We start from the raw sequence: 144,179 nt of genomic DNA on the forward strand, positions 1-144,179 counted from the left end.
CAAGGCCCATCTGGAAGAGACATTTGTTGCCCTTTATCCAAGTCAGTGTGGGTAACCAGGTGGTATTTTGTTTTGTTTTTTCTTTGAGATGCCTATGAGTTAAAACTGTGTTTTTGTTTTAAATATTAAGGGTTTGGGTTTTTTGCTTTAAAATAAGAAAGATTTCCTTTTTAGAAAAATATCACCTGTTTAAATGAAAAACACAAGTGAGCAAAAAAGGAAAAAAAGAAACTCACCCAGATTCAGAATGCCCAGAGAAAAAAACACACTCACCACACCACATACTGTGTGTGTGTGTGTGTGTGTGTGTGTGTGTTTGTATAATCATCCTTTGAAAAACCAGAATGGGAATATTCCAGACACAGAGATTGTGAACTGGTATTTTCTCTTCATTTATAAGGAATATAATTCAATTTCACTAAACAGACATCTATGGTATTCATGGCCACGTGATATTTGTTAAAAGTAGCAACATTATTTTACTTCCAAATGTTGGACTTTTATGTCATGGAAGTGTTTCACCATTATAAGCAATGCTATGATAAATATACATACATCTGTTTATATTACCTGCTTAATTCCCCAGGATAAAATTCTGGAAGTAGAATTGGTGACTATAGTCCTTTAAAGGTTTTTGATTTATATACACAAATTTCCCTTCAGTTAGATTATATCAGTTTACATGCCAACCAGCTAAGTGTGCATCTTTGTATACTCTCAACAAAGCTGGATATTAATATTTTTTAAAATTGGTTTTAAAAGAAAATGAAATAAACATGTGAGAAACAATAAGTATAAATGAGGGAAATAAGAACAATGCAATAGAAATAAAATTCTTTTCCTCAGACATATCTAACTGCAGTCAGATTCCTTAGTTCCTCTGATACTATCACCAGACCTTTTCCTTTTCCTCCTGTGCACACAGATGACTACAGCTCCCAGGCTCCCTTGAGGTTAAGTGTGATCATGAATTCCTGCCAGCAGAATGTGGGTGGAAATGATACATGCTGCCTCTAAGCCTGGTCCTTGATTCTTTTCTTCATGTGTCTGTCTGCCTGATAGAAAGGAACCAGCAAAGGACTCTGAAGGCCTGGGGGATGGCAGAGGAAGGAGGAGCCCAGGTCCCTGAATCACCTCATGCAAGGCAGCTCCTCAAATATCCACACTGAACTATTACATGTGCAATTAATAAAGTCTATTGTCTTTTTTTTTTTTTTTTTTTTTGACATAGGGTCTCACTCTGTCACCCAGGCTGGTGTGCATTGGCGTGAACATAGTTTATTGCAACTTCTGCCTCCCATGCTCAAGTGATCCTCCCACCACAGCCTCCCGAGTAGCTGGGACTGCAGGCCACTGCACCCAGCTAATTTTTGTATTTTTTTGTAGAAAGGAGGTTTCACTGTGTTGCCCAGGCTGGTCTCAAACTCCTGAGCTTCAGCAGTCCTCCTGCCTCAGCCTTTCAAAGTGCTGGAATTACAGGTATGAGCCACCACACCTGGCTTAAATTTTATTATCTTAAACCCCTGAGATTATAGATAAACTATAACATTCAGAGAAACAAAAGAAAAGTTACCCAGAATTCTAAAAACCAGAGATAACCAACTCATTTTTACAGAAATTGGCCTACCCTGACAAAACCAGGCATGTTGCTATTTTCACTCAAGTTCAATTGGAATTAATGGTTAAAAAAAAAAAAGAAAAAAAGGAGGCCTGGTAATAGGGAGCAGGTGCAGCTGCACAATGGCAGGGCCTCCATCATCCTGAGTCCTAGAGCGAGGGTCCCTCTCATTCATGATGAATGTGTAGCATCAGCGAGAAACAAACCTTTCCTGAATTAACAGACACTGTGGTTTCAGATTAATTGGGTAACTGCAACATAAGCCTATCCTGCTCTGAGTAACACAAGGCTCTCACATTCTCTGTATCTTATTCATACTCTACATCAAGAGCCCAAACCTAGTGAAGGTTCATGGTTACCATTAATCATCCACACACTGGTTAAGTGGGATTTGACTTCCTAACTGTGACAGGGAAGGAGCGATGAAGAATCAGGACTTTAGAATAGAGGTGAGAACTTCCTTCTTATGAGTGCAGGAGTGATCTTACTAATGCACAAGCAGCAGATGCAATTGTTTTGGATTTTTCCAAGCCTAAAGTAGCTCATGAAATAAATTTATATTGTGCTGACAGTATGTGAAAACTAATAATAGTGCATAGCCATAAAGGGTAATAGCAACAAAGAGTGAGTCAGGTCTCTGGCCCACTAAGCAAGTACATTGTGTCACCTTTTCTCCTCCACTTTATGAAAAGTGGTGTATGGGAAGGAGCAGAGAGGTTCGTTTATAAAAGAGGAATATGTAAGGATTCTCAGATTCTTTTCTCTTTTTAGTGTCTAATGGCTTTAAGTGAATTTTCCTTATATAAACCAATGATACTTTTCTATCATATCTGAATGTTTATAATGAGCACGCATTCTTTTTATAATTAGAAAAAATAGTTCTGCTTTGGAAAAAAATCACTGTTGGTAGGTGAAGAATTAGTAATTCTGTCCTCCACTGTCACCTGTGTAATAGCACTTAGCACCAACAGTGTCTATCAGCTTTAACTGTTAATTCAAAGGTTGCGTCCCCTGAGGACAGGTGCAGGGCCAGAAGTCTAGAAACAAACACGAGGAGGAGGCATACCAGAGGGGCTCAAAACGGCATATTGAATGATCCCACCTGTGCATATTGATCCATCACCTCTTTCTTTCTGGGATTATTTGCTTTAGTTTCAGGTGATATTCTGTGTAGCTTTGTAAGCTCTCAGCTTACACATAAATTCAAACTTGCCAGGGTCAAGGAATATAATCATGGAATTGTAAAAAATAATGAGGATCTAGAAATATCTTGTTTAATAGAGATTATATGCATAGACTCCATGTCATTCACATTATTCTCCCAAGTAAAACCAGGCATGTAATTATATAGGTGATTCCCTCTTTTTACATTTTTATGTTGCCAATTACTAGATGCTGGTAAGTGTATCCGAAACTATCTTGTTATCGCTGTAGATAAGATTCTGCTTCTCCTATTACCCATTTTAGCTCTTTTTTCTTTGGCAAGTTATTTGCTGTTATGTCTTGCCCTATGAACAGCTGAAGTTCATTTTCTAGATGAGCAATACAGCCAATTTATCTCAATTTTCTCATTAAAAAAATTTGACTACTAGGAATGTAAGATAGGGTTGCATTTGTGATAACTACCAAATTTTAAGTAACTGGTAAATGAAAATTGCCTGGTATTGTATAAGAAGGGGTAATTTAAATTCTCTGTGGGAAGCCATTGGTATTTCAAATAAGTCTCTCTGTAGACATTGTTTATCTAAAACTATTTTAAAGGGCTCCATAAAGCTCTATGCCTTTAAATTTATTTTACTATTATAGTCATTTTACTAGCTAGGAACTGCAGCCATCTATCTCTGGCTGTCTCTTTCTGACACCCACAGATGTATACACCCACGAACTCACCCACGCAAACCTACACTCTGACTCATATTCAGAAGGATTGTCAAAAAATCCCCACTCCTGTCTAACTAAAGTGTTCCTTTCAAACACGTGCTATGTATTTGATCTATTTCCATGTATCTGTGAATCAGTTTCTCTTGTCTGATCTACCTAGTAGACTAGAGCCTACATGTATGTGTTTTTATATGGATTTGGTAAACCTGATACATATTCAAGTGTACTGAGAGCATAAAAGCCAGGAAACATTTACTATAAATGAATCATTGGTTATCCAAATGCTGGCAATGACTACTAATTTAAATATTATTCTAGAACCGGCTGCACATCCAGGGCTATCATCTCAATTAGCCTGGAGAATAAGAAAAACTCCAATTTAACATCACATGCATCTACCTGGACCACCACTGAACATTTTCACAAAGGAGGGAAGAAATGATGGAAGTCATTATATTAAATGACAGCAGAACATCACTTCCTTTATCTACAACTCTTTTATCCAGTGACATATAATATCTAAAACATAGCTGAGATCCAGATAGAAAGAATAAGATCGAGCCCTCCAAATAAATGCATGAAAGCTATATTCTTGGTACCTTGCTCAGAAGAGTGACCCTTTGGTGTTCACTATGTGCCCATTTAATTTTATTTTATGGTCACGTCTAACAAATTAGTTTGTGTGACTTTACCAACCACTTAGCTAATTAGCAGCACTAAGTTAAAACAAAAAAATTCTTGCCAGGACTGAGGCACATGCATATAGTCCCAGCTACTTGAGAGGCTGAGGCAGGAGGATCACTCAAACCCAGGAGTTTGAAGCTGTAGTGAGCTATGCTCATACGGCTGAACTATGTACTACCTGGGTGACAAAGCCAGACCCTGTCTCTAAAGCAAAATTTTTCTTAAGGGAGGCTGCTAAACACAGGCCAAATTCTGTCCATGTGGAATGACAGCTGACAATCTCATAGCAAAGCAAACAGCAGAAAATTTATGAAAAACAAAAATTCTGAGGAAAGTATATGGAATAAACCATTCAATATACTTGGGGACTGCTTGAGGGTGCCACTGCTTTATGGCATAGGGAAGAACTGACTTTTATAATGATGATGGTGAATCATCAAAATAAATCTCATTGTGGCTCTGTTTAGAAAAGTAAAAGGGTGTAACCCACTTACTTATATAAAAATGGTTTCAGGTAAACTTTTAAAATAACAAAAGTAAGACATATTAGTTAACTTAAAATATATTCATACAGAAGAGCATAGAGAAGTTAAAGCTTCCACTCATTTCCCTCACCCCCTTCGACCATACTCCACAGAGATTCCTCCATTTTATATGGTTATTTTATTTTTATTATTTTACATTTTGGTGCATAATAGGCAAAGCTTCAGAAATCTAGGAAATTCAGTTATCCAGGGAACCCATTTTCTTATGATCTTGACTGAAGGAAGCGGAGTTGTATCTGTAACTGTGGTCTGCATAGACTCATCATGTTTTTACAACAGAAATAGATAACACAAGCCCCAACTATGGAGATACAAGATGACATTACTTCTCCTTGACCCTGTCCTTTTTACTTGCATCTCTTACAGCTACTATTTTAAGTACTTTCCGTTGGTTTCTTGTATACAACCTAAATTCTGAAAGAGTACTACTTGCTACTTCAATGATGAATTCAATCATAGATACCTACATGGCTCAATGCTGTTTTTAAAATGTGCCAACAAACTGAAGATCCCCAGCAGAAGTCACAGAAAAAGGACAGAAAGCATGGTTTAGCGGGAGGGCTTGCCCCTTTGCCTAATTACCTCCTGACTTTCTGGTGCTTTTTCAAATGTGGACCAGATAGAGAAACACTAGCCTTCCACTACCTCCATCATAACCTGCTATTTGAAGGCAGCTTCTAACAGGAGCTGACTTGCCATAGGCCCTAGATCAGTCTGGGTAATGTACTCTGGGGTTTCAAATGAAGGCCTGAGAAGTCTAAACAAGAACATCGTATGTGCCAAAAATATCTGTTAGAATTAAATCAAAAAGCCATTCTATATTTACTTGGGTGATGAAGAAATCATTTAAAATAATAGGCAACATTCTGGTGCAGAATTTAAATATATACTTATATTACTTGAGGTAAAGATTTCCTCATCAAGAAACAAATTTCCATTTTTAATCGCCCTTTGCTTGTGTCCTCTGTGCAGATTGCAGTTAAGAGGAATATCTACAGAAAACAAAATTGTCATAAGTAGCATATGTATTTTTGATGCATTCAAAATACAGATCGGCCAGGTGCAGTGGCTCACATCTATAATCCCAGCACTTGGGAGGCTGACTCAGGAGGATTGTTTGAGTCCAGGAATTGGAGGCTGCAGTGAGCTATGATCGCACCACTGAACTGCAGCCTGGGCAACAATGCAAGACCTTGACTTCAAAAACTAAAAGAAAAACAAGGCCAACATGGTGGCAAGCACCTATAATCCCAGCTACTCAGGAAACTGAGGCAGGAGAATCACTTGAAACTGGGAGTCAGTAGTTGAAGCGAGCTGAGATCACGCCACTGCACTCCAGCCTGGACGACAGAGAAAGACTCCATCTCAAAAAAAAAAAAAAAAAGTAACATCAGGTACAATTATCCAAGTTTATTTTTAAGGCCTAACACAAATCCATCACAATTCTGGCATCTACTTTAAATGATAGAATATTGGGGCATATTTGTCAATCTCTTGTAGGGAAACCAGGGTATTTTATATTTACCTGAATACATCTTTCTCCCTCCACAACCCTTTCAATCTTCATTCAAGTCAATTACAAAAGTAAGGCAGTTATTGAGCCCAATATTCACTGATAACCAAGCAGGAAGCTTATGGGTATGAATCAGAGTGGGGATGACTCATCGAAAGCCAAATGTTTGTATGGAAAGCTCCCCTAAAATGGCACAAAAGCAAATATTTATAAACATGTTAAGAAAGCATTGTGGAACTCTTGGGAGGAGAGGTTTAAAATACTGCCACCCATTCCTAATTACACTATTAAAATAAAACATTGCTTTGCTACTATGAAGTCTGACCCAAGCTCTAAACTCTTTAGAAATAGGGTTGCTATAATTGGTAGGCCTGATCCTGACTCACAGGACTTCTTATTTTGATATATCACTCTATTTTGATAACTTCAGCCTATCTCTATTTTTTTTCTCTCTCTCTCTCTCTTTTTTTTTTTTTTTTTTTTTGAGACAGAGTCACACCCAGGTTGGAGTGCAGTGGTGTGATCTTGGCTCACTGCAACCTGACTGCAACTTCTGCCTCCTGAGTTCAAGCAATTCTCCTGCCTCAGCCTCCTGAGTAGCTGGGATTACAGGCATGTGCCACCACACTCGGCTAATTTTTTGTATTTTTAGTAGAGGCGGGGCTTCACCATGTTGGCCAGGTTGGTCTCGAACTCCCAGCCTCAGGTGATATGCCCACGTTGGCCTCTCAAAGTGCTGGGATTACAGGCATGAGCCACCGCGCCCAGCCTGATGTTCCATTTTTCTAATCATCAAGTGCATTTATTAGCTAAGGGCATCCCCAAAATAAAATTACCAACATAAAATTTTACTTGTACTATTATAATTTAGTTATTAAATCCTAAAATTATCAACTGAAAGCAACTGGAAGAATAAATACTTCTCTTTCTTTTCTCCATATGAAAGTAAAGAGTATGAGTTTCCTTAGCTAAGATTTTAATTAAATCTTTTTGGAGCCAGCTTTTCTTTGTATAAATAAGGACTCAACACTTTTAAAGCGTATGAAATAGCAACGAGTCTTAGTCCACTTGGGTTGCTATAAAGGAATACCTAAGGCTGGGTAATTTATAAGGAACATATGTTTATTTGACTCGTGATTCTACAGAATGTACAAGAAGCATGGCACCAGCATCTGCTTCTGATGAAAACTTCAGGTGGCTTCGACTCCTTGTGGAAGAAGAAGGGGAGCCTAGCTTGTGCAGCGCTCACATGACTAGAGAAGGAAAAGGGGTTTGGGGGGTGCCAGGCTCTTTGAATAGAGTGAGAAATCATTACCAAGAGAAGGCACCAAGCCATTCATGAGGGATCCACTCCTATGGCCCAAACCTCTCCCATAGGTCCCCCATCCAACATTGGGGATCAAATTTCAATGTAACGTTTAGGGGTACAAACATCCATATCATAACAGAGTTCTGTATTTCTATTCCTGAAGAGCAAAATTTGGGAGGTGAATGGGTCTATATGTGTGCTGAGGGGGAAGAAGTTAATATGAAGAAAATAAACTAAAATGTGTTACATAATAACGAGGATTACAGATTTTTTAGGGAAAGAAGTGCTGTGCAAATTACTAGGTAAGTAGACTATATGATTTACTAATTTTTATTGAATTAGAGCAAGGATCGAAAACTCGAAGTCTGACACCTTGAATTGCACTCTATGGGCCCAGCCATACTTCATTTTCGTATTATGTATTAAATGCTTAGGCATGATCTTTGCTCCCCCAACATCCTCAAAACACCCTCTTTCCATTTTTCTTGAAATGTATATTCCTCTTTGTCTATATTTTATTTTTATAACTTTTAAAAGGACTTAGATATAAAAATGATATCACTTTCTTCTTAACTGTAAGAAAAATGGTCTCACTCATACATTGATGAATGGCGGCTATCACTCAGACTCAGAGTGAAGGAGACAATAATGAGTGGTGAGGATTGTAATAAAATGGAAAGCACATGCCCATCCAAAAATGAGCATTCACTTCTAGGAACTAGTGAAAATGGTAATAGCCAGATCTTTCTATTTTTCAATAGAGGCTTGAAAGTATTTAAATATTTTATGACTAATTCAAATGCTTTAAAAATAAGCAATTTGATTCTAGGAGGCCAAACTAGTTGCTATCTATGATTTAAACCATAGTGTATTTCATAGTTAATGTTTGTCCTTGGGAGGGGTGTGTGTGTGTGTGTGTGTGTGTGTGTGTGTGTGTGTGTGTGTTTGATCCCAAAATACCAATAATTATCAGTGGAAAATGTGGGAGATTAAGTATGTTTTCGTTAAACCACACTGAGGGAAGAGAAAGACATAAAAGGTGCTGAGAACCCTGAAGTGCTGTCCCTCATGGTCTACCTTCTATCTCTCCAACACATGTGCTATACACCAGGAGAGACTTGTGCATGGCAATCTGTGGTCAAATTAGGCCTTTCCCTGATTTGCTCCAGAATGAATGATTCACATTTGGATTCACATTTGTTGAGAGACGTGGAAAAATCTTAGGGACAATTAGAATAATAATAACAACATTGATATTATTTAATAATAACATTCATATTCATTCTTCCATTCAGATAATATTTATTGCACACCTGCTATGTGTTACAACTATAAAATGGCCATGATGTGTTAGGTACTTCATAGTCATGCGGAAAAGGCAGTTAGGAAAGACAAAACTGCCTTCCCTTATAGAGATTATATTCCTTGAGGAGACAAATAATAAATAAAATGAATAGTGTAACATAGGTTAGATAGTGACAGGTGCTATGGAGAAAAATTAAGTAGGAAAAGGTCATTTCTCTAGTTTCCTGATGTATAATTGGAATAGATATTCTTGACAGCTGGCAGAACCTCTGCAGTAATTCCTTGTACTATGGGTTAAAAGCTATGTTAATAGGGGAGACCAAGAGGAGTATCTGAAACAAAATTCACTTTCTCACTAAGATAGTAAGTAAGAAAGCGATACTGCATCCTGGGAAGAATGGCACACATTAGTGCTTCTTTTTAAGACCTAAAAGATGCAGGGTGATGGCTCTCTCATTCTCCTTTAATTCACCTGTCTGGCCCTTTCAAAAATTGGTCTGATCCTGGGGGATAATAAACTCAACTAAATAGTTGCCCCAATTGCTTTTGCTATGTCAGATATATCTTTGCTAGAACAAGATTAACCTGGCCTCAGGTACCTTGCATTTATTGGCAAATGCCTTCATTTCTCTTCCTGTAAAGAGAGAGAAACAGAAGCATGGGAATGACATAGACCTTTACAGCGTTGAGCAGGGCTAATTCTTGTGCCCTCTGTCATAATATAACCCAAAGGGACCTGGATTGCCTGGCTACTCTGCATATCAGCACCATAATCCACTATACTGATGATATCCTGTGTGATGGTTTCCAAATATGCACACAAATTTCTGATTCTTCTTTCTTCAAGAAGTGGAGCTTAATTCCCCTCCAGTTGAGGGTGGGTTGGGCATAGTGACTTGTTTCTAATTAATAAAATATTGCAGAAGTGATGATATGGTTTTTCTAAGACATTGCAAGTTCCTTTCCTTGCTCTCTCTCAAATCACATGCTCTGAAGGAAATCATGTATTATGTGATGAGGACATTCAAGCAACCCTAGGCAGAGATTCATGTAGAAAAGAACGAAGGCCTCCTGCCAAAAGCCATTTGAGTCAGTCCTCTTGGAAGCAGACCCTTTAGCCCTAATAAAGCCTTCAGATGACTGCAGCTCTAGGCAGCATCTTAACTGCAAACTCATGAGAGACCCTGAGCCAAAATCACCCAACTAAGCCATTCTTAAATTCCTGCCTATACTGTGAGATAATAAATGTTTACTGTTCTCGGCTGAAAGGTGACAGAGTGGGAGTCATGTCACCATCTCTGGCTGGACACGGAGGAATTACAGTGAGTGACCTTCAAGACAAACCCTTAGTGCTCCTTCAGTACCCAGTAAATGAGGGTTATCATACAACTATGATTACAGAGCAATAGAGCTGGCTTATTCATGAGACACTAATGAACAGTCATAAATTAAAGCATGCATGTATAAGCCCAAGATATGCAGCTAACAACACTGGAACCAGACCTCAGTTTTTCATTTTATTATCTGTTCTCCTCTTCTTTGGTTTCTTTTCATTTTGGCTTTTTCCATCATTGAATGATGGTGAAGTTAACAGTGGAAAAGAGGGAGGGAAGAAGAGAAGAAAGGAAGTTGAATATATGAAAAACCAAAAAGAATATTACCTTACTTTTTCTCAGGTGTGCTTCAACACAAAACCTGACATCCAGATTAAACCAAGGTGTCATTTGGTTCTCTAACAAAGACTACCAAGAGTTCTCTATAAGACAGATTCCTATTAAAGTCTCAGAACACGCTCTGTGCAAGATCATCCCTGGAAAGCATACATGTTGGGTAACTCTTTTTCCCTCTGCCTTCCCTAAATTTGGTCTGGGACACTGTTGTGGGGTTCACACATATCCTTCAACTCAACACAATCTCCTGTCTCCATATCCAAGCAGAGACCAGGGTAAATGGGGATCAGGAAAGAATATGTATCCTTCTTCCAGTCATGAATGAACTTAGATATCAGGATGGACAAATTTCTAAGTGTTATTTCTCCATGGCTTCCCCTGATGTGGCCTAAGGTAGGTGAGGAGGCATTTCTCCCAGCCCTTATCACCCAAGTCTTTCTATTCTGGACCCTCAGATGGAGACTGGGTACTACATCACCTTTGTTTTGGCTGCCCTGCCTGACCCACCTCTCCTCTTTCTAACAGAAAATTTCTGCTGCCCCACTCCAGTGCCAAAATCTGCTCCAAGGGATCCTATCCTAGTCAGAGGGCTGTACTCTGAGCACTGATATTAGCTACAACACCAAGATTTCCCATTACACAAACTGGATCCTCAAAGTCATCCACACCAAATGAATCTCTATTCTTTCTCCCACTAGCATGAGAACTAGATTTACCAGCCTTGGCCCTTCCTTTTTTTCTAGTTTCAGGACAGGATGGGAACAGAGTCTTTGGCTGTGAGAATGGGATCAATAACAAAATAAAGATGACAGAAGAGTCAGTGACTTCAAAGACAGAGCGTTAGAAATTACCAATATGAACAACAGAGAGAAATGAGATTTTTAAAAAATGAACAAGTCCCTAGGGACCTGTGAGACAATAACTGTGTTAAGTTTTCCAAACTTATAAGTATTCATATTTGTATATGGTAACAACTATGCAGTTTTTGTGTCAGTTATTTTTTGTATATATTTAAGGTATACAACATGATGTTTCAACATACTTAAATGTAGTGAAATGATTACCACAGTAACCACAGTTACTGTCTCACACATTATTGTCTTCAGAAAAAGAGTAAAAAGAATACTGGGAAGAAGAAATAATGGCCTAAATTTCTCAAATTTGGTGAAAGACATGAACTTACAGATTCAAGAAACTGAGTGTTTTCCCAACAGAATAAGCTTTAAAGAATCCACACTCAAACACATCATAATCAAACATCTGAAAACCAATGACAAACTTTTAAAATCAGCCAGAAATAAACCACACATTACCAATTGATGAAAAATTATTCAAGTGATAGCAGATTTGTAATCAGAAACTTGAAGGAAAGAGGAAGAGGCAAAATATTTTGTAAGTCCTAAAAGGAAAGAACTGTCAGCCCAGAATTCTACAACCAGTAAAAATATCCTTCAAGAGTGAATATGAAGGAAAGCTAAGAATAAAGATATCTTTAATTTATTTGCCAAATTTTTCTATTTTCCCATTTGATGTTAGAGTGTTTATACGTGCTTATTAGAGCATTTTTATGACAGTTGGTTTACAATCCTTGTCTGAGTGTAGCTACGTGAGATGACATATATATTAAATAGTGACTGTAGTAACCATTTCACTATAAATAAGTATGTCAACATATCATGTTGTACACCTTACACCTTAAATATATACAAAAAATAGCTCTGAATCAAAAAAATGCATAGTTGTTACATGTATAAACAAAAATGCTTGTAAGTTTAGAAGATAAAATCACTGATTATTATCTAAATGATAAAGTTCATCTGTGTCATCTTGGTGTTGGCATCTATTGATCATTTTTCCTTTGAGTTGAGGTTTTCCTGATACGGTGAGTAATTTTTGACTGTATCCTGGAATTCCGGATATTATTAGACTCTAGCTCCTATTTGGATCTCATATTTCATAAAGTAGTTAACTCTGTTCAGAATGCATATCCTAGCTGACTTATGTGGACAGTGACTCAAATGTTACTTTGGTTTATAAAACCTCTTCTACAGGGGTTCTGTAGGGTTTATAAGAGACAAAATAATTCTTCTCAGCCTAGAGTTGTATACGTCTTAATCCCCAGAACCTAAGAATCTATTACCTTACTGGTAAAAGGGACTTTGCACATGTGATTAAGATACGGATCTTCATATGGGAAGAGTATCCAGGTGGGCCCAATATAGGGAATGCTTGTGATTCCTGCACATTGATTTTGTATCCTGAGACTTTGCTGAAGTTGCTTATCAGCTTAAGGAGATTTTGGGCTGAGATGATGGGGTTTTGTAAATATACAATCATGCCATCTGCAAATAGAGACAATTTGACTTCTTATCTTCCTATTTGAATACACTTTATTTTTCTTGCCTGATTGCCCTGTCCAGAACTTCCAATACTATGTTGAACAGGAGTGGTGAGAGAGGGCATCCTTGTCATGTGCTGGCTTTTAAAGGGAATGATTCCAACACATGCCCATTCAGTAGGATATTGACTGTGGGTTTGTCATAAACAGCTCTTATTATTTTGAGATACGTTCCATCAATATCTAGTTTATTGAGAGTTTTTAGCATTAAGGGGTGTTGCATTCTATAGAAGGTCTTTTCTGCATCTACTGAGATAATCATGTGGTTTTTGTCATTGGTTCTGTTTATGTGATGGATTATGTTTATTGATTTGTGTATGTTGAACCAGTCTTGCATCCCAGGGAAGAAGCTGACTTGATAGTGGTGGATAAACTTTTTTGATGTGCTGCTGGATTTGGTTTGCCAGTATTTTATTGAGGATTTTCACATCAATGTTCATCAGGGATATTGGCCTGAAATTTTCTTTTTTTTGTTGCCTGACACTGAATTCTTAAAAACTCTTATAATTCCCTAATCAATAGGGGTGCTAGAAGCATCTTTTGTTTTATTGTTTGGTCTTCAATCCTGTTTCCTGATACAGAGCTTCTAAATCCCTTGGAATTTCCTGGGTGATAGGAACATCTTTTGTTCTAATGAGGCAACTCGATGGGGGCTGGTCACCAGAAAAGCCAAGCCGTGTCTTGAAACTTCCTAGCCTCATTCTCCATCCTCCAGGATGGGAGGAACTGAAAATTAAGTTAATCCACCATGCCCTATTTCATGAAGCTACCATAACAATCCCTGAATTATGGGATTTGGGGAGATTCTGGGTTGGTGAGCACATCCACACGAGGGGAGGATGGCACAGTCTAATTCTACAGGGACAGAAGTTCCTGCTCTTCTGTCCTTACCCTATGTATCTCTTCATCTGGCTGTTCATCTGTCATCTGTGTCCTTTGTAATGTCCCTTATAATAAACTAGTAAGTGTTTTGCTGAGTTCCGTGATCCATTTTACCAAATGATTGAACTCAAGCAGGCTGTTGCGAGAGCCTGATTTATAGCTGGTTGGTCAGTACAGGTCACAACCTGGGCTTGTAACTGGTGTCTGAAGTGGGGGCAGGCAGTCTTATGAGAACTGAGTCCTTACCCTGTGGGGTCTGCACTGACTCCAGGTAATAGCATCAGATTGAATTGAATTATAAGATACCCAGAAGTGTCAGAGAATTGGTTGGTGTGAGAAAAAAACCCACTATGCATTTTGATAACCAGAAGTGTTAACAGTATAGAGAAAAACAGTTTGTACTCAATACATTTTATTTTACTCACCTTTCAGAATCTTCTGGTAAGTGAGTTATGTATTTTGTCAAGGGCAGTTGTTGATGTTAACAGGAAAATTTAAATGAGATGCATTTACTCCGTCTTATTTGGAACTGGAATGTGCCCTATACTTTAAAATGAGATATTAGAAAGATAAATGGAAAGATTAAGGTTAAGAGGAAAGACCAGCGAGCTAGAAGTCAGGAGACCTAGGTTCTGGTTCAGATTCTATAATTAACTCATACAGTGGTTTTCATATTTGTATGCATGAGCCCCAAAATCATGTGGGTGGTAAATATTAGAACTTCTATTTGTAATTACTTTGGTTTATCCTTTTAAAATTTCAGTTTTGGTGTATGTTTGATAATGCACACATTTTAAAATTTAAGTTTTAGTGTATATTTTATACATATTACAAAATATGTAATCGAATATATTTTATAATATATATAATAGCTTGTATATGTTAGTGCATATATAGAGAGATAAATACATATACATATATTGGTGATGCATGTTCAAAAATGTTTAATAATTAGTGACAATGTCAGATATCTAAAACTGAACTGCCCCAGATTTTCTGGGAATCTAACTGCCTTAAATGTGTCATATCTGAATTGGGACAACTCCCTTCAACATAGAACAGATTGTAAGTATATTTATCAATTAAGATCCTTTTATATGTCTTTGGTTGAAAATATAATTCTTAGCTCAAATAAAGCTTCCTATATTCTTTAACACTTTTGTATGAAGAAATCATTGAATGAGGGTGAATCATTCCTAGAGAAGTAACATTGAGAATGAAATCAAATAAATAAAATGTAAGTTCATGCTTCTGACATAAAGTAGACTGAGATTAAGAAAATAGGTGCTTTCTAGAATGCATGTAAGATCACTCTGAGTCAATCCACTGGTCATCCAGTCTCATTAATCTTCTTCTGTCTTTAGCCTTAACATGGAGAGGCTCATTTACATGCAACACTCTGAAACCATAATTCAGGGTCACTTCTATGATGGTTTCTTACTGACAATGATGCAGAGAAAATGGGGCAAAGTTTTCTCCATGGTTCCAATGTCTCTGACCTTCACATGACTGCATGTGACAGAGACCGCTAATTGATCCCCTACCTTCTGTCTTCTAATCTTTCTTTTTTTAATGGACCTTTCCAGTCTCCTAATATTTCTTTTTTTGGTGGACCTTTCCAGTCTCCTAATCTTTCTTTTTGTTAGTGGAGTTTTATCTGGCATGTGACTACTCTGTCAGGGGCATTCCTTGCAGTTTTTTGTAGCCAGCTGACCAAGTTCTCCCCAATGGGATGTGAATAGAAGACAGTGTGTAATATCTGCATCACATTCTTAAGAGGAAGCTGCTTGCCCCATATATCTTCCTGCTTCCTTTGGGCTGGAATGCAGTTGTGATGGTGGTCAGCAAGCTTCAATCATGCCCATGAGGAAAACAAGGAGAAGCTGGAATAAAAAGACCAAAGGAAGCTTTGTGACCTACAGAAGCAGAGTGCCTTCCTAACATCACTGCAGAGAAGCTCCAGAGTGCTTCGTGAAAGAGAAAGAATGGCTTACCTTGTTTAAGCCATTATTATATTTTGGAATCTCTTTCTTACAACAGCTTACCTATAATCTAACTGGTATGTATCTAACACCTGTTTGTTCATCATGCATTAAATTCCTAATGTGTGTTAAATATTGTTCAGATACTGTTCTAAATTTTAGATATTAAAAAAAAATTAGGGATAGATATATTTCCTATTCTGAAGAACTCCCAACCTAAGAAAAAAAATTTGACTGGGGCCAGGCGGGGTGGCTCATGCTGGTAATCCCAGCACTTTGGGAGGCCGAGGTGGGCGGATTATGAGGTCAAAAGACTGAGACCATAGTGGCCAACATGGTGAAACTCTGTCTCTACTAAAAATACAAAAATTAGCTGGCACAGTGGTGCATGCCTGTAATCCCAGCTACTCAGGAGACTGAAGCAAAAGAGTCACTTGAACCTGGGAGGCCGAGGTCGCAGTGAGCCAAGATTACACCACTGCAGTCCAGCCTGGCAATAGAGTAAGACTTCGTTTCAAAAAAAAAAAGAAAAAAGAAAAGAAAGAAGGGAAGAAAAATTTGACTGGAAGAGAAATGGGGAGATAATTGACATTTATTAAACACCTATGTGTTCATATACTGTCTTAGTCTGATTGGACTGCTATAACAAAATGTCATAGACTGGGTGGCTTATAAACAAGAGATATTTGTTTCTCATAATTTTACAGAATGTAAAGTCCAAGATCAAGGTGCTGGCAAATTTGGTGTTTCTGGTGAGGATCCACTTTCTGATTCATAGATGGCTACCCTGTTTTTCATAAGTTTATTGCTTTTCAGAACCTCCAAGATTCTTGATTTACCAAATAAAATATGAAATGCTTTGTCAGCAACAGTAATATATACTCGATGACTGCTGCTTCAGAGAGACTTTATAACACCTGTCTTACTCAGTAATTTTGGATTTCCCACAGTTCCTGGCTGGTATATTTTTAGCAGTAGCATTGATGATTTTTCATATTCATGTACATTAAAAATATAACTTTTGATCTAATTGTATCCTCCTAAATCTAAATATAGTGCAGAATCAGAAAGACTTTAAGCTTCAAGGCAAAACTCCTAGTGAGTTAAATTTAGTCCTCCTGCGACATCAAAGAAATTAAACTTATTTCTTCTTTGTAGGACTATTAGAGCTAATTCAACAGCACTGTCTTATATCCTTTTAAAAGAAATCATTGATTTATTGTATTTGCTCAGAAACACTGTAATTAAAAATGGATTATGCTGCCATCACAGTCTTTACTTCTAATCTCATGAATCTGGCCTGGAAGAAGTGGCTATATTTTCATTGATCCTACTGAAACTAGATTTTTATGAAATAAATTAATACTATTTATTTCACAAGAGGCTTTTTTACATAGGTTTTGTATAGTACACACATTTATACATTATGCATCTGTGGTCCTGACTTTCATTTATCCTTCACGCTGTCTCTCCAAGATGAAAGAGGTAGAACAAATGTGTCAGAGCTCTCTGAGGGGGTGTGAGAGGCTGAGCGTGGAGGTGTGAATGTGGGGGGGTGTGTTTAAGACAGCATCTGTTGGTGTGTGGGAGCAAAGGTTCAAAGAGCAAGGATGTGTGTTAGAATTCAGAGGCTGCTCAAAACTGCTGCTCAAATGGCTTTCTTTTTTAATGTCAATTTTCAGTTAAAGCTCTGATTTTTCAGTTTTTGAGAGAGAGAGAGTACTATTACAGATATCAAACTAACATAAAGCAGAACTCTAATAGAATCCATGAAATTTTAGAAAAGGGCTAATAGACCTTGATGTAAGGTTTCATCCATCATACTTAAAATGTGACTTGTAACATTTTACATCCATATTACCACTCTTTAATATGTTTATGTTAAAATGATTTATATTTTTCACACATTGGAACTAGAAACTGTCCTTAAAACTATCACACACAAATGTGCGCCAACATACCCCTATTCTTATAACAAGTTTTTTTACATCTGAATTTTGAAGCTATAATTTTTGGAAAGACTAATTTTATAAACGCAACTGAATTTTTTAAAACTCTGTTTTGTTTTACAAAAATACAAAATAGCGAGGGCACCTGTGTAAGAATTAATATTCAGGGTTCTATTTCTCACCCTGACACTAACCTGGCACAAAATTCTGGGCATGTAATCTCAGTGATCCAAGACTCAGACTTCTCATGTAAACTGAGGTGATTTTATCACATAATCTCCAGGATCTTTTCAAGGTCCATGATTCCCTAAAATAGACATGCTTTATAAATCACAAATATTACTGTTGTGATCAGTAGGAAGGAATATGATGTACTTTTGAAGACTTACTCAGTTATTTAATCATAATTCTAGATAACAGATTTACATATTTAGTCAGGAATAAAATTGCTTGAAATTACCTAGCAATCTTGTCCTTCTTCTGTCTGATTTTGGGACACCCTTAGAATACAAAGGATTGTAAATAACTATGAAGGAATAAGCTTTGTACAGGAAAGGACTTTGCTTATGTCACTGCTAAATCCCTAGTTCCCAGAGCAGTGCTGGACATATGGAGGGACTTAAAACTTGGTAAATGAATAAACAAGAAAGTGCCAAGGTACAGGGATTTGTAAAACCCAGTGGCAAAACAAAGAATGAAGGCTTTGCAAGAGGGATGATAATTGAGCTGGATCTATAGGGGTGAACTAGAGTTTGCCAAGCAGAAAAGGAGGAAAAGACATTGTGAGCAGAGCCAATATACTGTGGCAGAAACTGCAAGTCATCTCCCAATAGCCATCCTTCTTCCTTCCCTAGGAAGGCAATTCCTGGCCCATGAATGAAGGCTATATTTTCTACCTCCTTTGTAGCTAAGTGTAATCAACTGACTAGGTTTCAGCCAGTGGGGTTAAAGTAGAAGACTAAGGCATCCCTTTGATGAAGTGTCCTTAATTAGAAGACGGTGAGATCTTCATTTCCTTCTTCTTTTCCACTGGCTGGACAATAAATATGTTGGTGTGTGGTGGCTTGGTTACATGTCCATTTAGCCAGGCTGAGCCACCTTTTCTAGAATTCCTTTCCTGTTTGTTTCCATTGAGAGAAGGCTACAGGGAGATTCTTGTAGGAAGCGTAGAGGGCTTCAGCCATTTTGTAGCTCTCATACTTTGTCACTGATCTGCTGACTCACCTCAATGCTGTGAAGCAGCAACTGCTCCATCTTCCCCTGGATTTTCCTTCAGCTTCTGACTCCTGGGTCATGTGTATTGTGTTTGGCTGTAACAGCGAGACTTGGCTTCTGCAAGATGCTCGTGCTACCATGGTTAGAGGCAATAATAACTAGCACAGGTTTCAGTCTGTTCTCATGGGGCTCTTAGTTCATTTTTTTGCTGCTGTAATAGAATGCTACAGACTGAATAATTTATAAAGAACAAAAAGTTGTGGGCCGGGCGCGGTGGCTCAAGCCTGTAATCCCAGCACTTTGGGAGGCCGAGGCGGGTGGATCACGAGGTCAAGAGATCGAGACCATCCTGGTCAACATGGCGAAACCCCATCTCTACTAAAACTACAAAAAATTAGCTGGGCATGGTGGCACGTGCCTGTAATCCCAGCTGCTGGGGAGGCTGAGGCAGGAGAATTGCCTGAACCCAGGAAGCGGAGGTTGCGGTGAGCCGAGATCGCGCCATTGCACTCCAGCCTGGGTAACAAGAGCGAAACTCCGTCTCAAAAAAAAAAAAAAAAAAAAAAAAAAAGTTGTTAGCTCATAATTATGGAGGCTGGAAAGTTCAAGATCAAGGGGCTGGCATCTTGTGAATACCTTGTGGCTGCATCCTCCCATGGCAGAAGAGCAAAGCAGGGAGGCAAACCCACTCCTCTGATAATGAACCAACTCCTGCAATAACAGCATTAGTCTATTAATGAGAGTTGAGCCTTTATGATCTAAACATCTCTTAAAAGTCCCACTTCATGATATTGTCAGAATGGCCACCAAATTTCACCATGAGTTGTGGAGATAACAAACATTCAAATCAAAGCAGGCTTCAGCTTCATGTGTATAAGTTCATACTTGTTCTTGATCTTCATCATCTTTTCCTGATTCTTCCTGCCTTGTGGACTTCAAGCTCCAACATCAGATGTGAAGACAGGAGACTCATAGATACTGTTTAACTAGCTCTTGAAATTAAGGACAATCACCCCCCTGCCCCCTCTCCGTGTGTGTGTGTGTGTGTGTGTGTGTGTCTGTGTGTGTGTCTGTGTGTGTAGTATTTCTTCTTCTCTGACTGAACCCTGTGCTGAGATGGAGTGCTGCCATAACAAATGCCTAAAAATGTAGAAGTGATTTTAGAACCAAGCAGTGGGTGGAAGCTAGAAGGATTTTGAGAAGAAATGTTACAGAAAAACCTAGATTTCCCTGAATAGACTGTTAGTAGAAATCTGGACTTTGAGGATGCTGTTGGTAAAGACTCAAAAGGAAGTGAGGAACCCTGGAGGAATGGAGATCTTTGTCATGCAGTGGCAGAAATCTTAGCAACACTATTTTCTGCAGTTATGTGAAAAGCAGAGAATGTGCTTAATGAACTTGATAATCTAGAGAAGGAGATTTCCAAGCAATGTGTTGAAGGTGCAACCTAGTTCTGTCTTGCTGCTTATAGTAACATTTGAAAGAAAAAAGAGAAATTGAGAGGAAAAAAGTTAACGATTTTGAAAACTCACAGCCTCTTCAGACAGCAAAAGATGATAAAATTAAGAAATGATTTTGAGCAAAGTTTAAAGCCAGGACACTGCCAAGGGAAAAAAAAAAAAATCTAAAGATGAAGCCCAGAGTATAATTGTAAACTCTTTTTTTAAGATCTTCAGAGATAAAAAGTGCCTCTCTGGAATACTATTCAGTCACATAATTGGCCCTTTTAAAGGATTAAGAGTGGGTTTCATGGATCCTTTTGATCAAACAGTAGGGCCTCAAAGAAATTTAAGAATTTGCCCCTCAGCAGTCTCTGCAGGAGAACAACGTAGAGAAGAGATTTTGCAAGTGTGGCTTTTGTCTAACGGCGTGAACTCCAGAGATTCACAAAAAGTCTACAAAGTTTTCAAGAGATTTATATCCGCTAAGACACTGCCAGTTTGGAATGAAAGAGACAAAAATAGTACAAAATGATGAGGCCATTGGACCCCTGTATTCTACTGGCCTGGAACATGCTGAAAGACCACTCAGTTGCAAACACATTCTACCTTTCATGATAAATGAGGGATGTCTTTAGAGAATGGTTGCTCTTGGAAATAGATCCCTTCCTAATTAGGCTTCAGATGAGAATATAGCACTGGAAGATTCTTTGATTATAGCCCTATGTGAGACTTTTAGGCAAAGACATTCAGCTAAATCATTCCAGGACTCCTGACCTACAGAAACTGTGAGATAATAAATGGATGCTATCTTAAGTAGCTCAGTTTTTGTTCCACTTCAATAGATAACAAATACGTGGTTTGAGCAGCCACCTTAGATCATTAATTCAAGTAACAAATTGAGGATGGCAGAGTGACAAGATATAAACAATGTGGGGACCATGGAGTTACCACACCAGGCCTAGACTGCTTACTTTTGGACTTTATTTACATGAAAGGGAAATATATCTCTATCCTATTTAAACCATTGTTATTTTGTGTTTCCTTTCATTTGAAGCTGATACTAACTGAAGAGATATACATAGAGAAACACAGATGAGAAAGAGATTTTTCATGAAAAGCCTGAATTAATTAAGTCACTGGTTGAAAATTTATTTCAATTATAAAACACTTCCTACAAGAAGTAAAATGGAAAAAAGCACAGCATCTCTAATTATGTACAATTTTAAATGTTCCATTTTATGAATAACCAGTTTGTTTATCCATTCATGCATTGAAAGACATCCTGTTTGCTGCTAGTTTTTGGAAATAATGAATTAAGCTGCTATAAACATTTGTGTGCAACTTTTTGTGAGGTCATATATTTTCAACTCATTTAAGTAAAATACCTAAGAGCACGGTTGCTGGATTGTATAGTAAGTTTATGTTTAGCTATGTGAGAAACTGCCAGACTGTCTTCCATCATGACTACCATTTTGCATTCCCAGCAGCAATCTATGAGAATTCCAATTTCTCTACATTTTCACTAGCAGTAGATAATGCCAGTCTTTTATATTTTAGCCATTCTCCTAAGTGTATAGTGGTATCTCATCATGGTTTGAATTTGCATTCCCCTAATGGCTAACGATGTGAAGATCTTTTTACCTAATAGTTGCCATCCATATATCCTCTTTGATAAATAATTTTAATTGGGCTATTTTCTTACCCTTGAGTTTTTGTATCTCTAGCATACAGATCCTACGCAGGTTTTGTTAGATTTAGATCTATTTCATTTTGGAGCTTTTTTGGGTGATTTATTTTCTTAAATTATGGTTGTCAATTGTCCACTACTGGCATATAGAAGTGTGATTGGTTTTTTTGTGTATTGACCTTGTATTCTGCAACCTTGATCAATTTATTAGCTTTAAAAATTTTTCTGTAGATTCCGTGGAATTTTTTACATAGACAATCACATTATATGTGAACAGGAACAGTTTCATTTCTTCTTGTCCACTCTATATGCCATTTATTTGTTTGTTTCCTTATTGTACTTGCCTTATTTCCTAAGATGCTCAATAAAGGAATGTAGAAGAATGTTGGAAGAGAAGCATTCTCACCTATTGCTGATCTTAACAGGTAAGCATTCGTCTTTCATCGTTCAGCATGATGTTAGATAGTTTGTAGATGCCCTTTATTAGGTTGAGAAAGTTTCCTGCTATTCCTAGTTTTCTGAGAGTTTTTATCAGGAATGGATGTTAAATTTATCCAAATGCTTTATCTGTTTAAATTCATATGATCATATGATCATGTGAACTTCTTTGGACTGTTATAATGGTGGATTGCATTGTTAGATTTTCAAATATTGAGCCAGCCTTGCATTTAGGATACTTTGCACTTGGTTGTGATGCATTAATCTTTTTATGTATTATTTAATTAAATTTCCCAATATTTTGTTCAGAGATTTTGCATCTATGTTTATAAGGCATATTGATCTAATGGCTTGCTCTCTGGGTAGTGATGGGCTAGTAAAATGAGTTGGAAGGTATTCTCTCCTTGTCTATGCTCTGGAAGAAATTGTATAGAATTGTTCTTATTTCTTTAAATGTATGGTTGAATCTGTCAGTGAAACCACTTCAACCTGGAGATATCTATTTTCAAAAAAATTTTAAACTACACATTTAATTGCTTTAATAATTATAGGACTATTTATATTGTCTATTTCATCTTGGGTGAGTTTTGATAGCTTGGGATTTTTGAGGAATTGATTCCTTTTCTCACAGTTGTCAAATGTATGTGTATAGAGTTGTTCATAGCATTTCCTTATTATCCTTTTAATGTCTATAGGGTCTCTAGTGATATTTCCTTCTTTATTCCTGAGATTAGTAATTTTTGTAATTTCTCTCTTTTTCTTTTTGTCAACCTGACTTGAAGTTTATTAATTTTATTGACTTTTCCAAAGAACTAGCTTTTAGCTTCATTGAATTTCTCTTTTGTTTTTCTATTTTCTACTATATTTAATTGATTTCTGCTGTTATTTTTACTATTTCCTTCTTTAGCCTTGCATTGAATTATTTTACTCTTCCTTTTAAGTTTCTTAAAGTAGAACCTTTGGTTACTGATTTGAGGCTTTGTTTCATTTTAAAATAAAAATTTAATGCTATAAATTTTCCTCTAATCACTGCTTTAGTTGTATCCCACAAATTTTTGGTATGTTATGTTTTTATTTCTGATCAGTTTGAAATATTTTCTCATTTTTCTTGAAACTGCCTTGTTGATCCTTGGGTTATTTAGAAGTATGCTGTTTAGGGCTGGGTATCATGGCTCACACCTGTAATGCTAGCATTTTGGGAGGCTGAGGCGGGCAGATCCCTAGGTCAGGAGATTGAGACCATCCTGGCTAACATGACGAAACCCCCTCTCTACTAAAAATGCAAAAAATTAGCCGGCTGTGGTGGCACATGCCTGTAGTTTTAGCTACTCAGGAGACTGAGGCAGGAGAATTGCTTGAACCCAGGAGGTGGTGGTTGCAGTGAGCGAGATCACACCACTGCACACCAGCCTGTGCGACAGAGTGAGACCCTGTCTCAAAAAAAAAAAAAAAAAAACAACGAAGAAGAAGTGTGTTGTTTAATTTCTAAGTGTTTGGATATTTTCCCATTAATGACTTCATACTATTATAGTCAGAAGACAAACTTTGTATGATTTCAATTGTTTTAAATTTGTTGAGGTTTGTTTTGTGACGTAGGATATGGTCTGTCTTGGTGTTGTTTTATATGCCCTTGAAAAGAATGTGTGCTCTTCTGTTTTGGCATGGGCTGTTGTTCTATAAATGTTAATTTGATCCAGTGGGTTGATGATGTGGTTCAATTCTTCTATATTCAGAGTCAGCAAACTAAAGCTTAGCGAAATCTGGCTTATGGCCTGTTTTTGTACTGTCCTTGAGCTAAGAAAAAGTTGTAAAAAATGGGGAATTTGTGACAAAATATATGTGCCTGGGAAGCTAATGTGTTCACTATCTGATCCTTTACTGAAAAATACTTCCCAATCCTGCTATATATACTTGCTGATTTTCTTTTAGTCCTATAGATTACTGAAAGTGATGTGTTAACATCTCCCACTATAATTGTGAATTTGGCCATTTCTCCTTTCAGTTATGTTAGTGTTTGCTTCATGTACAGTCATGCATTGCCTAACAACAGGAATATGCTCTGAGAACTGTGTCCTTAAGGCAATTTCGTCATCATGTGAACATCATAGAGTGTGCTTACACAAACCTAGATGGTATAGCCTATTGCTCCTAGGCTACAAACATGTATAGTATGTTACTATATTGAATACTGCAGGCAATTGTAACACAAAGGTAAGTGTTTGTATATCTAACAAATCTAAACATAGAAAAGCTACATTAAAATATGACATTATAATATTATGGGACCACTGTTTTATATGGGGTTGATTTTTGACAGAGACATTGTTATGCAGTGCATAACTGTACTTTGACTCTCAATTGTTAGGTTCACACACATTTAGAACTGTTATGACTTCTTGGTGAATTGACCCAATTATCGTTATGACATGTCCTTCTTTAGCCTATTCATTTTCTTTGCACTGAAGTCTATTTTTGTATTAATACAGCCATTCCAGCTCTATTTTGATTTATGTTTTTATGGCATAGCTTTTCCATCCTTTTGGCTTTAACTGACTTATATTTCAATTGAGTATATCATAGATAGCAGATAGTTAGGTCATGTTTTTGTTTTGTTTTTAATCTATTTTTATAATCTCTTCTTTTAATTGGCATTATATGTATTAATAGTTTTTTTCCATTTGTCTATGTTAAATGGACTGGTCCATTTTATAATAATTCCATTGCTAGATATGTCATCTAACACTCGGTGTTCACTGTCCTCTTTCTGTGTTTTTTCATGTGTCATTATCTGTATGGGACCAGCCCACAAATTTGCTTTTGCAGTGATTCTTGTCTCCAGGTTTGCAGGCATTGAAATTGATATCTAGTATTCATTTAATGCCTGCACCTAATTATACATATTTTCTGCTTCAGTTTCCTAATAACAGACATGACATTATTTTGATAGTACAGTATTAGATGATATGTCTTCAAAAATACCCAGTACTAATAGTTATTTAAAAAATAACTTACTATGAAAATCAAAATCTAACAAATCAAACCTGCTTTATTTATTTTAACTTAATTTATTAAAAAAGGGAACTAATAGTACTTGCTATAACAATTAAACAAAAACATTTGTCCCATATAGAACATTTTATATGCAAATAGTATTCACTGAAGTCCCAAACCACTCTACCCGGATTCCCATCCTGAATGTCCTTAATGAGTTCAGGGAGGGCCTGAACTGAGAGTCAAGAAACTTGGATTGCAGGCCTAGAGACAGATCAGCACTGTAACTCTGGGTAAATTTCCACCCTTTTCTCATTGCCAGTTTTCCCACCTGTAAAATAATGATGACCAGTGATAATTAGCCCCAGCCCAGGATCCGTCACCTGACTGCAATATAGTTTAAAGTGTAATTTCAGAATAAAAAATTATAATGCTGCCTTTTGTAATCTGCTTTATAAACATACCCATACACAGTCATGTGCTGCATGACATTTCAGTCAATGACAGATCACGTATACGATGGTGGTCCCATAAGATTATGATGGAGCTGCCCTATTAGGTGTTTATACTGTATTTTTTACTGTACCTTCTCTATATTTACATATGTTTAGATACACAAATATTTATCATTGTGTTACAATTGCCTACAGTATTCACTATAGTAACATGCTGTACAGTTTCATAGGGTAGAAGCACTAGCCCATACCAGATAGCCTAGGTGTGTAATAGACTATTTCATCTAGGTTTGTGTAAGTGCACTCTCATGCTTGCACAACAACAAAATTGCCTAAAGATGCATTTCTGAGCATGCATTCCCATTGTTAAGCAATGCATAACTGTATTAACATTTTAGTGGCTAAAAAGTCAAGTCACCTGTCATATTGATGTTTTTCAATTCAATGAATTGGGTAACATAAGTCCTAAGACTTTACATTTCTCCATGAGACCCAAGTAATTATTTTCTAGTTGGAAGGGGTAAAACTGAAATCTGTTAACACATTTATATTCCTTTAATTGGCACTTAAGGCTTTCTCACCTCTGCACCAGATGCTCTCTCTCAATGATGCCTTTGAATTCTAACATTGTATGGCTCTATCTGCAAATTTGACTTGAAACTTGGTCATCTTTCCTTATGGTCTCATGCTTCAGGAGTTATTTCTTGCCCCACCTAAATAGTCCTTTTATGCTTAAATACCTTTCTGCACCCCTTCAGTTTACTCAAGGTGTCAGAATACACTTGGGCAATCTGGCTCACACAGTGGCTGGGTCACATTATCACAGCTGAATTAACCCAGCAACGAACCTAAGCCAATAGTCGATTTCAAGGATGAGCAGGTCCACTGACAATAAGGAGAGCCCTCACTCCTCTTCCTTTCACAAAAAAATATCCTTTCACCAAAAAATACCACAAAAAAAGAATACCCTTAACTCATCAGTCCATCATGCAAATTACCATGTTACCATTGGCCTTTAGTGGTATGTAATACCTTTAAAGAAGACTTTGGTCATATAGGTATACAACAAAAATTGTTGGCCTACTAAGGTAATCACTTTATGATTCTCCCCATGTATACATGTTAAATAAATTTGTATGCCTCTTCTCTGATTAAAAAAAGTATTGGCTTTCAGAAGTGGTTTCAGATAGAGGATTAGGACTTATATAAATACAGATGAGTTATATCATATGCACACTAAATTTAGCTACACATGAGAGAGGAAAAGAGAGAGAAAGAGAACAATTTGCACAGTGAGAACAATTCCTCTCTCCACTCTTCTCCATATGCTTAGGCACTGGAGTGACCGTGATGTAAGAAACGATTTGAGCTATGCTTCAGAATGTCTCTGTTTTCACAAGTTGTTGTAGTGTGGGCAAAGCTCAAGTGTAAGCTAAACTAAGTGTGATCCTAGTATTTAAAGATACATCTTTCTTGTTTAATATGGCTCCAATACATAACAACTTCATAGGGTCCCCAATTGACAATGATCAATGATGTATTCCAAGCCTGGATGATAAACAGACCATAGACTATACATTATGGTTATTTTACAGAATTTTAAAGATTATTTAGTCTATTCTGCAAGTTTCTACTTAATCTATTACTATTAGAAATTACCCCCAATATATGGGCAAATGACACAAATAACATTTACAACACAAACAATGATCCAAATGAAAAATATAATTTGGTGTCTAATTTAGGCAGGAAAATACCATTTGGCATTTCTAAATATGCTTAATTCATTTTTAAGGTTAGACTTTTTTCATCTTTTTTCCACTGCTCCTTGAATCATATTCGACCTGTTCCCCTGAGAAGCATTTCTTTCTTCTCTATTAATGTTTCTTGAGATTGCCATTCTTCCCAGTTACTCCAAAACCTCACTTTAACAGGTAGCATATAAGACCTTTGAAGGTGTGATCTGCACCTGATTCATCTTGTGTGCCCAAAATAGAACCTGACAAGGTATCAGTTACACAGCATGTGTTTGCTCATGTTTGGTATAAGAATGGTGGCAATGGCTATCAATGTGAACCTGACACAATCTCATCCGAACAGCTATCTCATGAATAAAAAATCACCATATTGTTATCTTAGACATTGTGTCAGTTAGGAAAGTATGTTTGACTGCAATTAATAGAAACCTGAAATAAAGGCTTAAACAAAGTAGGAGTTTTTCTGACACATAAGAGTATGTAGGAAGGTAGTTCAGGTGGGGGGATTTAACATGTTGCCTGAGACCATTCTAATTTTTGCCCAGCTTTCATACCATCCTTACAATGAGACCCCCATTTTTACCCCTTGAGATGATTCCCAAAGCTCTAGCCATCCAGTTTGCCCATATTTCAGGAACAGGAGGAAGGATAAAGAGCAAAATTGTACCTACCAGCTATACACCAAAATGTTGATAGTGATTGTCTTTAAGAGGTAGGATAATAGGAAATTTTAATTTTCTTTCTGGGGATGTTCGATATTTTCCAGTGTTTGAATGGTAAATATGACTTTTGTTTTGAGTAAGCAAATGCCTTGAATTTTTTTTTTTTTTTTTTTTTTTTTTTGAAATGGAGTCTCGCTCTATCACCCAGTCTGGAGTGCAATGTCATGATCTTGACTCACTGCAACCTCCCCACCTCCTGGGTTCAAGTGATTCTCCTGTCTCAGCTTCCTAAGTAGCTGAGATTACAAGTGTGCACTTCCATGCCTGGCTAATTTTTGTATTTTTTTTATTTTTTAGGACAGATGGGGTTTCACCACGTTGGCCAGGGTGGCTTCGAACTCCTGAGCTCGGGCGATCCACCCACCTCGGCCTCCCAAAGTGATGTGATTACATGTGTGAGCTATTGCACCTAGCCTAAATGCCTTGAATTTTATTTAAAAATTGTTAGTTCTGTTTGAGTAAGGGAGTATTCTAAGACAAAACCCAGTTATCTTTTTTGCAGCAAACCAACAGGAAGTGTCTGAGTATTTTTCCTAAGACTGCATTTGTTTATTTGTCACCAAATCTATTGCAAAGCATTTAGATTTATGAATTGTCAAATATGGTTCTAAATCTATAAATGAAATAGAAGAGTCACGTTATGATAGTCACTACTGGTTGCTCTCCTGACTTTCAAACTTGTCATTCTTCAAGTGATCTCAAAATCTGTGCAGTTAATGAGCTCCTGCTATACTGTAAATGGCTATCAAATGCTTTATGAATTTAGCTCTGCCCCTTGAAGAAAATTGAGTATATTCATTTTCTATTGTTGAATAATAAATTAGCCTAAAACTTGGCAACTTAAAACAGCAAGCTTTATCTCACAACTTCTGTGTCAGGAATCTGGGTATACACCTTTGCTAAGATTCTTTGACTAGGGTTTCCTACAAGGTTGTAATCAAGGTGTCAACTGGGCTGCAGTCATTTCAGGTTCCACTGGAGAAGATCTCCAAATCCCCCTCATGTGATTGTTGATAGGATTCAGTTTCTCCCAAGCTGTTGGCCTAAAGACTGCAATTCTTCTCTGTCTGTTGGCTGGAAACCTCTCTCAGTGTCTTACCATGAAGGCCTCTCCATAGGGTAGTTCATAACATGACAACTGGGTTCAGTCAGTGAGCCAGCGTGAGACCAAGAGAGGGTAGCAAGATGGAAACTAGAGTCCTTTTGTTGCCTAATCTTGGCTGTGACTTCCCATCACTGTGTGCCATATTCTATTCATTAGAACCAAACCACTGGGATCAACCCAAACTCAGGAGCACAGATACCAGGAGATGAAAATCACCGGAAGCCACCTTAGGGCTGCCAACCACACTGATCAAAGGATAGTTTTTCAACATTTTTACTCAAAGTTGCAATACAAAGTTCTGCTAGAGAGATATAGAAGTTTGTTCAGAATTTCTGTCAAGGCACATCTCTGTATGATGAGAATGAATATAGGCTTTTACAAATCAGTGTAAGGAGGTTTTGGGGAAATTTTTTGTTTGTTTCTTGTTTTCTGCTTCTTCTCATTATTATTATTATTTTGCCTTGAACTACAGCCTCAAACTCCTGGGCCCAAGTGATCCTCCTGCCTCAGCCTCCTGAGTAGCTAGGACTACAGGCAAACACTACCACACCTGGCATTTTTTTTTTTGTTTTTTTGTAGAAATACGATCTTGCAATGTTGCTCAGGTTGGCTTTGAACTCCTGGTCTCAGGTGATTCTCCTGCCCCAGCCTCCCCAAGTGCTAGGATTACAGGCATGGGCCAGTGTGCCTGGCCTGTGAAAGGAGTTTTAGGCAGAACTAGACTCAAATAAACTTTTGAAACTCACATGTGGCAAAATTATACAGTTCTTGCTGGCTTTGAGGTAGAGCTCCTCAATCAGTGTGCCACAAATGGAGGTTATTATATTGTGAGACATGGATGCCTTAGTGGAATGAGGTATGATAGTGTCCCCCAAGATAGAGCAAGGTCCTTTATCCCTATGCTGCCATGCTGCGAGGATTGCGGTCAAGAAGGTGCTTTACTACCTGGCACCTCCATCAACAGGCCACTTACAGCATGCCAACAGGGACTCAACATGAAGAGGAAGTCTGTGTCTGCTGGGGAAGTTTGTGCTCTGGGTGCCCAAAGAGTAAAGAGAGTAGGATTGGGGAGTCTGAGCGAGGACTGCTGACTGCTGTAACTTCTGACCCAGCATTAGCCCTTAACCTCTACTTTCACATTTATTCAATCCTTCCATCTATTTGCAGCCAATGGGTCCTTTTAGGAACACCTAAGCTAGTTGCAGGGTAACTAGCTTAGGTGTTCCTATGCTAACAATGTGTATATGATACAAACACATTAACTGGACTTGAAAATTTTCACGGAATTTAAAAAGCCATTCATATTAATCACAAGAAATGTAAATATGTTGAAGAAAAGAAGGGCTGTTCATCTTTAAATACAATTTAAATGGCAGTAAATTTTTAAAGTGTTATTTTTTACTTTTTCTATCACCACTTGTAAACCATCCCTCATCAATAGTGACTATCAAGAATTTGAAGAGCTCTTCATTGAAGAACATTGATAAGAATGACACATAACCATTTCAAGCACAAATCACAAAATAAAAACTTAGGTCTATGGAAGCAAGCTGAAATTTCTTATTAAAATTTCAAAATATTTTATTTAGAAATTTTAGACAAATTTAATATCAAATGTCTTCCCTTACATTCTGTATTATATTCATCATAATTATAAACAAAATGTAGTCGATGCTGTAGTTGGTATCCCCTCCAAATTTCATGTTGAAACTTAATCCTTGATGCAACAGTATTAAAAAGTTTAGCCTTCAGGATGGGATTAAGTCATGAAGGCTCCATCCTCATTAATGGGATTAGCGGTTTTTGAAGAGGGCTTGAGGTCGAAAGGAGCACCCTCTTTCCCTTTGGTTCCTTCTACCATGTGAGAACATAGTGTTCCTCATCTCTGAAGGATGTAGCAAGAAGATGCCCCCTTGGAAGCATAGACAAGGCCCTCGCTAGAGACTGAACCTGCTCACACACTGATCTCCAAAATTGTGAGAAATAAATTTCTGTTCTTTATAAATTACCCAGTCTCTGTTATTTTGTTATAGCAGCACAAATAGACTGAGACATATGGTTTTTCTAAGCCCCATATTCCTCCCAGCTTATCCCAATTAAAATACATGCTATGACCTAAAAACAAGTTTAGGAAGCTATGCTTCAGAACAAGTTGTCTGACTGTTGATTACATATCTGTTGTTTCTCGGCTTTATACTTAACCATTTATAATTTTCTCTATATTAGGACTAGAAGTCTGCAGATTCCCTTTCTTAGACTCCTTGACAGTGGCTTCATGTTCATATCTGTCAAATCTGTCAGTGGCAGGCAGGCATTGGGAAAGATCAGAAAGTTGGAAAAACTTTCTATTTCTAAATTCAACCAGAGCTACTGTAGCAGCAGAGGGGCCAGTGTAACTGCAGACTCTGGCAGCCCAGTCAGCAGCACAGTCTTTCTTGATTACAGCATGAGCCATGGAAGGACAATTTTGACAGTTCCAGTCCCTGAAGTGGCAGCATCATAACTTCCTAGCACCAAGTACAGGCTCATGCATGCCAGCCTAGGAGCATCAAGAGCTTTCTGTGTATGTTAACCTTTATTCCTTTTTCTCTTTCAGCTCTTCCTACATCTTTGTAAACAATTCCCTGTATTAAATCCCTTGTGTTTGAAGTACCTACCATGGTTTCAGGTTTCCTGACTCAGTACAGAATAGTATATTGACTTATGTGAGGAGGAATTATTTTTCTCTTCCCAAATATCCTAATATTCCCTAGGAAAGGAAATGTGTTCAACCAGTTGAGGTCCATGGGTAGTGTAGTCCATTCTTGCACTGCTATAAAGAATACCTGAGACTGGCTAGTTTATAAAGAAAAGAAGTTTCATTGGCTCACAGTTCCTCAGGATGTACAGGAAGCATGGCTGGTGAGGCCTCAGGAAACTTACAATCATGGCTGAAGGCAAACAGGAAGCACATATGTCTTCACATGGCCAGAGCAGGAGGAAGAGAGAGAGGGGGGATGTGCTACATACTTTTAAACAACTAAATCTTGCAATAACTCACTCACTATCAGAAGAATAGCACAAAAGGGGGAATTTGGCCCCATGATCCAGTCACCTCCCACCAGGCCCCACTTCCAACACTGGGGATTACAGTTTGACATAAGATTTGGGCAGGGGCATAGACCAAATCACATCAGGGAGCATATGATGAAGGGCCACTTCCAAGTGGTTCTCTCTTTCCTGAGAAGAAACCCAGTCAATTATAAAGAGAGGGCATTGAAGATGGAGTGGATGAAAAAAACAACCACAGTAGCAGCAAATGGCTTACAGATCTACTGAGTGGGCCTTTAAAAGCCATTGGCAAGTCCTGATTGACTGAACGAGGACTCCTGCTTCAAAATTTACCTTAGTGTCAGAAAAAAATATTCCTTTATTGTTGATCTCTTTTAGTTGCAATTTCATCTTTTAGTTATCATCTATGCTTCCCTTAAGTATTTCCTTACTTGGTATTATTAGCAGCTTTGCATCCCATTGGAAAATCATTGTATCTGTACAGCATACTTAATCCATTTATCCAGACACCTAGTTGAAATTACAAATATCAAATATTACTATTTCCCTTGAACTAGAGAAAAACTCATAAATCCTGGTGTGCCCCCCCTTTTTTTTTTTTTTTTAGCTCACTGACTATTTAATAAGAGAGGGGCTTTCTGCATCCCATATTTGACCTAAGATCAACAGAAAAAAAAAAGATTAAAATGCTCACTGTACATTTACTCTAGACAGATATAAAAATAGCTTCTTTTTTAGACACTCTTTCTGTATTAACTGACTAATTGTATTCCAAGATAACTGAACCATTTCCAAGAAAGTCTACTATTGGATAAAATATTCTACAATTTATATTAAATTCCTCAAATACTGGCAGAAAAGGAAAATACACCTAAATTAATTACCTATACAACTTGATGTACATTTGTTTATGTGCACCAAATTTTGCTGTATAAAAACACCACTAATCAGCAGCCTTCCTTGAATCCTCATGGATTGCATCTGCTACATAATCAACTGGAGTGATTTTTAAGAATTTGACAGGCCTTTCTTTGCTTCCTCTCTGTCTTTACCTCCCCAGGAGCCATATGAAAATGGAGCAGGATGCGAGGCAAACGTTTATGCCTGGAGAACCCAGGTAGGTGTAGATAATACTAGCACCACTGGAGAGAACATGGCAATTTTATGCCCTTTCTCTCCCATTTGTTTTGACTTTTATTGAAATAAGTGAAATTTCCTCCCAAAAGGGTGTATTTTACTTTAAACTTCAAACTGTCCATTCTTAACAGTGGGCTACGGGGTAGGTTTGAAACATGCTACTCAGAGCCAAAACGTAAATTGTAGCCCATCTTAACCTCCATTTGCACGGGATGTGTAAAATGGTAATTGATGCCCAGCTTGCCTTCGGGGTCACTATGGTATCTATCTGTTTTTAATGACTTTCAATGTGGTGGATTCCAGTAATACTTGTTTGATAAGTTGTGCTGTAGAAGCAGAAATTAATCATAATATAATTACATGAAAGTCAATGGGGGAAGGGTTCCAGAGTACTACCCAACAATTTATTGTACAACAGCAATTTTCTCTCTTTCTGGGATGTCTTTCCTTAATACTTCAACCCAAAGATCTCATTAAATCCAAAGCTGTACACATGTTCTTTTGCAATATGCTTTGTTTCTGTGCCTCATCCTGTGTCATATTTTCAAGTTTGTGCTTGACACTAATAAGCATTTGACCACATTTCCCAAAGATCTTTCTACAGTTATTTTTATACTGCCCTCCTTTATATATTTCTTGTACCCTTGTTTTTCTGCTTGATTTGCTCAAAAGTCTGTTGTGATAGCAGAAGTGAGCTGAGAGCTTCACATTTTTAAAGGTCATTGCCACTTAAAGTTCTGCATTATCAAGCTGGATCTGTCATTACTAGAAAAGAAATATTTAGCCTCAACCTCCCTACAGCCCAGCCCAGACTTTGAAAAGTCTTCCTAATCATGGAGCATATCAGAGTGTGATTTAAACACACAACCACTCCAACAACAGCAACAACAACAGCAATCAAAGTTTTTAGGGACTGTCTCAACATCCCAAATTCTTTAATAAAAATAAGACTCAGTTTCCTTTTGGACAATCTCTGGGTATGAATAGGGCAGTTGAACCACGAGGACCTTGCTCCATTTGTGCAGTTCACCTTTCCCTTGAAAAGGATGACCTTTTTTTTGCACTCTGGCCACAAAGAATTTAATATTTCCTAGTTTTGCTCATAGTACAACTGAGAAAAGTCTTTTTTTTTTTTTTGAGACAGGAAGGTCACAAAGGGGGAAAACTGGATACAGAGTCTTCAATGTTAGAAGCAGAGTTTTCCACGAAAGAGTGCACACGCCTCAGTGTAAGAGATTCACTGAGGTTTGTGATGAAACTATTAGAATTTTCTATATCTATTTATCTCATCCTTTGAAAATTACCATGTATGTTATTATAATGTACTATAATGTACCTAAAATGCCAGTATAATGTACATGTGTATAATAATAAGTACATACAAAGTCAGAAACTCATGTTCAATTTTTTTTAGGGGAACATAACCTAGAATGTTTGAAGGCCACTGATCCAGAATACACAGCTTATAAACTACAGCTGATTCTCTATCCCACAGGAAGAAAATCTCTTGCCTAAGAATTTCCTCTAGCTCTTGTTTAGCTAAATCTATCAATCCAGCTGAAAGCAGAAAGGAGGGGAAACTTTGTTATCGTTTTCAGAGACACACATTCAAAGAGTATAGGAGACACAGTAACCCATTTTTACTGTAGAAGAGTGGAGGACAAGACTAATTCCTCCTAAGGAGATGGATTGGGAAGGTTTTATAGAAAAGATTTCTCAAAAGAAGTGTGGCATGGAAAGCACTGATAAACTCTTGATAAGACAAGGTGGATAAGGGACATTTTGAAAAGAAAGAAATAGCATAAATAAAGGAAAAAGGGGGCAAAAAATACAGGGCTTGTTTGGTGACTAGCATGAGGTTCCATGAGACTGAAAGGTAAAGTACAATAGGTAGAAGGGAAAGACTGGCAGAGTGGCTGCGGCCATTTCATGGAGGCCTTGAATGCCTTGCTAACTTTAACATTTTTAGAAAGCAATGGAAAAAAAACCCGATGTTTTTGGGTTTATTTTGCTTTTAAAGCTAGGAACTCACTTTTTCCAAGGTTTACACTAGAAAGAGTAATTTGGCAGCATTGTATATCAGTGTAACTAGGGGAAGAACAGTTGGGGCACTGATGCAATTGTCCAGATGGCAAATACAATAGCCTAAATTATGACAATGAAATGGTGAGAATGGAGAACATGCATTCAGAAGACATCATAGAAACACATTTGGAAGGACTTCTCAATCGGATGGGGGACTGGGAGAATGGTGGTACTATTAATTAAAATTGAGTTGTTAGAAAGACAAAGTGTTGGGTAAGAGGTAAGGAGGGTAGTGACTTAGGTCAGGTTTTCTGAGAAGATGGAGATTTGCGTGCAGAAAGTTTGTTGAGGAGTTTGATGATTCTGTAGGAGGACTCAGAGGACTCAGCATATAGTTGTACTCACAGCTGTAATTTATTATAGCAAAAGGATTTTGAGAATAACAGCAAAGGGAAAAGGTGCATGAGATGAAGTCCAGAGGAAATAAAGCACAAGCTTCCAAGAGTTCTTTCTCAATGGAGTCACACGGGACATGTGTGACAACACATAAGAAATGGTGTCTACCAGGGAAGCTCAGCTGAGACTCAGTGCCCAGGGTTTTTATTCAGGACTGGTCCTATAGGTATTCTTAGCCTAGCATGTAACAAAATTCCAGGCTCCTATAAGAAAAGCAGGTGTTCGGCATAAACCACATTGTTTTAACAAACAGCTTAGGCACGGTGAGCTGCTTTTATCAATTCTGGGAGTGGTATGAACCCTACTGAAATCCAGGTTCCTAGATGCCAGCCAAGGGCCAAACTTGTAAGCTTCTGTTTCAAAGAATGGCAGTCCCAGGCTGCCGTGCTAACTCTTAGCATGGGCGTGCTTGTAGGAACCGCACCTATGTAGAAGAAAGAGCAACATGACAGGGCCAAGGGAAAATGATTCAACTGAAACAAAAAGCAGTTGCAACAAAGGCCTCAGCCAATTGCACAGACAGCTCTGGAGCTAAATGGCTCTTCAAAAATGTCCTAAATTGAGGCCGCAGGCTAGGCCTTCCCACCCTCACATTGACCAGGTATTTATAGATCTCTGAAACTAAGAGAAGCAATTCCTTGAGCATTTCTTGGGGAAGGAAGAAGGAATTTAGCAACCTTTCAGAAAACTGAGTCATTGAGCATTTCGGTCCTGTGGTTGTCATACCCCAGCTCTCTCCTCAGAGGGCATGATGAACCGAGTGTTGCTGGTTGTATCAATAGCTCCACTGCTTCTTTGCTAATGAGATCTAACCACACTGAAGATGTTGGAATTCTAATTAAAAAACTCAAATTCCACAGTATCTAAATACAAGCAATGTGTACATAGGTTACATAGGACAGAAAATTTCTGAAGTATCTTGGCACCTAAGGGCCCTGAGAACAACCCTGGATTTTCTCCAAAAGGCCATATGGAGAGCACCACTCACTCATCACAAACATCTGACGAAATCCTTTTTCCAACCCCACTAGCCACTTAGAGGACTTCTGCCTTGAAATGCTTTGCCAAGCACAAAGGAATCTGCCCCACTGCCAAGTAAAAGTATCGTCCTATCCTGTTTGCAAGTAATTGTGCATACAACGCTATTTTGTTTGACAGCTTGGTTTTCACATCTCTTTAAAAAAATTAGGTCTTCTGATCACATGTAAACTCCAACAGTCTGTATTAAAATTCTTTTTTCTAAATTTAAATTAAATTTATTTTTAGAGACATGATCTTGCTCTGTCACCCAGGCTAAAGTGGCACAATCATACCTCACTACAGCCTCAAGCTCCTGCATTCAAGGCATCCTCCTGCCTCAGCCTCCCACATAACTAAGACTACAAACATGCACCATCACACCCAGCTAAGTTTCTACACTTTTTTTCTGGAGATGGAGTCTCGCTATGTTGCCCAGGCTGGTCCTCAAATTCCTGGCCTCACATGACCCTCCTGCCTTGGCCTCCCAAAGTGCTGAGATTATAGGCATGAGTCACTGCACCTGGCCTAGAATTCTTATAATTGAGAAAATTTAGATTTAGGGATTATAGGATGAACACAGGGACTCTCTGCCAGTAAGCAGCAAATCCAGGGCTGAGTTCTGGAGTCTAATCTCCAGCGTTCTTTTCACTCCCCTACAAACATCTCTGAGTCACTCTCAAATCCCTCTCCTAAAAAACAGACCCAGGGTCCCAGGTGTGCTTCAGGGAAACTGAAAATTCTATTTTTTTTTTTTAATTTAAGAAATTTTAAAAATTTTATGTTGTTCTAGTTGTTGCTGAAGTGCCAGAATCACTAGCAGATGCGAGACTAACAGACATAAACTTAATGAACAAGGAGATTATGAAGGTCTGCAAAGAGCAATTCCTGCTTTGGGAATTCAAGTACTCTGCTGCATGAGAGAGATTCTGTTGATTTTGGAAATACCGTGAATCATTTCCTGAAAGAGCAAAATAATGGAGGCTTTTTATTCCAAGTTTCCAAGAAATGTTGTGTAAAGGCAGAAGACACTTGGGAATATCAGGCTATGTGTACAGGCCATTGTGCCCTGGTCAGGACTGGACCTTTCCTCTTAAGCACTGGACAACTACTGGAGAAGCATTTATGCCCTGGCAGGTGCTATCTGCCTCCTGAGTGGTCGTGCAGTTAAGGCAGAAGGCTCATTTCTCTTTGTGCATTTTAGTAGGTTACATTAGTAGGGAATGCATTACTTTGATGATTAATGAGAGATATCAGAGCGTGGAAACCCAATTATTTGTTTGTTTGTTTGGTTGGTTGGTTTTGAGATGGAGTCTCGCTGTTGCCCAGGCTGGAGTGCAGTGGCAAGAACTCGGCTCACTCCAACCTCTGTCTCCTGAGTTTAAACAATTCTCCTGCCTCAGCCTCCTGAGTAGCTGGGACTACTGGCACCCACCACCATGCCTGGCTATTTAATAGAGACAGGGTGTTACCATGTTGGGCAGAATGATCTTGATCTCCTGACCTCGTGATCCACCTGTCTCAGCCTCCCAGAGTGCTTGGATTACAGGCGTGAGCCACCATGCCCAGCCATGAGACCCAATTTTCAAAACTGTAGTAAGGGTCTTTTCATCAGGGAATTTCCAGTGAAGTCAGCACTTGTGCTGCCTCTGTCATTGAGAAGCACACAAGAAACTCAAAAGGCAAGATTCATGTTTGCATCTGCGAGATTAGTAGATAATTGTCAGCACTGGTAAAGGCAGAAAGCAGTCAGTATTTCCATCCTAACCCTCTCATGTTCCCCTCAGTCTGTTAGCCCTTTGTAATTCAACCATAAAAATTCACCACAAGTTGAAACTAGAGGCCAATATTTTTTTTCTAAGGCTAGGAACATTTTTCTCAAATGACAGAGTTGAGAGCAGCAAACCTTCCTCAGGCAGCAGGGAAAGTGTGGTGGTGAGACGTAGGGCACATGCAGCACTCTAGCTCCAAGACTGAAACTAGGTTACCATTATGCCTCTTAGAACTGTCTTCCTGAGTTTTACCCAGAAGATTAAAAAAATTATGGAGATTCTGTAGAACCTAGAAAATTTTTTTTCCCGGAACTTATGGAGCTGCGTAGAAGCAGGTAACAACTGACAGACAGTCCTGAAGTTAGTTGTCAATCTCCAGTCTGTCACGTTGCCTTTGCTGATGATGAAAATTTGCCTTTTCAGTTTGACTCAAATTATCTATTTGGTATGTCTATGCTAGCTTCTTATTGGGGGAAAAGGCAGAAGGTTCAGCCGTACTGATTACATTTGTGCGTGGCCCTTTTTAAGCAAGTGTCTTAGACAACATGGGATCTTTATTTCTTGTTGAACAAAAGAACGACAGGCTGAATCATAGGGTTAATGTGGCAACAGGTCATGACCTCCACAGTAGCAGTTGTTCAAAGGTAGAACCTCAGTGCTCAGATGTGCTCTAACATGACTCTGTTCAGATGTGTCTTCTTATATTGATATTCATCTGCATCTCACTCTGAGTGGGGAAAAAACCTCAAGCTGCTTTTTTAAAAAAAAATTCTCTCCATCAGCAGCAACCATCAACACAGAAGACTTCTATGACCAAATGAGTGGGACGCTTTTTTCCCCATACACCAAGTAAGCAATCAATCCTGCAGCAGTCACTATCCTCCAATTCAATTCTGACTCTATCTGGAGATTACGTCAGATCTCACAGGTAGAGAGTTCAGTCCCCAAGACTGTCCCCTACTCAGACATGGGTCACAAGTCTGGGCCTCTGAAACTTCTAGTTGGGGTTCCCACAACCTTCTCTTTGGGTTTGATTAATTTGCTAGAGCTGCTCACAGAACTCAGGGAAACACTGATGTTTACTGGTTTATTATAAAGGATACTACAAATAAAAATGAAGGGATGCATAGGGCGAGGCATGGGGGAAGGGGTATGGGGCTCCCATGCCCTCCCTGGGTATGCCACCCTTGGGGAACCTCCATGTGTTCAGCTCTCAGCAAACTCCCTGAACTTTGTCCCCATGGACCTTTCATGGAGACTTCATTTGGATAGGCATGATTGACAACCGTGTGGAAGTATAATTGGACAAAAGGGTATGATCCAATACTAATAGGCTGAGAGGGGAAACTCAGCAACGCCTGTCTGTTCAGATTCTTCTTGGCCTCTCTGTGTAGCATTTCTTCCTCCAGGGTATGGGGCAGACCCCATCTAAAATGGGGATCTTGTGACCCACAATCAGACAAAGTAGGTCACATAATTTCTTTATGGCCAGTTCCAAGACAGGAAGGAGAGAAAAGATTCCTGCCTTGGGAAGAGAAGAAAGCAGGTGAAAGGAGGGCAGGAGAATGTCAGAGAGAGAGGTTCTGTTTTCTGGAGCCTGATTCTAAGGCCAGAAGTGCCCAGCATTGTAACAAGAACCATGGGAGTGAGAAGCCAGGAACTGTGGATGAAAATGAATATATATGGATAATAACACACACATATATAATAATGTCACACTCAAGCACCAGGAAGATGTCGAAAGAGAGGATGCATGGGACTGGTGGAAGCGTGTCAAGATTTCTACAAACACTGAAGATGTCTTTGGTGGCTGCTGATAAGGCTCTCAGAGACTTCTGGCTAAGCTGCTTACCTATATCCTCGAAGCTAAGTAGACCTTTGTTTCTTACAAGTAATGCATCTCTGAGCTTGATCAGCTGCATGCAAACCAGTGAACTGGTCCACCAGGTTTCTGGGTATTAGAATCACAAATACTCTGTCCACACATCACAAAGCTGAAAAGCTTAATTGGCGCTATTATAAAAATCACAGGCTTTGATTGTAACACCCTGGCAGTGTATTTGTGAAAAGCTGAGTAAAATAGCAACTTTTAATTAGGCAACCAGTTTTTGTATGATACCAAAGCATTTTACAAACCCATTCATTTCAAGAAAAGCCACGTAATTAATAGAATTACAGATTCTTAGGGTTGAAAGGAAACTATATAGCTTCAAAATGTTGGGACATTCCTCTAATTCCAATGACCCCTTAGTACTTGTTCACTTCAGCCAACATTGGTGGCCATCACCCCATGGATCTTCTCATCTGGAAGTGCTCCACGTCAGAAATCTTAGATTCCAATATCCGCTCTCAATAAACAACCTCCAGACATTTCCGCTGTCCACACAGCTGCTGCTTCTCCCTCTGGCACATGGCCTTTTATGCTATCTGCAGCCTCGCCAGCACTCCCTGGCCTTGCCCTCTGCACCCCCGTCACCCCAAAGCTATGTGATGCCTTGACTAGGTGACTTTGCCCATGTTGTCATTCAACTTAATGTTTTTACTGAACTATCTGTGTGAGAATCATTGGCTGGCCGTTTTGTGTGGAGTGTCAGCCTCCTCTCACCCACCCCAGGGGATTTCCTCCTTCTTTTAACTCCTGCGCATCTTTAAGACACAGCCTTGAAAGCACATATTTTTAAAAGCCTTGTCTGGGCCGGGGTGGCAGCTCATGCCTGTAATCCCAGCACTTTGAGAGGCTGAAGTGGGAGGATCTCTAGAGGCCAAGAGTTTAAGATTAGCCTGGCCAACATGACAAAACCTCATCTGTACTAAAAACACAAAAGTTAGCTGGGCATGGTGGCACACACCTGTAATCCCAGCTACTTGGGAGGCTGAGGCATGAGAATCGCTTGAACCTGGGTAGGCTGCAGTGAGCCAAGATTATGCACCACTGCACTCCAGCCTGGGCAACAGAGCAAGACTCTTTCTCAAGGGGAAAAAAGAAAAAGATGGCTTCTCTGACCACTGCCTCTATTCTGCCCTTTCCAGTCATGCTAAGTCATATGCCCCCAAAACAATTTGTGCACATCTGCATCAGTGAGTCATTTTCCATAATGGTCATCCTGCTTGAGTAGGCTGGCGTATTCTAGCGTGCTCACCTTTGGGAGGTCTCTACTACTGATTATTTGCAAGACCTAAGGCAACTTACTTCCCTTTGTAAGCCTCTGTTTCCTCAACTATAAAACCAGGTTATTAACAGAAATTGTATGTAAGGAACCTAGCACAATGCTTGATACACAGTAAGTGAAAAATAATTAAATGTTTAATAAATAAATGTCATAGGATCACCATTAGAATACTCCTTAAATGAAAAATATTTCTCCTTTAAGCACTTGTAGTGATAAGAAGCTTGTCCCCTTGTTGTAAACTCCAATTATAGTGTAACTGGAGCTATAGTGGTTTGACTCACACTAGTTTTATTGACATAAATGAGCACCCTCTGCCCCCTACTCCCAGCATCCCCTGTTCTGCTAAAGAATCTTGAGACTCTCTCACGCTGCTCTGTCATATGTATTCAGAAACTGGTCCCTCTGGGGCAAGGCTATTCTCAGCTGGTTCCTGTGGCTGCCGCCGCTGCTGTGGCCTAAAGACCGAAGTCACAACCCTACTCTGCTTTGCCCCAGGTGTGGTTGTGAACCTTTCCTCTTAATTCCTCTCAGGACATCAGAAGTCAAAATATTTGAGACTCAGATCAGATCACAACAAAGGTTCAGGGACAATGGAAAGAAAACAGAAAACAGAGAATAAGTCAGTGCCAGGCAGGGGTCCTTCCCCCTCCAGGAGGAAGCGTCTCAGGGCCTCAGGAGTCACCCTTCCTGGGAAATCCTGTCAGATCAACTCTGGTCCCAGCATTCTGATTTCCTGCCCCAGGACTGACCTCTTCTGAGGACAGCTGGCAATGAGCAGTTCCAGTCCTTCAGGGGAAACCCCACCCGCATAATCTCAGGGTGACTCATCGCCAGTGCATTTCCCCAAAGCCCCATCGTTCTGTCTTGCCTGTTGCCATTCTGTTGATCATAAAAATCATGGCTACCACATCGAGTTTACTTAACAATCCTTGTTCATAGGAAATACAGCCATGAAATAATTTATTTTTCTACAATGACTTGCCTTCAATTCTGCCAGGTTCATGATCTCTCCACTGAGTTCCCTGACAGTATCTTGGGTAAGTCTCTAGGGTTCCAGTCACTTTCAAAGATTAAAAGCCTGACTCGGTATAGTCTGCGAACCCTGAAAATCTGAGACAGGTCTCAATTTATAAAACTTATTTTGCCAAGGTTGAGGATGTGCCTGTGACATAGCCTCAGGGGGTCCTGACCACATGTGCCCAAGGTGGTTGGGGCACAGCTCGGTTGTATACATTTTAGGGAGACAGGAGACATCAATCAATGTATGTAAGCACATTAGTTCCACCTGGAAAGGTGGGACGACTTGAAGTAAAGAGCCTTCTCTGACCACTGCCTCTATTCTGTCCTTTCGAAGCAGGGAGGGAGCTTCCAGGTCACAGTTAGGTGATACACAAATGGTTACATTCTTTTGAATTTCTGATTAGCCTTTCCGAAGGAGGCAAATCAGATATGCATCTATCTCAGTGAGCAGAGGGGAGATTGTAAATAGAATGTGAGACACGTTTGCCCTAAGCAATTTCCAGTTTGAGTTATCCTTATAATTTTGGGGGCCCAAGATATTTTCCTTTCGAAAGTCCAATTTAAAACTTCCATCTGGGTTCAATGCAATGACCAATGTCATTGCACTCTGCCAGCCCTGGCTGGCCCCCACCAGAGGGACTCAGCGGGTGGAGGAGCACATCTGCTCCCGCAGCAAACTCCTCTATTCTGTGCAGTCCTCCCCTCTGTGTGGACCCAGGCGAGGTGGGGGTGGGGGGAACAAGAGAGACAGACAAGTGTTTCTTACCAGCCTGAGGTGCTGACAGCCTCTCTGGCCAGGGTTGGCAGCTGGTGGCAGACATCCAAATACTGGCTTCCTCATTGATGTTTACGTGAATTTTCCAGAAGCCTCACAGATGCCTCCCACTTCACAATGTCCACCATCTGCTCCTACCCTTGGTGATTCACCCCACTGGTTTTTGTTGTTGTTGTCACCAGGGTCCGCTTTCCTGGCAGCCAGTTCTCTTGGGTGGGACACGGGTGAGACAGGCTCAAGCCTGGCTGCCTTCCATGCGTCCCTTTGACCCACTGTGAAATCACATGTCCATCACCAAATGCTAAAGGGTAGGCATGGGAGCTGCAGCACTCTACCCTTTCACTCGTCCTCCTTCCAATTTTCTTCTCCATTTGTCAGATTGGACAGAGGTGGGCCAGGCCGTATGCATAAAAGCAGACATCAAACCAGTGAGTGAGGAGAAAGCAGGAAAAGCACCCCTTCACTCTGCAGCCCCGCAAAGAAGCAGATAACTTCCCAGGATTCTCTCCTCTCACCCCTGATCTGTTTATACAGACTGGAAACAGGTGGTGGAGATGAAGGTTAGGGAAGAAGAGAAAGTTCAGCCACTTCTTAAGCCCCGAAAGGGATTCCTGATCCCCATTGATTTATTTTTTTATTTTTTTATTCTTTGCCCCTTGACACTTCTTTGCCTCAGCTTTGGATTCCAGTTGCAAATTGCACAGCAACAAGAAAAATGCCTGCTAGTGTTGTGTTGTCACTACCAAACCTGGACATTGTAGTAGGGCCTTTATATAGAGAATCTCATGTGAGCCTCAAAACCTTCTATTGTTACCTTAATTTTGTTGGTTAGGAAGTAGTAACTCAGAGAACTCAAGTACCTTTCCTAGTCACACAGTTAATAGTGGTAGGCCCAGGACTCAGGCCCAGTGTGTTGGACTGTAAAGACCTTCCACGCTGTAAACTGTTTCTCATAGAGATTTCTTCCTGTGGCTGAGTTGAATTCTGCACCCTTGGAACTTTAGACATCCCAGTCCTAATTCCGTCTCTAAGGTCACACTAAAGAAGTCTAACACCTTCCACCTGGCAAGAGTTTTGGATATTGTTTGCTCTAGGATTTGGCATGTGGCTGGCATTAATAGGAGATTAGGTCATTGTGGCTTTCCATGCAAATATTGGAAGACAATGACTGTCCCTGTGGTTTCATTTCTCCAATTAAGCATCCCCATCTCCTTCACCTGATTCTCTCATGCTTTCAGAGCCTAAGCAATGTTTTACAAACACATTTAAAGACGGAGAGCACTCTTGCCTTTCCATAGCGCTTGCTGTTTCCTCATGTTTCCTTTACCCTCCTCCCTCCTCTACCTTTAGCTCCTATTTTCTTCCTACCCTCTCTTTCATTCAGACTTGGTGTCAAAGATATTGAATGAAATCCTCCTTTCAGGCCTCCAAGCTTTCAGATGTAGCCCAAGATGGTGGTCAGCGGACTCTACTATTTGGAGGTGAGCATTAGGGGGTGGGGGGCTTCTCAAATGTTTTCACCATGATCCCTTTCTGATCCTTCTCTTCCAGAATGAGTTTGCTGAGCCTACTCATTAACTAGGAATACCACCATACCGGCTCTCCTCCTCTAGGCCAGTGGCCCACAATCTCCTAGAAAGATTTTTAAATAAAATGCCTGGGCTTGCCCCCAAAAGATAATAATTGAATTTGTCTGGGATAGCCTCCAGGCAGGTATAGGGTTGTGAAACTCCCCAAGTGAATCTAAAATGCAGCCAGTGTATATGAGATACAGCTTTAAATGAAATTCAGCTGCTTTGTCTCATGTCCCCACAGGTGTGTGGAACTCATGATGGGGGTCTATTCTGAAAGCTTGTACAGTCTCACCTAATTTCCTCAGTGGACCTCAAGCATATTCTATTTCAGCCCCCTCTTGAAATGCCTCCTAGTCTCTGGGCAGAGAGACATCCTAGTTCTCCATTGCTTTGCAGGGCAGTAGTGCATGGCTAACTCTGAGACCACAGAATAAACAAGTTCTTCCTGACTCTAGCCACCAAGTGTGTTCACTCTCCCAGACTCTCTTTGACCATCCTTTTAGGCAAGCTTCCTCCTGGCCTCTGCCTTTCTGGACGGGTCTCCCTGAATGTCCTCACTAGTTATAAAACAAACATGTTGGCCGGGCGCCATGGCTCACACCTGTAATCCCAGCGCTTTGGGATGCCGAGGCGGGTGAATCACCTGATGTCAGGAGTTCGAGACCAGCCTGGCCAACATGGTGAAAACCGTCTGTACTGAAAATATAAAAATTAGCTGGGTGTGGTGGCAGACGTCTGTAATCCCAGCTACTCAGGAGGCTGAGGCAGAAGAATTGTTTGAACCTGGGAGGCGGAGGTTGTAGTGAGCCAAGATTGTGCCAGCCCGGGCAACAGAGCAAGACTCCGTCTCAAAAAAAAAAAAGTCTAAAACCCAAGAAGGCCAATTCTCAGTGTCCACACCTACATAGTTCCCACAGCCATTCTAGACAGTACTAATCAATCAGGCACTGGATTTTTCTGAGCCAAGTCATGGCTTTGGCATCCTCCTCAACTCAGTGCTCCAGGCAGACACGTTTAGCCAATTAGAAGAGGCATTAAAAATGAAACTTTAAACACTCACGGAAAATGGCTGTAATAATATCCAAGAAGGGAATATGAAAAGTGACCTCCTTAGTAACTCAGATCCTATTTTTACACCCTTCTTTTATAAAGGGGCCCTCAAAACAGAGAGATATAACGACGTTATCCATGATAACTCATGTTTGAATGTGATATGACGGGTGACTGTTTCCTGTCTTCTAGTTCGGGTTCACTAAGTTCATTCGCTAAACTCACAACAACTGCCCTCCCTACATATTGCTTGATTAAAAATTTTAGCTTCTTGAGACAAGTGTGGTTGATTGAATGGATAGAGAAATGAGCAGGTCTCATCTGAACTGGATTATAAATTCCTTGAGGGTGTGTCTTCCCAAGCATATTTTTTGTCATTTTCTATATTTTTGAAATGAGTAGTACTAAATTTAAAGCCAAGAAATGTACATGAAAATGCCTGTTCTGCCATGGTGCAGTAAGTTTACTCTCTGGACAGCTCACATTATTGAAAACTTTGTTATAAACATAATTGTTTCCATGGGTGATAGAGTTAGGATCTGGAGGGTCTCTAACACAATTCTTATCACCTTCATTGTCATTACAGACAAAACACAAAATTGGCATAAGGGAAGAGATACACAAAAGAAATCAGAGTTAAATGAGCAAGCAGCCAGCCACACAGCAAAGCAGTGATGTATTCCCAGACTGTGCTAGCCACGGCTTTTTCATTTTTTTTTGTTTTGGTGCTAGTTCTTGATTGTAATTGTTATGATCAAAGATATCTGTGTTATGCAAAATATGTTCCCTAATTAGCCAATTGTCTTTCAAGTAATTCATGTTAAGAAAACTTGTTTTGAGGAAGAACTGTCTATAGACGTGTGGCTCACCTCATTCCAAATCTTTTAAAGGGATGTAGCCCATCCACTCAAGCCCTTCAGATCCCCTGATTTTGACTATTCACCCTATTTTGGTTCCTTACCCTGGGCCTCAGGCCCTTGTTTAGGCATCGTGATTTCAGGCTTAGCACCTCAGAAGCATCTCCAGAAAGAAGCTTCAGGTACTCCACCTAGCCTCAAGCATCCTAACCAGGGATGAGAAGAGATCTGTCCCTGAGCACTTAGCACAGCACCTGAAATCTGTCAGTCTTTGCCCCATTCTCACCTTTTAGGCAGGGATACTGTGCAGGTGTGACCTGTAAAAAACACCCGCAAGCGTTCTCAATTCTTTTCAGCCTAATCTGCGAATCCTATTAGAACAAGACAGATTCTTGTCCCTCTAGGAGGTTTGATCCAATCTCGTTTAGAAGAAAAGATTTGCACTAGACTAGAATTTCTTCCCATCTGGTGATTCCATAACCTATTCTTATCAGTGCTTGCAACTAGAGAACCAAGTTATTTTGGGTGACAATTTGTGGTTTACAGCTCTATTCCTTTAGTGTGAACAGCAATGTTATTTTTAGCTCTCATTTTATTGCTTTAATTTATGTATCTGAAAGAATCTGCTCTAATTTCGGGTGATTATCAAAAGGGAAATCTGCTCTCATGCACCTCAGGGGATTTGTTTGTGGGCCTATGGTTTTAAATAGCCCATTTATTCCCTAGCGGGTAGAAAATCAATTTTATGGATCTTCAAACATACATAATAACCATCATAAATAGAAAAGTTAAATATTAAAGCAGTATTAGCACATTATACATTTGCTTTACTGATTTTTTTCTTTTGCTCTGTAAACAGCTACCTATCTTCTATGTATTTCCAAGGGTACTTCTAGTGTAATATAAAACAGAGAGATTTTGCCTCTCTCTGTGGATTGCTGGGAGTAGTTGAGACCAGTTAATGGCACTGATGTGGAGACACAAGGCCTCAGGCAACAAAGACCCTCCTAGGCATAAGAAAGGTAGGGCTCAATGCCGAGATCGCGCCATTGCACTCCAGCCCAGGTAACGAGCGAAACTCCGTCAAAAAAAAAAAAAAAAAAAGGTAGGGCTCAATTTCTACTTGCTGCAGGTGGCCTTATAGAAATTTGATATGTCCAAGCAAAGCTCACCAGCCCTGTCAAGAAGCATTCGATATGTACACCTTCCCAATCTGGTCTTCTCACTGATACTAGAGCTGTTTTTCTCAACCCAAATTTAAGTGAGAATATTATTCTGCTCAAAAACTGGAATGCATTTTTGTTCTTAAATTCCTAACATGATTCTTCACCCATACTCTTTCCCCAACAATGCCATATTCTCCAACACTCTAGGCCTTTCTTATACAATTTCATCTGCCCCTAGTGTCATTGTCTCCAATCAAATCCCTACTCACACTGAAGGATATTAAATGGTACCACATTCAAGAAATCTTTCCTGATCAAAGTCAGCTATTGCCAATCAAGATCAACCTTCCTCTATCCTCACTTGCAACCTCTTAAAGTAGTTATTTCATTTTGTATATCATGACTACTTTCTGAAATACTTACATTGCTCGTCAGCTTGTATATTTCTGAAATTCCAATTGTCTCATTTCTTTGTGTATGTACCATAATACACAAAGGTATCTTCTGCATAGAAGTTGTGAAGGAAGAGTTAAGTAATTGCTATCTGAGCACAATACTGAAAGGTGGGATGAACTAGAATATCCATCTCGTTGTTCTAACCCTATGAAAGGGAAATTTGAAATTTAAAGCTGATGGAAGCCTGAGCCACCCCTCTTGGACAGCTGGTGTGGTAACATATTAAAGAAACAAGTTCATTTGGGTGCGGTGGCTCATGCCTATATTCCCAGCACATTGAGAGGCCAAGGCGGGAGGATCGCTTGAACCTAGGAGTTCAAGACCAGCCTGGGCAACATAGAGAGACATTGTCTCTACAAAATAAATAAATAAATAAATAAAAATAAGTGGCTGTTTTTGGTAGTGCACACTTGTAGTCCCGGCTAGTTAGGAGGTCAAGGCAGGAGGATAGTTTGAGCCCAGGAGTTTGAGGCTGCAGTGAGCTATCATCATGATACTGTACTCCAGCCTAGGCAATAGAGCAAGATCCTCTCTCCAAAAAGAAATAAAAATAAAAAATAAAGGAAACAAGTGCTTTTTAACACAGCAAACAGTGAGTTCCATTTTTCTCAAAAGGGTAAGAGAAAAGCCAAGCTAACAGAAGAAATAGGCTTTTTAAGATGTGAGTTTAGATTGTGTTCTCTTAAAAATGGTGAGCGCTTGTTAGGTAACCAGTGAGGAAATCGATTGCAGTTCTCACAGTGGGGAGACTGAACAACCACTTTACCCATCCAGGGGTCTGGAGCCCATCCCTCCCCTCCAGAGCTGACTGAGTACATAGCAGTGCCCAGAGAACAATTTGTCAAAGCCTGAGGACCTCAAGCTTTCGAGCCTCAAAAAACATTTCTCTGGATAGCGCTTCCTCTTCCTTACATGGAAGGAATTTCCCCAGCAACAGGATGGGGCCTTTAATGGCAGTGCAGAGAGATGGAGAGAAGAAAGGATGGAAGGATGGATCTCCAGAAGACATCTTTCCTTCAAAGCCCAGGTCAGGACGGACCTCTCCTCAGGTGAAACAAAAGAATATGGACAGAGCCATAGCCAGCCGTTCTCACACTGCTTTGTGGATAGATCCTGAGATCTGACCCTCCCTTGGGAAAAAGCAACAAAAACACCAGAGTTCCCATAGTCACTGAGGCTCCACTTTGGCCAAGTGGAGACTGGCAGGCCAATAGGTCAGGCAGAGACAGAGTTGGAGGGGACTTTGCCCCCAAGTGGGTGACCAGAAGTATCCTATCTGGTAATGGCAGTAATGAGGAGACTCACAGCCCACAGAAGCAGGGAACATGAAGAGCCACAGAGATGGCCGTGTGTGTGTGTGTGTGTGTGTGTGTGTGTGTGTATGTGAAAATGAAGAATCAGCAGGTTTTCGTATCTGACTAAACATGAAGAGAAAGATAAGTTTCAAATATGACTCAGGGTTCAAGTCTGAGTGAAGACAAAAATCTTGGCACCAGTTAGGAATAAGAGTAGTTGGTGTTTCTATCATCTCCTCCTTCAAGTTTACCCTAAGCATATGTTGGTGGGAACAGCTCATTTTATGAAAGTTGATAAGCTTAAAATTTTTGAATCAGACCATTTAAGCAGGAAAAAAGAATGAAACTTTTTCTTAATTACAAAATTATTCCAACTAGATAAGGAAGATTATGTAAGGAGAGCCCAATCAAGATATATCATTCATTCATGCCAATATTACTTAAATGCCGTTTCACATGTTAAGAGGGAAAAATGAATTTTTATTAACAAAAGTTGTATACTTTTTTATGTTCAAAAGAATTCATTTGTTATTTGAACTGTAGCATAAGATCTTCACATTTCAGTTTTTCCATCATTCATGTCAGTATCAACCAAACTTTGCTTGCCTGAATTGATTGGCATTTACTTCATTTAGAAAAGAACTATTCTTTTTTCAAAGAACATTTTGAAATCTGTTCTGATTTCAATCAACTTTCAGTTACAGAGTTGTATAAGTAATTATTTGACCCAACAGATATCCAACACTGCTTTATTTGATTTTTCCATATCATAATCAGGAAATAAAATGTATTTTGTATAGGAAACTTGTTTTTTAGACAGAGTTTTGCTCTGTCACCCAGGCTGGAATACAGCGAATCAATTGTGTCTCACTGCAGCATTCAACTCCTGGGCTCAAGTGATCCTCCCACCTCAATCTCCTGAATAACTGAGACTACAGGCACCTGCCACCACACAAATCTGATTTTTATTTTGTAGAGACAGGAGTTTGTCATGTTGCCAAGGCTGGTCTTGAACTCTTGGACTTAATCAGTGTTTCCACCTCAGCCTCCCAAAGCACTGGGATTGCAGGTATGAGCCACCATGCCTGGTCTGTAAAGGAAACTTTTGGAGAAACAGGAAAAAAAATGCATTCATTTAGTGCTTTACTCCTGTAGCCCAAAGTCAAAGCTAAAAAAAAGTGGCAAAAATTATTTCATTTTCCTATAGATTTTTTTCCCCTCTCTCCCTTAGTCTTCTTTTGCAGTTTTTTCTTTGTTTGTTTTGTTTTTGTTTTTTTGGAGTAGGAAACTTCTTAGGAGTTCTATTACAGGTTTAAATTTTAGACTAAAGCAAATTACCTACTTTGTGTAAATGGCAGTGTCATAATTGTAGCTGATTGAGACTTCAGAAGACTGTCAGCTGAGCTCACATGATATGATTAGGCTCTGTGTCCCCACCCAAATATCATCATGTAGCTCCCATAATTCCCAGGTGTTGTGGAAGGGACTTAGTGGGGGATAATTGAATCACGGGAGTGGGTCTTTCCCATGCTGTTCTTTGACAGAGAATAAGTCTCACAAGATCTGATGGCTTTAAAAATGGGAGTTTCCCTGCACAATCTCTCTCTCCTTGCCTGCTGCCATCCATGTAAGACATGACTTGCTCCTCCTTGCCTTCTGCTGTGATTGTGAGGACTTCCCAGCCATGTGGAATTGTAAGTCCATTAAACATTTCTTTTGTAAATTGCCTAGTCTTGGGTATGTCTTTATTAGCAGTGTGAAAATGGACTAATATATCATGATTGACACCCAACTTATAGTTGCAGTGTGCAACATGCATGTGTATGTTGAAAGATACTCCTCAGAGATTTTTGTTTGGCATTTCTTCTCAAGAACACAAAGGAGCAGGACAGCTAACATTTTTCCCATTCTGCAAGAAATTCATTAACTAGTGCAATATTCTCAATTCATTATGGTGTGTCCATATGAATTCTTATAGACTGGAGGCTATTTATCTTTTAAACTATCTGAGTTTAAAATAATTTCTTTTGTGGGAAATCCTAAAAAATTAAAGAGTTAGTTGGTTTGTTTCAGAGAACTTTGTTAGGAAATCACATGAAAATGTGGCCAATCCACTACCGGGGAGGCCACTGGTCATCAGCTAAGCTGAAGGAGGAGATTTCTCTTCTGTTCTGTAGCTTTACATGGCTAAAACCAGTCAGTGTCTTCTCTCTGTCTCTAAGAAACTACAGTTGTAACTCAGTGAATCTTTTAGTCCCTGATATTAGGAAATCCATAAAATGCAGAGATCAAGAATGTTCCTTCAGAAAACAGTATTCTAGTGAATTAGTTTGCCAAGGCTGCTGAAACTAAGTACTACAGACTGGGTGACTTAGAAACTTATTTTCTCTCAGTTTTAGAGACTAGAAGTCTGAGATCAAGGTGTCAGCAGTGTTGGTTCTTTCTGAAGGAAGGGGTGAGGGAAAGGTCTGTTCCAGGCCTCTTTTCTTGACTTGTAGATGGTCTTCTCCTCATGTCTTTACATTGCCTTCTCTCTGTACGTATCTATGTTCAAATTGTCTCATCTTCTAAGGATATCAATTGTATTGGATTAGGGCCCATCCTAATGACCTCATTTTGAATTGATCACCTTCTTAAAGACCCTATCTTCAAATATAATCATATTCTGAGGTCCTTGGAGTTAGGACTTTAAAATACGAATTTGGAGAGGGACACAATTGAGCCCATAACATCGGGACACAAGGTTTGTGGATTTTAAATATCTACTCACGTTTAGTCTCTGTTTGAGTTAGTGCAGGATCTTGTTCTGTAAGGCAAAATGAGTCCTAAATGTGTCCCCACACCACAACGGCACTGCCAGGCATGTACCCTAGCCTCTCTTCTACATTTTACTTCAGCTCCACTTGGTCTCATCAGCTCCTCACAAGGCTGCTGGGAAGAGAAGGCTTGCTGGGGCCGCCAGCCTCCAAGACCTCCAGAGGCCTGGTCCAGGGTGCAGGGCCTGTGCCCATGGCTGCTGTTCCTGGGGGTGCTCCCAACCACATCTGTCACATGAGCTCCTGAATCAGCTTGGCCTGTCCTCAAGCCTCACAGCATTCTCTGAATAACTCATCCAGCTCCAGACTCCAACCCCTTACTACACAGAGGACCCCAAACCTGCCTAGACTTGGTGAAAAGACTCCATTCTGCCCTGTCAAGGCTCTCCTCCCTCTACCACAGCCTGTCCATCCTGCACAACACCGTCTTTCCTCTCAAGTGCAAGACAGAGATTTTAATCCTGAGCAGAGGAGACAAGCAACCTCCGGTACGTGAAGGTATGTCACAGTCGGGGTGGAGGATAGTGCTGGTGGGCAGGGCCGTGCTGTGTAGTGAGGAGTGTGTGGCATGTTGGCAGGTATAAAAGGTCATTCTAGAACAGAATTTGAGTTTTCAGCATGAACTCTGAATGATCAGCCTGTAGCTGTGTAGGGAAGGGAGGCTCCCCTTTAAGGTTCCTTTTTGTCTATGCCTGAGAATTAAATTCACACAAGACAGATCAACTGGAGAAAAGCATACAAATGAATGTAATACATGTTTTACATGGCATAGAAGCTCTGTAATGAAATGAAGACCCAAAGAAGAAATTAGAGTCAGTTACTTATATATGGAATTGGACAATGGATCAGACAAAGCAAGTAGTGAAGAAGCAGCTAGATTTCTGGGAAGACTTAAAAAATAAGAGTTATTTTAACAAGGTCTCTACAGAATTCTGTTGATCTCAACTCTTCACCCTTGATGATAAGAATGTTGCCTTTTCTTCTCATATAGGAAGGGTTTCTTTCACATGGGAGCTTCATCTCCTGCTTTTCAAAAACAGAAAAGAAGTCAGAATGATCTACTTGCACCTACTGATTTTCAAGTGCCTTTAGTTCAAAATAGTCAACATGTGAGAGTGGCATATTTTTAACTCCTTCACCATCTATAGATGTGGTGAAATAAAGAGAATCACAGAATCCGAAATACAGTTATAGGAAATCCTAGGGAAACTTTTACCAGTATCTTTATAGTTTAAGTAAAGAAACTGGGACACAGAAATATTGTGTCTAAGTTTACATCATAGTTTATAAAAGATTAAATACTCTAAGTCTAAAAGCAAAGGAGTGTAATGGGTGTCTGATACTACAAATTAAAACTGTGAAAAGAGTTCCATATGCAATTGCACTGGGGCCGGCACGGTGGCTCATGACTATAATTCCAGCACTTTGGGAGGCCAAGGTGGGCGGATCGCTTGAGCCCAGGAATTTGAGACCAGCCTGGGCAACACAGCAAAACCCACTCTCTACAAAAAATATAAAAAATTAGCTGAGTGTGGTGGTACACGCCTGTAGTCCCAGCTGCTCAGGAAGCTGAGGTGGGAGGATCACTTGAGCCTGGGAAGTTGAGGCAGCAGGGAGCCATGATTGCGCCACTGAACTCCAGCCTGGATGAGAGTGAGACCCTTTCTCAAGAAAAGAAAAGAAAAGAAAAGAAAAGAAAAGAAAAGAAAAGAAAAGAAAAGAAAATGTGCATTGGAGTATCTGTCCAGTTCATAGCATCTTCCTTAAAGTTCCCTCTTCCCATGCCCAAAGTGGCTGAATCTCTATTCCACTTTCCACAGTTGGCTGAACTGGACTGGATACCTTACCCAGGGTAAGTCAATCAGAGTCCATTCTCAGGGAATTTGGAATTAGACTTGGAGATAGACAGTGGCAATTGATGTAGCTAGACCAGTGACAAGGTCAGCTTCCCCTCTGCCCAGTGGTACCCAAGCATGGAGCAGTGGCACTCTTTCCCCACAGCACTAACCCTGCTCTGGGATGAGGCCCACTCTCTGCTGGGGAAGGCTTAGGAACGTTTTGCTCTTTTCAAAAGGCTGCTTGTCCACAATGGCCTGAACAGATGGAGGTACACTAAGTCCTGAGTCCAGGAAGCCCGTTTTTGCTGGATGGGCCAAGGGGATGTGCTGGCTGCTGCTTGTGGAAGAACTACAGGTCACAGAGCAACAAAACCCAGCTAATTGTGGCACCTTGGCAAAAAGGAGCAGGAGCAGTGTGGCCTCACTCCATGGCTGCTCCTTCATCTGCACATCTGGCTAGGCTCCCCCAGGTGGCTCCCAGCCCTGGGGAGTGAGGTACTCACAGTCTCTGGGTGCCAACTCTGCCTCTATCCATACGGCTTCCCCAAGATACTGTTCCCTTATCCCCAGGGCTCCACTGACCTCACCTCTCCTACCCTCTGGGGAGAGGGTCACAGTCAGGGTCCTCTTGCAGCCTCTTTCCAATGTATTATTGTTATGACAGAAATTGTATACCTTGTTTCCTTCAAGGTTTTTCCTTCTAATTTACAATCCTTTCTTTCTTTCAACAAAACCTGCTTCATTCTTTAAATCAAAATCTTTGGCTTTCAGAAAGATTGTTTCTGATAGGTTCTTAGAAAAGAGCATGTTTTGGCCATGTGCAGTGGCTCACGCCTGTAAACCCAGCACTTTGGGAGGCCGAGGTTGGTGGATCACTTGAGGTCAGGAGTTTGAGACCAGCCTGGGCAACATAGTGAAACCCCATCTCTACTAAAAATACAAAAATTAGCAGGACCTAGTGACCCACGTCTGTAGTTCCTGCTACTCGGGAGGCCGAGGCAGGAGAATCACTTGAACCCAGGAGCCAGAGGTTGCAGTGAGGCAAGCTCACACCACTGCACTCTAGCCTGGGTGACAGAGGGAGACTTCGTTTCAGGAAAGAAAAAAAAAGAAAAAAGAAAAGCCTATTTCATAACACCCCACCCCTACCCCATCAACAACAACAACAACAAAGCATTGAATGTTTCTTTATTTTTGCACACCTGCTAGAACCACCCTAATTCTCCTTAAGCCAATGTGGATGACTCTGGGCGAGCAAAAGGAAGTGCAAAACAGAAACACAGACACACACACACATTAATATTTTAAGAAATTACTCCTCTATGTGAGTAAACTCACTATTGCTGGCAGTCATATTCCACCTTGTAAATTAGGGAGAGGGTGTAAGCCAATTAGCAGAGATGATCATGAAGCTGACTCACAAAGACAAGCAGAGGAGCCAGCAAGGCCGGGAATAGTGGCTCATGCCTGTAATCCTAGAACTTTGGAAGGCTAAGGTGGGCAGATTGCTTGAGCTCAGGAGTTTGAGACCCGCCTTGGTAACATGGTGAGACCCCGTCTCTACAAAAAAATACAAAAATCAGCCCGGCATGGTGGGGTGTGCCTGTATTCCTAGCTACTTGGGAGGATGAGGTGGGAGAAACCCCTGAGCCGGGGAGGTCGAGGCTGCAGTGAGTGGAGATCATGCCATGACCCTGCAGCCTGGGCGACAGAGTGAGACCCTCTCACAAAACAAAACTAAAACAAACAAAACAGAGGAAACAGTGGAAAGAGGACAGTCTGGGTTCCTGACACTTTTAAAATTCCCAGTTTTAGTCTAAGTAGAGCTGTCCTTTATCCCCATATCCTTAAAGATCCTTCTATTCTTAAAATAAATTTATGATTTTTCTTAAGCTAGCTCAAGTTTATACTTTCAGCAATTGAAACAGTGCTAATTAATACAGTTTCATGGTTGCAAAGCCAAGCTACATTTCCCCAACTATCTTTTAAAATCCTATAGAGATTAACACTAATAGTTAAATGGTCCTGTAACTTTTGCTATGAAAGTTGATATTATTTATTGCCCCTTTAGTTAACATTTCCCTGATGAAGATTTCAGAATGTGGTTGCAACTTAGTCTTAAATGTTGGTACCCATCTGGGAAGAGATATGACCAAAATAGACTCTCTCCGCCCCTCATGTTAAATGGTAGTTGCTAGGCTATGGACGTCTTCTGCAGGTAAAGGCTTCCTCTCTTTGTGTGTTGGGACCGTGGGAACAAGCATCAGAGGTCCATACTTAGCTGGCTGCCATGATGCTCCTGATGCCATTGACTCTCTTTGATTCGAGGTCTGCCATATGCTAGGGAGGAAAGTAATTTCCTTCTCTATTATTTTCACTCTGCCCGACACTCTCTTTTTAGGGAACCAGTGCAAGCCTCCTTCTTGGGAATTTTGCTCCCATGGCTCCTACTAATCACTAGCAGGCAGTGATGCAGCCAAATTTCTCCCAGCTCACTGAAACATACTCCTACCCTAAATGGAGCAGTCATATTCTTCCTGCAGAGAATTTGGAATTGGGCTTTAGAGACTCTGCTCAGTCTTGGTTGGGATCTGGATAGAAAGTCATTTTCAGGCTGAGCTGGGCAGCCATAAGCATCTTGCAGCAGACATTGCTGGGCTAGAGAGACAAAGCAGGTGTGCAAAGGGAAGGGAGAATGAGGAACCACTCTGCCTCTTAGAGAGGTATGCAGAGGACAACCTTTGCTTCTGAATTCCCCAGCTTCTTGGACTCCAGTTCCTCCTGAGGCTGGGCTGCACTTCCTGCCCTGGGGTTCCTTAAGATTTCCTTATATTCTTCTCAAAAACTTCCCTATGCTTAAGTTCATTTGAATGGACTCTATGCCAGTCAATCACAGAGTCTTGCCGGTAGCTCACTATAGGGATCTGTCATATAATTGATAGAGTATGTGACTGTCACTTATTTGTGTGATTCTCAAAACAGGTAGCATTAAGGAAAAAAAAGGAAGATAATTTAAGTTTACTTCTTCCCTTGCCATGTATCTCTTCAGAGTAGAAAAGGATATTTGGATGTATTGACTTTCCTTTTTAATATGAACAGAGACTTTAGAATTCATTTTGCAAAGTAGTATTATATGGCCCAGCGCAGTGTCTCATGCCTGTAATCCCAGCACTTAGGGAGGCTGAGGCAGGTGGATCATTTGAGGTCAGGAGTTCAAGATCAGCTTGGCAAACATGGTGAAACCCCATCTCTAATAAAAATATAAAAATTAGCCAGGTGATAGTGGCATACATCTGTAATCCCAGCTACTTGGGAGGCTGAGGCAGGAGAATCGCCTGAGCCTAGGAGGTGGAGGTTTCCGTGAGCTGAGATTACGCCACTGCACTCCAGCCTGGGCAACAGAGGTGGGGAAAAAAAGTAGCATTATATATTAGTTGTAGGTATAGATATAAAAACTAAAAAATTATCAGTGCTTAAAATATGGGATGACATTCAGCACTTCTGATTTTAAATAATATTGAGGCCATCACATCCTTTCCCTCACAAATATCAGCTATTTGTGGAGTGACGCTGTGCTTAGTACTGTCAGCAAGTTCCTGACATCCGTAGGAGCTGGGCTGAACCTTAATGAAGAAAAGAAAAAACTAACTGAAAATGGAATGTCATCTTTGTCCAAAGTACATATAGACAGTTTGGCCATAACTTTCCTAGACAATTAAAGCCAGAAGAGATCAAATAGGGCTTCTTAACCTAGATTTTATTATGTTTTGGATGAGGCTGTGGACCCGCTGAAATTTATGCAAAAGCTGAGGCTTAAGTGCACCCTTATAAGGAAAGGAGTAATATGCTTCATCAGCTAACCAACGGGGCACATGACACAAGAGTTAACAACCAGTGAAAGCCCAACCCCCCTTTAAAGAAAACTGAGGCACAGCAAAAATGTGACTTGATAAGTCACGCATAAATACAGTCGCCGAGCCATAGACTGAAACCCACATGCCTGGAACACTACCCAGGGTTCTTCCACTGCATGACAGTGCAGTGCCTCTTGGTGCTCAAATAAAAGCCTCTTTAAAGTGGGATTGTAGCGAGTAGGCAAAGCATGCTCTTCAATGGCAAAATAAAGGTTGCTGACTCCAAGAATTTGTTTTCCTCAGTAAATATTAGCAATAACTTAAATTCTTGGAGATATGCATGGAATCAGGTAAGAAACTATCTGTACCCCCTAAAAAGGCTGTGACAATTTTACAGCAACTTTATGTCTTGTGTATGCCACAATCTCACCACGATCTTAGGATTTGGAAGGCGCCTTTTATGATTCACATCTTACAAGTGAAAAAGCTGAAGGTCAAAAAGCTCTAATGACTTGCTTACAGGTCTCATCACCTGAAGATGAGACTAGTGGTAAAATTAAGGTTTTTTTGCCCCCCTCCCCCAAATTCTTTGATCTGTAGCACATGGCTTTGAACTTTCAAAGTGTACTTCTCTGGATAAGAAAAATGCAGCTATAGATATGGGGATATAAAATGATTTGATGGTAGTCAAATAAATAGTGGATAAGCCAAGACTCAAACTCCTGTTTCCTAAATTATCTGTAACCTCTAATGGTGAAAAGTTTGTGTTTTTATTGTTGTTGTTTGTTAAACAATAAAAATCTCACCTAGCAGAGAAGGGTGCTGCAGGAAAACAAACCCTGGACTAGGGCTACAGGGACCTGGGGTCTCTGGCTGTGTCACTTGTTGGCTGTGTGAGAACTTTGACAAGTCACTCAACAGCTGGGCCTGGATTAGCTTTGGGAAATGGGGCAGGTGACCTCAATATTCTACTCTTTCAATAGGATGAGCTTTTTTGATTCTTCTGTGTGTGTATCATAGCCCTCGTGAAAATGTGGCAGAATTGGCATTCTGGTGCCCTGTCTGCAATCAAACAAACAAAATGGACATGTTGTGAGATATTTCTGAGAGAATTAAGTGAATTTTGGAAGTCATTTTTATTAAGTTAAAGGTAGCAAACTATGAAGGATGAGAATTAGTCTAATTTCTTTAACTCAGAAGTCTTTATGAGTTAATTACCTTGTACCTTAGTTCAAGAATAGTGTATCGTAGGCTACTAAAATTTTAAAATTTGATAGCTCTTTACTTCAAATTCCAACATTCTCTCAGTTTTAGCAGGTCTTTTCCTCCCCAAATATGTGGTTGGGCACATATTGTTTTCTAGGATTTGTCGTGTATATATTCACTCTCTTTGATGGCAGAAGCTAGAAGCAGATGTAGTTTACTTTCATGGAAATAAAGTCGTCAAAGTTCATCATTTCTGTGAGATCAGGAAGAACACGTTTAGGTTGAACTACAGCTATTAAAGTGTTCTGATCATAAGTCAAAGCCGATCTTAACAGGAGAAAAACAAGTATATTTTAGAGACTTAAACATACTTCAAGTCCTTTTCTTAAAAAAAATTATTTTTATTTTTAGGGATGGGGTCTTGCTGTCACCCAGACTGGAGTGCAGTGGTACCATCATAGCTCATTGCAGCCTTGAACTCCTGGCCTCGCATCATCCTCCTGCCCCAGTCTCCTGAATCGCTGGGATTACAGGCAAGATCTGAAACCACCGATGAAGAGAGGCATAAGGCAAGGCTAGTAGTAGGAAGAGCAGAGCTTCCATCCCTCTCTGGGCACACCATCGTCCAGGAACCTCCATGTGTTCAGCTGTCTGGAAGCTCCTTCAAGTCATTTTTTAAAAAAAATCATTGGTGAATTGTTACTGTTGCCTTCTAAAAATTCACTTCATGCTTTGATTTTTATTACGTATTTTTGAAGCCATAATAACTTCAGATAAGCAGTGGTAAGATAAACCAAGTGTTTTAAACCAAAGAAACACAGGTTATTATAAACAGCCACATATCAATGAGGGTGCCCTGGTATCATGGGTCAAGAGTCATTAGAATACTGCAGTTTACTGACAGTATGCTAATTTTACTGAAATTTATGGAAAATAAAAATAAAAATAAAAAACAAATGTTTTCTTTTACACTGATTTGCTCTGTTGTAAAGTTTAAATGTTGCCCAGTCAGTTGTTCTACGGGATTCTTCTCTGACCTTTTTAAGTACAGACAGTGCAAACGTGGCGTGCCTAGTAAGCTTGGATGTGTCAAAAAAACCCTCTCCAACCTTCTGTGAATAAAGGAGGAATGTGGTGTTTATTGAGGAATAGAAAATCCTTACATTTGAGTAAAAGATGCCATATAGTGAGTCCACTACTCATTTTCATATTCTTCCTATTTACTTTTGTCAGTATGCTGTGTTTTACTTTAGTAAATTAAACTATTGCATCCATTATTCTTCCCAATTACCCTGCTTGGTAGCACTCTTAATGTTCCTGAAGTTACCTGTAGCCTCTTTAATAATCCACTTGCACAGCCTGTTCTCACCCTGCTTGACTCCTCCCTAGTTTGACATTCCCAGTACCCTCTATCGTGTGGCTTCCTGCCTGGTTTCTAGGATGTTTCTGTCTCTCGGTGTCCTCCCATTTCTCTGACTGCTCTTTCTTGGTATCCTTGGTGGTTTTTGTTGTTGTTCCACCTGCCCCACATAGTTAATATTTCCCAGAGTCCTATCTTTACCCATCTTCTCTTTCATTTTCCTGCTCTCATTCACTCCCATGGCTTCAGCTGCCAGTTATGAGACTCCAATGTCTATCAAATCTAAGATCCCAGTCTTGACCTGAATTCTCAGCTTTCCTGACCTTCAGACTTTTGTCTCCAAGTAAATCCTAGATAGCTCCACTAAAATAAACTGAAGGCCTCTCAAACTCCCCAAGTCCCACATAGAACTCGTTTCCCTCACTGTGCAAGGCAGTCTCCCAGGTGGCCCCCAATGGCACCAGTTTCCTGGTATGCATTCATGTCCTGGAGTGGAAGCAGAGAATGAGTCTGGTTAGTGGGCAGTTTATAATGCTTTATTATATTCTTTGCATTTGTCCAGAATAATGCTGTCTGTTTTAGATTACAACTGTTTCAAGCTCAAAAATCATATCTTAATTTGTTCTTATGGTCACCTTGTCCTTAGATGTGCCTAAAAAATGTTAATGCGGATACTTTTTTGTTGTGTTTAGGACAATCTTGAGTTTTTAAAAACGTTTTTTCCATCTTAAAAAAAAGACCTTTCGCGGCCGGGCACAATGGCTCACAACAGTAATCCCAGCACTTTGGGAGGCCAAGGTGGGAGGACTGCTTGAGTCCCGGAGTTCAAGACCAGTCTGAGCAACATAGTGAGACTCCATCTCTAAAAAACATTCAAAAAATTAGCCATGTGTGGTGGTATGAGCATCTGCAGTTCCAGCTGTTGAGGCTGGGGTTGCAATGAGCCACGGTTGTACCATTGCAACTTTAACCCCGGGTGACAGTGAGACCCTGTCTAAAAAAAAAAAGACCCTCAATTTAAGAAACAGGTATAATATAATATTTATATTTAATTTTGAATTTCTCTCAAGACATCAGTATCTATGCTGCTGTGCTACTGCTTCCTCAATCTTTGCATGACTGTGTCCTTAGGGTCCTCACATTGGCCCACATCAAGGAGCTGGAGGAAACCTATATTTTTTAAATGCACTATCTGATTTTCCCTTCTCATTACCGACAGAAACCAGAGCAGAAATACTACTTGCCACCTGCAAACTGATTTCTTCTCTAGGTATCAATGAGTTCCTAAATCTCCTGGTGCAGTTTTTCCTTTCATAAAAAGAGGATAATAGTGCCAAATGTGTTGGTTTGTGAAAAGGATTAATCAGGTCACAACTAATGATAAAGATAGTCTTGCAAGCTTTAAATAAAGGTGTTATTTCTAGAATTTTCCATTTAGTGCAAGAAAGGAGAATAGTCTAGAGCTCACAGCTGTAAAATTGACTTGTCTCCTTTGCAATTAATAAATAATTTGTGAGTGACATTTGGAGATGCAAATTAACTTAAACCATGGTATGAAAGAAACCTAGCTAATTGTTTGTTTCCTTTATTTAATCCCTTCTTCCTCCTTGTCCTCTAAATAACACATACAAAACACACCTCAATCCTTAATCATGAGGTTCTTTAAGGTTTCTTTGAGCCAGGCACAGTGGCTCATGCCTGTAATCCCAGCACTTTGGGAGGCTGAGGCAGGTGGATCAGCTGAGGTCAGGAGTTTGAGACCAGCCTGGCCAACATGGTGAAACCTTGTCTCTACTAAAAATACAAAAATTAGCCAGGTGTGGTGCCTATAATCCCAGCTACCCAAGATATATCAGTATATGTATAATTAACTTTGCTCTAGGTGGAGCTCTTTAGGAAAATGATTTTGAATTCTCAAAATTACTCCACTCCAGCTTTGATCTTATACATTCTCTTTGGTCTATTGTTTCTTACTGCCTGTAGGACAGCTCTGCTCACATATAACAATGACCCCAGAACTCAACTATCTGACACAAAGTATTATTGAACACCAAACTCCCTTTCTTTCCCGAATTCTTTTTTTTTTTTGAGACTTCTCACTCTGTCGCCAGGCTGGAGTGCAGTGGTGCAGTGGTGCAATTTTGGCTCACTGCAAGCTCCAACTCCCTGGTTCAAGCTATTCTCCCGCCTCAGCCTACGAGTAGTTAGGATTACAGGCATGCGCCACCATGCCCAGGTAATTTTTGTATTTTTAGTAGAGACAGGGTTTCACCATGTTGGCCAGGATGGTCTTGAACTCTTGACCTCATGATCTGCCCACGTTGGCCTCCCAAAGTGCTGGGATTACAGGCATGAGCCACTGCGCCCAGACTCTTTGCTAAATTCTTTTTTGGAAAGTGATGCTACAATTCTTTTTTTTTTTTTTTTTTTCTATGGTCACAACCACTAATTCTTTTTCTCCAATTGGTTAATATGATCTTTTCTCATGAGCTGGACAATTAATTTGTTATCAAGCTCTGTCACTTCATCATCAACAATTTCTCTCTTCCTTTATTAGACGTGAGTGTCCCTCAAGGGCAGTTCCTAACACTATGCCTGGGCACTTTTAAGCAGGTGGCTTAACAAATGCTTGCTTAATGAATGAATGATTGAATAACTTCATATCCTTCACTCTTGTTCTCCTTGGTCCTTATTGCCACTGCTCAAGTTTGACCACCTGAAGGGTGAAAAACTGCAGCAGCTTCCTGGTCACTGGCTCCACATAACACAGCCAGAATTAAGCCCTTTGGGGGTATCTTGGAACAATAAATAAACAGTAAAAAAAATTAGCTGAGTATGGTAGTGCACATCTGTAGTCCCAGCTATTTCAGGAGGCTGAGGTGAGAGGGCTGCTTAGGCCCAGGAGGCAGAGGTTACAGTGAACCAAGATTGCACCACTGCACTCGAGTTTGGGCAAGAGAACAAGACCCTGTATCAAAAAACAAAAACAAACAACTTCTAATTGCTTCCCAAATTGAATGAGAACTTTGTATGAGTTTCAAAGGATTTCATTTAGTAGGCACTCTTTTCTAGATGTTTTATCTCTAATTAAACTTTTATTTGAATTTTCTGCTTTAGTCCATTGCGTTTGCCAGTGGTTATCTGGATGTGTCTTTTCTGCTTCCCAACTTGGGCTTTCAGACATGCTAATCTCAAAGCCGAGCAATGCCCTTTCACTTCTCCACTTCAGTAACTGCCTTCAGAATGACTTGATGTTTATTTCCTTTGGGAAGCCTCTGCTGCAGTCTAGACAATAACCACCAGCTGATCAGTACTCACATGTGGCCTAGTTCTTTCTACATGTGTGTATTCAAGCCTTATCTATATTTATAAAAGTGTTTACTGTGTAAAATGCTTACACATAGTGCAGACCACTCAGTTCAGAGGATATTTGACAGGTTAGGGTGCTCATGGACAAGTGAGGGGCCCAAAGTTTTAAATCTTATGCTTTGATAGGCAGAACTAGATCCTGTCCTTTAAATAAGGAATCATAGAAAAAGTGACTTTACTTATAAGCCAGCTGTCACATACCTGCATAAAGTCTTGAGGAATGGAATCCTCTCTTCTCACTTTTAAATATTAAAATATATTAAAATTGTTCTTCTCTTTGAATAAATTACATAACCTCTAATTAATTTCCCCTTTAATGTTAATTTTTTAAGTGGAAATGGCTTTTATTATCCTAAGAATTGGAATATATCTGTGGCTGTGGCTTTATCTGTCATGTCCATATCTCACTATACAAATATTTCTGTTGCCTTCTCAACAATAAAAATCAGAAAGATGTAGTCCAATTTGAGAGCTAGCCAATTGCAAAAGAAAATCACACAGTCAATGTATGAGTATTTTCTGATGCTGTAAACATTGGTTGAATTCAGAAAGAAAATGAATGACGTAGTCCATTTTAACTGCTGATGAAAAACATGCTTACATTATGTTGTCAGGGATCTGGGGATGGAAAGTACATATAGTTGGGGGAAACATAACTAAAATGATGAGACTCTGGAGAGCCTACAGTGTAAGAACATGCTATCAAAAAAATCACTTTTTGTCTTCTGAAAAGGATAATAGCAGGGTATGGTGCATGCTAGACCACAGATGTTTAGTTTAACAGTTCACAGTTGAAGATGGTAGGTAGTCTCAGAAAATTATAAAATGTCTCTGCTGAGACAGTTACCAGTAAGATTCCACCTACGTGTGCACCACTTATCTTCCTACATACTGCAGCCTAAGTGACTGCCAATATAGGGTGTCTGTGACAGTTACAAGAGAATGGCCGTGCTAGCTTAGGATTATGTGTGGGTGTTGAACATGGCACTTTAAACATAAATTTATGAGGTGCAAACTTTTAATGCAAAGATGACTCATATGGTTTCAGAATGTGTACATATGAAGCACATTCTAATTTATACCATCACTGGTGCTCACCCACAGCAAAACCAGGCTAGGCTGATTGCCAAATTGTTTGGACTCACAGGAAATTCACAAGAAATGTGTCACTCTTAATAAATGAGAAAAATTGTTGGGTTCATGATTTTAACATGTGTAGCACTACCACCTTGAGCCAATGTGATGTGCTTAATCTACATTTTGCAACATTATGCTTGGATGGCAACATTCAACTATTACTACTTCTCAGAGATTGTTAAGAAGTGAGCCGATTCTTTTAATCAGAATGGAAAACTTAAATAGGACTGTATAATAAAGCAAAAATTTCAATAGAAATTTCTGAAACTTAAAACTGTTTAGGTAGTTTTCTAATTTACATAAGTGTAGAATAATGCTCTGTGTAGAGGAAATATTTTTAAACATTTTACTGACAGATATATAGACATTTAATAATAACTGACTAAAGTGCACTAAATGTTAAGTCAACAAAAATTAGGAGAGACAATTTCCCACTGAAGTGTTTTAACCTGATTGTGGTAATCAGTATATGATGTACTTGTATAAAAAACCATCGCACTGTATACTTTAAGCTTTTTGTCAAATATTTTTATAAGAATAAAATGGAGAAATAATGGTAACTAAGCATTTCATATGGATGTTGAAATAAAAACTAAGATTACTATTTTATGTGATTCTGATGTTGCTTGAGGGTTTTATCCCCAATGCAAAACAAAAAACAAAAAAAAACCTCATTAAAAATTCCTTTGAGATGAAGTGGTAGAGGCTAGACCTTTAACATTATTGGAGCAATACTTTGAAAGTAAATCACTTAGCAGTCAGAATAACAATTTGGAAATTGTGACCAAATAGTCAAACACAGCTGGGAGACCTAGAATTCCACAGGACATCATTTTAACACTTAAGAAATTGTGTGACCTAACAGATGGGAAGACTATAAAAGAATAAGGCTTAATTAACCAAGTTTGTAAACAGGATCAGTTCACAGTTCCCTTAACAGTGATTAAGATTTGCTAAACTTGGAAAGTAAAGATTTGTAAGTCGAGCTTAACCTTCAGCACAATACATTTTTGCATTCTAACTTTAATAAGCTGATTATGAACTTAAAAAAATTTTCTGATTAGGCTTTTCTGCACAAAAAATAAACACCTTTGAGGTGATAAAAAAAAAAGTCCTAAGTCAGTAGAAACAGATGCCAAAGATGTTTTAAAGGTTTAACTGTTGCATGCTCATAAGGTAAGAAAAAGCATTTTGCTTTCAATCACTTCTACGTGAAATAAAAATCTTACAGGATCACTATGGACATAGTTAACAGTAAGGTTTCTGATATTAAATTGTATTTACAATAAAAATAAATGTCAGGACATTGGATCTTTTTTTTTTTTTAATTAACTTGGTAGGCCTACTTACCAACTTCATTTATGAGGACACCCACAGATATAAGCTTACATTCCCTGAAACACCACCCATACACAGCTGGACCATACGGTGGCTTTTAGTAAAAGAGCAACTACTATATTTGGTCATTCAAGCTGTTGCAAACATACAATGTTTGTTCAATTCTAACTTCAGCTACTTACTAATTGAATTCATTTCCTAAAAGAGGCAGATCTTCTGGCTTCATGAGGTTGGTTAATACCTTGGTTTTCTTTTGAAGACTCAACGTGGTATATTAAGTGAAGTCACAAGCAAAATGGGCATTGTGTCAATAATAACCATTTGAGTAGCCAAGTGAGTAGACCGTATGTTAGGAAATTCCCTGCATACTTATTTAGCCTTTAAGTCTTAAATAGTGTCAACTATAGTTGTAAAGGTACACTAGGTGCTAGTAGCCTCATAATTACCAAATCCTAAAGCTTTTACCCAAGTGGTTTCACTAATTAAGGGCAGATGAAAAGCACCTTTCCCTGCTGCCTTTTGACAGATTCAATGGATTGTCAAAAGAATTATTACCCAGGCACAGATCTGCCATTCAGTTTCACAATAAAATTGCAGTTAAAAAAAAAATAATAAGCCTCAAAGTGAAATGTACTACCACTATGGCTTATCAAATTTCATGCTGCAAGTTGATTTCAGTCCTGGCCAATTCTCTTTTGATATCTCAATGTGCTCTCTTACATGTAAAGTGCCTGTTGCCATAATGGCTATGTCAGAATGCACTTAAATGTCAGCTCCTCATCCCAATATGTAAGGCATTGAAATTTTTATTTTTATGTGAGTGGTATTAGTTCCCATTCAACTAGATTTTGGGCAAGGATCATATATTTTGTCTGTGGCCTTTACCTCTTCCCTGGCACCTAGCACAGTGCTTGGCACACTGATGATCTTCATTAATCTATAGAACTCAATTAATACCTGTTGATAGGCTCATCCTGGTTCTTTACTACAGGTTAGCTCAATTTCATATAATTAGTCCATAATACTGAAGCCAAATCACATTAATATTTTACAAATATGTAATGTATTATAGATGTTAAATCCTAACATTTCTCCTTTTAATACAGCTCGAAATGGTGGAGTTTTAAAAATGTCTCATAAGTGAGAATATAAAGTGACCTCTATCTCCCAGACCAGAGTCTACTGAGAACCTGTTCACCAAATGACTTTTTAGAAATGACGGTGGCTGACAATATTTAGTCCCAACTTAAGACGTAAGTTCTTGTCCCCTAATGATGAAACCTAGCTTAAATAACCAGATAGGGGAGGCTTAATATTACTCACTGTGGAAAACTGCTATGTAGAAAATGCTATAAACGTAAATGTGTGAGGCACAGAAAAGCTTTATTGCCACAAGAAGCAAGTGCACTCGTCCCACCTCACCAACAGCTTGAAGAGTCACAAAAACGTGGACATCGCACAATAAAGTTAAGAGACTCAGGGATAAATGGTCCCTTGGACTATATTGGCTGTAATACTGAGGTAACCAATTGACCTTGTTCAGTGAAAATACCTCTAACAAAATGAAAAAAAAAATCAACTAGTTATAACATCCAATTCATATATACAATTCAAATAAAAAATATATTATTTGCTTTAATGTATAGCAAGTTTAATACATTAGTGTTTACAAAATAAAAATTGTATTCTACTGAAATTTTTCTTGTGCTTCCACATTATCACTAAACTTGAAAGACCGGAAACAGATGATACTTAAGGAAACTTATGAATTTAAAGATGCAATTTGTGGGTCCACAATGGATGGATAAATATTGGAAGTTGGAAGATTACTGCATCTTTTAAAATTGTGGCTTATTAAAATCTACAAACTTGACTGTAAGACACAATTAAAAAAAAACAAACAAAATGTTTCAAAATAGATTAGAATACAGGAAACGTTTCATGAAACTACTGAGATACTAACCAGTGCTATGGCTAATATTAAAAACTGACCAGTCTATTTAAGTTGTACTCATACTATTTCTACACACAGTGAACAATACAACCACAATAATCAACCTCAAGCTAGCAACAAAGTTGCAAGGTCCCTAAGAAGCTTCTTCAGTGAGCAAAACACTATGGTACAATTAAAACATTTAGGAAGGGAAAAAAGCCTTTTAACAGTATAAAAGTTGTTTACTGGTGTTTCTTACTATAAAGTTCTTCTACAAATTAAAATGAAGAAGCAATTTATATATGTGACAGTGATCTGAGACTACAGTGCAGACACTTCATTTAACATTTGGCTGACGAATTTTAGTGTAACAGATTATGACTTAATATTTTTTACAGTTATGATCTAGAGCAGAACTAAAAACAAAAAAACACATACTCTAAGTCAATACACTCTTCTCAGCAATATCTGGGTTTGATGAATCTATAGGAAGTAGGTAAAGCTGTCAGATACTTTCTCTTAAACCAACAGAAAAGAAATATATTGTCAGGTGTATTTGGTTTTTTTACCATTATGAATTCCAATGTGAAATTCTCTTAAGTATGCAAGTACATTATTAACATGTAAGCACACTCCCCTATATATGCACACAGTCTATGAATTAAATTGGGAGAATTAAAAACGTACTGTCAATTTAAAATGAATTTTAAGAAAAAACTGCATTCACAAATTTCAAAAATGTAGAAAAATGAAATCGTAAAATAAATAATGAATATAGGTGTCAACTAAACTTTTATAGAAGTATGCCTACAAATGTGGATGCAGTGACTGTCCACACTTTTGACGGCTGGGTGGGCAGACATTCCCTAGTGAAAGCATCTAGTCTGAACTCTCTACACAGAGAAAACTTTCTGTATATAAAACAGTACTTAATCTATTATAGCTTTTGTTAACAGTCACCATCTTTATAACATGTAGGGTTAACTTACTATGTCTTAATCTATTTAACACATTCTGAAATTTCAAGTTCTCTGTCCAAGTAATAGCTTCCTATCTTTGATACATCTTAAGTAGCTATTAATACAATCTAGGTCAACTAGTTTAAGAGATATTTTCTACTCTATTGCTCATCTTTTTAACTTTCCTCCACTCAAGTACTAATTGTGTAAACGTGCATTGATAACCAGATATTTTATGAGTGAATGCTACACATTTCCTGTCAAACAAAATCAGTTTTATCAAATATTAAATCCACAATCTTTTCCTTGGCTTAAATTGAGTATTTGCTTTCTATTTTTCTACAATCATTACAATCTTGCCAATAACTACATCACTTAAGCTTTCTTTTTCACGATTGCAGGCAAAGATTCTAAACGTTGACATTTATTTACGTTAAACACACAAAGCAGACAACAAAATTTCAAGTAAAATAAACTGTATCCACATCTATTGGACCAAACAGGTCTCAACATCCAGAGTTTACTTCTATAAATTACACAAATACATTGTACATTCTTAAATAATGAATGCTTACAATATTGATTTGCAAGCCTTTCCATATAAAATGATTTAACACAGGAATGTGAATGAATCAATATTACTGTTATAGATTGTAACACTCTTTTCTCTTTTGTGGCTGTTGTTTTATCTTCCTGGCTTCCGCAGACTACCGTACCAGTCCTTTTGCTTTGGCTATGAAATCTGTTTGAGCTGAATGAGGCAACACTGGTTATTAAGGCTTATTTCTATGATGGAGTATTATCCTTAAATCTGATGCCATTTCCAGAGAACAGTGAGAGAATCACAGCTATCTTGAATCTTCAGGCTCTGTTTTGATGACTTTCTTTTCTAAGGTAAAAGCTGAGTGAGGGTAGTCTTTTAAAATCCCAAGGCTCTCTACATAAAATGGAAACAAAGTGAGTTGATATTTTAAATCAATGGACTACAAAAATGAAACAAAGCTATAAAACAAACCTTCACACTCCATACCAAACAGTATCAACTATTCATGATTCTGCAATTCCATATAAAATTTTTGTTCATAGAGCTGTTAAGAACTTGGATTCTGGATTTAAATTTCAACTCTGCCAATTACTAGCTGTAAACATGTTTGGGCAACTTATACACCTCCCTAAGCCTTAGTGTCCTCATCTATAAAATGGGAATAGTATCTACATAAAGTGGCATGAAAGTTAAATAATGAAATACACATAAAACATTTAACATATAGAACATATTAATTTTTATTTAATGCTTGATCCAACATGATAAATATATAAAAGAAAACTGATTATTCATATATAACTGTTATTGGTTAAAATATTTATCACCAATGAAGTAATCAGACTGAAAAATATCTTCATAACCTTGGATTTATTTTTTAAAGTTCTCCTGACAATGACATATTAAGGTGGCAGACTAGGGATAAAATAATGAACTCTATTTTCATAAGAAGTCATTCCATGGAGTTCTATGTGTATAGTTATTTCAACCATACACAAACACTACAGAATAATAATCAAATGTAACCTTTATACAAAGTACAAACACTGGGAGATATGTACACACACATATACATGGCAAATGTCCATACACATATACTTACACCTTCAGAGGATTCTAGAAAGTAATCGATACTAATAGCTTATCTGAAATTAAATAGCTCAATTTATCAATCCTCTCTATCTAAACAGAAGGGGATTTTAAATTCTGCATAAGAGTAATAAAAATAGTAGCTACTATTTACTGAATTCCTGCTGGCTGAAATAGACAGTGTACGACACAGGTTTACTATCTTGTTTAATCCTCCTAACCATCCTACAAGGTAGAAATTATTTCTCTTTTACAGATGAAGCAACTGAAGGACAGGGTACTTAAGTAAGTCAGTCAGGGTCACTCAGTCAAGCATTGGTGCTGAGATCTAGACCCAGGCTTGCCCTATATGAAACTTGTATTATTTCTATTCATTTAAAAATTTAAAAAAAGGCTTTTTCAGGCATTTCTTCACTCGGTTCTACATAAAACCCTAGCTCAATTATATCTCTATGTAAAATGTAAATGTGCCCCATGATGAGACACATGATCAATGTGACTGGAGTATTCCTGTTGTATAGAGTCTTCAAAGAAATACAAATTAGTCAAAAGTGGGATTTTGTTCGTTTTTTTAAAAAACTTTAAATAATAGGTCACTTTTTGTGTTGTGGAAAACAGGCCAGGATGTCATCTTTTTAGGATAGTTTCAATTTCTCAACCTCCCTTTGACAATATTAAGCTGGCTACAATCAAGTATGCAATCGCATGCTAAAGTCACAGCACCAGAACATTTAGGACTTGCCTTTTTAGCATCTGCTACTAACAGCATGATCTGAAACTGAAAGACATAAAGGCTCTTGATAACATTTTTTTCTAGTAAATATATAATTCATTTTATCTAGATAACAGATGTAAAGTCAGGTTTAATCCTAATGCTTGTAAAAGTACATTTCTCACTGACTTACAATGCAAATTTGGAGCTATTTATTTGGCTTCAGTTACCTCATCTATAAAATCAGTGACCTTCATCAATGACTCCTAAAGTTACTTTAACTCAAAGACTGAATGATACCAGATTCTTTCAAATGGTGCTGGTCTCTAATGCTTTAAGTAGGTCTAACTTACTTCACTTGGGTAAAAATATGTGAATATCTAACTATGATAAGGAACTGCTCATCCTTTTATGGAATTCGGTTTACTTCTGAAATATGAGTATCACCTCCAAAATGCATCTGCATGAAAAGTTTAGATTTTGATACACAAGGTTTTCTCTGTGTCAAAGCAAACATGTAGTCCATCAATTTCATATTAGTAACACAACTTAAACCAGCTATTTATTATAAAACTTTCGTATAAACGTCACCATTCATATAATGGCTAGTGAAAGTAATCTCAACTTTCATGAGTTTTCTCTTCATTGTTCAGAATACTAAGTTTGCAAAAAGACTAGCAAGAGCAGCCAGTGTTATGGCAATTATTACTTCCAAGGGGAGAAAAACTGACAAGTGAGCATCGCTTATCCAAAATGCCTGGGACCATTTCAAATTTTCCAAATAGGGATACTCAATCTGTAGGAACACTGTCAGTAATAACATTTTTTTGGTGGGGGAGGGACATTGGGAACAGGAGAACAGAATTTGAAGATGCTTTTATTCAAGTGTTACCCCTCTCATCATATAGCTCATTCTCACCTGATGAGTGGGACTTTGCCTCACTGGGGTAAAGTCTGCTTAGCTCCCCGTCCACCACAAAATGATGGGGTTGTCTGTTCTGTAAATTAGACATGCGGAGATTCAAAGGTCTTTCTCCTAATGAAAAACAAAAAAACAAAAAAAGAAATATGCATAATATCAAAAATACATCACGGATTTTCTTAAAAATAAGTTTTCAAAAATTGCCTAAACACTCCTTAGGAAAAAAGTGAGGAAAGTCAGTGGACACTGAAGAATTTAAGTAACAGTTGGAAAAAACATTTTAAATAATAATTTAAGAGGAAAATGGCAAGTCATTTCATGCTAATCCCAAGGTTTACAATTCTGCCAGGAGAGTTTTAAGAGCTAAACAAAAGACTGAGAATTCCAGTGAGCATTCCAGTTTTGGCGTATAATACACTTCCTCCATGAGGCATTTTCTTACTAGTGCCACCATTCTGCCACGGCATGTCATTAATCACATAATAACAAGTACTAGACAGAGAAGGCTTCAAGCCAATTACAGATTATTTAAAAAAAAATCCATGAGAAAACAGATTTAGCACAAATATGGGGAAAAATTAGATACCCAATCATGTTGTCATGTACCGAAATGCATCATATTAGCAAATTGTCTCCCCACACTGAATTATCCTGGTGTCACAAATTAGAGTCATAAAATCTTTAATAATTGCCTTTGCTTCTTAACGGTTAAGAATAATTGGAGAAGTTAAACAAGACCTCAACTCAAAGGTTCCTATAATATTTTTAAAAGGAAGAACTTTCTTCTCTTCCAGTACTCTGATCTGTTGAGACACGTAATATTTTACTCCATGGCTGGAGAATACTTAAGATGGTATTCTTACTTACAAATGCAATTTTTTCTTTGACAATAATAACCACTCTCTAGAAAAGTATAACAATAACATATAAAAAGTAGGCACTACAAAATTATTTTTTTTCTTCACACATTTATTACTATTTGAAACTACAGGATATACTTATAACCTGTACATCTCCCTCCACTAGAGTGTAAGCTCCAAGTAAACAGGGACTTGTTCCCTGTCCCATCGTCAGTGCCTGGCACATAGAAAATACTAAAAAAAAAAAAAAAATGCCTGTTGAATGAGTGAAATAACAATGACTTGGGGTTTTCTTTATGTGAGGATGTGAAAAGAATGAAGTACTTGTTAGAATGGTAAAAATACTCACAAATCCCATGGCTTTCTAAACCTGAGCTGTACTCTGTCATAACACTTTGGAAGCAGTTACCATATTCTCTTAAAAACCCAATGTTGAAAATTTCACAAACTTGTTCTCAAAGTCAAAAAAATATGAAGTTTGGGTCATTTAAAAAGGATAAACATCTCTCCTGGAATCTGCTTCTTTGGAGAAAACAGTCTGTGCTGTGGTCATTCTCACATTCCCACCAACTCCTTACAAAAGAATACATGTCCATCTCATGTGCCAACTAATGTTTAGAAATCATAAAGTTTCAAAAATTTACAAATTAAAATTTGCAAAATAAATTTCCTATTTAGAACATGGAGAATTTAATTTTGATAAGAGGACCTATAAAATAATCTCTACAAAATACCATAATTTAAAAATCAGCTGTTTTCTTCTGTTTCTCTTTGAAGTGCATGTAGTGGCCCTAAAGGTGCAGAATATTCTAAAATATGTACCTTGTCCATCTGAGTTATCAGAAGTCAAGCCGTTAGGGCTGTGCTCTTCTGAGCTCTGCCTGTAAAGCCCTGTAGACAACCTCCTCTCGACATGCTGCAGTCTTTCGTAGCCAGCTTGGTTGCAAAGGAACTCCATCTGCTTTGCCATCACCTTCTCAGGCTGCTAGTAAGTAAAGCAAAAATAAAACCAGTAACTGAAACATTCTAGATTTTTTAATGGTTTCAAGATACCAATTTCAGACTCCAGCAAATATATTTAGTATTCATTAAAATTAGTTCACACTTCATGTGGTATACAAATTCCATAAACATGCATAGATGTCTGTATCATGTTAAAATATAAAATGCTGGATGTTGTACAAAAGATAAAAGCTTTCTTCTCAATTCTTCCAAGAGGATTCCATGTCAGCTCAAAAGCAACATAACCTTAGCTTTGTTTTCCAAGGTACTAAGTCCTTTAAGGGATTTTTTAAAAAAGAAACCTAAAAGCAACAGCAACATCTGCTATAAACTACTTCTAACACTTAGGGCGAAATCTTGGCATTTTTATTTTAGGATCTGGCAATACATAGACTCTGATATGATGACAATATGTTTGGGGGAGAGAAGGTGTAAAACAGCTGTCTAGAAGAACAAGGCAAACACACCTCCCACTAAAATTAAACAATGTAAATTATGCAAAAAAACCAGTGCCAATAAGCATCTTCACCTTCATCAGGAAATGAAACTGCAGAATTTCCCAACCAATCACAAAAAGGCATATTCTAAATATGCAATTAATCAACTGACATATAAATTTATCTTTGCCTGTGTTTTATAAGTTCCTTTTCAATGCACTGCTCTAGATTACTTACATGTGATATTCAGAGCAGTGTATTTGTGGTATTTTGCCAAGGAGGTAATAGTCAAAATGCACAGATATGAATCACTACCATGCTATATAAAAGAGTAGGACAAGAAAGCTGCTATATAAATTTTTTTACAAAAAGCTCTGATTCACAACATAAAAATCAATAGATAAAATATACTAATTCACAGAACATGATAAACACTTATACTATTTTCCTGAATGCACATAAACCAAATCAAGAGTAACCACTGCATTTTATTTGAACTTGTTACTAATTAGTTGATAAAATTTAAATAAGCATACCTGAGGTAAAAAAAAAATGTATTTTTCATCCTAACATGAAAAAACAAAACTTAGCAGTACTAAATTTGACCAAAAGCAAGTTATTACAAAGAAGCTGTTCAACAGGAATAAAAGCTTACAGTGCTTTCTAAAAGATGATGTTTGTAGAAAGAATTTTAAAATTAATTTCAGTATACAGACACAAATAATTTAATGGCAAAAGCACCTGAAGCCACATATTCATTTAACAGTTTTTCAATAAATATGAATTTAAAAGAGTTAACAATAATTACAATGTTGACTATTAATATTTTATTGAGAACTAGTACTATTTTATCTCAGAGTTGTATTACACATAGCCATGGTCAACATAGCTGGTTTTCCCAATCATCAAACTGTTTAAGTTTTCTTGAGTAGAGAATCTGTCTCACTTCCTGCAAAACTACAAGAATAAGCAAGTAGCACCATATCAGATTCATTTCACAAACTGAATCAAACCAAGATGTTATTGCTCTCATGTTGATACAGCTGTGGCTCAGCTGACGTTTTAAAAAACAACCAGAAATAAAAAGTCAGTCTTCAGACACTTAAAGCAGACGCTAGTTGAAGTAGTTATTTATTTTTTAACCTACAGATACTACTATTATGAAATAGTAACTGGTAGTTTATGTTACCTGTGAATTAAGAGCTGCGAGTTCTTCACTCTTAGGTCTAGCCTGCTGGAAGAGCGTTTGCACAGAATCTTGGAAATCTGGAAACCCATCCTGTGGGTCAAATAAGAAGTCCTTTATATTTGGAGTTTGTAAATAATAAAATAACAATATTATCAAAAACTTGGAAAATAAAGCAAAGAAAACTCTTAATATAATGATGATTAAGGTTTTAACGTACGATATTTCGTTTCAGTCTTTTATGAAACATACCTTATTTTCTACAACTGTAACCTCAGTAGAAACATAAATAAGATGAAAAATATCATCCCCACTGTTTTACCTTAGAAAGCAGACTTTATGATCATTGTTTATAATGGTTGTATAACATTTCACCTAGGCCAGGAAAGGTGGCTCACACCTGTAATCCCAGCACTTTGGGAGGCCAAGGTAGGCAGATCTCCTTAGGTCAGGAGTTCGAGACTAGCCTGTCCAACATGGTGAAACCCTGTCTTTACTAAAATAAAAAACACAAAAATTAGCTGGGAGTGATAGAACATGAAAGAAATGCCAGCTATTCAAGAGGCTGAGCAGCTACTCGGGAGGACAAGGCACAAGAATCGCTTTAACTTGGGAGGTGGAGGTTGCAGTGAGCCAAGACTGCACCACTGCACTCCAGCCTGGGTGACAAAGTGAGACTGTCTCAGACAACAACAGCAACAGAAAAACATAGAACAAAAAGCATTTAACCTAGTGAGGGGTTTGACTAGCCATATCCTCTCATTAGACATTTTTTATTCTTTTCCTAATTTTTGGTTTTATGAAAAACACTGCAAAAATATTTTCATGGCGACAGCATTTTTGACAGCTTAGATTATCCACTACAAAAGATTCCCAGAAGCAGAATTACCACAGAAATGATATTTTTATGACTTATATATTTTTGCTAAACCCACAGAGGGCCTTTACTAGTTTATCATACCACAAGCAATATACGACAGCTTCCTTGCCACCACTAAGTATTCTAGTTTCTTAATTTCTGCCAATTTACCTATACTTTTGACATGCAAACATTTTTAAATTTTTATATGCTATAGTTGTACATACTTTTATTTTGTGATTTCATCTGCTGCTATAAAATTTAGAGAAATTCTGCCTCAGGAAATTCTGCTTCAGAAATTTGGTAAGTATTCAGATCTACCCTCTAATTTTTCTATGCTATAGTTGTACATACTTTTATTTCGTGATTTCATCTACTACTATAAATTTTAGAGAAATTCTGCTTCTGGAAATTCTGCCTCAGAAATTTGGTATGTATTCAGATCCACCCTCTAATTTTTCTACAACTTTGTTTTGTTTTTTAAATTTAACCCTCTAACCCATCTGAAATTAATTTTGTTACATAAAATGTAGTTAATAATCCAAAGTAAATTTTCTTTAAAGTGTTAACCAATAATCCCACCCTGAATAGCTCAAAGATTCCTTCATGTAGGCTTGTGATTTCTCCTTTATCATGTCCTACATATCCTATGACAGGAAACGGGGCTTTGGAAATCGAAAGGCCTGTATTCGTTTTCCAATTCCACCACTTACTAGTTATGTGACTCCGGATAAGTAACTTAACCTTCCTGAACTTCAGTTTCCTCACAGGAAAAATGAGGATAGGAGAACGTTATCTATTAGGATTGTTGTGAGGACCAAATGAGATAAAGTGAAATAATGCCTTCAGTTATAATAGCTACTAAATAGGTTTATCAATACATACTAAATTCCTATAGTAAATAGGGCCTCTCTGGAGACACTGGACAATACTTCAACTTAAATTACTTCCATTTTATACACCATATTCCACATACTACTTTTTTAAAGGTTTTTTGTTTTTTGCCTGTTTATTGCTCATGAACTTTATAACTAAAAAATATCATGACAGCATGGTTTTAGTAACTTTGGTGAAACCTCCTAAAGGACTCCTCATAGAAATCAGCATTAACAATTAAACTCCAAAACATTATTTCTCCCCTTCTTTGATAAGTTACATATTTGCAGCAGAGGGCAAATCCTTAAAAATCAAAGTTCTTACAATATACAGCAGGAAAAGATGTAATAATAACAAAATATTTTACCTTATTTGGGGTATAAGATAGTGCTTCAAAAATTTTTCCCCATCAGGGTCTTTTCAATAAATTATTTCTCCACTGCAGATTTCACATTTTCTAATATTTATCTATCAAAATTCATTCCCTATGTAGTAACTAATTTGCTATTTTTAAAATTCAAAGACATGAAATAACATAGAGCCAAGAGCTAATAAACTTAACATCTTAAGATGGTCCTATGTACCTTTATCATGGGCCAGTATGTAATCAGCACTTTTGAAGTGTTGAAAACAGCCACTCTTCTAGGTCTCTATGTTGGCTTACAGATATGTATGGAACATAATCATAAAGTAAGCTAGAATGAACTTCATACAAGTGTATATAGTCCAAGCTAAATCCAAAGTCCACTTTTTCTTAGCCATTCCAGTTTTCTTATAAGAATTTATTTAGACTGAAAAATCCAACTTTCTCTTCAGCAAACTCCCACCCCACTGGAACTACTTAAGTTCTCAAGTTCAGTGAGCTGAGCTAGTGGAAGAGTGAGAACTTCTAAATGAGCAGTTATCATTTTCCAGGAGTCAACAATGTACCAGTCCCTATGTTCGCTATTTTACATTCATTATGTCATCTAATCTTCCTCACAGACAAGATTGGGTTTCCTTTTTTTACAACTACAACACTAGCTTCAAAGCCTATGCTCAATCCATAAATTCATCGTTACTACCTATATGAAACTCACAAGAACACAGGCATTTCTATAAACAGAAATTATAGCTCAGTTTTTCATACGCTGAATGGACTTTAATTGTATGACTTGTACTGAGTTCAAAACCCAACTCTTCTACTTATTTGCTGTGATACTGGGTAGATTATTTCATCTTTGTCTGTTTCCTCATCTATAAAATGGGGACAACAATAGTACTTAACTTACAGAATCATTTTAAGGAAGTAGAAAATTCATGAAAAATACTTAATACAGTATCTGGCACATAGCAATTACTTGATAAATGTTTGTTATTTGTTATGGATATCTGTTAAGTTCATCTAAAAAGTCACCAGATTTAATCAGTAAAGCATGATCCAGGGGAAAAAGTGAAATTTTACGGACAATTACAGAGTATAGACATCTTAGAGAAGGAAGAACTAAACATTTAATACTAAAATCAACCAAAGAATATTGAGTACATTGTTGGGGAACTATCTCAGTGAAAAGAACACTGGAAACCTAGAAACGTGTTTATGCGTTCAACAAAAATGTCGTGTTCACCCAGCTGATTCATACACTGTACTTAACATAGGGACAACACAAGATACAACGGCTAACGAGATGGCCTGCCTCGGCGCTCCAGACAACAGTCTAGGGAGGGAAGTGGATGGAGACCCAGAGCACAGCAGAGGGCGCTGTGGCAGAGCAGGCGTCCCAGAGGCCAAAAGAAAGCAGCTGGTACAGAGGTCTGGAGGCAAAAAGAACAGGGCATACTCTGGGAAGCCGGAAAATATTCCATATACACTGAGAAAGAGGGAGCGGTGAGGGAAGGTGGAAACATAGGGCCAGATTCTGCAAGGCCTTGTAAACTATGTTAAGAATTTTAGATTTTATCTTAAATACAAAGAGAATCCATTGAAAGTCTCGGGGAAGAGACATATTGGATTTGCATTTCCGAAAGCCCATCACCTGTGAATGTGATGGAGAATGTGTGCGGAGGAGGGGAGTTCAGAGTAGTGACAGGGACACTGGTTAGAGGATTGTTGGTGAAGATAGGGCGCAGCCCTGTACAGTGGCAGGTGCTGCAGAAATAAGGCAACTGAGAGTTTGGTTGTGACATTCACTAGAATAAGGAACTCAAGACCACAAGATCTGGGAGGGGCCAGAAAACTGATGAATTCAATTGAGCTCATCTGCTGGTCAGACCTCTGTGTGTAGATAAGCCAGGTAAACAGGGGCAGTGAGTTTGGAGCTTGTAAAATCACGGCTGGAGACCCAGATTAGAGGGTTATCGGTTCATCAACAGACTCTGAGTGGAGTGTACCAATCAGAATCCCCATGAGCCCCAATGCCTCAGTACTGTTTCTGGAAGAGCTTGAAGGAGAAAGGTATGATCTAGTCATTTCACGTTAGGAACCAGCTGCATGATCTCAAGCAAAAAAGTAAATCTCATTATTCCGAGTGATCCAAATTTTTAAATTAGGATTATGCCACCTGTGTATCTGCCCACTGGAAGTTTGTGGGGATTAAATAAAGTAACACAAATAAGTGAGCCTTGGAAAAATACACATTGCCATACAAATATATGGTGGCCCCATTGTCAGGATTCCTCAACCATGAGAATGCTGAAAAAGCTGATGGGGGAGCCTCAAACTCTACATGTGAAAGTTGCTGGAAAATGGACACTATTCCATCATTAATAAAGATAAATAAAAGCCTAAAACAAGTAATAAATAACAATATCCAAAGTAATCATGATCTCTCTGCAACTGGGTACATTAGTCATTATTTCTCCCACTGTCTTGACAGTTCACTGTGGATGGAAAAACTACAAAATTGAGCAGCTATCACTGCATGTCATATAAAGTAGATTGAAGGTCCCAAAATATATGACTTAGAAATAAAAGTGAGAATATCCCAAGAAACTGTTCTCTTTCACATTATGTTTGGTGCACCACTTTTGTTACGTCTAGTAAGCTTGTTTCCCAGGCACCAGCTGCACCATGCTATGAGTGATCTATCTCCATGTCATATTTTTGGCTGATGCCATTAATCACAGTGTTCCCTTGCTGACAAGACTCTGGGTCTGAGCAGTGAGAAAATAAAAGAAATAGGACGGAGGCTGGGGCATGACCTAAATACTGTCATCCCATTGGTCTCCATCCCCATTCCTCCTCATCCTTCCTGCTGAACACTACCAAGCTGCTTTAAAGCCACTGCTTAGCTGTCTCTACATGACTTGTTACAGCAGATGTTCTCAACCCCACATGTGCATTTTCCTTTTTTCTAATCACACTTTCTGTATGAATAGCATATTGTAATGCTTCTGTTTTTCTGATCCAGAGGGGAACTGTCTATGGCAAATTAGACCAGCTTTCTTTTCAACAAGCTTAGTAGCAGCGTAGGTGGATGTTCTGACCCTCTTTCCTCCCCCTTCCTCACTTTCCTACCCCCACCCTGCTGGACCTGCTAGCAGATGTTTCCTTTAGGTCTTTCTTCTTCAAGCCCCAATTCTCTGACTTCCTGGGCTCTCTTAACAAACCTCATTTCTTTCATCCACTCATCTCTGAATGCTTTGCACCTCTGACTCCCACAGGGTCAAGAATGCTGTCATTTCTCATCTGTGCCCAGTCTCCTGCAATTTGAGCGAATGAAGAACACTCAGATGAGATATAGCACTTAGTCCAGTTAGTCAGCTGCCACCACTGGCCCTGAGACTGTAGCTTTATATCTTTCCTCCCTTCTAAGATGTTACTTGTAACCCTGGAGTTAATGACAAGTTTGTTCATGGAACTCAATGTGTTCTTAATGAAAAAGAAAAGTTACCAATTTATTCCACTTTTAACTAACATTTAAAAAAATTTAGGAGAAGACAAGACAGCCAGGGACTTTGGCTCTTGATTTTTCATCTCCTTGAATGAGCTGTCAAGCCACCTTAAATATATTCTGTCATAGGTAGGACATAGGAAATCAAACTAATTTTTCTGATTTACTGTTTATCTTCCCAACACAAGGTTTTTAGTCATTGTAATCAATCAGCATCTAATGATAACGTCTTATACTTAAATATTTTATAATTTACATCATTAAATTTTCTACTCAAAACTTGTAATTGTTTACTAAATAAAATTTCATGGATTAGAAAACTGCCACTGTCCACCCTTTTCAAAGACTACCAGTCCTGCACACATTTCGCCCTTCACACGGTACCAGTAGGAAGAAAGGTATAATCCCAGTAGTGTTTTTTCACAGGTAAGATGCTTTGTGAATGATCATTAGCACCTAGGAAGGTGCTACTGCTTTCACATTCGGGAATCAGACATAGATTGGAAGCCCTGGCTCTGCTGCTGGATAGCAATTTGGCAACACGGGCAAGATACTGAGACGATCTGGGTCTCTCCTTGGCTATAAAATGGAAATCATAAAGCCTCCACATAGGTTAGACAAGTATGTTTGCGATAATGAATTCCAAATGCCTAGTAGGGACTGACACATAATAAAAGCACCACAAAGTAGCTATTTTTACAACTGCCCCAGAACTAGAAGATTTAATTAGAAGATCTAATTAAAAAGATAAGTAAGAATAAACAAAATCTATCTTCATTTCAGCTAAAAGTGGATCACAGAGGGCTGTGTTCCAGTGGACAAGTTATTCATACAGGTCAAGCAGAAGGACTCCCAACCTCACTTACTAACTAGCATGAAGGCTTGAAGATGTGTTTCCCTAGATATTTCATTCCAAATGGTAGGTTCCCTAAGACATACCTAAGCTAGTGGGCGATCTTCCTCCATGTCTATCTCATATATTCTAGGAATTAGAGTTCAAAGTGTTTTTTAATGTTTAACATACCCTTTAAGAAGGAACACTATTTAAGGAAAGCAGATTATCTTGTGTACTTCTATGCAATGCATATACTGCTATTTTTTTAAAAAATCAAATAAGTAACTATTCTTTAAGGGGAAACAACCTACTACATAAATAAGAGCTTTCCAGATAGAAAAATCAGACAACTGAATGAGTTAGAACTTCATTCTATCCAAGCCTTCATGTTTAGATCAGGAAAATACAGTATTTAGCAACAAAAGCTCTTAACTAAGCTTGAACAAAGCACTACTTTTATTAGTATACCCTAATGCATTGATAATGACAAGCAAGAAAATGTTTCTCTTTCCTTTACATGTCAAATTATTTTGAAGTCATTTTTATCTGCTCAACATTACATTTTTGTTCACTGTAAAAATTATATTTTTAAGATGGAAAAAGCCAGCAATAACAGATTTTAGAACACTTAAAGATTTTAAAATAAGATAAAAAACTTGTCTCATTAGTTTGGGCCTTGTAATTAAAAACCAGTTACACTTTAAAATGGGCTAAGCTTAAGCTTATTTGTAAATCACTTAAAACTTTAGTTTCTTTGCTTAAGACAGGGTCATGCTCTGTTGCTGGGGCTAGAGTGCAGCGGCACAATAACGGCTCAACCTCCCTAGCTCAAGTGATCCTCCCACCTCAACCTCCTGAGTAGCTGGGACTATAGGCGCACACCACCATGCTTGGCTAATTTTTGTATTTTTTGTAAAGATGGGGTTTTGCCATGTTGCCCAAGCTGGTCTTGAACTCCTGGACTCAAGCAATCCACCTGCCTTGGCCTCCCAAAGTGTTGGGATTATAGCCATGAGCCACCATGCCCAGCCTTATATATTACTTTCTTTACACAGAAATTAATAAGCTGAGAATCATAAGAAAAATACTCAAATGAAATAAAAATTATGTTAAAATAATTCTACATTCTTTGTAGTTTTATTCATGAGGTTCTCTGTGTCAATCACATTCCCTAGACAAACTTATTGTTCTCTCAATATGCTTAGTATTTTCTTATCTGTCTTTGCCCATGTTAGTCTACCTTTATAATGCTATCTCAATACCCTCCCCACATCCCTATCTTCTGAAATTCTACCCTTCTTTTAAAAATCCAGCTCGAATTACACCTTCCCAATAGTCTCCACTAATCTCCTCCTATACCAGAAGTTGTCCCTCGCCAGAAGCCACAAAGAAGGTAGACATAAAGCACTAGTACTTGGTAAAAAGTTTTAAGGGAGTAGTAACTTTATACAGCCAATACTATCTACCTCATATCAGCTTCCATAAATAGTTCCGGTATCTTAAATTTGACTTACAGTATAGCAAAGACAAGGATTCATACCAATACTATATATTTGGCAAAGAATTACACAATCTACATGTGTAGGTATCCATACACACAAGACACACAAGTTGAGAGATACTGATGATCTACAATACACAAGTGCTTTTTAATAAACTAAAGAGGTTTTTTTTTTTTTTTTTAAACCACGCCCAACTGGCTTGTTTTATTGAAGGGGATGCAGAATAAACAATGCTAAAAGCTGGGACCTGAGGCTGGGAAGAACTCCCTCCCCTCCCCATACATGCCCACTGCCCCAAATAAAAAATAACCAACTATGGGAAAGCAGCCAAGACAGCAATTGGAGGCAGGGGAAAGAGACACAGAACTCGAGGGCAGTGGTGAAGAGACCATGTGTGTGCTGGGAAGGCCCAGAGGCAGCGGCGGCATGAACAGCACAAGTGCAAGTCTCTGTGTCTTCCCCAGGGTTATGTATAAATGTAGACAGATGAGGCCTTCTCTCTCCCCCTGCTCTCCCTTCCACTCCGTGGTGCTTGCCACAGTCCCAGCTGCTGTTTCCACATGAGGGCAAAGAGGAAAAAGAAAAACAAAAAGTGGGTGAACAATATGAATACACACGTCTCAAAAGACGACACTTATACAGTCAACAAACACATGAAAAAAAGCTCATCATCACTGGTCATTAGAAAAATGCAAATCAAAACCACAATGAGATACCATCTCACGCCAGTTAGAACGGCAATCTTTAAAAAATCATGAAACAACAGATGCTGTAGAGAATGTGGAGAAATACGAACACTTTTACACTGTTGGTGGGAGTGTAAATTATAAATTAGTTCAATCATTATGGAAGTCAGTGTGGTGATTCCTCAAGGATCTAGAACACAAAATACAATTTGACCCAGCAATCCCATTACTGGGTATATACCCAAAGGATTATAAATCATTCTACTGTAAAGATACATGCACACATATGTTTACTGCAGCACTGTTCACAATAGCAAAGACTTGGAATCAACCCAAATGCCCATCAATGATAGACTGGATAAAGAAAATGTGGCACATATACATCATGAAATACTATGCAGCCATAAAAAAGCATGAGTTCATGTCCTTTGCAGGGACATGGATGAAGCTGTAAACCATCACTCTCAGCAAACTAACACAAGAACAGAAAACCAAACACTGCATGTTCTCACTCATAAGCAGGAGCTGAACAATGAGAACACATGGACACAGGGAGGGGAACATCACACAACACGGCCTGTCAGGAGGTGGGGGGCTAGGGGAGGGATAGCATTAGGAGAAATACCTAATGTAGATGATGGGTTGATGGGTGCAGCAAACCACCATGGCACATGCATACCTATGTAACAAACCTGCATGTTCTGCATATGTACCCCAGAATTTAAGTATAAAAACAAAACACTAGAGAAAAACAAAATTAAAAACAAACAAACCAACAAAAATGTGAGCCACTGTCCTAAATTCAAAGCTATAGTTACTATTTATTTCTGAGAAACAAAATCAAGAGTCTAGTGTCTACAAAAGTATTTAAAGCAGCTTGGGGCTGCTTGTCACTTGTCTTATTTAGGAAGGGTTAGAACAGTATTCACAGGAAAAAGAAATACTAATTATCTTAATTCTGAATCCAGAGCTGTTTAAGTGGCTTTGTGAACTCCAGCAAACCAATAAACTAGCCATATAGAACTATAATTCAAGTATCTCTAGTGGAATATATTTAAAGGAACAGAAGAGTCACATCTAATGTTACAGCCCAACATCTGAGCTTCTAATAAGAAACTGAAAGCACAGTAATGAAATACAAGGCCTCTGAGAGGGTCAGAAAGAATTACCAATAAAGCCCATCAAGAAACAACTGCAGCTCAAACAGACCATGAGATTCATGATCACAAATTTCAATATGCAACAGTGACCTCTGAAGATAGACAAGTTTGGCTTAAATGTAAGCAGCTTGAATCATGATCACACTTAGGGCCAATGGTGAAAAACAGACATGGATGTATTTCTAGCCTAGCAGTTGACTACTTTTCCCAGCCCTGTGTAGGTTCTGTGCTTTCTTTCCTTCCAGCCCTCCAGTAGCACATGCCTTCTTAGCAGTTTCTATGTTCACCTGCCTTTCTTTTCAGTGGCAGTGAGTCACTAACAGCCAAATCCACAAGGATCCTCTGTTACCTGTTATCTGGGGGAGCAACAGCTAAAACATCTCACTAGTTAGACCATCTTTCAATGTAGCCTTTTAGATAATTTCAACAGATTTTCTGAGTCAAGCATGTTAAACATTATTCCAGAGCTAACAGTGAGGTAGGTTACAAATACAAGCACTTTTTTTTTTCATAGAGACAGTCTCCCCATGTTCCCTGGTCTCAACCTCCAGAGCTCAAGCAATCCTGCTGTCTTGGCCTCCTAAAGTGTTGGGATTATAGACATAAGCCACCACACCCAGTCCACAATTTTTTTTTAATGTGGCTTTTTGTTTCTGAAAAAACATTTCTCTTGAGAAGCACTACTTTAGAATAAAGTGTTTGTAAGGCAAAGATGCGTACCTGAAGCCATTCATTATTTCATCCTATAGATTTTATTAAGTGCCTATTAGGTGCAAGGCAGTTATAAACTCTAATTATACAGCAGCAGATACACAGTTAAGAGACCTGTTCTCATCTAATGGGGCAGACTGATAATAGATTTAAAACAAATATCTAATAGTTTCAAATACTGGCAAATGCTATGAAAACAAAACAAACTAGGAGAATAACCTGAGTGTGATTCTGGGGCAAGGGTGCCCCTATAGAAAGGGAGGCAGGGAAGTCAGAGGAAACTCGGCTGTGACTTGAAGCCATCTAAAGAAATATAACTCTAGGTAGAGGGAAAACAGTGAGTGCTGCGGCATAAATGAGTTTGGCATGTTCCAGGAACAGAAAGTCAGCCAGTGTGGCTGGAACACAGAAAGAATGGAGAGGTGGTAGCAGACAGGACAGGAGATGCAAGCTGCAATCTGATCATGTGAAGTCTTAAAGAAGCTTTAAAAGAAAGCTTACATTTTATTCCAGGTACAGTGGAAAGCCACTGAAAAGATTTAAGAAAGAAAGGGATTTATGTTTTTATAAGATAACTCTGGCCTTGGCATGAATAAAGGATTACTGCCATACAAATAGATACTCTATAAATATAATTTGATGATGTATTAATTTAGGGTGGTCAAGCATAGCTTATTTGCTTTAACTTGAAATTAAATAATAGGATGGCTAAGAGAAAATCGACCTCCATCCCCTGCCTAAAAAAAAAGAAAGAAAGGGTGGAGCTGCCTGACCAGATTTCCACTCTGCTGCACGCTAGACTTTTTAAAAAGTATTCGTAAGAAACAATAGTTCTGAAACCATCCTATAGTTCTGAGAGTCCTAAGAAAAGTATGTTTTTCTTAACTCCCACTTACAACTTGCAAATTTAAATAAAAAGCAGCCTCAACAGTGACCTCTAAAAGAGGCTTTAGTTACAGTAAAGTCTCTGTAATTTATAGCTACTAAATTATCATTTCCCTTAGTTAATATAAAGAAATGCAAAGTTAGCTCCTCTGAATGTATTTGATGACTAATGATGTAAATAAGACTATAAAAAGAATGGTTTAACCAGTAAAGTGTCCTAAATCTATAAGAAACATGAATTGCAAATTCGTGTTTGGTAAACTGACTGGACTAGTCACCATAGTTTTCTAAGAATTTCCTTGGATCAGGCATGGTGGTTCATACCTGTAATCCCAGACCTTTGGGAAGCCAAGGAGGGAGGACCACTTGGGCACAAGAGTTCGAGTGCAAGACCAGCCTGGCCAACATAGTGAGACCATGTCTCTACAAGAAAAAAGTATTTAAAATTTTTCCTTGGTCTGCTAATTCAAATTACCATAACTATTGTATTAGAAAGTAACAAAATTCTGTATTTTTTAAAGATTTATTGAAAGTCAATTTTCACTAGTTTATGGGACCATCTTTTTTTTTTGTCTGAACTAGTTAAGATTTTGCTTGATCTTAAAACAAAAGCAAACATTATCAGAATAAGAAAATGTAACATATGGCCATACCTCCACTTTAATTCTCTTCGGGGATAATTCATCTCTTTCTCCACATTTTGACCTAAGGGAAACGGGAGAGGAAAAAAAAAAAAAAAACACTTGAGAAAATAACTGATTTTATTCCAAAGTCATCGCAGCCTACAACCTTCTGCCAAAATATATACCCTGAAACTCCAACACCAGAAGTGACATACTCATAATGAACATTAAAATAATGAAGAAAAGCTCCTTCCTCATTTCCAAGTTTACATTAGGGAACATATAGATACAATTATAAATTTTAAAAGCCCGCTACCTCAGAACTCCCCACAGAAAAAGCACTCAATAATTTTTTTTTTAAGACAGGGTCTTGCTATGTTACCCAGGCTAGTCACAAACTCCTAGGCTCAAGGGATCCTCCCATCTCAGCCTCTCAAAGTGCTGGGATTACAGGCGTGAGCCACTGTGCCCAGCCTAGCACTCAAGAAATATTTAATAATCATCACATAATGAAAAAGAAAAAAGCAAGAAGGAGGATATTCCTTTATGGTTCAATAGGAATAATTTAGGATAAAATGACTAAAATGACCATTTAAGATGGACATTTTTGGCTACATGAGATTAAAATGCATTCTGTCTATCTACAGAAATTACAGATTATTTACCCCGACCCAGCAATTTTTCTGCTGGGAAAACCAATCCCAGAGGTACCTACACATATATAAAATGGTGCTCCGCCAATACATAATTATTTCATGTACCACTATGAAATTAATTAAACTATGACAAGTCATCAACTACAAGTCATACTTCAATATAAAAGATGTTAAAATGTGAAAATGTACATCTCAGAATCAACAAAATATGTATGATGTTATTTATTGTAGTATTATTTATAATAAGAAAAGACTAGAAACAACCCGAGTAGCTATCAGTAGGGAATGGGACTAAATGAATTACGGCACATCTACACAATTCAATACCATGCAGCCATAAAAAATAATGAGGGCGCCTTAGGAGTCTGAGGTGGCTTCTAAGTTATGCAAAAGTGTTAATGTATTTTAAAGTACATTTAACTTTAAAAGGAAAGGTGAAGGTAAAGACTAGAGGAAACAGTTAAAAATCATTTAAGGCAGTTGACTCTGGAATGTGGAACTGAGAAGTGGGAAGGCAGAGCATAGGAACCACTGAATTTCATGATAAGCCTTACGTATTGCATGACTTCTTAAATCATGGAAGTGGACATGCATCACTTTGATTAAATAAAATTATTTAAATAAAGTACTCAGAAAGAAAATGGTGTATAATACAACAAAGAAAATAAAAAACCAGCAAATCAGCTCTTGATTATCTAACTCCAAAAAAAAAACACCTTATAAATAATCCCAGAGAATGTCGCTGCATATTCTTACCCTATTCATCAGAAAGAAAATGGTGTATAATACAACAAAGAAAATAAAAAACCAGCAAATCAGCTCTTGATTATCTAACTCCAAAAAAAAAAAACCTTATAAATAATCCCAGAGAATGTCGCTGCATATTCTTACCCTATTCATTTAGTCATGGTTTTACTTGTCAGTTGTAAATAGGTAGGTACTGACATAGGGCAGGAAATGAAACTGTTGTGAGTTAGGAAAAATAATGATAATGAGGGCAAATGCCTATTGCTGGTTTTCAAACTTGATGCACAAGAATGCTCTGGGATGCTTGTGAAAGTTCGTATTCCAGGGTTCCATCCCCAAAGAATGTGATTTATTAGGGCTGGAGAGGGTGCTCAGAATGTGAAATTACCAACAAAAACTTAGTTACTTTAATGCAGTGGTCATCTGCATCCACTCAGAGAAGCAGAAGCAGGCACAATACAATGTGGGCTGGAAATCAGGGTCCGTGTGGAATCAAGTGAACAAAATCAAATGGTCCTATCCTGTAGACAATGCTTACGGCTCAAGTAAGGATAAGGTGAAGAAGAATATGCTGTGTTTACGTTAAATTTTGAAACCACCATTGCTTTTTAACATCATATTTTTTATTTCAAACTCTTGTTCCATAACCCATTTGCTAGAAATAGAATTGTCTTTCAATTTTCCCGCAGATACTAGTCAAGAGAGACATTTTACATATCCAGCTAATCTCATCAGATTGCAAACAGTTTGCAAAAAGAACCACTCTGTTTCCTCAGAGTTCAACAAGTTCATGTGGTTAGGGGGTGTACAAATACATCTATAAATGCTGTCTGACTAAATCCCCTCATCACACTCAAAACCAAAGAGAGTGTGTGAGAGAAGAGTATCTGAAACCACTACCAAACCAATGCTATAGTAATTAGAGAATGATGCCTTTCAAAAAAGAAAGAGAATTAAACAACAAAAATCACCTGAGCAATGTTTTCAAGAGTCACTGCATTGTTTAGTTTCATAGAACAATAATCATACTGCTTTTTCAGAAATGCTTATAGCTTATATTCTATCAACAAATGATGTTTCAAACTCTAATTCTATCAAGCAATGCGAAAATACTGCCAGTTGGTCAAACACTTACTTGGTGGTTCTGTATGTATATTTATAGGTGACTTCTCGAGAAATCTGCCTAGCCAAGGCAAAGAGCTCATCTCTTCTTGTCAGCAGGGCATTATCCTTCACACAGAGTTGAGCAGCTGCTTCATTAACAGTGAGCTGGATATTCAAAACAGAGTTTTAAAATTATGAAAATTTTGATTTCATCAAAATGCAAAAGGTTTCATTTAATATATAAGAATGTCACAGCATTATATAATGAAGTCATCATAATTCATAAAAATCAGAATGGTATTTATTCCTAATTCCAAATTTCTGAAGAAGATCAACTCATCTCCCATCTCACAGAGCCCAAATGAATCATAATAGTCATCTTGATTTCATTTATTCATATGCTTGTTTATTTTTGGTTAGGTAGGAGAGTTTACAGACAACAAGGAAAATAAAGAGTAAAACATATTCTGCATCTTGCTTATAAAAAAACCCAAAATAGCCGGGCGCGGTGGCTCAAGCCTGTAATCCCAGCACTTTGGGAGGCCGAGGCGGGTGGATCACGAGGTCAAGAGATCGAGACCATCCTGGTCAACACGGTGAAACCCCGTCTCTACTAAAAATACAAAAAATTAGCTGGGCATGGTGGCGCATGCCTGTAATCCCAGCTACTCAGGAGGCTGAGGCAGGAGAATTGCCTGAACCCAGGAGGCGGAGGTTGCGGTGAGCCGAGATTGCGCCATTGCACTCCAGCCTGGGTAACAAGAGCGAGACTCCGTCCCAAAAAAAAAAAAAAAAAAAAACCACCCAAAATATTAGAATATAGGATTTGCTGATACTATCTCTAACCAAAAATGAATGTACATGGTCTGACAGATTTTTTAAAATGTGCGCTGACATAAAAATTCTTAAAAAGGAATCAAGGCCAAATGATTTTAAACATTTATCAAATCGCTTAGTAAAAAATAAGAGTGGCTGGGCATGGCGGGTCATGCCTGTAATCCCAGCACTTTGGGAGGTGGAGGCGGGTGGATCATGAGGTAAGGAGTTCAAGAGTAGCCTGGCCAAGACGGTGAAACCCCATCTCTACTAAAAACACAAAAATTAGCTGGGTGTGGTGACAGGTGCCTGTAATCCCAGCTACTCAGGAGGCTGAGGCAGAGAACTGCTTGAACCTGGGAGGTGGAGGTTGCAGTGAGCTGAGATCACGCCACTGCACTCCAGCCTGGGCAACAGAGTAAGACTCTGTCTCCCAAAAAAAGATAAAAAAATAGAAGAGTTATCACATACTAGGACTGTATTGGAATATTAAGGTCTTGGACTAATCTCTATGATCCATCTAATTCTACTGCCCTTTCATAATTCAATAATTACTAAATACTGCCAATATAGAGTTGCTAGTTGACCAAACACTTTGTACTAAAATTTTGTTATCCTAAACTCAAAACCTGTAATTGTTTAACTAGAAAAATTTTCACATAATTTTGTCAATATAAATAGATATAGGAAATTGTCAAGAGTTATATCAGGCTTTTTTAATATGCAAAAGATTTATTTAACCAAGGCATGATGATTGGCAAAAAGGAAATGGGACATGATAGCAGACAGACCTGAGATATCTCCTGCTCCATCATTTACCAGCTGTGACTCTGGACATGCAAAACTTTTGAGAGACTTGGTATTTAATATTCTGAGAGGCAAAATGGCATAATATCACTATCCCAAAAGGCTCTAACAAGAAGCAGATGAGGAGACACACCTGGCACAAGGTGGTTGTTAGTGTTAGCTCTTGTTTTCTTTTCATAAGAAATCAGGTACAGCAGTACCTTCTTACCCACAGTTTTGCTTTCTGAGGTTTCAGTTAACTGTTGTCAACCGCAGCCCAAAAATATTAAATGAAAAATTCTAAAAATAAACAATTCACAAGTTCTAAACTATGTGTCATCTCACTCTGTCCTGTCTGAGTGATGAATCATTCCTTGGTCCAATGTACCTATACTGTCTACATTCCTGCCCGTCAGTCACTTGGTGGCCATCTAAGCCATCAGATGGAGTCTTCTAGTATTACAGTGCTCATCTTCCAGTTACCCTTGTTTGATTCAACAATGGCCCCAAAGTGCAAGAGCGATAATGCTGGCATACTGTTCTAATTGTCCTACTTTATTATTATTAATAGTTACTGTTGCTAATCTCTTGCTGTGTCTAATTTAGGAGCTAAACTTTATTGTAGGTATGCATGTATACGGACAAACAGTGTATATAAGGTTTGGTACCATTTGCAGTTTCAGGCATCCAACTGGGGATCTTGGAATGTGTCCCTCACAGATAAGAGGGAACTACTGTAGCCACCTTTTCTCCCTACTCAGGCGTCTCATCTTTATGTAGAAAAATTTTTCTTACTTACAATTTTTAAAAATAAAAATAAATAGCACACAATCATTCCATCCAGAATTACAATATTCTAATATACATTATTCTAATATTTCAGTATACATATAAAATGTAAGTACATACATATATACAGATTGGTAATCTACTTTTTTCAGTTATGTATGCTGTGTTTTTTATTTCCACCAATTTATTAAGGCAGAGACTTGTTTACATTAGCATCTGGCATGGGTTGGAAGTTCAATATACATCTGTTGACTGATGAATGAACTGAAAAATCCTTTAAAATATCACTTTTACTACCTACACATACAATATTCCATTGTAGAAAAGAGCAATATATTATTTAAACCACCTTCACTCTGAACATATCTCCAGTTTTCCATGTACTGTTTTAAAAAAGCTGCATAAGAGATTCTTAAATGTGCATCTTTGCACACAAATCCAATTATTTCTTTGGAATAAATTCCTACAAATAGATCTGTCACATCACAGGGTATACTAAATTTTAACAAATTTATACATTCCACCAAACTACCCTCAGAAAAGTTGTTCTAAATCGTAATGCTATCAATGATTATATGAGGAGTCCATTTCCTATCATCTTGACCAACACTCGTTACTACCTTTTTAAAACTTTACTTGTTTTCTATTTCTAAAAGCATTTGGTTATAATTTGCATCTATTTGACTATGAAACTAGTTTTTTCTTATGTTTTTGACTCATTACAATGTTTCATTTTCTTACAACTTCAGGAATTCTTTATTAACAGTATTAACTCTTCATCACATATAATGGGATTTTTTTTTTTTTTTAAGTTTGTCATTAGCCACACAGTTTCCATGCCTTGGGTGCCAGGCACAGAAACACTCTTCCCACCCTAACAATATATAAATGTACCATAATTTAGTCTAATCCTTTTACTTTTCCCATCTAAGTATTTAAACCACCTACGGTGTGTTATGGTACACTGGTATGATACAGATATCTGATATCCTCCTCCCCAAATTTACAACTGTGATTTACATTGATTTGTTCTGAGACAATTAATTTGGCGACTGACAGCAAAAGGTTGTAATAATAAACCCAAGTCTCCTATTTTAAATCCATAGCTGCATATGAAAGCATAACTGAAGGAAAAATTTATTTTCAGCTTTCTCCCCTCCTTCTAAAGAGTCATCAATAGATAAATTCCTTCCCTAAGTGCCTTTGAATGTTATTGGAGTTAAAAGTGAAATGTATACTTTAAATAATGATTTCCAAAATAAATCAACTTCAGTTTTGGAATGACAGTGGCTACATGACCTCGAAGAGCATTCTCAAATAGCTTTTTATGTAGCGATTTTTGTTTTCATACTCATAAATCTAAATTACTATAAAAACCTCTGATTTTCAGTAAGATGTTTAAATTGACATTTCAGAGGTGCTAGCTTATGCACAACCACAGAAAATAACTTTTCAACATAAACTGAAAACAATATTCTAATATTTCTTCCATCACCTTACCAGAAACCAAGGAAAACAAACATAATGCATTCACTGTCACTGAATTTAGGCTCCCAGAAACCAAAGAAGTAGACTAAACTCCGCAGTCCCTCAGGGAACTTGGGAGAAAACTGAGGCTGGAGAAATAACTCTAGCTCATCCCCTTATTGTAATAAAAAGCTGATTCATGAAGCCTCTCCCTTAAAAACATGTATTTTGTCAGAGTTACCTAGATTTCATGCTCCCCAGTTGCTAATAATTAACAAATCAATAACTATTATGATATACTTACAAAAGGAAAATGAAAATATTCCCAAGCAGTTCACCACTTGCTGTAGCACTGTTAGCTTTTTCTGAATGTCAATATTCTAATTTTGTTAAAAGGATAAAGTAACAAATAAGTAAACCTTACTGGTTTACTTATTTCCTCCATTTCCTTTTTTTGTAGCCCAAAATACCAAAATTCCATTCATATCTTTATGTGAAAGATTTCTTAAAGTTGGCTTCCTTTTTTTTTTTTTTTTTTGAGACATGAGTCTCACTCGGTCACCCAGGCTGGAATATGGTGGCATGACCTCTGCCTCCCAGGTTCAAGTGATTCTCTTGTCTCAGCCTCCCAAGTTCCTGGGACTACAGGTGTGTGCCAACATGCCCGGCTAATTTTTTTATATTTTTAGTACAGGCAGGGTTTCATCATGTTGGCCAGGCTGGTCTCAAACTCCTGACCTCAAGTGATCTGCCCGCCTTGACCACCCAAAGTGCTGGGATTACAAGCGTGAGCCACCACACCCGGCCTCCTGAAATTAGCTTTCTATCTTTTATAACTGGACTTAAAAATTAAAGTCATTACAGTTATCTTTATCCTCAAAAAGGTGGTTTATTGATTCCTAAACAAATCTTTCTTTCTGGGTTGTTAAAAGTATAATCTCCAACAATCAAATGATTGTGACTTTAAATACTGTTGGCATAAAAACCCTGTGACCACAGTGTGATAGGGAGGCTCAGGACTTTCATCTCCAGCACTGGGAGGCCTAGGTACCATTATTGGCCCCACTCAGAAAAAACAACCAAAAATATTAAATAAAATGGGGAGGGGATCAACTAAATGCTCAATGAGCTGATGAGAATAAAGACACTGAGACCAAAATGAATAAATACAGTACCTCAAGGGAGTTTAAGTTAAGCACAGTTGCTATACTTGGTAAGTTTGAGATTCAATCTTCATGACCTCATGGGATTGGAGAGAATGGGAAGGAAACAAGAGGCAAAGCCCACAGCTGACCAAAAGTGAGGAGTCTAAATGCTGCCTCCACAAAGCTGAAACCTCAGCACACATGCCCAGTGTAAGGCTGAATTAGAAATACATCTGTACCCCCAGGAGAATGCAAAGAAAATTATCTGTCTTGAACCCTGGTAATGACTGGGAGAGAACAAAAGGCACTCTTTTGAGATTTCATGACCCCAAATCAGCCATAATTCACACTAAATGGGCTGAGACTCTATTTTCACAGGGCCTCAGATTTGCAATGTCCCGAGATGCCCGGTAAAAAGAAAAAGCAAATAACCTCTAGAGAATTAGCTTTCTTCCCAGGCCTCTAAACATTCTCACAGTTAAAGTTCCAAGAAATATAAATTCACAGAAATCATAAAACATCCACAGAAACAAGTGAACAAAAGTGAAAACTCATGGAAACAGACAGCAAAATCAGACCTTCAAAGACTTCATTTGAAGAAATAAAGGGATTTGAAAATATGACTGAAAAGCAATATAGTAAAAATAACCAAGAAAATGTGAGAATCAGGAAAGGAGAAAGAAACTGGGGCAGAAACAAACAAGATTTAAAAAGCAAACAGTAAATAACAGAATAAGCACTAACTTCTAAACAGAACAATGAAAGCCAAAAGCCAATAAAATGGTATCTTTAATTACTAAGGGAAAACCACTAACATTACAGAATTTAACACCCCAAATAAATAGTAATTAAAAATGAGAGCAGGGCCGGGCGCGGTGGCTTAAGCCTGTAATCCCAGCACTTTGGGAGGCCGAGGCGGGTGGATCACGAGGCCAAGAGATCGAGATCAGCCTGGTCAACATGGTGAAACCCCGTCTCTACTAAAAATACAAAAAAATCAGCTGGGCATGGTGGTGCGTGCCTGTAATCCCAGCTACTCAGGAGGCTGAGGCAGGAGAATTGCCTGAACCCAGGAGGCGGAGGTTGCGGTGAGCCGAGATCGCGCCATTGCACTCCAGCCTGGGTAACAAGAGTGAAACTCCGTCTCAAAAAAAAAAAATGAGAGCAAAATAAAGTTATTTCCTAGTAGGCGGGGAAGGATGAAGTTTGCCACCAGGCCTTCATTAAGAAAATCCTCAAAGGAAACTAATCCCAGATGATAAATGCAGAAATAAAGTGTATTGGTGCTAGAGGGGAGATACAAATAAAATAATGTAAAAAATCCAAAATATTAGTAATTATAATAAATATAAATGGACCAAATGTTCCAGTTAAAAAACAAAGAATGTCTGACCGGGTCCTTTAAAATCTTATATAAATTTCATATATAATTTTCTGTAAAAGATATATATAAAACATGGATTCTGAAAGGTTGAAAATAAAAGGATGATATAAAGATATAACAAGCAATAGGCCATGTGCGGTGGCTCATGCCTGTAATCCCAACACTCCGGGAGGCTGAGCAACATGAAAACACTGTCGCTACAAAAAAAGAAAAGAAAAGAAAGAAAAAAATTAGCTTTCTTTCTTTGGACCACACGCCTGTGGTCTCACCTACCCAGGAGGCTGAGTGGGAGAATCACCTAAGTCTGGAAGGTCGAGGCTACAGTGAGTCATGATCTCACCACTGCACTCCAGCTTGGGTGACAGAGTAAACCCTGTCTCAAAAAAAGATCTAAAGATGTAATAGGCAATCACTAGTAAAAAGAGAGCTCATATATTTATACGAATATTTAAAAAATAGCTTTTTAAAGTAAAATGCATTATTAAAGGTTAATAAGATTACTGCATAATACAAAGAGAAACAGATGACACTACAATCACAGTAAAATTTTAGCACACTACTCTTTTTACTGATAGAGCAAGTAGACAAATAGTTAAGAATATAAAAGCTTTGAATAACAGTTATTAAGCTTGTTAGAACAGACACATACAGAACACTCTACCAACAACTGCTTAAGATATCATTTCCAAACATAAAAAAACAGTGACCACAAACTGAACCATAACTAAACTCTCAACAAATTTTAAAGGGTTGGCATTACACAAACCATGTTCTCTTGCCCTCAATATAATTTAATCAGAAATCATTAGAAAACATATCTAAGGGAAAAAAAATCACTCATATTTGGAAATGAAGAAACACTTTTAAATAACTGATGGTCAGGAAATAAATCATAAACATAATTAAAGTTGAAAAATAATAACCTCATATCAAAACTGGGAAAAACAATGAATCAATACTTAGTGAGAACTTATACTTTAATTGCTCATATTAGAAAAAGAATGACTAAAAATTAATGAACTAAGCACCCAAATAAAGTTAGAAAAGAATAATAAAATAACTGTAAGAAAGGAGACAAATATATACACAGCACAAGCAAGAATATCAACTAAGCCCAAGTGCCTTCTTCAAAAAGATCGGGGGTTGGCAAGCTTTTTTTGTAAAAGGCCAGAGAGTAAATATTTTAGGCTTTATGGGCCAAACAGCCTGTGGCGCAACTACTCAACTCACCACTGTAGCTCAGAATCAGCCACAAACAGTACATAAACAAATAGGCCCAGCTGTGTGCCAATAAAAGTTTATTTATAAAAACAGGAGATAAGTGAGACTGGGTCCATAGACCCTCGTTTGCAGATCTCTGAAAAAGAATAAAACTGGCAAATCTTTGGCAAGGTTGATCCGGGCAAAGGAGATTAAGTGTACAATCAATATGGGGGAGGGGGTGTGTGTGTATTTTTTTCTTTTGAGACTAAGTTTCACTCCGTTGCCAGGCTGAAGTGCAGTGGTGTAATCTCAGCTCACTGCAACCTCCGCCTCCTAGGTTCAAGTGATTCTCCTGCCTCAGCCTCCCGAGTAGCTGGGACTACAGGTGTGCACCACCATGCCCACCTAATTTTTGTATTTTTATAAGAGACGAGGTTTCACCATGCTGGCCAGGATGGTCTTGATCTCTTGACCTCATGATCCGCCTGCCTCAGCCTCCCAAAATGCTTGGATTACAAGCATGAGCCACCATGCCTGGACTTAGGTCAATATTAGGTATTAAAAAACTATAAATAACTTGACACCAGTAAGTTTGAAAACTTAGACGAAATGGACATATTCTTAGAAAAATGTAGCTTACCAAAATTGACTCAAGAAATAGACTACCGTAATTCATTTTTTAAAATCACCAGAAGGAAAGTTCAACATTTTCTTTCAGGTGTTAGATGCTGAAATCTATCAATTCTGAGATTGGGAGTTCAGAATAAAACAAGCTAACTTAATAATGCATCCTGGTTTGTGAGTTCCCAGATTCAGCATTCCTCCTCTCTCGAAGGTGAAATTCCTGGTTTTTTCTGAAACTCGGCCTTGACTTCTCCGCACTACAATGGAAACTGACCTAAGCATGGCATCACTGTTTATTCTATAGGCCCGGGTCCTTATCTTGGTAACCTGCTTAACACCTCAATTCCTCCAGAATTTCTTCTGCTCAGTCTACAGTTACCTGTTAACTACATTCTCCTCTTCTCCTTTCTATCTTTCTAGAGCTCTTTGGCTGGAAGCTGCTATCTGCCGACAAATATTCTGTAATGCCAAATTGTCTACCTATTTACATTTATGAGTATTACAAGTAGAAACTTGTAACACTCTACTTGTAATACTCTACTGCCTTGCTGTTCCCAAATTTTAGTTGCTCTCTCCTCATCCATTCACTGATTTAAGATTGGGGGCACACTGCTTGCCTAGTTTACCATCTACTGCCTGTTAATGCCCCTTATAATAGATGCAACACTGCCTGCCTGCTGGCTTTTTTCTGATATTGCTCTGGGTTTGTCCCTTAGCACGTGCCTGACACGAGCAATGTGTGTGGTTCTAAGCCTCAGCCCTCACTCTCTCCACAATCTGATGCCTATAAAACAGACCATAGTTAGCCAGGTTGTAGGACTATCACTGATTCTTTAGCATAAAAAAAAGAGGGGCTTAACAATAAGTCATTCCATAGTTCTTCACAGTCTACACTTGGAAACAAATATGTTATTATAAATACATAAACAAATATTTTCTTCTTACAAGAAAAAGAATTTTATGTACTTGAACACTTGAAAAAACGGGTATAGAGAGCTTGAACTTCATCCACTAGTGACCTACATACAGCTCTCTGTCTTGAAAGACTAAAAGAACAGTATCCACACAATTTATATGAAGAAAACCCTCAGAACAGTGAGATTAAGCCAACAATGAATTAAGAATAAGTTATATATTCCTTATGTGGAAATTGAGTAGAAACTAGCAACATTCTTTAATCTCAGGAACTTAGAAGAACTTAAAAAAATCCTGATTTTAAATAATCAGGAGAAAAAAACTGCAAAATTCTCATAATACCTAAAAGGTATACATACCTAATGGTACTTTCTTTCAATTCGCTCAGGATTTTGTAATTTCTTCCAAGATCTTAGGTAGTTACTAGTTTTAAGAAAGCTTCCTGATTCACAAACATTTATCCTAAACTATATTATTAAACCAGATTCACATACTGGAATTACAAGTAACAAGCAGGCCTAAGTGAAGCTTCTAAAACACAAGCCACAACTTCCAAAGCCCCCACCCCCACATTTCAGCCTACTGGCATTCATTTTGAGTATTTCCTTATTTTGGGAAACCCACAGTCTCATTACTTAAATACCATCTGTACCTACTTATCTAAAGAGGCAAAGAGCTCCTTAGCAAAAGCTAAGTGTAAAACAATTCTTATTGGATTTTTTTTTAAAGTAGGATATGATTTTTTTTAAAGTCAGGTTAACTAGGTTAATTAATCTTTTAGAAATAATTTTACTTTGATAAAAATATAGGTATTTTGGCTCAACTTTGTGTTTCATCTGCTATGTTTTAAAAATTAAAAGAAAACTAGATTAAAGTATGAAGCTAAAATTGCCAACACATTTTGCCTTTTGTTTTTCTACTAATGGCAGCCATATAGCCTTTTAAGTGGATCCCTCCACTGGTTCAAAGGATACTCCCAAAATAGATCAAGTTACAGATTGGCCATGACTTAAGTCATTCTGCCAACCATTTATCTGATCTCAAGCTCCAACATTCATGTCTAAAATCATTTATTTAAAAAGATCTGGCTGGGTACAATGGCTCATACCTGTATAATTTCAGCACTTTGGGAGGCCAAGGCAGACATATCACTTGAGCCCAGGAGTTTGAGACCAGCCTGGGCAACATGGAGAGACTCCCATCTCTATAAAAAACTTAAAAAAAATAAATTAACTGGGTTTGGTGGCACACACCTGTTGTGCAAGCCACTGGAGAGGCTGAGCGGGGTGGACTACTTAAGCCCAGGAGGTCGAGGCTGCACCCACTGCACTCCAGCCTGGGTGATAAAGCGAGATCCCCCTCATCTCAAAAAAAAAAAAAGCTTTGAAACAGTCTTTTTAACTCTTGAAAACGCATTTACTTTCCAAGCACTTACTGAGTCATTAGGCTCTAGGAATATAAAGATGAATGAAACATTATCTCTGCCTTGAAGAAACCTAGACTATACTGTGAAGCACAGACCAGTATACAAAAATAAGTACAATAAGGAATTGAAGTTATTGTGACAGAAGTATATGTAGGGATAAAAATGAAAAGGAAAGGTCATTCTACTTGAAGGAAAAGATAACAGAAAACACTTAAGCTTATTCTGGGCTGAATTTTAAAGATGATATGTTGACCAGATAGATGAGAAGACAAGAAATAAACGTCAAAGTTGATATACACACATAAAGTATAATATGTTATCCATACAAAATTTTATATCTATACACACACACATATACACATACAAACTTCGGCAGACTATGTCTAGAGTGCTATAAAGATAAAATAAAAATGGTTAATGCCAAACATCAAACCAAATCAATGTTCAAAGCTATAATTACTATAAAAATGTTTTTAAATGAAAAGTTATATTTAAAACCTAGTTTTATTTATCAATTAAAAAAGAAACTGCTTTACAAATGCAAAGACATTATGCTTTCACTGCTTAAATTCTGACATTTTTCTAAAAGTCACCACATACCATAGTTCCAAAGCTCAAACATGTTCAAGTTCAATAAAAATATATCCCAACACAGCCGCGCGTGGTGGCTCATGCCTGTAATCCCAGCACTTTGGGAAACTGAGACAGGTGGATCACGAGGTCAGGAGATCGAGACCATTCTGGCCAACACGGTGAAACCCGTCTCTACTAAAAATACAAAAAAATTAGCTGGGTGTGGTAGCGCATGCCTATACTCCCAGCTACTCAGGAGGCTGAAGCAGGAGAATTGCTTGAACCCAGAAGGCAGAGATTGCAGTGAGCCAAGATCGCACCACTGTACTACAGCCTGGGTGACAGTGTGAGAGTCCGTCTCAGAAGAAAAAAATACATACACACACAGACACACAGACATAGACACACACACACACACACACACACACACACACACACACACACAGCCTGGGTGACAGTGTGAGACTCCGTCTCAGAAAAAAAAAAATACACACACACACACACACACACACACACACACATACACACACACACACATACATACATATATATACATACACCCCAACACAAAAAATATGGTCTATTTTCACAGAAGAGCTACATGTTGCTAACACCTTGATGTTTTTAATACTGCTTTCAAGGAGTGTATCACATTTGCTGCAAACTATTACCAAACTTATCTCTAATGACTAGCAACACGTTGCATACACACAAAGAATAACGCGGGCTTTGTACCTCATGAAGTGTGAGATGTTTGCCATCCTTCCTCTTTGAGTCAAATCTGCCATATATTGCACTGTATTTCCGAATTTCCTCCTCTTTGTGTGGATCATCATCGTTCATCTCAAAGATGTGACCAATCATTTTGGCCAGCTTCTTGTTGGTTTTTAGCAGCTCCTTTACTTCGTTCAAGTCACTTTTCGGCAGTGTAGGGGCCATCCGCTCCACACACTCGGCCACAGAGAGCGCAGCCGCAGCATCCAGTGCCTCGCTGCTCTCCTTTGGGGACGCAGGGGAGCCCAGGTCTGCTGGGGAGAGGCTGTGCTCGCTCTCAGTGGCATGGTGGCCTTGCCAGAGTCTGGAATCACCAACACTCTGCAGCGCTAGGCTCCCGACCACATCTGACTTCCCCTGTCCCAAGCTCTGCACACAGGTGGTGGCAGCACATTTGGGGATTTTTAAATGAGGTTCCCGGGCATTGCTACTCCTTTCATAACTACTGCAGGATATTCCCAGCCATGTCGGCGATCCCTCTGGTAATTTATAGATGGGTATGCTACTGACAGGAAGGGAAGTCAGTGGCTGATTGAAAAGCCCAGGGTTTGTGACCCAGTCTCTCAAAGCCTTCTGCAGCCTTCTAACATGAAGGGGCTTGCTAGCCATGCCCACGAGTGCCATGATTTCCAAAAATTCCTCTTCTCCTGCTTCACAGAGCTGCTGGACATCATCACCACCTTGTTGGATAAAGGCATCAAAATAAGAAAGTAGGTTGGCTTTTTGTAATATTCTATACAGCTGCAACTCGCCCAGGGTCCTGGGTAAGGCCGTAGCCATTACTGTGGATGGGTCCAACCTGCCAAAAAAAAAAAAAGTAAAAATTCATCATACTTGTTTCAAACCTCTTACATCAAATAGGTTAGACTACAGGTTTTAAAAACAAAAACAAGCAGCATCTGCATAGTGACTGTCCGTGAAGGAAGCATTCTCTCTACCTACTTTATCTCATTCTGCACTACTAACAACCTTATAGGTCAATAACTAAACTGAACTATTCTCCCAAAAGAGAATAACTGTTAAGCAGGAATCTACAGGTTCCAACCAAGGCTTAAACCAAGGGTTCCACATCCCACATTTTTGACTATATACAGGAATGGACACAGCTGGAGTTAAAAATTATCAAATTTAGCAGGAGGTAAGAAGTAGAGTATGCTACCATTTGCTGAGTACTTATTGTGTGCCAGGCAATACAATAAACACTTTACGTATGTCTGATTCTCACAACGGCCCTGTGACACAGGTACAGTTATTCCCATGTTACAGAGAAAAAAATGAGCAAGATGAGTCTGGCAGGCAAAGGAAGATAGATTTCAGTATGAATTGGAGGTGAGAAAATAGAAGGTGGTTTGTTTAGGAATCAAGAAAGAAGAGGTAGAGAAAAGTCCAACAAGTAAGTGACAAGATTTGGTGATCACTTAAGATCTAAGTGATGAACAAAGTTACCGTTTATTGATGTTTATTGATGAAGGAAATAGTTACTGTTTACTGACAGTGGTTTAAGAAAAAAGTTACAAGTGACAATGAGATTACATCTGAGAGTTCAGGATTCTAACAGGCATTGGGGACACAGAAAAATAAGGATGATGGGATTCCCTTTCAAACACACAGCACTTGCACATGGCACAGGGTAGAATGCTTATGGAGAACTGCCCTGTGTGTATCAGGGAGAGAGCTGTAGGATAAGATAAGGAGGGTGGGTGATCCCTCCAAAGCAGCGGGAGAAGGCCTAAGACAGAGCCAAGGAAGAAACGTAATTTTTAAAGCCAAGCAAGACAAAGAAGTCTGTTTTTAAAGAGACAGAACAAGACTCAGCAAAGTACTTCTTGACCTCTTAGCAGCCTTTAAAAGTTGTTCACAGTTGCTGGGAGACCTCCCACATACAAAGAGGAGTTGGCCAAGTACTTCCATGTAAGAGAAACAAATAAACTTCTTGTAATCAAATGCACTCTTAGGATTAAAAGTACGCTGTAGCCCTCTATGGAGAAAATAACAAACAAAATGTGCATCAGGGAAAAATGGAAGACCCACTCTCAACTCTAACAGTATATAGTAATAGTTAGCTGGGACAATAGTTAACCAGTAATAGTTAACCAAGCTTTTCCCAGAAAGCCAAGAAGTCACAGAACTTGGGACTTGTTTTATGCCATCTATCAGAAGGCTACACAAAATTCTAGTCTCAGTCACTTGAAGCCAGGAGAATGGGTGTCCTTACCACTCTAAGCACTGACTACTCCCCATCTCCTGGAACCTCTGTGTCATCCACAATCTGTTCTGATCAACTAGTGACTTCCTCAAATTTTATGCCTCTTTATTTGCAAGGGCTAGTATGGGCATAACCAGGTGACCTGATGACTTCCCAAGAGACAACAGAATTAGGGCCCAGTAGCTTCTGCTAACACCCAGGAAATCACCTGGGGTGCTTTTGAAAAAGTTTCCCAGGTGCCTGAGATTCATCTCAGGAGATTCCCATGATTAGGCAAATCTGAAAGACTATACAAGATTCCTACTTAATAAATCCTCTGGGCACCACAAACTGCTACAGGTCCTGTGATGATCCAGGTAATTCTTTAGGTCAACCTTCACATTCATGCCACCTCAGTCCTCTGGATGAAAACGTTCTTGCATCTTCTAAATCACCTAAAGGAGGCTCTGCATGTCCTCCCACTCCAGGGAGAGTCTATCATCTGCCTGGACACCAACTCACAAAAACAGCTGTCAGGAGTTACAGACCCAAGTTTACGGCTGTATTAAACTATACTATACAAATAGAAAGGCTGCTAGAAAGTGTCAGAGGTAGAAGAAAGGAAATTTACTTTCCCATCATACACATCATGCAACTCCTCCATAGGCTTTCAATGCAATGCTAAAAAAAGAACATGTATACACGTGTATATATTTACACATGATCAAAATAGACTGTGGAAGACACAGAAGTTCCAGAACATGGGGTTTCCCAGTAGTACACACACTAAGAGAACTAGAACTCTGCAAGGTTTATGAAGTGATCAATTAACTCACCATATGTACTCCTCACATTATGAGATAGACGCGAGATTAAATGAGGAAATCTGGAAAAATAGTTTTTAATCTTTTTATGAGCAATAAGAAAAATATACATGTTAGACAAATACAAATGAGAAACTTAAGAAAAAGAACTAAAAGAATCAAGCTTATATTTTATTCTTCTGAGATAAGGCAATGATTTTAGAAAATAATTTTCAAGTTTTATCCTTTCTTATCTGTACCCATTAAAAAAAATGAAACCCCCTAGTTCTTAAGGGAAAGTCCTCTGTATGGGTAAGAAAGTAGTTATGAATATAGTATCTCCATAAAGACTGATAGGACCAAGTGTAACTCTCCAAAGTCAAGATAACAGATGGAAGAGAACTAACTGATTAGGTCCCTGGAGGCTTTCTAGAGGCCCACACTTTCCTACTGGGAAAGGAGTTTTCCTCCTAAGCTTTCGCTTTAAGAGAATGTTTCAGTTTCCTTCTAAAGCCTGCTGTGATAATGTAAACACCCACCCCTTCATATATTAACTTGATGTGATTTGAAAGAAAACTTTTGGGAGATTTTCTGTTTTCATAAAATCTATAACCATTAACGATTCAACATGAAGGTCAAATAAGTCAAAAGAAAGCTCTACTTCCATCTCTTCAAGCTGAAGTAAATATAAAATAGGTCCTTAACATCTTATATACAGGTAGCTTATAGTATTGCAAATCCACTCAGCTGAAAACTACTGTTACCTGGCCTTTTCAAGATATCAGTGTGGAAGAACCACACTGAGTCTGACTTCTCAATGAATTCCACAGTTAAGAGAAACTAGTTAACTGCATTCAAAAGCTAACCCTGAGACCTGGCTGCCAATGTACAGCCAACTTTCATTTCCACCAGCTTAAATGTTCTTCGCCCTGCTGAGTCCAATAAAAAGAATCCCAATGATGTTAGGGGAAGCGGGATTAAACAAAAAAGCATTAATTTAAGACCATTTGTTGTTGTTTGTTATTCACTGATCTTTTAAACGGTAATCTTCTAAAAGTTCCAAAACTTTTTTAAAAACTCACTTTGTCTTCTTACAGGGTAGCAGCAGTCACCTGCCAGATTCCAACTGTGCTAAGTGAAGTAAGGAGCTAGCTTGGTCGACAAAACTGGTCAACTCCTGTTTCCCTATGGAAAACAATTTCTCTGACAGTCTCCAAGTTGGGATGTGAGGATATTTTGATAGCACAGAGGGCTTTAATTGTCACTAGGGAAAAGCAGAACCATTCCTTCAAACCTGCTCAGGCCAGTTTGTTTTCCGGCCTCGCCATTCTATCAAAACTCTGGGCCTCTCTCTCATTAATCTCTTTGCTACATGGTATCTATCACTCCTTGAGATGCTCTTCACCTAACTTTGGTAATGCTGTATCACTTGTTTTCCCTACCTTCCCTTATTACATTCTATGTGCAAGAATTCTCCGAATTTTTATATTACATCTTTTTTCTATTGTGTGTCCATAATTTTCCTTTGACAATCTCACCCATTCCCGGGCTTTAATGATCACTATAGGCAGATGACCTCCAAATCTGTATTTGTAGCTTGGACCAGGGCCATGACGTTACTCCAAGCGTTCTCAAATCCAAATGCACACAAAACACTGACCACTGAGTGAAAAAGATGCCTCTCACACACGTCTACTTTGCATATGAAGGTAGATACTTCTGTTACTTAGTAACATACTAACTCACTTAAAAGCATAATTGGATTTTTGTTTTTGTCTTTATATGCATTCTCAAAAAACAAATACTAAAAGTAGTCATGAATATTTGCAATTTTTTAATTTGAAATGCTATCCTTACACCTGAGAAGTTCAGAACCATCAGCCCAAATTGTTCTTCTGAACTGTAATTTGGCATTCCACCTGGGCATTGTCAAAACCTCAAATTTGATGAGTCTAAAAGCAAATACATTATCTCATTTTCTTCTCTTCTTCCAGATTCCTAAGTCTACTCATTCCAACTCTCTTAGCTCTTTCAGTTGCACCACTAGTCTTTCAGTTTCCTGGATTTAAGTAAGTTTGGATTCCATTTTTGCTTTTTGTTCTGTTTTCTTCCAATCTGCATGTCCTTAGGCTACACCACCGCTTCTTTCTCTGCCTCAAAAGCACCAAATTCTAGTGCTCATTGCTTCTTGTCTCAACTTTGAAAAAAGCTCCTTCACCTTCAATAGACCCCACACTGCAATGCCAAGTTTCCAAACTGGCGAACTTCACCACCCCTGCATAGAGAAAGAAATCCAAACGACTCATATGGGCATCCCAGACCCAAGTGTATCTTTCCACCCTTCTCTCTGGTCCTTAGCATGCCCATATACCTGTGACAAGCAGATACACTGGACATTCCTCGAACATGCCTTTCAATTCCCTGCCCCTGTGCCAGGCATCCTCTCTCCCTCCAACCTCCACAGCCTTTCCCAAAATGTCTTTTCCACTACCCCTGGCTGCAGCTGTCCTCTTCCTTCTCTGAACCCCACAACACTCCCTCTCTCTCTCTCAGATTTTGAACTTATTCAACTACATCAAGCACTAAGCCAGTTTTCTGGGAAACAGAGGCAAGACAATCCTTCATGGAGAATCAGGAGAAAGACAAGAAGCAGAGACTTAAACACTGTGGTAAATGCTGTGCAGCTGTGAAGGAGTCATGGCACAAGGCAGGCACCTGCCTGGCTCTGCAGAACAAACTACTGTTAGGTTATATGCACCCCGAGGGTAGGAAATAGGCTTCATTCATCTTTTATTCCCTGTTATTCTTAGCAAAGTGTTCTATGTTAAATAACATCTCTGGAAAGGTTGCTGTGCAATGAAACCCAATGTCTTGAGTTGGAATCTGATCAGCAACCTTTCATATTCTAAAAGGGAGGCCTTCTGTGTAAACCGGTATCTCCATGAATTGTCAATCCAGTAACAGAGCATCCTATTACTTTACCTACAGTCCTTTTCATTCTCTCATCCTCATTACTTCCTCTTTCTTAAAAAGCTATACAGTGCACTCCTATATCGTGGCTATTCTCCCAAGAAAGCAAAAGGCGCTCTCTCCATACAGGAACTACAAGTGGTTAGTGTTACACATTACACATCGACTCTGGCCCCAAAACCTGCCTTTTAAGAATTCAAGTTCAGTCATGAGATCCTAGTTCTTTTTCTTCTCTGTTCCTATAAACGTGGTATAACTTATCGCCAAATTATCTCATAAATTATCCACATACTCAAAGGGATTTATAATCACTATTCTTGCATCTTCTCCCCTCCGTGCTACGGGAATCATTGTTATATACACATACACAAACATATACAGCAATACACATATTCACACACTTCCAGGAGTGGGAAGAAACCAAGGGAAAATCCTAGTAAGGCCTGACTTATTTATGCAGAAGACTAGAAATTCCTTCCCCCAACACAGCCTGCAGGTTTTACTTTAAAATTATCTGAGTTAATAGCAGCCTCTTACAGACTTACAAAAAATGTGAAAAACCTTGGAAAGAGTTAAGAGCTCATGAGTCATTTACGGATTAAGGTAAATTAGTTCCACCAGGTTGTTTTCCTCTTGACATCTAGACAAGATCTCATGCACATTAATGAAAGATTGAGATGAGAAATGACGATAATGAAAATAGGAGATCTGAGGACAGACTACACTTAAAGCCTCTGAAGTATTGCAACTTTAGGAGAATATAGCTTGAAGGTACAGGGCCCTGGGAGAAGGGTGAAATGGGTACATGATAGGCTGAAACTGAAAAGGTTTATAAAAAGCAGGAATTTGACTTAGGGAAGGATGAGCTTCTATGTCAGGTGTGTCCAATCCTTTGGCTTTCCTGAGTCATACCAGAAGAACTGTCTTACGCCATACAAAAAATTCACTAACACTAACAAGAGCTGATGAGCTTAAAAAAAACAAAATCGCACACACAAAAAAATCTCCTAACGTTTTAAGAAGTTTACACATTTGTGTTGGGCTGCATTCAAAGCCATCCTGGGCTGCATGCAACCACAGGCCTTGGGATGTAAAAGCTTGCTCGATGCAATTAATTATTTTTGCTTTTATTCTCATTCTAGAACCCAGAACTCAAGCTAAAATGATTAAACTTTATGGGTTACTTAAAATTGCAGTTTCCCTAGGTACTAACTCCCATGCAGGTGTTTCAAGTTCCAAATGATTTACCTAGGCATGCATATTACTAAGTATTCTGTGGTGGATCATATAAGTCAAGATACTTTTGGATCTGAGCTGTGAATTAAATATAACCCTTCCAATGAATTGAGGGTAATTTGGCAAATTTAAACTGCCCTCTCCTGTTGTCTCTAAATTCTGACTGAAGCTGGAAAAAAAATTTTAGAGACATCTTAAAATTTTAATAAAAATATTCAGTGTAAGGTTAAATTTACTTGCCAAAAATAGAAAAAAACTAAATCAGATTTTGCTAAATAACTGTGTATTAATTTCGTTATAATTACAATAGGCAAATACTAGCATTTCATATAATGGCTGGAAGTTCTCAACCAACCATCAAATCATTCAACAAACATTAAGTAGCCTCTGAGCACTGACTACGCAGGCAATGTTTATAAGTTTTTCACCTTTTCAGAAATTTCTCTGTAAAAATCATTAAATTAATAAATTAATATGAGGATTACTATTTTTCTCAAGCGTCAACTTCTCAAATTTCCCACTTGTTCCATTATTAAGCTTAAGGAGTATATTCTACTATTGTATGAGTTATTGAACATGTCAGATCAGAAAGGGAGTTTGCATTTAATATAATAATTGTGCCATTCTTCATACTACTGTTCAAAAGGGTAAAAGAAGCAGGTAATATAAAAATACATCCAAAGCAAAGGGGCTAGCAATCTTCTATTATGCTCAAGTGGGTATTATTTATTGTGTAAAATGTTTAGCAAATTCCACAATGAAATATGCATAGATGGGGTGATTACACATTAGCATGATCTTAACTGTTCAAATCATATTATAAAATGCTCACTTCCATCTAAAATACAGCTTAGCATTTAAAGGTAAATTTTACGGAGATTTCATTTCCAAAAACGCACATAAATAACAGCCACAAAAAAACAGCTTCAGGCTTGTTATAATGGAATAAATGAGTCCTAAGTCTTAGGCCAACAGATACAAAAACTTGACATAACCTGGGGGACTAAGGTGGGATAATCCCTTGACCCCAGGAGTTTGAGGTCAACCTGGGCAGCACAGGGAGACCCCATGTCTGTATTTTTTTAGGAACTGGCATACTTCTGTTTTCACCCAGCTGTTACTTTAAATATTTAAAGTTCGTTAACAAATTCTTCAAAGATGTCTCCCACTTTATAATTTCTTCTTTCAAAGAAGCATCCACAGTGCAAACCCCCCAAAATCTTCAATAATAAACCAATAGGTTCTTAGCTGTAGTGTGATGAAAAGAAAATACCTAATGTTTTAACTGATTCTCTAATAAGGAGAATAAAAATCTATTAACTTTCCCATATGACAGTGGATATTATTTACCAGTTACAAAAAACAGATTACCCAACTGAATTAATAATTTTGAAATAAGATAATTTATTAGATCAAGTTATTTACTAGACATATAAGCTTACTCAATGTCCTTGTAACAGCACAGTAATCCTAAGAATTTCTGTCATTTGAATTACATCCATAATAAGAAGGCAGAATAAAATAAAAATCCACCGTGCCTCAATGTTTTTATTATTGATACCTTCACGATTAACAAGAGACCATCAGAGCCAGAAAAAGAAAACATTTCTAATATGGGAATGGTATATTAACTTTATTGCAAAATGGTAAAAATAAAATTGAAACAAAAAGTTTCTTCCAGAACTTCCTTTACATAATTTTTTTTCAAGATCTAATGTTCCAATATTTAATACCCAAAACAGGATAAAAAAGGCTGACCTAGCCAGCCCCTTACAAAGTCTCAAGAAAACCCTTACTTGCATGTTAATACCCATAAGGACAAAATATAATCTTTTAAACTGAATGAAAAGATAATATTAAATGTCTTCAATGACACAAACATGGAGGAGAAAAAGACAGCCTTGCATCTAAGAGCCACTTTTACTGGCACACAGATTAGATCAGAAGCAGCTCTTTCAGAAAAAGCTCAATCTCCATCCAAAACAGAGAGAGCAAATCCTATGCATCCTCTCTTCTCATACTTCTTATTACCCACACGCAAATTACGAAATAGCGTAATTGAGTATGTTGTTCAGGGAAAAATTTTCAAAAAAGTGAAAACCTAGGAAAGTAAGTCATTGCGTGCACACTCTAACAACAGCTAAGCATTTCCTACGTGACTAATCTCTTTTAAATTCGGCTCCTCTGTTCCTATGCAATCTCATATTATCTATTAAAACTGCCAAAATATTTTTAAACAAGATCTAAGAATTCCTCTCTCAGTTTCTGATCTTTGCACTCCTTGAGTTGGCAGACACGTCACTGGCAAACCAACTGGTAGTGACAAGTTACTCCAAATCGACTCTTTCAGATGAAATTTTAAATTAACAGCCATCCCAAATTTTCCGTGCCTCCCGAATCTCAGGGATCGAGGGGTAAGTACACGCAAGTCCTCCCGATCACTTGGCTGCAAAACTTGGTCTGCAGAATCTACAAATGGTTATTCCATTTCAACCATGCCTTTCCCCAAGATCCTGCAACATTCAGGCTTATCAGAAGGGTCGTTTCCTATCTCAAGCTTTGGAAACTCTAAGCTTGCAGACCACAAAGATTTGATAGTATTTTCAATGAGAAACATTTCACACCTCCGCATCCAAGGCTTATATGTCCCACATGTGTTTGCAAATTCCTCATCGGCCTTAGAGGCACAAAGAGTGTCTCGCTTCCCTGCACCTCAGTGCCAAGTTTCTGTAAGCCACTTCCATGCAAACTCTCCTTCCGCTTTTAAAAAGAAAACTACATTCGCAAGGGGAGGGTACCCAAGAAGAAAACCGAGACGGTAAGTGCAGCACTTTTATAAAGTAAACAAACAAAAAGCCTGCCTTGACGAAGGCGGCTGCAAAACTCTGGGGCCAGCGCGCACAACCCATATCGCATACCCCCACAGCGCCCCGCGGTCCCTCCGAGCGCCGCGTGACGCCCCCAGCCCGGTTAGCAGAATGGACTCGGCACCGCCGGCTTTCTCGGAGGGAAAATGCACAATGCACGAAATCAGGGCCGCGCTCCCTGCTCCTCGCGGCCCCTGCACACAGAATGTCTCCGGGAATCGCCCACACGAGCCCGGGGCCGCCCTCTCCTTCCGGCGCCGGCCGCGCGGAGCCTGCTCCCCCGGACACCGCCCCCAAAGTGCCCGCGCGGCCCCGCGACTCCGCCGCCCCAAGTTCGCCCGCCGCCGCTCCGGCGGGAAAGCGTCCCGCACTTGGCGGACCGAGAGTGGCGGCCGTCGGCCCCGGTACGTACTCAGCCAGTGGCTGCAGCGGTCTTGGCGCGCTCTCCCCGAGGACTGCTTAGCCCCAACTCCAAAGCGACGGCCCCCGGCTCTCCCTCCTCTGGCGGCTGCGGGAGCCGGGACGCCCCCGCTCCCATCGAGGGGGGAAGGGAAGGTGGTGGGCGCGCTCTCCCTGCTCCCCCCCAGCTCGGGCCCGCCGCTGCTTCCCGCCCGCCCGCCCCGACGGCGCTCGCTTGGCCGCGGCGGCGGCGGCTCCTCCGGGCTGCAGCGCGCGGGCGGCGGCGGCAGCGCCTCCCCCGCCGCGCCCTGCCCTCCCCTCCCCTCCCCTGCCTTCCCCGCGCGCGCTGCACCCTCCTTCCCCCTCCCCCTCCCGCCTCCGCCGCCTCCACCCCCACCCCCCGCGCTGTCACATTGGGAGATTCCGCTCTTGCTACATTCGCGGCTCCGGCTCCCGCCCACGCGCGGCCGAGTGACGCAGATCCCGGCGTGGGCCGCCGCCGGGCGGGGGCGGGGGCGGCCTCCGGGGCCGAGGTTCGGCCCCTTGCAGCCACCCCCTCCGCGGAATCCGGAGGGCGGCCCATTCACACGGCAGCTGGGAGGAACCAAGTGGGCGCCGGGAGTGGGCGGCTCCCGTGAGTCCGGGCGCGGGGAGGGGACGACCGGGAGGGAGGCGGGCGGGGGACGCCGCCTCGGGCCTGCTCTCCAGCTGCAGAGTGAACTGGGGAGGTTTGCAATTTAAAAAAACAGAATTATGTGTGAGGTTCCCGATATAGTATTTCAAAGAGCACACCCGCCAAATCCAACATTCCCCGAGAGGCTGACTTAAAAAAAAAAAAAAAAAAAATCCTAGCGCGCCGGGCTCCCCTCGCCCCCGCAGGCTCGGGGCGGAGGCGGGGAGGCAGGTGGGCCAGGTGCGCCCCTGCCCGGGGGCCGAGGCGTCCGGCGGTAAGGCGGCAGCGACCGCACGGAGGAAGGGGCAGCAGGTGCGCAGCGCTGGAAAAACTGGCGGCTGGGAGATCATCTCTGCCTTGCTCATCTTGACCCCTCCCCGCCTCCGCCTGGCGTAGGGACTAGAGGAGGAGGAGGGAAACAATGGGAACCCCGGAGGCCGAAGTGCAGTTTTGACAACTGTCGCGCTGACCGGGTAACTTAATTCCAACCTTTTTAACCTCCTGAAAATCTGCCTTTTATTTTACTGTTTAATGTTTTCTGTGTACATGGTGTAGAAAAACGACGGCGTTAGTCTAGTGCTGGTATATGTCAAATTAGAGTTCCCAAGGCACAATATAGAATTTTTTGGTTTGCATAAACTTTGCTAACCAACGTGTTAAAGCATCTTCAAAAATGTACAAGCTGGCCAGGTACGGTGGCTTACCCCTGTAATCCCAGCACTTTGGGAGGCCGAGGCGGGCGGATCACCTGAGGTCAGGAGTTCGACACCAGCCTGGCTAACATGGTGAAACCTCTTTTCTACTAAAAATACAAAAAAATCAGCCAGACGTGGTGGCGCGCGCCTGTAATCCCAGCTACTCGGGAGGCTGAGGCAGGAGAATCGCTTAAACCCAGGAGGCGGAGGTTGCAGTGAGTTGAGTCGAGCTATTGCACTCCAGCTTGGGCAACAAGAATGAAACTCCTCTCAACAACAACAAAAGCACTTAAGCTATCGCCATAAAAATTTTGGAAGTCTATTTTTTAAATCTATGTTTACATTCTTTGCAAAAAGTAATTTTATCGTGTTCTTGAACGTTAAAGAGCATTTATTAATATAAAATTACTGCAAAGACAGGTAGAATCCCGTTTTAACATACACACAAAAATCTAGTTTTATAGGAGGTCATTCCCACATCCTGGCTGGCCTCCCAGAGTGTGCCTACTTCGCTGATCGGGATACAAGGCATTCTTTGAGATGGGAAATTCTTTATGTTGCAGCAATGGATAGGATGATGATACTGAAAGCAAAAGACTTTAATCACGTATAGAACTTTTTTTTTCTTTTTGTGAAAACATGTTATAGAAATGAGTAATGCTACAATGGAATACATATAATTAAAGTTAAATCTTTTTCTTCAGCATTAGTGACAGGTTTTGTCTGGAGTAGTTGAGTTGATATTTCAAATGAGTAAGTCTGCTTAATTCCTTAAATTCTTCAACTGCAGAAATCACTGCTGGAAGTTTCTCTTAGCCCCTCTAATTGTCACGGTTTTTGCAGCTGTGGGTCCTGTTCTGCTAGAGAGAAAGTTAGGTGGTTATGTTAAAGACTAGGGAATTTCTTGGCTGGTGGGGAAAGTAATGTTCGGGCAACGAAATCTGCAAAATTTTCCTCTAATTCCTTTTTGGAATCCTGATGTTTTGCAAACACTTGTTCCTGAACAGCTGGAGACAAAGAACTTTTTTTCCATAAAGATATATAATCACTGATTCATGAGTCACGAAATTAGTAGTCTTACCTGAACTATTGAGCCTTCAAGTGGAATTGTTTCCAGAGTTTGAAGAAACAATATGAAATCCTCTTCCCAAGCTTGTCTGTGTCTGGCTGAACATGATGCTGAAAAGGAAATGTGTCAGGGCAGATACTGTCTCTTCTGACTTGTAACTGGTTTCTACAGTTAAACAGTGAAATCTATCCTTGTTTGTTTTCTGGGCACATTTAGATAGTGTATTCTTCCCAGATTAAGAATGGCACTTTTGGCCCACTTTACTTTGCCTTAAACGCCCTATGGTGCTGGGCGAAGTGGTGGGAGAAAGGAAAATGAAGGAAGGATAAAATTTTAAGCTTTTAAGCATCCAATTCTGTACGTCTGTATGACAACACTGTAGTCAATATGGTAGCTCAGAAAGAACGGAGGCATTCACCTGTATCTGAGACAAGTCAGATGAAGAAGCATGGATTCTGTTTTTCCACATTACCACTTGTTGTTGCTCATGCCACCCCTAATACCACCTCCCGACTCCAGCATACACACACAGTGTTCTCCCACTTCCACGCCTGAGGATTTGTTAGGGGAAAGCAAAAAGATGCACATTCCATCCTGGAAGGTAACAATTATGGTTGTCTGATTATCCTCTGAAGGCCCTCTGGAAGAGATCAAACAGCTTCAAGGCTTTAGTGTGTTTTTGGAGGCATCCCAGATAGGTGTAAGAATGTGGTAACACAAACAGTTCCCATTCAGACCACTTTGGATATCTTGTTAAATGTCCATGCAGTAGTTTTGGTTTCTCCTGGTGTGATTTTACTATAAATACCTGTATATTGAAGTTATTGGTTTATTCAGTACAGCTTGTTGAGCACCAAGAATGTGCCAGGTGTAGGGCTGGATGCTTGGAACACAAAGACAAGTAAGTCATGGATGGGTCCCTGCCCCTAGGGCTTTGCTATAAAACAGTGCAAATAAGAACAGAAGGAAGTCTAAAAGACAAAGGAAAATGTTTTGTCTCTGTTTACAGGTTTTATTGTCTTTTCATACACTCTAAAAGATTAATATAAAAACTACTAAGAAATGAGATTATATTATTTTTGTAATACTCCTTTGACTGCAAATCACAGTAAAATAAAAATAATTTTCTTAAAACTGGAAACATTACATTTCTTGTTACCTTTCAATTAGAGCCTAAAGGACGCGAATGTAATTTCCAAGAGGGCAAAAGTTTTTATTAACTATGGTCTTTTGTTAACTTTTGTATATTCACTAGCTAGAACATTGGCTGACGTATACTAGTCACTTAATAAATATTTGTTGAATAAATGAAATGGAAAATATGAACTAGCAGAGTTTTTGTATTTTGTAGTTGTTCTTAGTATGAATTGTATTTCCTAATAGATGTATCTAAAATACATGATACCTACTTCTGATTAAGTATATAACATTTTCAATAAAATATTTAGAGTAAGAATATGTTTTAAGCAGCATGTAAATTGTGAAGTAATTTTAGAATGTTCCTAAAGTAATTAGTATTAGTTTTTCAGGCACAAAATTTCTTTTTAAATAAATTATAAAAGGTTAATAAATACACCAAATTCTGTATTTTAACACCATTTGAAAAGTGGCCTGAGAATTATATCAAATTATGTTTTTTAAATCTATTATTCATGTGTTTATTCTTAACTCTATTACTTGCAAATATCATCCCAGGCTTATTCCTTATTATAAAAGTAAGGGCAAGACAGAGCTACTTCTGATGGCTTAAATAAATATTACTTGTACAGTTTTAAGTTTTGAAAACACTTTTTAAAAAATTTGAAAGCCTTCTTTCAAATTGTTGGCTTAGTTATTGTTTTTAACCTGTTAGCAGTAGATTTGGAAGAAGCTTATTTTACAAGCCTGTTCATAATTTTAATCCATACTGTGGAATGTGTCACAGTGTACAGCCAAATCACCACATGTATTTCCCCTCTCAGAAAACCAGATTTTGCCTCTCAAGTTTTTTTTTTTTAACTTTTATTTTAGATTCAGGGGCCCATGCGGTTTGTTACATAGGTAAACTCGTGTCGCGGGGGTATATTGTACGGATTATTTCATCACCCAGGTATTAAGCCCATTACTCAAGTTATTTTTGTGTTCCTATCCCTCCTCCCACCCTCCACTCTCAAGTAGACCCCAGTGTCTGTTGTTTCCTTCTTTGTGTTCATAAATTCTTATCATTTAGCTCCCACTTATAAGTGAAAACATGAGGTATTTGGTTTTGTGTTCCTGTGTTACTTTGCTAAGGCTAACAGCCTTCACTTCCATCCGGGTTCTCACAAAAGACATGATCTTGTTCTTTCTTAAGGCTGCTCTCAAGTTTAAAAATTAGAGAAAAATATATTTTTTTTCTGATTCTGAATGGAAGTTGAACTTCATGGAAAATAGAATATAATGTATGCCACTGAAAATATACAATCAGTATATATGACACACCTTTGAACACAAGACCAGTCAATGGTAAATGAACACTGCTCCTTTACTTTTGTCTTCTGATGGCTCTGTCAAAGTATAGAAGCATGCTGAGGTGATTCGAGATGGAAGATGCATGTTGGCATTGAAGAGCAGTAAATCACATACTGAACAAGCTATTCCCTTTACAATTCTCTTTCAGTCGTTTGAAAGAGGATATTTAAATTGGTGCCAGTATGTCTCTGATCCCTGTAATACGTGCTGAATTCTGTTTTTGTTGTTGTTGTTGTTGTTTGTTTGTTTGTTTGTTTTTACAGTAAGGAAACAGGCTTCAGCTCGGAGCCTTTGGCAGGCCTCAGTATATAACTGGAATTTAATAGCACTGTTTTCCCTGTTTTTGTTTTTATGATGATCTTCTGTTGAGACAAATGAGATTCATTATGCATTTAGAATAATGATCTCAAAATATCTTTTAAATAGATTTCCTTGAGCAAAAACCCTTAATTTTAAAATAAAAAATATTAAATAAATTCCTTTTTTTTTGAGACAGGGTCTCTCTCTGTCACCCAGGCTGGAGTACAGTGGCATGATCACAGCTCTCACTGCAGCCTTGACCTCCCAGGCTCCAGTGATCCTTCCACCTCTGTCTACTAAGTAGCTGAGACTATAGGCGTGCCACCACGCTTGGCTAATTTTGTATTTTTTATAGAAACATGGGGTTTTACTGTGTTGGCCAGACTGGTTTTGAGCTCCTGGCTCAAGCCTACCTCTCAAGGTAAATACTATTTTACTGCTGCAAGAAAATAATAACTAACATTTATTGAGTACCTAATAAATGCTGTAGCATTTTATCAGTATGCTCGCAACAGCACTATAAAATATGCACTATTCACTTCATTCTCTTGTAGAACTGAGGAAACCGAAATGTGGGTTACTAAAATAACCTATTTAAGGTAACATGGGAGACCCAGGCTTTGAGGCCAAGAGCTCTGTCCCAGAGCCCATGTCTGGACCATTAAACAAATAGCCCTAAGTAGCCAAGTCAGTGCCCAAGGTTTCAGAAACACTCAAGTGTTTCTCCCATCTTTAAAGGTCCAGCTTAACTTCCTTGAAGATCACCGCGACCTCCACATCCCTCAGTAGCCTCTGCTTTCCTTAGCTCCCATTCCACTTATCTTTGATACCACATGGAAGGCTTATTTATGAATCTTTAGTGACTTAATTTATGTTCATTGTAAGTATACAGTAAGCCCCCTTGGAAAGAGCAACTATGTCTCATACTTCCCTGGAATTCAGTAAATATATTTTTAAAAGGGGCTTAAGGAAATTATTATTAAAACTGCTTCAACATTATCTTAGCATTTGCAAAAATAGGGGATTCTTTGGACAAAAAATAAAATAAAACCCAAACCATTTCCACATTGTGAAACTAAAAAAAAGTTTTCCGTGAAAAAAAACTGTAGAAAGTTGGTAGTGATTTTGACAACTGAGTGAAAATTTCACTGAAAGAGCATTAATTTATTACTTTCAGAAAGATTTCGTACTTTAAAGTGCTTCAGTAATTCCAAACAAAAGAATAGATTTAAAATGTTCTTAGCGGAGAGGAAGAATAACATTATGGCTTATGACCTACAAGATCTAAGATACAATATAATTCTCCCTTATTATTGCCTCAGAACAATTCTATACTTAACAAATTTTCCACTTTGTGTGGTGGTAGCCCTACAATTAACTGAGTCATGTACGATATTCATATTACCAGAAATAGAATTAAAATTTTTCTTATTTAACAATATGAAATTCAAAGCTTTAGAAGTGTATTATAGACTAAGTGAACTTTTAAATGCATGGAAATCTGAGTATTTTTAAATATATGGAGATTATAAACAAGTTTTTAAAAGACAAGTTAATAGGAATATATTATAACTCATAATTTCAAAAGCCACGACTTTAAAAATAGCCGCTAAAAAGATTTGCTAAAAATTAAGCAAATCTTCATGCGTTGTATTTTATAACAAGATACTATAGAATTTTAAGGTAAAAAACATTATAAAGTTCACCTAGTTCATCCTCTTCTGTATATTCAAAATATATTCAAATACCTTGCAGAAATTCAAGATACAACTAGTTTAGTTTCCAGTTGTTTATTTCTTTATAAGTTGGTTATTTTGAACTTATAATGCAATCTCTGTTGTAAGAAAACAAAAATCAAAAAAATGAGATGGTTAGATTTCCAGGATGGGCTACCAGTGCTTATAAAGCAAATGAAAATACTGTATTATAAACTTTGGGGGGATTAGGTGGGCTCTTAGAAATCACCTAATCCAATTGACTTCTACAGAAAAGGAAATTTATACTTCACATTGCTTATATAAAGAGCAGAAAAATATAATATTAGGCAGTAAATACAACCAAACATTTAATTGACTGAATAGTAATTATGGTTAAATTGTGTGTTTAAGACAGAAGAGAATGTAAATGGAAACTTTTGAAAAGACTTTCTTAAGAGAATTTTGGGAAAATTTTTAAGGATTGGAGCCTTGTTTTTCTTTCTCCTCTATCCCCTATCTTTGGCAACAGTGGTTAAAACTCCTCAACTCTGCCTTCTCTTCCCACTCCTTCCCTCTTCTCCCAGCATCCACTGTGAAGGACTTCTATGGCTAACTCATCTGTAACACTGTTTTAGGTCTCAGCCACACTGGCTACTGTCCTCTCACTCCCGGCCATTCATAATTGTTAACAACACAGGCCAGGGTAAAGAGTAGGTTAAAAAGTGCTCTGCTTAGGCTGGGCATGGTGGCTCATGTTTGTAATCCCAACACTTTGGTAGGCCGAGGTGGGTAGATCACGAGGTCAGGAGATCGAGACCATCCTGGCCAAAGTGGTGAAACCCTCTCTACCAAAATACAAAAAATCAGCTGAGCGTGGTGACGCACGCCTGCGGTCCCAGCTACCAGAAGGCTGAGTGAGGCAGGGTAATCGCTTGAATCTGGGAGGCGGAGGTCACAGTGAATCAAGAGCATGCCGCTGCACTCCAGCCTGGACGACAAGAGGGAGACTCCATCTCAGAAAAGGTGCTCTGCTCACCATCTCTGGAATGTGTTCAGACCATCTTCCATTTGCGGCCTGCATTCTTGGCTGCCTCGTTCCTCACAGTCCCATGTCTGGCTTTGCCCTTCTCCCCCTAATTTACTGAGATGAATGTCGAGTCTGTGCTGACTCTTCCAGCTCAGTCTCTGGGCTTCTGTCTTTCTCTCGGTCTACACTGCAGGCAAAGGACCCAGCAGATGAAGTACCCTTGTGAAGCACTCCACAGGAGGGTGGATGGATGATTTTATTTGTTTCCTTGACAGAGATGTGTGATTTGTCAGCCAAGATGTGGGCTTTTTCATGAAAGGAGCCAGGAAATAGGAAGAGAGCATGTCAAGGAAGAGAGCCCTTCTTGAAGTGAATGGGCAAGAATTGGAAGAAAGTGGGGGAAGAGGATGGAGATTAAAGATATGTCTGCACTTATGAGAAGTGACTAAAGTAGAGATAACTGTTTTGGGAGAAGTGAAAAGCCAATGAAAAAGTATCAAGTACAGGGTCCCCTGAAAAAAAATGGAAAGAAAAGGCAGAGGGGGCAAAGAAGAGATCATCCTCACATAAACTCCTCTACACCAGCCAGATTTGTGTTCCTCACCTGGGACTGATGGGAGTGATGGGATGGAGTAGCTGGGGCAAATCTGCAGGGAGAAGGGCAGAGAAGCAGCAGCCCATGTCTCTTTGCTTGGATTGGAAGAGGTAAGTGTCAGGAAAAGGAAAGAAAAGCAGAATGGGTTCAAAAACTATCCCACCATACCCAGTACTTTACCATGCTGATTCAGATATCCTGAGTTGTCTTATCACTCAACTAGCTACAAAAAAAATATTGAATGTGTTAATATTGATGAGTTGGCTAATTGTCACAACAGATTACTCAACACTGCCTTCTAGGAGCAGGTACTTTGAAAGGACGATGCACAATGCAGGTATCCTACAATGAGAGACTTTTTAACTACTGAGATAAGGATAAATCAAACATAATTCTGTTTGCATATAATTGCAAAGCTACATCTTTACAGTTGGAATTATACTGTTATGTACCCAGACTTATACATCATGACTCAGCTTATCCACGACTGGCAATAATATGTGGTAGTCAAAAACTTTAAAGACTTTTCTATCGATTACTGTATTTTTTCATTTCTTACTGTAACAATTTCTCACAGTGGCAGAGGAAGGGTTTTTTCCAACTACAAAATATATTCTTTAAATAAACTGTTCCAAATCATCGTGGTGTTGCAGAGGTTAGGGGCTCATCATTGCTGGTAAAAAAAGAAAAATAAACAGCCTTTATAACAGCAGTTTGTGAAGTTGAACCAAGAGTTTCAACATGTCCATATGATTTCAGCCAACAAATTCACTTCTAAGATAGTTATACTAAGTGTATACACATTTAAGTTTATACATTTTTATTACAACATTATTTATAAAATTGAAAAAACATCCAAAATAATGTATTGGTTAAATAAGTTATATCACATCTAGATGATGGAATATATTCAATTAATATTTAATAATATTGGGAAATACTCATAATATTATGGGTAAAAATAGAGCAGAGAAAAACAATCTGTAATCTCTCTACCAGAATACGCATGGAAGGAAATTTACTAAATGTTAGCAGTAATTATCTCTGGGTGATGGTATTATAGATAATTTTTATTTTCTTCTTTATTTTTTTTTTGAATTTTTAAAAATTTCAACAATCAACATGCATTACTTTGAAAATCAGGAAAAAATGAAATGTTATTTGACCAGGATCCTGCTTCAAAAGCAGTTTACACATAAAAATGAAAACAAAATTGTACGTGTTTATCCACTGGTTTGCAGAGGGCAACAAAAACCAGGAGGTCAACAAAACCCGGGAGCTAAGAAATACGTGTTGGGCACTTAGTATGTTATCTGTCCTGTATAGCTACAGATAATATATCTGACACATGGTAGACCCTCAAGGCATAGATACCCCACCACACCAAATACTTTCACCATGCTGATTCAGATATCATTCTGAGTTGCCTTATCACCCAACTAGCTACAAAAAAAATGGAATGTGTTAATATTGATTATATATATTATACATGTAATAAATATATATATTATATATAATAAATATTTTTATATATAGCACTGGCTTGAACTGCTTTAATATGAAGTCACAAATAGTCTCTTTTTTTCTGATTAATCATTCAAGCATGTATCTTCTTGAGGATCCTCCTGTTCCAGGGACCTATGCAGTCCCAGAGCTTTTGCAGTTCAAAATGTGACGTTCAGTGGGCTTCCACACCCAATGACGGAACTGGCATCTGGGCCACCTCTAATGCCCTCCCTGTTTAGCTGCAGAAAACTGGCCCACCATGTGCAGAACTGGTCCCGTGCTGCTTGAGACCCATCTACTGCTGTGGTTCCTTAGGGGAGGACAGCAGAGTCCACTTTCTCCGACACTGCAGTTCTTTCTTCATTTTGCAAATGCAACCATCTCCCAAGTGTGCGCTCCAGACCACCTTGATCATCTCGACTCAAAGCTGCTTTCACCCCTTCCTTTCCCCTTGCCCCAGGTATCAAGCCACCAGTGATGGCGCTCTTTCAGACCCATATAGTAGAAGAAGTCTAAATTTGTTAACTACTTTTTGATTTGAAATTTTGCTTTACAGTATCTTTTCCAGCATCAGTAGATTTCAAGCCATGCTCATTCCTGTCCTTCCAACCTCTCAGTTTGCCCAACATCAAGGTTCGTTTTCGTCAGGACTATTGACATTCCTGTGAAGTTTCCCGTGGCAGGCTGCCCAGATGCTTCTGTCCAGATCCTCTGAGCACCAGGCGGTTACACAAGGCCCCTCTGTGTGGCTTATTGTCGCCTTCCACTCCCACTCACATACTATGGATGGATAGGAGTTTTGATGCTAAGGTCAAAAAATAGGCAGGTTACTTACTTAGAAGGTGGCATTTTACAAGCAAGAATGGATACTAAGAAAAGAAAATGGACAGTGTGAGGACAATCAGAGGCAGGAAAAGATGTAAAGAATTTGGAACACTCGAGGCTCCCCATGCAGGACAGTGGTCTGACAACTGGTAGTGCTCTCTGAGGAAGAAGGGAAAACTCAGTGCTGCCAGGAGCACTCTGATTGCTTCTTGCACTGCAGGCTCTGGCAGCAACACTAACTCCCCAGCTCCTGCTCCTGCAGTGTTTCATCCCTCTTTCTTCACTTGTTTTCACCTCCCTCTCAGGCATTCAGTGTGCCACTGATGTCTGAATTTGTTTCCTGACAAAGAAGAGCATGATCTGATCCAAATATACCCAGAGGTATTAAGGTTGCAGTGTGCTACTTTTCCAAAGATGTTTATACCCGGAGACTATTTGCTTGTTCAACAATTAAGCACTGACTGAGGGATACACACTAAGCCTATATGCACAAGAAAATTAAAAAATCTCTGCCCTAATTCCTAGTCTAGAAGGGTGAATACACATGTAAATGAGCACGTACACACATTATAAGATGTTTTTAGTCGCACAAAGAAAAAATGATGGTTCTGTATTGGGTAGGGCAGAGGGGTGAAAGTAAGTAGGCCTTGTAAGCAAGCAACAATTGGACAGGTCCTGAAGGATGAAATTAATAGAAAGACGGGAAGTGCAGGCATCCCCAGCAAGTATAGAAGCACAGAGGCAGTGAAGCAATAACTTAGGGAAATTACTGTCAAATGAAACATAATGGAGTCCAAATGACTTGAGAATTAGATGTGAAGAGGCCAGAGCCAGAAGATGAAGTTGTAGAGACCAAATTATGCAGGAGCCTCCTCTTGGACTTTATCTTGTAGCTGTAGTTCTCACCATCAGTGAGTGCAAGAATCAAGCTGCAAGTGTCGGGCATGATGCTAATAGATACAACTAAGGGAAGAGAGAAATGATTGAAAGGGGAACAAGGGGTCTTCTGAAGTGCTGGCCAGCAAGGCTTTTTCTTGTTCTAGACCACGTGGATGTTCTGAACATCCACGGTTATGTGGATGTTCACTTTTTAATCATTGAACTGTACATTATGCTTTCTGTACTTGTACACTCTACTTCTCAATTGTGAAAAAAAAAAAAGGCTTTTTTAAGAAAATCCAGCTGGGTTATTTATTGAAAACACAGATTCCGGGATCTCCCTGTCAGACGTATTGATTGAGAAGGCCTGGGCTGGCACTCAGGAAATCTGCGTATTTTATATAATTACCTTACTGGAACTGAAGTTAGAAGGGACCTCTAGACCACACTTTGAGAAAACTGCTAGCCCTGAGAACACTGCCAGCCCTCTTGGGGAGCCACCCAAAATATTTAAGCAGGATGCTGAGAACAGAGATTTGTCTATCTGAATGTTGTGGATAAAGGGAGAGGAAGAAGGTGAGGGTGGCCTCCATCTTATGCCCTATTAGCACTTGTGGGTTCTGTGTCCCATACCTTTTGTGTTTTTAAAAGAGATGTGACAAATAAGGTGCTAATGACTTATAAGTACTAAATACATTTTATTTTTAGACGGAGTCTCGTTCTGTCACCAAGGCTGGAATGCAATGGTGCAATCTCGGCTCACTGCAACCTCTGCCTCCTGGGTTCAAGCGATTCTTCTGTCTCAGCCTCCTGAGTAGCTGGGATTACAAGCACATGCCACCACACCTGGCTAATTTTTTGTATTTTTAGTAGAGACAGGGTTTCACCATGTTGGTCAGGCTGGTCTCGAAATCCCGACCTCGTGATATGCCCACCTTGGCTTCCCAAAGTGCTGGGATTACAGGCGTGAGACACCAAGCCCGGCTAAAGTACTAAATACATTTTTTTAAGATGTGTTTTCTTTTGGAGTTTTCTTAAATATGAAAATTTTGGACTTCAGTACTTTAGTAGTTGAATTTGAGGCATGGAACAAGCCCCTGGGGTAGATATTCTGGGGTAGGGAGCAACTTTGTAGGATTTCTTAAATGAGGGCATTCTCAGCCTGTGAGTCATGGTTGTTCCACTATTGACCTATCATCATTACGACATACACTTAGTGATGATTAATTTGCATGGATGCAGTTAAATTCATTTTCTTATGCCCCTGTATAATCAGAGGGATATTTTTGAGACTTAAAGCCTCCAATATGGTATTCTTCCAAACTTTAATCCTTCTGAAAAAAAAAATAACAAGTTTTGTTGCAAAGTTTTTCCTTTGGTGCTGACAGTGATGGAAATAGAAAGAGGAAACCTTACTTGGCCTTAAACAGAGAATAAGAAAATCCAAAAATCTGACACAAAATTTGCACAGATTTTTTTTCCTCATAATTAAAGTACTGAGGAAATGCCATAAGATGATTCTTTGTAGCAGAGCTCATCCATTCATCAGATCAGTAAAAATTTTAAAGCCTTACAACACAAAGTGTTGGCTAGGATTAAGAACATAAGAACTGCCCCTAATCCCAGCACTTTGGGAGGCGTAGGCAGGAGGATCATGTGAGTCCAGGAGTTCGTGACTATCCTAAGCAACATAGTGAGACCCCATCTCTACAAAAACTAAAAACTTAGTGGCATGATGGCACACATCTGTGGTTCCATCTACTCAGGAGGCTGGAGTGGGAGGATTGCTTAAGCCTGGAGTCCAAGGCTGCCATGAGCTATAATCATGCCAGTGCACTCCCACCTGGGCAACAGAGCAAGAGCCTGTCTCAAAAAACAAACAACATAGGAACTGGTAAGAGTATAAATTGGTACAAACACTTTGGAGAGCAATTTGGCAATATTTAGTCAAGTTAAAGGTGTGCATACTCTGTGACCCAGAAATTGCATTCCTAGGTATATTCTCTGAGACGCTGTCTTAACTGTGCCCAAGGAGATACATACAAGAATGTTCACAGTAGCATAGAAAAAAATGGAAATGACGTACATTAGATCAACAGAAGAATTCATGGGTAAATTGTGAAATAGTCAACGGATATAGCTGTGAAAATCAATGAAATAGATATGCGTATCTCCCATGGAAGACTCTCGCAAACAAGATGTTGATCAAGCTGATCAAAAATCAGGTTGCAAGACAAGACACAGTGGCTCATTCCTGTAAATTGGGAGCACTTTGGGAGGCCGAGGCAGGAAGACTTATTGAGGCCAGGAATTTGGGAACAGCCTGAGCAACGTAGCAAGGCTCTGCTCTACAAAAAAATAAAATTAGCCAGAGTTGGTGGCACATGCCTATGGTCCTAGCTACTCAGGAGGCTGAGGTGGGAGGATTCCTTGAGCCCAAGAGTTGTAGGCTGTAGTGAGCTATGATTGCACCAATGCACTCCATTCTGGGTGACAGAGCAAGATCCCGTCTCTTAAAAAAAAAATTGCAGATGAATGTGTAGAATGTATTTCTATACAGGTTAAAAACTTGCAAATGCTATTGTTGTGTGGGAAATTACCTTGCTGCAATGGTAGCCTATAAGTACACTAACAGGCAAGCTATTCAAGGGATCACAGAACAAGAAAGGCTGGTGGACCAAAACAAAATCTGCAAATCACGTGGCTTACTAAATCCATTTAAAACACACCGTAAGAAGCTAGGCGAAAGAGATGGAGTAGGTTAACACATTTAAGATGTGTTACAGGAGGCAGGGTGGAAAGATGACAACACCTGAATGCTCAGTTCTGTCTCTCTCTGCCACGTCAGCCTTCCTAACGAAGGGTTTGCTTGCAAAGACCAGAGTTGAGATTTAAGCAAAGCAGCCCAGCAGACAGAGGGTGCTTGGGGTCAAAACACACACTTGCTCTACAGTCTTGGGGGCAAAGTGGGTCTGGCTGACAGCAATAGCTGTCAGTGAGCCTGATGAACAGCTACGGATTTTTATTTACATTTCTTTTGCAGAGGGTGTGAAGAGCCAGTGGTTGACCAAATTAAAACCTTTTGAATACCGAATGCCTCATATGCCTTAAGTACCTTCAGTGCTTTATGAAAACTGGGTGATTCAGGGCCTCATGTATCATAACTATTAAGTGTTTATTGTTCTTTCAATCTCTTTCTAATTATGTTCATTTCACAAATGCGCTACTACATTTTGTAGGAATTTTGCCTGTTTCATAAGCTATTTGCTTCAATTCTTAGTTTCATTGTTTTCTCCGTATGTGTTTATTTCTCTTATTTTGTATAGCAGAATTGAATGTTCTTAAATAATTCAGCAAACACATATCATAAATACATGTGTAATATGGTTAAATAAAAATAAATGCTTAGAAAGATTAATCCCCAAGTTTTTTTGCCCAACTATGGTAGAGACATAAAGGGATGCGTTAAGGATGGAATTTACAGTACTTTAGTTATATTGGTAATGTTTTATTTCTTAATATGGATGCTAAGTATATGAGTATTATATTATTATTAATAATTTTGTACATCTGAACTTTTAAAAAATAAATTTAAGAAAAGTTTGAAATACTAAATACCTGGAGTCTTACACATAACAGATATTTGATACTTGTCTTTTTAAGGCAAAAAATCTTGCCCTGTTGCCCAGGCTAGAGTGAAGTGGCACAATCATCGCTCACTGTAACCTCAAAGTCCTGGGCTCAAGCGATCTTTCCACCTCAGCCTCCCAAATAGCTAGAACTATAGGCATGTGATCACTATGCCTGGCTAATTTTTTAATTTGTTGTAGAGACAGAGTCTTGCTTTGTTGTGTAGGTTGATCTTGAATTCCTGGTCTTAAGTGATCCTCCGGCATCATTCTCCTGAGTCACTGGGGTTACAGGTGTGAACAACAGTCCCTGGCCCTATCATTTTTTATTTTAATAAAGTCAAAGAATTTGACTGGGCCAACTTAATTGATATGTCATCTCTCTATTGCTAGTACATGCGTATATTTTTAAACAAATATTTGCTGAGTACATATTATTGGCAAGGAAGGCATTGTATCAGTTGATATGGGAGAGAAAAAGTTGAATACGGGCTGGGCACGGTGGCTCATGCCTATAATCCCAGCACTTTGGGAGGCCAAGGTGGGTGGATTGCCTGCGGTCAGGAGTTCAAGACCAGCCTGGCCAACATGGTGAAACCCCATCTCTACTAAAAATGCAAAAAGTAGCTGGGCGTGGTGGTGGGTGCCTGTAATCCCAGCTACTCAAAAGGCTGAGGCAAGAGAATCGCTTGAACCTGAGAGGTGGGGGTTGCAGTGAGCTGAGATCGCGCTATTGCCCTCCAGCCTGGGCAACAAGAGTAAAATACCATCAGAAAGAAAGAAAGAGAGAAAAAGAAAAGGAAAGTTGAATACAACAAAATTCTTACTCTCAGGTAGGAATTACTCGTAAACATTCTATTTAGTCTTGGAGTTGAGACTACTGTAAAAATTAGTACAATTCGGAGGCATGGTACACGTGTCTCCAGTAAAGTACAAATTGCGGGTGGTTCGAGTAGGTGGAACTTCATTCAGAGGGCGTAATCAGAATACATTTAAGGGGAAGGTGACATTCGATCTGGACCTTAAAGAAGCAGATTTTAACAGGCAAAAATAGAAAAGAAAGCACTGCAGGACAAGGAAATACAATGCACAAAGAAGTTAAGAATGGAGTGTTCAGAGCAGCAACTTGTCTGAATTGTGTCAAGAATGAGTTGGGAGAGCAGTGCAAGGGTGGGTGGGGAGGCGAGTTAGGGCAAGAGTCCTATACAGCATTAACAGGGGTTGTCTATGGGTGGGATTATGAAGGATTTTGATTTTCTTCTTTGTAATATTCTGTATATTCTATATATTCTACAATGACCACATATTACTGCGTGGTCATGGATTTTTTTTTTTAATTGACATAGAGGATTTCATTTGTGGCCTGCCAAGTCATTCCAGTTGCCTCCTTAGTTATGGAAATGTTGGGTGTAGAGCTTACCTATCCTTCTGGTATTATGTCATAGGGTAAATAAAACTGGTCCCTGATGAAGTGTTTAGATAATATGAGTATGGAGCCCTTACCATCTGGAAAAGCAAGGACAGATATTCTACCCTGCTCTTTTCAAGATTGACCAGGGTAACCTGGCCAAGGCCCATTATTAGAGAACAGTAATGAGAACCTGAAATAAAATTATCATCAGGAATCAGCAAACCTAAGTTGACATCCTGGGATAAATTTAGGGGCCTAGGCATTCTTGGAGGAAGCATAGCATGTGACTAAGTTAGAAGCTTCTTGGGACCCAGCTACCCTGGTCCTGTGCTGAGAATAGGGGAAATGGTGACTATCATTGCCTGTGAGGGACTTCAAGAGAGCTATAATTGTAGGACCCAGGTTGGGGCCCCACCATGGCTAGGCAGGGCCGGATGCAGCAAGAGCATTTGCCACAGCATGGACCATGCAGGACCATACTTCCACAGAGCTTTGTGAGGCTGCAAGGAAGGAGAGTACTAGGGAAATGGTCAAGCCTCCCATTTCCCTCTAGACATAGCAATGGAAACACAACTCACTTCTGTCACTCTTTGGACCAAGGAAGCCCATAGTGTCTTTTTTTTTTTTTTTTTTTTGAGACAGAGTCTCACTCCGGTTGCCCAGGCAATAGTGCAGTGGCGTTAGCTGACTGCAGCCTCTACTGCCTAAGCTCAGATGATTCTCCCACCTCAGCCTCCCAAGTAGCTATAACTACAGGTGCATGCCGCCATGCCTGGCTAATTTTTGTATTTTTAGTAGACATGGGGTTTTGCCATGTTGCCCAGGCTGGTCCTGAACTCCTGGACTCAAGCAAGCTGCCTGCCTTGGTTTCCCAAAGTGTTGGGATTACAGGTGTGAGCCACCACGCCCAGCCCATAGTGTCTTTGGACAATTTGGGGAGAGTCTACATTAGACTTTCTCCTGATAGGGTAAGTGAGGGGCTGAGAAATTGACTATAAATAAAGTCATGACTATAACAATAAAGTGGTTTTGTGGATTAAGTCATACAGTATTGATCTATATTATCCAAATATTCTGCAATCAACATGTGTTAATATATAATCTGATAAAAGTTGCTTTCTAAAGCCTTATTCTAAATTCCAAGTTAGCTTTAATATGTAACACATGCTTTTTGGTACATATTCAAAATAAAAGTAGTAAAATATTAATATAAAGGTTTTTTTACATTAATCTTATAAAACCACTTGATCTTGTAACTGGTCTCTGACAATGTCTAAAGTTTGTTTCTTTGTCCAAAAGGATTTTGCTATACTGTCAACACTGACAGCCTAGTTAAAAATGCAACATGATCATAGCAAAGTTGATGGTGCCCTATAAGGCCCATTCCACACAACCAGCTAAGTGAAGCGAGGTTGTGTGATCAGCCTGCTGTTTTCTAATCTGCTTCATTTGGTTGGATATATAAGCATCTTGGAAACAGTTTCTTCCTCATCTAGAACTCTGCAAGTCTCATGCAACGTCTTCAAAAGAATTTAAGTTTGTCATATCTTTAAAATTCTTGAGATTTTTTTAGCTGATACTCATGCTTAGCCTCTTGAAATGTTAAACAGATAAAATCTGCAAAGTAGTATTATCATTTTTTTGTATTTTTTTCTGCCACGTGACTCAGATCTTGTATTTTTTTTAATATTAGAGACAGAGTATTAGAGACAGGGTCTCACTATGTTGGCCAGGTTGTCCTCAAACTCCTGGCCTCAAGCAATCCTCCTGCCTCAGCCTCCCAAAGCACTAGGACTACAGACATGAGCCACTGTGCCTGGCCAACATTACCATTTCTTCAACAACACTGAGATTTAAACTGAGTGAAGTTAAAGAAGAAAATTATCTCACTAGTTCAAAAGGTTCCTGAAGAAACAGAATTAAAAGATAAAAATAAAATATATGAACTTCCTTTCTCAACATAAGCTCCAACAGGTTCAAGACTTTTTTTTTTTTTTTTTTTTTTTTTTTTTGTAGAGATGGGGTTTCACCACATAGGTCAGGCTGGTCTCAACCTCCGGACCTTGTGATCTGCCTGCCTTGGCCTCCCAAAGTGCTGGGATTACAGGTGTGAGCCACTGCACCTGGCCTCAAGACATTTTTATAAGTGATAATAGCCATTTAGTCCATCCCTAAATAACCGAGGGTTCTGGAAAATCAGGTCAATGTAGTCTTTTTTACATTATTAACTAAAAAAAAGATTTAAAGCTTTTTTAGGAAACAAAAAGTCAAAAGGAACCAAATCAGGACTGTAAGGTGGGATGCCTAATAATTTTGCATCAAAACTCAAAATATTGCCCTTGTCTGATGAGAGGACTGAATGAGCAGGAGCATCATTGTGGTGGAGAAGGACTCTCTCCTGTGAAGCTTTCCTAGGCATTTTTCTGCTAAAGCTTTGGCATTCTCATTCTTTGGCCCTCCAGAAAGTCAACAAGAAAAGTACCTTATGCATCCAAAAAAACCTTCACCACGACCTTGGCTTTTGATGTCTGCTGGTGCTTTGACTGAAGCACGTCCTCCTCTTGGTAGCCATTGCTGTGATTGTGCTTTGTTTTCAGAATTGTACTGACAAAGGCATGTTTTATTTCCTGTTACAGTTCTTTGAAGAAATACTCTGAGATTCTTGATCTCACTTGTTTAAAATTTCCATCAAAAGCTCTGCTTTTGTCTGTAGCTGATTTGGGGGCATAACGGTTTTGACACCCATCAAATGGAGAGTTTGCTCAACTTTAATTTTTCAGTCAGAATTGTGGAAGTGGAACCAACTGAGACGTCTATGGTGTTGGCTGTTTCTGCTGTTAATCATTGGTCCTCTTCAATTAGGGCTCAAACGAGATGAACTTTTCCTCACAAATTGACGTGGATGGTCTGCTGCTGCAGGCTTCGGCTTTAACATTGTCTCTCCCCTTCTTAAAATGAATTATTCTATTTATAAACTGCTTAATTTCTTGGGACATTGTCCCAATAAACTTTTCATTACAAAATTAATGATTTCACCATTCTTTGAACCAAGCTTCACCAAAAATTTGATGTCTGTTCTTGCTTCAATTTTAGCAGAATTCACATTGCTCTGATAAGGGACTCCTTATAAACTGATGTTTAGTGCCTCAAACTTTTCAGACATTTTATAACAAGTTAGTACAAGTTTATTTTGGTGCAAAAGAATTTTGACATCTATGCATAGTTTTTTCATAATATGTATTTCAATGAACTTTTTAAAGACCCCTTGTATATGTGTTTTACTTGTCTAAGTTCCCTGCTAGCTTAAAAGCTCATGGGAATCAGGGGCTGTGTCATGATGGCTTTCAAAACTTCAACTTTTGACCTGGTACAGAGCATATAGCAGCTGCAAGATAAATTTGATGAATTGTTTTTTGAGGAGGATTAGTGAGCAGGGCCAGGCGCAGCTAGGAGTGACGTTCTGCACAATTCTGGACCAAAAACAGCTTTCACTATTTGGATATGTCATCTGTCTACTTCTGGGCTCTTAATTGCGGTTGAGAGTCTTGAGATTTTGGATAATTAAACTAAATGAAAGGATTATGACTGTGCTTTGTGGTCAGAAGCCTTGTGAAGTCAACATCTTAGGAAAGGATTTTGTTGCATGGAAGACAGACTAACTTCAGGCCAGGCGAGGAAGTAGCCCAATCTCCCGGGGGAATAGAACCAAGAGCCAGGAAGCCTCTGGGAAGCCGGGAAGCTGGCTCTTTCTCATGTCTATTTTTCTCACTGTAGATTTATTTTTCTTTCTCCCTCTCTTTCACTGTCTCCAGGACCAGCAGATCTATTTTCACTATCTCAAGGCACACCGCCGCAAACATGGCCCATCCCCAGCTCCCCGTGCACATCTTTCCTGTTGGAGAAACCAGGACAGAGATCAGCATTTCTGTCCCAGTTCCAAACTCCCCTGAGAGATTCTGATCTGCCCATTTTAGGTCAGGGGATAGTCTTCACTCCAGAGCTCCTAAGATAACAGAGACTGGAGTAACAGGCATTGCAGAACTGATTTTATAAACGGAGAACGTGTACCATATATATTGCTAGTTAAAAGCATGTATTACTGTTGAGTTCTACCTCCTCAGAGGCCTAGGTTTCCTTCCCTTGAGGGTGAAGATGCAGTAACAGAAATGCGTTCTGCATCAGACCCTTCTCTCTGGGCACCTAGAACACTTCCAGTTGACGTCTGCTTCAGGAGGAGGTCACTAAAAGTGCCCCCACATGACACAGCAGACACTCCACTGGTCCCAGTGCCCTCTCCAATCCCTTCCAGATGGTGAATTGTTAGGAGTCTAAAATGGAGTAAATGATCTGCAGAAATTCAGTGGTGTCAAAGGAGCCAGTCCAAAGTCACCCGGCTTTAAAACGCTGCGATTCTGTGATTGCAATGATGCCCAGGAACACAACGCGGCACGACAGACCCAGAGGCGAGTGTGCAGCTGCCAGGGGAGCAGCTGGCCCGGCTGCGGGGGGGCTGCTGGCCAGGCCGGGCCCAGGTGGGAGGAGGGACGGGGGAGGCGCGGGAGGAGGAAGAGCGCAGTGCGAGGGCGAAGCCGCGGTGGCCTGCGCGCTGCAGTCTGTTGCGCTCTGCTTATTAGCTTGGCACACGGATAGAAAATGTACGTCTGAATCTATTTCTGGCTTTCAAATGTGTGAAGAAAACACATAACTTTATTATTTTATTTTTGCAAAGTTAAAGACAGAGACAGATGCCCCTAAAACATATGCATTCCATAAGAAATTCCTATTCTTTGGTAGTGCATCTTTGGAAGCAAAAATCAAGGACAAATAGGTCATCTGTAAGTTTTCTGCAAGAATATTGGCAATAAAAACAATAGAGTCAACACTGGTAACTAATGGAGATGAGGGAAATACAATCTGGGAAGATGTTTAGTTTCTTTTTTTTAAGAACTTTTAAAAGGAAAAACAATGAAGTAAGTGTTGATGTAATATGAATATGTTATTACTTGTTAAGTGCCAAAAATACTGCAGATACAGATAACCTTTTAAAATTTAGTCAAGAAACATCTGAACACTTATAGAAATTTCCCCACCAGAGTTGTTTAGAAATCTTCAAATCTTAATATTCTTTCGTGAATGGTCAGAGTAAATCAGAAATGAAAGAAATCTGGAAAAATAAAAGCACACTATCCATGCAACAAAAGCATTGCTAGGGGGGGTTGTTACAATAAATAGAACTCCAACTGCAGTGCCATATAGTCAAAGAAAAGTCTTATAAAGCAAAATACGGCGAGATGCATTTATTCAAAAACTGTTGTTGAGTGCTATGTGCCAGGCATGGTGCGAAGCACGGGGCGACATGGCGAAATAAAACGTTGTTGTCCCTGCATGCATGTCCCTCCCCAGGCTTTTGGCTGTACAGAGAAAGTATCATAACTGCCAAATAAGTAAATAGTTGGATGGGGCCTAAGAGATCAGTGTGACATAAAACAAATGTAGATTTTAATCTATTTCAAAATACTCTTTACAGACTTTCAATTTTCCTATGATTTTCTGGAAATGAGACAGGAAATCAAATAATATTTTTTTGAAGAGCTAAGGTCCAATTTTCAAATGTAATCCAGTTCTTTTCAGGAAGTGTTAATCACGTGATTCTATTACCATTAAAAACAGTCATAATCCTGCAATACTGACCATCTGTTTCAGATATGGCAGGCACACTTGGGAAACCCAGAAGAATAGGAACTCAAAACTGTTATTTGTTAGAGAGCTTATCAGTCCAAGAAGATTTCGCCTTGGTCAGACGTGGACAAGGCATTACTGGACCAGCCATGTTGGTTCCACATCTCCCTGTGCTTTCAACTGTTCGTGTGACTGCTGTGTGTCCCTGGGTTGTCTGACCTGCAGTTGTACTGCACTTTTAGTACAATGCCTGCCACCCACAAGAGTGTTGTAACAATTGCTGAAGTGAATGCTATAAAGCATTGTGAGCAATTCAGAAGAAGGGTGCTGCTTAACTACCCAAAATCATTATACACCCACAGGTAAAGCTCTTTCTCTCTTTCTCTCTCTCTTTTGACACTCTTAGTATGGTAATATAAAAGGGCATTTCTCAGGGTACATTTAAATGTCTGTGTGTATTTCATTCCATTTGTTATTCATTTTAACTTTTACATTAATTATTATTTTCAAGATACTATCCTTGCACTAAAGGAAACCTATTGTCAATTTAATAATTCTATGTCACTACTAGGACTGAATATTTGTGTCCCTATTGGTGTTCCCCCAAAATTCGTATGTTGAAATCCTAATCCTCCATGTGCTGTATTGGGAGGTGTGGCTTTGGGGAAGTGATTAGGTCATGAAGACAGAGCCCTCATGAATAAGATTAGTGCCCTTGTAAAAGAGACCCAGAGCACTCTCTCACTCGTCTGCCGTGTAAGGATATAGTAAGAAGACTGCAGTCTATAAACTGGTAAGCTGGCCCCTGCCACACACTGAATCTGCATCTTAATCTCAGACTTCGCAGCCTGCAGAACTGTGAGAAATAAATGTAGTTTAAGCCACTCAGTCTTTGGTATTTTTGTTATAGCTGCCTGAATGGAGTAAGACAGTCACCATGTTTGAAAAAGAGACATATTTAGGTCTCTAGGAGCTGCCTGTCTGTTAATTTATGACTAAAATGAATTTGGTCATGATTTCCTATCTAAATCTAGATTATTTGGCCGTGTGTCAGAAACACATGTTTGGGAATTTATTTGGCTAGATGACTTGGATTGAAGCCTCAAAATTTAAAAAGAAAAGAGAAAAAGCACAACTAAACAGAAGCTAATCAATGTAAATACCTGACAGTATTGAAGCAGCCAGGGATGAGAGCGGCCTAAACCATCACAGATATGTTTCTGTATAGCTCACTTTTTCTGTTTTTTTTTTTCTTTCTTTTATAAAACAACAGCGTTATTGAGATGTAATTCACATACCAAAAATGCATCCTTTTAACGTGCAATTCAGTGTTTTTAATACATTCACAAAGTTGTGCAACCACTGACACCAGTTCCAGAATATTTTCGTCACCCCCAAAAGAAGCCCTATGCTTATTTGCATTTACCCCCATTCCCCCTTTCTGGAGCCCCTATAAATCATTAATCTACTTTCTGTCTCTACAGGCTTGCCTATTCTGGGCAGTTTATATAAATGGAATCATACATTATGTGAATTCTTTCATTCAGCATAATACTTTCAAGGTTCATCCATCTTTACTCCTTTTTATGGCCAAATAATATTCCATTGTATGGATATAACACATTGTCTATTCATCAGTTGATGGACATTTGCGTTGTTTCCACATTTTAGCTATTATGAATCAAGTTCTATGAACATTAGTGTACAAGTTTTTGTGTAGACATGTTTTCAATGTTCTTGGGTGTATAGCTAGCACTGGCATTGCTAGGCCATATGGCAACTCAATGGTTAACTTTTTGAGGAACTGCCAAGCTGTTTTCCAGTGTGACTGCATCATTTACATTCTCACCAACAATAAATGAAGATTCGAATTTCCCCACATCCTTGTCAACACTTTTTATTGTCTATCTTTTCAATGATAGTCGATTTAATGGATGTGAAGTGGTATCTTGTGGTTTTGGTTTGCATTCCCTTAATAACTAATAATGTTAAATATCTTTCCATGTGATTACTAACCAACTTTTCTTTGTTTCTCCTTCACTCCTACCATGCCTAGCCTCTGGTAACCATGATGAATCCACTCTTTACCTCTATGAGATCCACATGTAGCTCGCACATATGAATGACAGCATGTGGTATTTGTTTTTCTGTGCTCAGCTTATTTCACTTAACCTAATGCCCTCCAGGCCCATCCATGTTGCTATAAATGAAAGGATTTTATTTTTTATGGCTGAATAATATTCCACTGTGTATATGTACCACATTTTCTTTATCCATTTATCTATTGATGGGCATATAGGTTGATTCCATATCTTAGTTATTGTAAATGGTGTAATAAATATGAAAGTGCAGATATGTCGTTCATATACTGATTTCCTTTCTTTTGGATAAAATGGACTAAAGACTTAAGTCTTTAGCAGTAGGACTGCTAGATTATATGGTAGCTCTATTTATAATTTTTTGGAGGAACTTCTATACTGTTTTATAGTGACTATACGAACATTTCCATCAATAATGTATGGGCATTCCCCTTTCTCCACATCCTCACCGGCATCTGTTATTTTTTGTCTTTTTGATAAGAGCCATTTTAATTAGGGTGAGATGATATCTCATTGTGGTTTTGATTTGCACTTCCCTAATAATTAATGATGCTGAGCACTTTTTCTTATACCTGTTGGCCATTCATATGTCTTCTTTTGAAAAATATCTATTCAGATCTTTTGCTCCCTACTCCTTTTTTGAGATAGGGTCTCACTATGTTGCTCAGGCTTGTCTCCAACTCCTGGGCTCAAGCAATCCTCCTGCTTTAGCCTCCTGAGTAGCTGGGATTACAGATGAGTGCCATATGCCTGGCTCTGCCCATTTTTTAAACAGACTGTTTTCTGCTATAGAGCTGAATCTTTGTATATTCTGATTATGAATTCCTTGTGAGATGGATAGTTTGCAAATATTTTCTCCCATTCTGTAGGTTGTGTCTCCACTTAGCTGATTGTTTCCTTTGCTATGCAGAAGTTGTGTGTGTGTGTGTGTGTGTGTGTGTGTGTGTGTGTGTGTGTGTGTGTGTTTAACTTGCTATAACCCCATTTGTCTATTTTTGCTTTGGTTACCTGTGCTTTTGAGGTCTTTTCCAAAAAATCTTTGTCTAGACCAATGTCCTGAAGCATTTTCCCCAGTGTTTTCTTCTAGTTGTTTCATAGTTTCAGGTCTTAGATTTAAGTCTTTAATTTATTTGGATTTGATTTTTTGATATGATGAGATATAGAGGTTAGCTTCATTCTTCGGCATCTAGTTATTCAGTTTTCCCAGCACCATTTATTGAAGAGACTGTACTATCTCTAATGTATGTTCTTGGCACTTATGTTGAAAATGGGTTGGATGTAAATGCATGGATTTATTTCTGAGTCTTTATTCTGTGGCATTGGTCAATGTGTCTGTTTTTATTTAAGTAAACTTTCTTTTGGCTATTATAGCTCTGTAGTGTATTTCAAAGTAAGATGCCTCCAGCTTTGTTCTTTTTGCTCAGCATTGGTTTGGCCATTTGGAGTCTTGAGTGGTTCTGTTAGAATTTGATGGGTTTTTTTTTCTACTTTTATGATGAATGTCATTAGTATTTTGACAGAGATTGCACTGAATCTGTAAATTGCTTTGAGCAGTATGGTCATTTTAATGATATGAATTCTTCCAATCCATGAGCATAGAACAGTTTTTCCTTTTTTTCTCTTCAATTTTTTCATAAGCACTTTATAATTTTAATTGCATAAACCTTTCACTCCTTTAGTTAAATTTATTTATAGGTATTTTGCATAGTAAATAGGATTGCTTTCTTGATTTCTTTTTCAGACTATTCACTGTTGGCATATATAAATGCTACTGATTTTTGTATATTGATTTTATATCCTGAAACTTTACTGAATTGGTTTATCCATTCTAGTTTTTTGGTGGAGTCTTTAGATTTTTCTAAATCTAATATCATATTGTCTACAAACATGATGATTTGACATCTTTCTTTCTAATTTGGATATTATTTTTTTTTTTTTTCTTGTCTAATTACTCTGCCTAGGACTTCCAGTAGTATGTTGAATAAAAGTCTTTGGCCATTTAAAAAAATTTTTAATTTTATTTTGACTTGTAAAAATTATGTATTCTGATACAAGCTCCTTATTAGATATTGTTCTGTGGTGTGTCTTTTCACTTTATTGAAGTAAAGCACAAAAGTTTTTTAGGTTGATGATGTGCAATTTTTGTTGTGCTTTGATGGCATATCTAAGAAACCACCGCCGAATCCAAAGTCACAAAGATTTACTCTAATGTTTTCTTCCAAGAGTTATATAATTTTTACGCTTACCTTTAGGTTTTTTATTTATTTTTGAGCTAATTATTCTATAAAATAAAAAGTCAAAATCCAACTTCTTTCTTTTGCATGCAAATATCTAGATGTCTTTGCCTTTATTTTTTTTTTTTTTAAGAGACTGTACTCCAGGCTGGAGTATAGTGGTGTGGTTGTAACTCACTGCAACCTTGGCCTCCTGGGCTTAGGAGATCTTCCCATCTCAGCCTCTGAGTACCTGAGACTATAAGCTCATACCACCACACCCAGTTAATTTTTTAATTTTTATTTTCTTGGAGACAGGGTCTTTCTATGTTGCCTAGGCTGATCTTGAATTCCTGGCTTCAAGTGATTCCCCAACCTCAGTCTCCTGAGTAGCTGGGATTACAGGCATGGGCCACCACACACAGCTTCTCAGCACTTTTTTCTTTGACACAGTGTCTCACTTCCCAGGTTGGAGTGCAGTGGTGCACTAACTACAACCTCTGCCTCCCAGGCTCAAGTGATTCTCCTGCCTCAGCCTCCCAAGTAACTGGGACTACAGGTGTGTGCCACCACACCCGGCTAATTCTTGTATTTTTAGTAGAGACAGGGTTTCAACATGTTGGCCAGTGTGGTCTCAAACCCCTGACCTCAGGTGATTCACCCACCTTGGCCTCCCAAAGTGCTGGGATTACAGGTATGAGCCACTGCATCCAGCCCTCAGCAGTATTTATTCAAAAGAATATTCTTTCTCCTTGAATTGTCTTGACAGGTTCCTTTGTAGAAAATTAATTGACCATTATGTGAAGGTTTATTTCTGGACTCTCAATTCTATTCCAGTGATATTTATGTCTATGCTTATGCCATTACTGCACTGTCTTGATTATGGTAGCTTTGTAGTAACTTTTGAAATAGGGACATATGAGCCAATTTCTACAAAAGAAAAAAAAAGACAGATGAAATTTTTATACGCATTGCATTGAACATATAGGTCAATTTGGGGAGTAATATTTTAACAATATTAAGCTTTCCAATCCATGAACATAGGATGTCTTTCCATTTACAGTCATGTGCCACCATAATGACATTTTGGTCAATGACAAACCAAATATATGACGGTGATCCCATAAGATTATAACATATTTTTACTGCACCTTTTCTATGTTTTGATATCTTTACGTGCATAAATATTTACTATTATGTTATAGTTGCCTACAGTATTCAATGAAGTAACATGCTGTACAAGTTTGTAGCCTAGGAGCTATAGGTTATGCCATATATTTGCAGTGTGTATAGTAGCCTGTATACAATCTAGGTTTGTGTAAGTACATTCTGTGATGTTCACATGACAAAATCACCTACATCTAAGAACACACTTCTCAGAATACAATCCCATATGACTGTATTTAGATCTTAATTTCTTTCAATGGTTATTTTGCACTTTTTGGTGCAGATCTTTTAGATCTTTTACTCATTTTGTTAAATTTATTCTTATTTTATCCTTTTTGATGCTGCTATGAATGAATTTTTGAAATTTCACTTTTATATTGTTCATTGCTAGTATATAGAAATATATTGATACTTGTATTTTGATCTTGTATCTTGTAACCTTTCTTAATTTCTTAATACTTCTAATAGTTTTTTAAGTCATTCCTTAGGATTTTCTGTATATGATATTATGCCATCTGCAAATAGAGATGGTTTCATTTTTTACTCTCCAATATGGATACTTTCTATTTCTTTTTCTTGACTAATTGCCTTGTCTAGAGCTTCTAGTACAATGTTGAATAAAAGTAACAAGAATAGGTCTTCTTGTCTTTTTCCTGACAAGGAAAAGCATCTATTCTTTCACTATTGTGTATGATACTAGTTGTGAGAGTTCTGTAGATGATCTTAATCAGTTCATTAAATTCCCTTCTATAGCTCTGTTTAAATGCCACTGGTGGTCAGGGGTGAATTGTTCAAACAAATGAGATCTGAAAGTTCATTTGGGATTTTATGTCCTTTTCATTACTTGTAATAAGGTATGGAAACAATGCCCACTAGAGACAGATTCTCTGTTTTTTGTTTGTTTGGTTTTTTGTTTTTTGCTTTTCCTGAAAAAGGCTGGATGTTGCAGAAGAAACTTTTCTCTCTTTTCCTTTCCCCTGAGCATTCTTCTGTATCTCCTGCACATGACAGCAAACAACTGATTGGGGTGGGTAAATATAATAACATCTTTCCTTTCTATCTTTATGCTTGTGGCATGCAATATGTTTGTGCATGAATTCTGATAGTGCATATGCCATGCCTGTTATATAAAATAGATAGCAGGAAGTCAGTAAAGGTGTCAACTCTAGAAAACTGTCTCAACAAACTTCTAAGAGAAGACATTATCACATCCAACTGAGAGTTTAGTTCCCTGGGGGAAATTAGGAAAATTAGGACTTGGTCTGCATCCTGGAAAAGAATTGCTGATTTGATGGTAATGATGATACAGCATCAATTTATAGAATAAGAACTACCAGGTGCTGAGTGGTACCTTTAAGAAGCTGAGACCCAAGAGCCAATGCACGGCTGGCTACCGAGGTACAAACAGTCCTAGCCAAGGAAAACACAGTATGGCAGGATTCTTTGGATGGCTTTGGTGACTATTCTTCAACTTCCTATTGCTTCATAGCTTGTCATTTTCCTCAGTGGCCTATATTCATCTCCTACTCTCAACTTTTGGCACTTTGCCTTTGGTACTATGTAAGGTCTAGGGCCAGTAAGTTCTGCCCTTAGCTGCCCCATGAGCCCCTCTCTTAGATAGCAGAATGAAAAACCGTCTTTTGTTTTTTGGAACTGACCATGCACATATCCCAGGTTTGACTCTGCTCAGCCTTGCATTATTTGTGTATTAACAATCACAATTGGAAAAGCAAAGCATAACATTTAAAAAAAATCTTTTAACTTCATCTCGTGATTTCAGAGCCAAATAACAAATGGGTTGCTATGAGTCTTTTTTTTTTTTTTATTTTGGAGACAGGTTCTTGGTCTGTCACCCAGGCTGGAGCACACTGATGCCATCATAGCCCACTGCAGCCTCAAACTCCTGTACTCAAGGGATGCTCCCGTCTCAGCCTCCCAGGTAGCTGGGACCACAGGCTCACACCACTATATCTGGCTAATGGCATTTTTTTTTTTTTTTTTTTTTAGAGAGACAGGTGTCTCCCTATGTTGTCCAGGCTGGTCTCAAGTGATTCTTCTGCCTCAGCTCCCAAGCAGCTGAGACTACAGTGCATCACCATGCCCAACTAATTTTTTATTTTTAGTAGACACAAAGTCTCACTATGTTGCCTGGGCTGGTCTCAAACTCCTGGGATCAAGCAATCCTCCCACCTTGGCCTCCCAAAGTACTGGGATTATAGGTGTCAACCACTGAACCTGGCCTACTACAAGTCTTAATAGCAAGCCCAGTTCTGCTGTTTGAGTTGAGAAGTAGCTTTGCTGTCTCTGATAGAAGAGAAATTATTCTTTGCTATTTGCATTTCACAAACTTCAGCATTTTGGGCAAGAATTATCAGGTTAAAAAAAGAATTTTAAAAGAGACAATAATCTTTCATTT

At 38.8% G+C, this 144,179-nt stretch overlaps 1 protein-coding gene and 2 long non-coding RNA genes across 7 annotated transcripts in view; all 3 read right to left on the reverse strand.

The window, feature by feature from the left end:
* Positions 1-68,649: 68,649 nt before the first annotated feature.
* NAB1 (NGFI-A binding protein 1) lies at positions 68,650-113,959 on the reverse strand. 5 transcript variants are annotated; one of them, XM_032292621.1, is made up of 9 exons: positions 113,823-113,906; positions 113,168-113,303; positions 103,311-104,148; positions 91,479-91,612; positions 88,971-89,022; positions 76,935-77,024; positions 75,129-75,291; positions 73,444-73,560; positions 68,650-71,116 (listed from the first exon to the last, which is right to left on the reverse strand). In XM_032292621.1, the coding sequence occupies exons 2-9, from the start codon at positions 113,173-113,175 to the stop codon at positions 71,028-71,030; spliced, it is 1,491 nt and encodes a 496-aa protein (XP_032148512.1). In that variant the 5' UTR covers positions 113,176-113,303; positions 113,823-113,906; the 3' UTR covers positions 68,650-71,027. The 5 variants fall into 5 exon arrangements, with proteins under 5 accessions (XP_032148512.1, XP_032148515.1, XP_032148511.1 ...); XM_032292624.1 differs by lacking the exon at positions 113,168-113,303 and having other exon boundaries at positions 113,823-113,959; XM_032292620.1 differs by lacking the exon at positions 113,823-113,906 and having other exon boundaries at positions 113,168-113,347.
* Positions 71,437-73,437, reverse strand: LOC116561017. The gene is made up of 2 exons (XR_004273255.1): positions 72,815-73,437; positions 71,437-72,687 (listed from the first exon to the last, which is right to left on the reverse strand). It is a non-coding gene; the product is annotated as an uncharacterized LOC116561017 (long non-coding RNA).
* A 27,186-nt stretch (positions 113,960-141,145) lies between the features above and the next one.
* The window catches only part of LOC116561018, a 14,472-nt gene continuing 11,438 nt past the window's right edge, over positions 141,146-144,179 (reverse strand). The window contains exon 3 of the long non-coding RNA XR_004273256.1: positions 141,146-141,175. This is a non-coding gene — a long non-coding RNA (uncharacterized LOC116561018). The remainder of the gene's footprint in view (positions 141,176-144,179) is intronic.

Source organism: Sapajus apella, unplaced genomic scaffold, assembly GCF_009761245.1.
Source record: "Sapajus apella isolate SASKATOON/1434 unplaced genomic scaffold, GSC_monkey_1.0 scaffold28, whole genome shotgun sequence".
Classification (NCBI taxonomy): domain Eukaryota; kingdom Metazoa; phylum Chordata; class Mammalia; order Primates; family Cebidae; genus Sapajus; species Sapajus apella.

What these genes read in the sequence shown, in the direction of transcription:
- NAB1 (XM_032292621.1), bottom strand. An exon ending in TCGCAGCTCTTAATTCACAG is followed by an intron (nt 75,292 to 76,934) that starts GTAACATAAACT and finishes TTTACTTACTAG; the next exon opens with CAGCCTGAGAAGGTGATGGC. An exon ending in GGCAAAGTCCCACTCATCAG is followed by an intron (nt 71,117 to 73,443) that starts GTGAGAATGAGC and finishes CATTTTATGTAG; the next exon opens with AGAGCCTTGGGATTTTAAAA.